At 43.7% G+C, this 144,179-nt stretch overlaps 1 protein-coding gene across 1 annotated transcript; it reads right to left on the reverse strand.

The window, feature by feature from the left end:
* Positions 1 to 26,860: 26,860 nt before the first annotated feature.
* Positions 26,861 to 114,847, reverse strand: WSCD1 (WSC domain containing 1). The gene is made up of 9 exons (XM_081944355.1): positions 114,620 to 114,847; positions 82,216 to 82,905; positions 67,240 to 67,354; positions 64,379 to 64,563; positions 59,353 to 59,474; positions 37,187 to 37,364; positions 32,505 to 32,669; positions 29,011 to 29,211; positions 26,861 to 27,722 (listed from the first exon to the last, which is right to left on the reverse strand). The coding sequence occupies exons 2-9, from the start codon at positions 82,640 to 82,642 to the stop codon at positions 27,370 to 27,372; spliced, it is 1,746 nt and encodes a 581-aa protein (XP_081800481.1). The 5' UTR covers positions 82,643 to 82,905; positions 114,620 to 114,847; the 3' UTR covers positions 26,861 to 27,369.
* Between the last annotated feature and the right edge of the window lie 29,332 nt (positions 114,848 to 144,179).

Consider the following 144,179-nt stretch of genomic DNA (forward strand, 5'->3'; position numbering starts at 1 on the left):
CCAATTCTATTATTTTGTGTTGCAATGCAATGACATTGCATCATCATTGCAATCAAACCAAAGCATCTGGGTCCAACTGGGCATTTTTTCATGTCCACATATATTATATCTTGCCATCTTTGCTTCAGCCTTCCACCCAGGTGCTTGTTGTCTATATTAAAGGGGATGTAGACAATGGAGATGAAGTGAGATGCTGCTTGTAGAACATGAACGTACCATAGTAGGCATTTCTCCTGTATTTTCTCTGATATTAGGTGGAAACTAATCAAGGAGCGAAGCAACCTAGAACTAGTGGAACAGCTTGCATCCAGAAGTTGTAAATGCTCCAACACTGGAGGTTTTTAAGAAGAAAATGGACAGCCATTTGTATGAAATGGTATAGGGTGTCCAAAACAGAGATGACAAGACATCATCAACAAAGACATGCAAGCGGTGGGCCGGACACAGAGATGATCATGCAAAATGGTGTTCAATGATCCAAAAAGCAGAACCTGCATCTGTGGGTATATGCTAGGAGGAGGAGGAGGAGGAGGAGGAGGAGGAGGAGGAGGAGGAGGAGGAGGAGAAAGAAGAAGAAGAAGAAGAAGAAGAAGAAGAAGAAGAAGAAGAAGAAGAAGAAGAAGAAGAAGAAGAGGAGGAGGAGGAGGAGGAGGAGGAGGAGGAGAAAGAAGAAGAAGAAGAAGAAGAAGAAGAAGAAGAAGAAGAAGAAGAAGAAGAAGAGGAGGAGGAGGAGGAGGAGGAGGAGAAAGAAGAAGAAGAAGAAGAAGAAGAGGAGGAGGAGGAGGAGGAGGAGGAGGAGGAAGAAGAAGAGGAAGGAGGAGGAGGAGAACAAGAGGAACAAGAGGAAAAAAGAGAGGAACAAGAAGAAGGAGGAGAAGGAGAACAAGAGGAGGAGGAGGAGGAGGAGGAGGAGGAGGAGGAGGAGGAGGAGGAGGAAGAGGAGGAGGAGGAGGAAGAGGAGGAGGAGGAAGAGGAGGAGGAGGAGGAGGAGGAAGAGGAGGAGGAGGAGGTGGAGGAGGAAGAGGAGGAAAAAGAAGACAAAGAAGAAGAGGAGGAAGAGCAAGAGGGAGGAGAAGAAGAAGAACAAGAAGAATCCATCTTTAATTCCATCTTTAATGTCAGCATGTGATCTGTGAGCCCTGGAATAAAAACATTAAAGGGTTGAAGTGAACTAAGGTCAAATTTAGACTAAAGCTAAACCGCGAAGACTGTATCATTGTACCTTTGATTTTTTTCAAAAAAGCATGTATTCTCTTTTTTCTTTCCGATTCATGCTTTTCACCGTTTGACGAATATTATCCTTGTATATTTTCCCCCATATAATTTTAATGGTGATTGTCAGAGAAACCCGGCTGTTCAGATCTTTAGTCAGGCACCCTCAGGGCCTAATTAATTTTGAAAATCTAACAAGCTGGTAGTCGTTCTTCTGTTGGCTTGATGCTGGGCTTCTATCCCTCAATCCGTCAAGCATTTGAGGACTTTAAGAATGGGTGCCTCCCATAGACAAAGGACACCTCGTAGATCATGATGTCATTATGCAAATGGGTTGATTGATTGATTGAAACCTCCATCATTCTGGACAGCTGGCAATAATGTAAAACCATCACAAGAAAATTAAAACTTTTTAAAAACAAGGCCAGGACTTACAATACTGCATTTAGATGTCGCGTGATGAGGTTGTCGTTTTGGCACCACCAAGATTCGCTGCAGATGCCACTAATGTCCACACAATATGTTTTCTTCTTGTGGAAGTCCCATGAACAGTTCTTTGATAGACTAAATTGATCTCATAAAAATCCACCACGAATTGTATTTTGTATTTTGATCTGGCAAGAAAGAGCCAGGAGTGAGCTTCAAAAATTGCAGCAACAGATTTGTTGCTGCCCTGTTGCTGGGTGGGCGTGGCCATGGTGGCCATGGCCTAGTTGGCCTCCTGCACCATGGGGGTGGGGGGAGGCATTTTTCACCCTCTCTAGGCTCCGGAGGCTTTCCTCGAGCAAAAACTGCTTCCCCCCAGCTCCAGAGGCTGGAAACAGGTCTGATTCTGGACTTCCGGAACCTCCTGTAGGCTCATTTTCCTCCCTCCCCAAGCCTCTGCGTGGGCCCCGCACTTATCTGGCATGATGAATGGGCCACATGGAGACTCCTAGGAGGGGCAGGGCATGGCGGGGTGGGCAGGGCCAGCCAGGAGTGGGATTTGGGGGTTCGCTGAACCATGCAGAATCTTCGTCAGAGGATCGCCCGAACCTGTGTGAACCCCCAGCAGCCCACCCCTGGAAAGAGCCTGCATTTTCATAGGTCTCTCATCCTCTTTTTCTTTTCCCCCTGTAAGCTTTCCACAATTCAGCACACTGAGGGCCACGTAGGATGGGTTTTGTAGTACAAGTAATCCTCGACTTACGACCACAATGGAGGTCAAAATTTCTGTTGCTAAGCAAGATAATTGCTAAGTGAATGTTGCCTCATTTTTACGACCTTTCTTGCCACCGTTGTTAAATGAATCACTGCAGTTGACAAGTTAGAAACATGTTTTTTTTTAAATGAATCTGGTTTCCCCAATTGGCTTTGCTTGTCAGATGGTCGCAAAAGGGGATTATTTATTTATTTATTTTATTAAATTTGTTAGCCGCTCCCTCTCCACAAAGGGACTCGGGGCGGGATGACATAATCCCCAGGATGCTGCAACCGTCATAAATATGAGTCAGTTGCCGAGTGTCTGAATTTGGACCATGTGACCTGGGGAATGCTGCAACGGTTGTAAATGTGGAAAAAAATGGTCTTAAGGTCGCTTTTTTCAGTGCTGTTGTAAGTTCAAAGCGGTTGCTAAATGAACTGTTGTAAATCCAGGACTACCTGTACTCTCTCCCTGGCAAACTAATAGGGCTTTACCTTCTTTAATTTAGCCCACATTTTGTGCATAACCTTGTGAGAATGGAAGGGTTGAATTTTGAATTTTCCCCTTAGCAACCAACTCTGCTGTAACTAACTGCAAGACAGGAATTTTCTCAGGCCGAATAACAAAAAGCTCATTCAACTGTGCAAGTTAAGAAGTTTCAGCTTAGGTGAAATTGTATCTTTTCACAACAAAACCTATGGGGAGTCTTTTCCCATGCTAACCTGTTACTTTTTTCTACTTTAATAAAATGCTCTTTTTTGTGTGTGGCTATGCTGACATATTTTTGGATGCTTTAATTCTTGCGAGATGATGATAAGATAAGATGATAAGATAAGATAAGATAAGATGATGAGATGAGATGAGATGAGATGAGATGAGATGACAAGACAAGACATGATGATATAAAATAAGATATAAGAGGAGAGGAGAGGTAAGTATGAAGAACGGTTGCAGGAACTGAGTATGTCTAGTTTAATGAAAAGAAGGACTAGGGGAGACATGATAGCATTGTTCCAATATCTCAGGGGTTGCCACAAAGAAGAGGGAGTCAAGCTATTCTCCAAGGCACCTGAGGGCAGAACAAGAAGCAACGGGTGGAAACTAATCAAAGAGAGAAGCAACTTAGAACTAAGGAGAAATTTCCTGACAGTTAGAACAATTAATCAGTGGAACAACTTGCCTCCAGAAGTTGTGAATGCCCCAACACTGGAAGTCTTTAAGAAGATGTTGGATAGCCATCTGTCTGAAACGGTATAGGGTTTTCTGTCTAGGCAGGGGGGTGGACTAGAAGACCTCCAAGGTCCCTTCCAACACTGTTATTGTCACGATGTTAAAAAGTTTGCTAGGCCTGAACTGAATGAATTGACACTCAAGAGTTAAACTAAGAAAGAGTTATTGCGCAGGTCATAAAAGTTCTTATCTGAAAGTGATTTATTGCGCATGCGTTACACATTCCAAAAATTCCTTTCTTCTTTGTCCGGCTGCCAAGCAGAGCTGGCAGACGGAGCTTTCATTATCAAAATGTAACAATTAGTTTATTTTACTTTTATTTACTTTTATTAAAGTTTGTTTGTTAATTAGAATACTTGTCAAAGACTTTTATTTATTTTCTTAATATCTCAAAAGATATGCGGAAGGGAATCAGCCCGATCCATTGATCTCAGATATCAGGCGTTTTTTTTTTTTCCCCTGACAACTTGGTAGCAGAGGATGGTTAATGACACCAGCTGAGATGGCTACAATTTATGGCTGTATTTTCCCTTCGCGCTATCTTAAGATAACCGACTAAGGCTAATTAGCCATGTCGAAAAAAAAGAAAAAGAAAGATGGGGCAAGCACAGATGGATCAGCTTCTTCTGACAAGGAGGTTCCCTCAGACACAGAGGAACAACAAATTCCTTCAGGTGCTGAGCCAGATGTGGGGGAAGGAGCTACAGGATGCGACATCCACGAAACGAGGTCAATGGTTCCTCCTTCTAAAATATCTCCAGGAGATTATGAATTTTTGGGGGCCAAGCCAAAACTTCCCACTCTGCCAGAGCCACTCCATTCCCAGACCCTCGCAGATTATCAAACAATTGATGAATGGCAACTGCCGGCAGAAAAAAAATCCTCCCACGCAGAAAGCAGACTTTATGAATCCTCCCCAAATGATGAGCAAGAAATGCAAAGCTATCTTGATCAATTAGAACGTTTTGAAAAATATGCTAGGGACGCGAGAATGTGCTTTGAGGAGATAAAGCGAAGTAGGAGGAGCTCCCCCACTCCCAAAATGTCTGAGGACGCCATCTTGTCTTCAAAACAACAGCCTAAGACACACCCCACAGAGTTCATTGGTCAATTAGAACAAAGAGACATGTACACGTCACCGAGGTCACATGGTCCCTTTGAGTCAACTGAACTTCCGCATACGTATAGACGACTGCAGCCAAAAAGTGAGGCTGCACTGCCATCTGCTGGCGGAGAAAAATTATTACAGCAAAAGATGATGCAGCTTCGTGACAGTTTTAAAGAATTAGCTATGAGTCCTTTAGAAGCCAAAATTTTGCCTCCAAAGGTTAAGTCTTCAACACCACCTGGTGGTGCCGAATCCTCCCTAGATGGAAAAAGGCAAAGCCAAAGGTGAATTCGAGGAAGCCAATTTGATGTTGCCACGCAAAGGCCAATGATGCAACCCCAGCATCCCCTGGTTCAACAACCAGCTTTGCAACCAGAACAACAAATTGTTCCGATGCACATTCCTCAGCAGGTATTCACACTCACCCCCTTGACTGGTGAGTCCAAATTAAAGGAGTCAGGAGAGAATTATAAAGCCTGGGTCAGTGAAATTGCGCTCTTGCTTCGAAGAGAAGGCACACATTCCATGATTTTTAATCCTCCTCCTCAGCCCTGGACACCTGCAATGAGTGACCTCGAAAACAGAGCAATCACGACTTTGCTCATGTCAATGGAAATTGAGATCCAAGGTATCTTTCCACCTGATGCAACTGCCCAAGAAATTTGGGCTATTTTGGAAGATTGCTACAGGCCCGTTTCAATTCAATCTTCATGTTTGCTCATGTCTGAGTTCCATGGTTCGAAGTTGAAACCTGGTGAACGAATTGGTGGACATTTGACCAAACTGAAAAGAATGAGAAGTGAATTGAGACAGAATGGCCATGTAATCGATGATATCCAAATGATTAGCATCATCATTAACTCATTGAATTATGAATGGAAAGATGCTGTTGCAAAGATTAACTACGTGCCTATTGCTCAACGCACAGTTAACCACGTTTGCAGACTTTTAGTGGAAGACGAAGCTATCAGGTTAGCTACACCACATCTGCAATGACCCCCAGCGTCAAAGGCTCCAGCCAGACGTCCCTTCCGAGGAAGAGGCTACGCTCCAAGGATGCCAAAATGCTACACCTGCAACCGTGTGGGACATGACACCCGGGATTGTCCCCAACGAGTTCCAGCTCCCGCCACATACCAGCCCAGAGGAACAGATTCCAGAGGCAGAGGTAGAGGCGGAAGACAAGGCCGTCATGGTCCAAGGCGTGATTCACAAGCTCCACTTGTGACACTGGCCATAACCAACGTTCCACAACCTGATCCAAAGTTCGACAGACGTCTTTTGTGGACTTTAGATAGTGGAGCAGCTGTGCACGTTACCCACAGAAGGGAACTTTTCACAGAGATGGGCGAACCAGAGCCCGAGTATCGAGAACTGTATTCCTTCACCAACCACACTTGCAAGGTCATGGGAAAAGGAACTGTTTACATTGAAGAGCTCGATACACACATCCCTGATGTTTATTACATACCTTCAGCAACCAGTAATTTGCTTAGTCAAAGTCACTTGTCTAGAGATTTAAAGTTCCAGGTTCACCACCTCGAAAAAGCAAGTTACTTAGTTAAAGATGGAGATATTGTTGCTGAAACCATGCTGATTGGTGGTGTTTATTACTTAAAGCCAAAGCCTAAAGGGTAAGCACAGGCAAGTATGCAAACTCCAAAAAGGCACAACGCAGACCCAGAGAGAGTTGTCCCAGAGAGAGAAAACGTTACTGTGCCAAAGGCTCCTAAAGCCAACAAACAAAGAAAACAGAAACAGATTGCTCAGAGCAAGCCTGAGGGTCCTCATGAAACTGTTAATGTTGAGAATTCACTAACTGGTAAACCTTTGCATTCCAGGTGTATTCACAAGTGGCACAGAAGATTGGGACATGCCAGTTTCTGTGTTCTTAGAAAGATGCCGGAGTTCGCAAAAGGTTTGGATCTAAAGGGGTGTAAGGTGTTTTTGGATTGTGTGGTTTGCAAAAAGGCTAAATCCAAGGCGGCTGCAATTCCCAAACACGCTACACGCCTGTCAACACGCATTTTTGATTTGGTACACACTGACATAGTGGGTCCTTTCCCACCAACACTTGGTGGCAGAAAGTATTTTTTAACGATTGTAGATAATCATTCTAGATATGGATTTGTATATCCTATGAGAGAGAAATCTGAGACCTTTCAGATCTTTAAAGACTTTGCAGCGTTTGTTTCTACACAATACCAAGTTCGCATCGCCAGAATCCAGAGTGACCGTGGTGCAGAATTCATGTCTCAGCGTTTCCAGGACTGGATGCGTAAGAATGGAATTCTTCATCAGACATCTGCTCCATATACACCGGCTCATAACGGAGTCGTAGAAAGAAGACAAGGGGTTCTACAAACCATGATGCGTTGTCTTCTAGAAGATGCCAATCTCAGTAACGCATACTGGGGTGAAGCAATCAAATATGCAAATTACATTGTCAACCGTACTTGGAGCAGTGTAATCAATCAAACTCCTTTCTACATGCTGCATGGCTACAAGCCCGATCTCAAGAACCTCCATATTTTTGGTTCATATGCTATGGTGAACACTCCCTTAAGTCAAAGAAGAAAGGGAGGTATAGTAGCAAAGAGACTAAGATTTATGGGTATTGATGATAATTCAAAATGGTACAAATTCATTGATACTAAACATGTGATTGTCATTTCACAATCTGCTAATTTTGAGGAAGACATTGACTGGTCCAGGATTCATTCCAATTATCTTGAAGTTTATTTTCCTAGAGATGGTGTTCCAGATGCCACGCAGCCTGATGGCAATTCGCAGGCAGATATTCCTTCTACCAGTTCTTCACAAACTGATGTTCCGTCTTCGCAAGCTGCGGATGCTGATGCTAGCGACGAACGTGAGGACGAGGATGATGATGATGAAGAAGAAGAAGACTGGTCTGTTGCTCCTAGACTCTCCAAGAGGGCCACAAAAGGAATCCCTCCACAACGTTATTCATGGCAACTGACAAAGTCACCATTACCTTTGATTTGCAACGTTACTCTTCCTCCAGAGACATTCACACAAATCAAACAGCTTCCTGATTCAGAACAAGACAAGTGGTATGATGCAATGCAGGATGAAATGGACAGTTTAAAGAAACTTAATGTATTCACACCTGCAAAACCTCCAGCAAACAAGAAAGTCATTGGCACCCGATGGGTCTACAGAATCAAGAAGAAACCAAATGGTGAGTCTTTATACAAAGCCAGACTTGTAGCTCAGGGTTTCGCTCAACGTTATCCTGAGGACTACACAAACACTTACTCACCAACAGTCAGAACTGAAAGTGTAAAAATTGCCTTAACCACTGCAACTATTCTTGGTTTAGAAGTTTTTCAATTTGATGTGGACACAGCTTATCTACATGCAGACCTAGATGAAGAGATCTACGTGAGAAGCCCTCCAGGATTCCGAAAGCAAGAAGGGGATACCTGGTTCCTGAACAAAAGTCTTTATGGTCTGAAACAGTCAGGTTTAATGTGGTATTTATGTCTTACTGACAAACTAAATTCAATGGGCTTTATTAAGTCCGAAACTGATGAATGCGTGTTCACGAAAAGATCTAACAATGCATATGAGATAATTCTTGTTTATGTTGATGATATTGTTTATATTGGTCCAAATAAGAAAATGAGTGAGATTTTTGCTAAAAGTTTGCAGAGATACTTCACACTAAAATCTTTAGGACACATTAGCACTTATTTAGGTGTTCAAATTGAAAAGACACAGAAGGGGTTTAGTCTTTCACAAGAAGAGAAAATTGACCACATTCTACATCATTGCAACATGAAAGATGCTAGCACAACAAAGACACCCATGCAAACAGATTTTCACAACTTAACACATGAACCAAGTCCTGAGTTCGAGGATCAAACACTTTATCGTTCAGTCATTGGTTCACTATTATACATTAGTAGTTGGACCAGACCTGACATCGCACTTAGTGTTAATCTTTTATCACGACACGTAGGTAAGGCAACACAATTTCATTGGTCATGCATTAAGAAGTTGTTGAAATACCTAAAACACACTAAACACATGAAGTTATTGCTAGAACCAACACACGCTGATCAACCAAAGTTGATTTGTTTTGCTGACGCCGACTGGGCGAGCGACAAGAAGTCACGCAAAAGCACTTCTGGTTACATGATGTTCCTAAATGGTTGTCCTGTTTACTGGCAAGTGAGAAAACAGAGTTTTGTTTCATGTTCATCTACTGAAGCTGAATATGCTTGTGTTTCAGATGCTTGTAATTCTCTAACGTGGTTTGATGCTTTGATCACAGATATCTGGACACGTCCGATTCGACCAATCACCGTGATGGAAGATAATGTATCTGTGGTTTATATTTCTGAGTCACATTTTACAGGTTCTAGGTCCAGACACATTGACATTCGTTATCAAAACACAAAGCAATTAGTTAAGCAAGGTTTTGTAAAATTGCAATATGTTTCTACACATGATCAGATCGCAGACATGCTTAACAAACCACTTGCCGCAAATCAACACGAGTATCTGCGAAAGAAGATGTGCCTTAATTGATGATTTGATGACGTCAGCCCAGACTAGCAAAAGAAGGGGTGTCACGATGTTAAAAAGTTTGCTAGGCCTGAACTGAATGAATTGACACTCAAGAGTTAAACTAAGAAAGAGTTATTGCGCAGGTCATAAAAGTTCTTATCTGAAAGTGATTTATTGCGCATGCGTTACACATTCCAAAAATTCCTTTCTTCTTTGTCCGGCTGCCAAGCAGAGCTGGCAGACGGAGCTTTCATTATCAAAATGTAACAATTAGTTTATTTTACTTTTATTTACTTTTATTAAAGTTTGTTTGTTAATTAGAATACTTGTCAAAGACTTTTATTTATTTTCTTAATATCTCAAAAGATATGCGGAAGGGAATCAGCCCGATCCATTGATCTCAGATATCAGGCGTTTTTTTTTCCCCCTGACAGTTATTCTATTCTGTTCTGTTCTGCTCTGCTCTGCTCTGCTCTGCTCTGCTCTGCTCTACTCTACTCTATTCTATTCTATTCTATTCTATTCTATTCTATTAACATCCTCCCCAAAGTAAGATCTATGTTATTACGATGAAATATTTTCCCAGCTCCAAAGGCTCTGTTGGCTGTGACCAACAGCCTGAGAAATAAAATAATGGTCAGATTTGGTTTGAGAAGAAGGAAGGAAGGAAGGAAGGAAGGAAGGAAGGAAGGAAGGAAGGAAGGAAGGAAGGAAGGAAGGAAGGAAGGAAGGAAGGAAGGAAGGAAGGAAGGAAGGAAGGAAGGAAGGAAGGAGAGGGAGGGAAGGAGGGAGGGGGAGAAAGGGAGAAAGAAAGGAAGGAGGGAAGGAGGGAAGGGGAAGTGAAAGAAAGAAGGGAAGAAAGGAAGGAAGGAAGGGACATTGCTTCAGGAATTCAATATTAGTGCCATACATTATGCTCTATATCTTTTTGTTTAATTTCCCACATTATAACTGTGCTAGTTAATAACCCTCTGGGTGGATATATTTAACGCATACACATTCTATTGCACTGATGATGTTACTTAGTTGGGAAATAAAACGTCTGCAGGCAAATAACCAAGCTCAGAGAGCACCAAGTGATAGAATGCATATGCATTGTATGCAAATCAATATTCTGTGCATATGGTCACATAAAATGTGTTTTTGTAATGCTCAAGAGTAAAAAGCGTCATGGTGAAAAGCGGGGAAAATATGAGTTTCTTTGCCTAAAGTGATAACTCATCTCTCCAACCACAAAAATTGTTCTAGGCTAGTATTTGTAAGATGTACGTGAATTAACTGATATGAGTTAAACTATGCACACTCCATTTCTGGAATTAATAAGTTGTGCCTTAAAAAAAATGTTTTCAGGATAGTGTATTCATGAATCTAGCAGGGGGGAAATCAGGACTGTGACTTTGAAGTCCCTGGGAGGAAGGGTGTTTCCATAGTGTACTTTATTTACTGAATTGTAGGTGAAGATCATCTTGACAGCAGGTTGTCAATAATAATAATAATAATATAATTAAATATGCAAGACATAGGATGTAAGATGACTGCTATTCCCTCTGCTGAAAAATTAAAAAGGCGGATATCCTTGCCGTAAATCTTAAAAAGAATTAAAAAATGAAAGATTTCCTGCCTCTTCGACCCACTGCTATGATGGCACTGGAACATTTTTCCAGAGGGCAATGACGTTCTAATTAAACATTAAAAAGGCTAATAAAGTTAGAAATCAGGAGGAGTGCAGTTCTGGGCTGAATCCATGTAAGAAAAAGGAAACGGAATAGAAGAAAAACAAAAAATACAAAACCAGCTTCCCAATGTTGAGAAATGATATAGTGTTACAGGATATCTTTCTCCTCTCTATCATTTTCTTTCTTCTTTCTTTTTCTCCTTCCCTATCTTTTCCTTCCTTCCTTCCCTGTCTCCCTTTCCTCTTCTCCTCTCCTTTTCCCTTTCCTCATCTCCTGCCCTCTCCTCTCTCCTCTCCTCTGCCTTCTCTCCTCCTCTCCCTCCCCTCTTTTCCTTCTCTTCCTTCCCTTCTTCCTTCCTTTTCCTCCCACTCTCCCTCCCACCCTCTTTTTCCTGTTTTGCAAATTCTTAGAAAGGACCAGAGCCCAGTCTTGCGACAGGCCTAATCCATCCCTCGTTAACATTATTTTTATTGAAGAATTTTATACGGAAGTAAAAATGATATAAATTTAAGAAAAAGGAAAAAGAGAAAAGTGGTGAATAGAGAAAAAGAATAAAGAAGCAGCTTCCAATCTTCTTTATTAGCAAATAAACTGATTATCATTCCTCTTCTTTAAAGTTACATCGTGGTTCCCTTCTTCCCATATATTGTCTTTTCTAATCCTCAGATCCATAAATCACCAGTTGTTTCCCATTTTCAGCAAAAGCCTCAAAAGGGGTTCCAGTGCAATAAATGTACTTATTGTTGAAACGTACTTGAACATTAGTATTTAATCAGACAAGTCAAATTCTTCATTTCTGCAAATTCTGTCATCTTCAACAACCATAAGGTTTTTTTTTTCCCTGAGTCTTTCCCTCTTGGTGCCTCTAATACTCTTATTGCAGGGGTGTCCAAACTTGAGAACTTTAAGACTTGTGGACTTCAATTCCCAGAATTCCCCAGCCAGCCATGCTGGCTGGGGAATTCTGGGAATTGAAGTCCACAAGTCTTAAAGTTCTCAAGTTTGGACACCCCTGTCTTATTGCAATTACCATATAATAGAACTTTGTGAAGGACCTTTTAACATTAGAGTTGGTGTTTTGAAATGTTCAGGGGTGGGCTTTAAAATTTTTAGCAAGGGCTTCTCTGCCCAGTTGCTGGGTGAGCATGGCCTAGTCGGCCTCCTGCACTACGGTGGGGGTGGGGGCGTTTTTGCCCTCCTGGGGCTCTGGAGGCTTTCCTCCAGCCTCCAGGAGGGTGAAAATGGCGTCCCCAGGCTCTGGAGGCCCTCTGGAGGCCGGAAACAGGCCCATTTCCGACCTTCCCAAACTTCCGGTAGGCCTGTTTTTCACCCTCCCCGAGTGTCCGTGCATGTCCTGCACTTACCTGCATCCAAAATGGGCTGCGTGGGGACGCCTGGGAGGGGAGGGGCAGGATGGGCGGGGCCAGCCAGGAGTGGGATTTGGGGCTTCTCCGAACTGCACAGAATCTTAGCTAGAGGTTCTCCCAAATCCCTGCGAACGCCCAGCAGCCCACCCCTGGAAATGTTGTGTCCAGGTGGGACTTCTGTCTTTAGAAAATTATAGAAAACATTCTGTTCTGTCAAAGTGATTTAGAGACAATCAGCCATCGAATTCCTATGCCTACAAATTTGTTTGAGAATTTCAGAAGACCATTGAGCTTTGCCTATCTAGACACTCACCCAAATGATCCCTGCCAAAAATCAAGGTGTGCTGAATTTCTTAACTTTCCCAATAGAAGGAGAGGAGGAGGAGGAGGAGGAGGAGGAGGAGGAGGAGGAGGAGGAGGAGGAGGAGGAGGAGGAGGAGGAGGAGGAGGAGGAGGAGGAGGAGGAAGAGGAGGAGGAGGAGGAGGAGGAGGAGGAGGAGGAGAAGAAGAAGAAGAAGAAGAAGAAGAAGAAGAAGAAGAAGAAGAAGAACAACAACAACAACAACAACAACAACAACAACAACAACAACTGGAAGGAGAAGCAATCCATTCAACAGCATTCATTCATTCATTCATTTTTATTTATCAGAATTGCCCATCTCCTTCACAGAGCGGTTCTGTGACCAATTTAGCATATGTTCCAGGATGGGAGAATTAGTTCTCTATGCTAAGGTAGAAATTTGAACTCCAGACTTCTCCTTCTCATAGGGCAAGTCTTCCTCTTTAATCTTCATGATGATTTGGCCCTGCTTTATTAATTTCCCATTAAACCAATTCCTATGGAGATCTAATATTCACTCTAAAAGCAGAGCAATTCTAGGCACATTAACCTCCACAAAATAGGACGGCCCCCCTCAGTGTCACCTCCCAAGAAACTAATATGTCTTTCACTGGCATGGAATATAATGAGATGTTCAAATATAGAAAACTGAGTTACTGCTCCTTTCACTTAGAACATTTATCCAGCCAGGTCCTTCCAACTCCTTAAGATCATTGCTTATAATTTACTTTTGACCTTGTTTTACCGAGATCAGTCTGTCAGGAGGGTATCTTTTCAAATCATCTTTATTTTATGAGTGTTGAGTTACATTGCCCATCTTTACACGTACAAATTACATATTACTGTAAGTTGTGTGTATTTGAGATATATGTGTGTATGTCTCGTGTTGGTAGGTATGTGCAGTTAGTTGCAATATATAGAAGTTAATGTGTGCATGTGTGTGTATGTGTATGCACTACGTTTGTGTGCACTGTTTGTGTCTGTCTCTATCTATCTATCATCTTTCATCTATCATTTATCTATCTATCTCTGTCTATGTCTATCTCTATCTATGTCTATCTCTACCTATCTATCATTTATCTATCTATGTCTATCTATCTATCTATCTATCTATCTATCTATCTATCTATCTATCTATCAATCATCTATCTATATCTACCTACCTACCTACCTACCTATCTATCTATCTATTATCATTTATCTAGCTGTCTATCTATGTCTATATCTATCTATCTATCTATCTATCTATCTATCTATCTATCTATCTATCTATCATCATCTATCTATCTATCTATCTATCTATCTCTATCTATCATCATTTATCTAGCTGTCTATCTATGTCTGTCTCTATCTATCATCTATCTATCTATCTATCTATCTATCTATCTATCTATCTATCTATCTATCTATCTATATCCTATTTATTTATCTATCACCTTTTTTCTTTCTTTCTTTCTTTCTTTCTTTCTTTCTTTCTTTCTATCTATCTATCTATCTATCTATCTATCTATCTATCTATCTGGACAACTGTCTGGACAACCGTGGGATCTGGCAGGTTGAGAGCTGTGAACCATAAACACAAAGCTTTTTGCTGTGACCCAGCAAAACAAATATAGAGCCCTTGCTGACCTTAATGGGGACACTAAAGAGATAGGTCAAGGCAGTTGTGATAATGATGACTCAAATAAGCAGGAGATCGTGGTCCAAAACGAAGAACTTTCTTCGGAAAGGCGAAAAGGGGAACCAGGTATCACACATCAGTCGCAGAAGAAGATCAAGGTATGTAAAAAGAGAAGTCACCTTCTGGTTGGTGATTCAATCGTAAGGGATGTAAATTTAGGAGAGGATATGGAGGTTTTAAAAGAGGTCAGGTGTCTGCCAGGTGCTACTGCCAGCAGAGACAAGAGGCGTATTCTTAAGATAGTCAAGAATGCAAGTAAGGACTGTGACGTTGATGCTATTATACATCTTGGCACTAATGATCTGCCCCAGAAAGATGTACTTTCTGTGCAGAATGATTTCCAGAACTTGGGGTATGAACTTAATAGTTTAGGTTGTAGGCTTATCTTTTCAGAGGTTTTACCATATATAAAGAACAAAAAGGGAAGGGCCAGCGTGTAGCAGAGTTTAATGTGTGGCTAAAGGAGTGGTGTAAAAGGGAAGGCTTTGGTTTTATTAGTCATGAAGCCTGTAGCTGGTCCAATGAAAAACTGTACAAAAGAGATGGGTTGCACCCATCCAAGAAAGGAACTGAGTTACTTGGCATTAAATTCACAGATTTTCTTGATAAACATTTAAACTGAAGAGCGGGGACAGAGAATTAATAGATACAGAACATCTCTGTCCCCAGCAAACTAAAATTCATAGGGTTATAAATGCATGTAACATAGATGTGTGTGTGGGTAAGATTATCACTCCTGCTATCAAGCAAAACCAAGCATTTAATAGTGATTGCCATACCATGTGCATGAATCACATAAGTGGCAAGAAAATAGGGGCAGTCAGGCATAACACAGGTTATGTAGACAGTAAACACAAAGTCAATCAAAATGGACTCAAATGTCTATACACCAATGCACAGAGTATGAGGAATAAACAGGGCAAATTAGAAATTCAAGTAAAAGAGGGCAGATACGATATTATTGCCATTACAGAAACTTGGTGGGGTGAAACCGACAAATGGAACATACAGCTAGAAGGATTTAAATTATTTAAAAGAAATAGACCAAATAAAAGAGGAGGTGGAGTTGCACTATATATAAGAAATAACTACGTCTCTACAGAAATAGAGCACAACAATGATGAGAACTATCTTGAATGCATTTGGGTCAATATTAAAGGTTATGGGGGAAATGACATTGCCATAGGTCTATACTAACTTGTGTTTTGCAACTGTCTTTACACAAAGGGATAAAACAATCAACCTATCAAAAACAGCACCACAAAAATCAGATTAGGAACACAAATTGAAATAGGGAAGAAAATGGTAAGTGAGCACCTGTCTACCCTAGACGAGTTCAAATCACCAGGACCAGATGGATTACACCCCAGAGTTCTGAAGGAACTAGCAGACGAGATCTCAGAACCACTGAATTATATCTTTCAGAGATCCTGGAACTACCAGAGGACTGGAAAAGAGCTGATGTGGTTCCCATCTTCAAAAAAGGGGAAAAAAATAGATCCAGGAAACTACAGACCTATCAGCCTGACCTCAATACCAGGAAAGATTCTGGAAAAAATAATCAAGCAATGAATTTGCAAACACCTAGAAGCAAACAAAGTAATAGCCAAAAGCCAACATGGGTTTGTCAAAAAGAGATCATGCCAGACTAATCTTATTGCATTCTTTGATAACATGACAAAATTAGTGGACCAGAGGAATGCCGTCAATATAGTTTATTTGGACTTCAGTAAGGCTTTTGATTAGGTAGACCATAACCTACTACTAGATAAAGTAGAAGAATGTGGGTTAGACAGCATCACCACCAGATGGATTCATAACTGGCTGACCAACCGCACTCAACGGGTAGTTCTCAATGGAACTGCATCTACATGGAGGGAGGTATGCAGTGGAGTACCCCAAGGCTCTGTTTTAGGCCCAGTACTCTTCAACATCTTCATCAATGATTTGGATGAGGGAATAAATGGGGAACTCATCAAATTTGCAGATGACACTTAGCTGGCAGGAATAGCCAACACTCCAGAAGACAGGCTTAAGATACAGAAGGATCTTGACAAACGTGAACATTGGGCACTATCTAATAAAATGAAATTCAATGGTGAAAAGAGTAAGGTTCTACATTTAGGCAACAAAAACGGAATGCACAGGTACAGTATAGGTGGTACCTTGTTCAACAGTAGTAACTGTGAAAGGGATCTTGGAGTCCTAGTGGACAACCATTTAAATATGAGCCAGCTGTGTGCAGCAGCTGCCAAAAAAGCCAACACAGTTCTAGGCTGCATAAATAGAGGTATAGAATCAAGATCACATGAAGTGTTAATCCCATTTAAAAGAAGAAAAAAGGAAAAATTCCACTGCAAATGTGTAGATCTTAATGAAATTTATTAATGAAATTTATTAATTATTAATTATTTCATAAATATTTGACTATATTATTAGGATGATAATATTTCCCCAGTTTCAACAGCTGTGTTGAAGGAAGGAAAGAAGGAAGGAAGGAAGGAAGGAAGGAAGGAAGGAAGGAAGGAAGGAAGAAAGAAAGAAAGAAAGAAAGAAAGAAAGAAAGAAAGAAAGAAAGAAAGAAAGAAAGATGTTACTTGTTTTGGGTACTAGCTCATGGCTGGTTTAATACTCACCGATTTAATAGTTTTCTGAAAAGCAACAAATGTGGGCTCCTTAGTTTCTCCTGCCTGAGCAAATAGGACGTCCCAGCGTAGTTCTTTGTGTTCAATGTATGCCGACATTAATTTTTTAAAAATATTGAAAATTACACATGCAATTGCACTGAGAGCGTCTCAGCAGGTCTCGGCATTAGACTGGAAAATAATAATCATAAAAAACAAATCACAGAAAAAGACAGCAGCGAAATGCTCTTGCATTTTTGGCCAAGAACATTATCAAGACACGTCCTCAAGTCACTAAAATTCAAGTTTGATTTAAAGGAGAGAGGTCTGTGTGTGCATAGCCAGATACACATCATGTATTTAGTGGCATTTAAAATGTCCCACTTTTTTCAGGGTGTTTTGGTTAAAACTGCAGATTGATGGGAGTTGAAATGGAACTGCATAATAAGCAAACATTTGAGGGGAAACACTAAATAATTTGGGGGCGGGGCACGTTCCTTAAAAGCTAAGCCGTGTTTTAACAAATAGGACTTCCAGCACTTTTATAATGAAAGGGTCATCAATTGCTTTTCACAGATGTTTTTAGAATGCTAGCTGTTTTATATCTAAATCCTGTTGGAAGAAATGTCCTTCTGGGTTCAGTTCCAAGTGGGAAAAAGACACTGGAGACATGGAGGCTGCTTGGAAAGATGGTTTAATAGTGGACAGGACCACGTGGTTTGAGGTCCTAAAAGAAAAGGTGATCACATGCTTCCAGATGTTGGGTGAAGAGGAAAGAAAGCAAAGAACGGGATTGCTGGATTTTTTTTATACTTAGTTCAGCCCCACCTCTCTGTTTCCTGTTCCAGTGTAAGAAATGTATTCTGATTGGTTGTCAGACCCCCTTAGCAGCTCTGTAGGCCAGCAATGGCGAACCTTTTTTGGCTCGCGTGCCACAAGTGGGGGGAGCGCAGGAGGGTCGTGTGCGGGCGTGCTGCACCTATAATGCAACGCACGACCCTCCAGTGCGCATGTGCTCACAACGCACGACCCCCCCCCCATTTTACATGCTTTTTTCGCCCTCCCCAGGCTCCAGAGGCTTTATAGGAGCCTGGGGAGGGCGAAAAGAGCCTCCCTGCCCCCCTGGAGGCCCTCCGGAGGCTTCAGGGACCGTCCTCGGAGGGTGGTTTTAAGCGCTCCGAAGGCGTCAGGGAAGCCTCCGGACGGTCCCTGAAGCCTCCGGGGGGGGGCTCTTTTCGCCCTCCCCAGGCTCCTATAAAGCCTCTGGAGCCTGGGGAAAGCGAAAAATAGCTTTTAAAAAGGTGAACTCAGCTGGCCAGCGCGCACATGCCATCACTGCTGTAGGCTGTCTTGACTCCAAGTGTGGTTGAACATTGCTTTTTCCTAGGTGCCTTGTGGTGAGATGGGCAAAGGGCTAATACTATCATGCCTTAATCCCATCATTCTGGAGCTGAAGGAGGATCTTTGTTATGTAGAATAGACTGGTTTGTGCATTTTAATGGCCCATTAAGGAAAGTGGGGGCTACTAAGAGTGAGCCTGTTTCCTGCCTAAAAAACATGTTTCTCCATTTCTGATCCAGGGAAATATAATATTCTGCCTTTTCAATATTTCCCAGGATATTTCATTTTTCAAGGAGAGGGCTGGGTGCTAACTTGCTACAGTCCATTATAAGGAAAATCTCTGGGAGGGTTACTCCTATTTGTAGACTTTTGCTGTGAATTGATCTGGGATCAGGAGTGGGATTCAAAAATTTCAGCAATGGGTTCTCTGCCTGGTTGCTGGGTGTGGCCTAGCCGGCCCCTTGCACCAGGACGTGGGGGGGGGGCGTTTTCACCATCCCCAGACTCCGGAGGCTTTCCTTGAGCCTCTGGGAGGGCGAAAACTGCCTCACCCAGCTCCAGAGGCCTTCCGGAACCAGGAAATGGGCCCATTTCCCATCTTCCAGGAGGCCCGTTTTCCCCCCTCTCCGAGCCTCCGCACGGACCCTGCACTTAAATCACATCCAAAAGGGGCCGTGTGGAGACTCCTGGGAGGGGAGGGGTGGGAGGGGTGGGTTGGGCGGGGCCAGCTAGAGGTGAGATTTGGAGGTTTTCTGAACCAGCCACGTTAGCTACGGGTTGTCCCGAATTCGGGCAAACCCATAGCAACCCACCCCTGTCGGGGATCCTCAGTTCTCTGAGTTGCTCCAGTGGACGAAGTGCCAGAAGAGATGTTCAGAATACTTTTTGGAGGAGCCTGAGGGAGGCCGTTCTCACCCTTCTGGAGGCTCAAGGAAAGCCTCCATAGCTTGGGGAGGGCAAAAAACAGGTCTCCCAGAAATTCCAGAATTCCATTAACGGGTCGGTTTCTGGCCTCCGGAGCCCGGGGAAACCCATTTTCATCCTTCCAGAGGCTCAAGGAAAGCCTCCTGAGCCTGGGGAGGATGAAAACTCCCCCCCTGCCATGGTGCGGGAGGCCGACTAGGCCCTGCCCACCATGGTCACGCCCACCCAGCAATGGGGCAGAGAACCGGTTGCTACAATTTTTGAATCCCACCACTGGTCTGGCATTAATCTATGCAGATCTGGGTGTGTCCAATCTTATAATGACACTGAGATAAGTGACTTACAATCAATCCTTCCATTTCTGACTGCCACATCACCTCCAGGATTATGTGATCAAAATTTGGATGCTTGGGAAGTGAGCTGCATTTACAACAGTTGCAGCATGCTGGGGCTGCCATTTGGACATTCCCAGCCAGCTTCCGACAAACTGAGTCAACTGGGGAAGCCAGATTGATTTAACAATCTTGCGACTCACTTAGCGACTGCAGTGACTCCCTTAACAACCATGGCAAAAATGTAAAATTGGGTATGGCTCTCTTAACAACCATTTGCTCAGCAATGGAAATTCTGGTCCCAATTGTGATAATAAGCTGAGGCCCAGCTGTACTGCATTATTTTAAATTGTTTTGCATTATATGGTATCCTAATTTGAGATAATGATCCGATAGCTTATTAAAGTAGTAAAGAGACATGCAACAGAAATAAACAGTGGCATATTTTGGTGGACTAATTAACTGACCCCACCTCCCCCCCCCCCCCCCGTGCTTCCTACTCCCCCTCCATCCATCTTTCTAATTTCATATTATTGTACTCCCATTGTTTATTTTTCTTATTTTATTCCTCTGCTATTGTTATCTTTACAATTTTTTAATCAATTCTTTCCCCATTTTCTTGTTGTAAGCCATCCAGAGTATCCCCATGCCGAGATGGGCAGCAAATAAATTTAACAAATAAATTCTGCCTGTTCTGCCATAACATAAATTCAAAACACTGCCAGAGAAAAATTGTCAATAAATTCTCAAGCAATCCAGGGACACGAGAGAGAGAGAGAGAGAGAGAGAGAGAGAGAGAGAGAGAGAGGGAGGGAGGGAGGGAGGGAGGGAGAGACAGACAGACAGACAGACAGGAAGGGGGAGAGAGAGACAGATAGACAGAGAGAGACAAAGAGAGGGAGGGAGAGAGACAGAGACAGAGAGAGGGAGGGAGGGAGAGAGAGAGAGACACACACAGACAGAGACAGACAGAGAGAGGGAGGGGGGGGAGAGGGAGAGAGGTGTGTTTTCTTCTCCATCGTTATCCTTCATGGGGAAAAAAATCACTCCAAACTTAAAAGCTGATTTTAACCTAGGTGGAGATTAAAAGGGGGCATAAGAAAAGCAGAGCTCATTGAAATGAATGTGAAAGAAGTCAATGTTTTTTAAAAAATCGAACATTCTCCTTAACATTAGAGAAAGGAGGAAGATAATTCAGCCAATAAGTCTTTATTGCCTTTCTTTGTCTTCCCGTTGAACAAATCAATTGGAATTGTATAGTAGAAAGCATCTCCTTTAATGAGCATTTCTGTTACAAGGAAGTATTTCACACTTTTTCAAAGGATTTTATAACCGCGGTAGTGACATTCGCTGGACTGAACAAGACTTAGGTAAGGTGGGGGGGACTAGCCAGATCTCAGGGGGAATCTGGGAATGAGTGCCTCCCTCCCATTAGGTTTGTCTGCTGCTAGAATTGTATTTGCACAAAATTAGAAGAGTGAAGAGATACGTACAAATGAGAAGGTGATTAGGAAAATATTAGAAGGTGCAAAAATGAATAGATTTACGCTGGCAATTAAGGAGGAAGAGCAAACTGAATACTATATGGTATGGGATCTATTTTACCAATGGTTGAATTATAAAAATGGAACTTAGAAATAGGGAAACAAAATAAAGAAGATATGTTAAAAGAGATAAGTAAATATTATGACTAGTATATTGAATATTATTATGTTAAAGATTGCAGAATCAATATTAATTTAATATGTTGTAATTTTGATTATTATTTAACAAAGATATTTGTACCCAGACAACATACTGTTCAACTGAAGATGGAATGATTATATTAAAAATAAAAAAATAAAAAAGATTGTTCTAGGAGTAGAGATAATAGAGGTAGAAATTAGAAGTTGGAAGAATACTACTATGCACAAGTAAATAACATTATTACTACTATTACTATATATACCTAAATTAACCCACCATACACTGTTCATTAAGCACTTGTGTATGATAAAGAAAGTTGGCTCAGTGGCTAAGATGCTGAGCTTGTCGATCAGAAAGGTTGGCAATTTGGCGTGTCGAATCCCTAGCGCCACGTAATGGAGTGAGCTCCCATTACTTGTTCCAGCTTCTGCCAACCTAGCAGTTCAAAAGTATGTAAAAATGCAAGTAGAAAAAAATAGGAACCACCTTTGGTGGGAAGGTAACAGGGTTCTGTTCGCCTTTGGCGGTTAGTCATGCCGGCCACATGACCACGGAGACGTCTTCGGACAGCGCTGGCTCTTCAGCCTTGAAACGGAGATGAGCACCGCCCCCTAGATTCGGGAATGACTAGCACATATGTGCGAGGGGAATCTTTAACTTTAACTTATGTTAAAGAAAAATGTATACATTTTTTTAAAAAAAGATTGTTCTGTGAGAATGAAGGAAAATGTCGAAAAATAGGAGGAGCTGATTTGCAATGAAAGCTTGGAACACACTCACTGAGTTTCTTGGTGGTGGGGTCCCTAAGTTAGCTTCAATGGCACCACATGCCACCCCCACCCCCAATTTCTCTGGAATCCTCTTCTCCTTTTGAAAGGATTTCTAAAGCCAATTCTTTCCCATCACATTGAATGGTAATTGATTGAGGCACGGATTTGAGTCTTTTGAGCGCTGTTGTTACTGGAGATGTGTTGGACAGGCAGGCCAGTTGGTGATTTGACAGCACTATCTTTAAAGGAATTGATTAACACAGCAAAGATGAATGAAAAAGATAGGCTAGCGGAATAATTAAGTCAGCTCTTTCCTCTTTTGTGTTTCTTTTTTCCTAAGTAGAAAAGTGGGTAAGAGTTCTAGCCTCTGACATGGCAAAATGCCCTGACGGATGGCTTGCGATGGTTTCTAATGTTCCTTTTTGTGGAAAACAAAGACAAATATTACTGAAGCGATGGCTAAATTTCAGTCTTCTGCATGAAAAAGCATGCCGAGGGCTATGTTTTGTCCCGGGTCACTGAGCTGGCTGATCATTTTATTTGCCAGTGTCTGCTGGGTAATTTGGTTATACTGAGATTCATGCTTTTAACTTTGGCATCTCAGTGCCGGGAAATTTCTGAAGGCCTGTGATCTTCATAAAAGGATTGATTGCGTTAGAAACCGGTTGGAAATGTTAACAGATTCAACCCCTGCAAAAGCTGAAGGAGCTGTTAGTAAAGGCTTTTTTTCCTCCAGAATTTACCCCAGGGGTGGGCTGCTGTGGGCTCGCACAGGTTTGGGAGAATTTCCCAGTTCGGAGAACCCGCAAATCCCACTCCTGGCTGGCCCTACCCAACCTGCCCTGTCCCTCCCATGAATCCCCATGTGGCCCATTTGGGATGCCAGGTAAGTATAAGGTCTGCACGGAGGCTCAGGGAGGGCAAAAAATGGGCCTCCTGGAAGATCCGGAAGGCCGAAAACGTTTCTGGCCTCTCGAGGGCCTTCGGAGCCTGGGGGAGGCCATTTTTGCCCTTCCGGAGGCTCGAGGAAAGCCGGGGGAGGGTGAAAATGCACTCCGCGCTATGATGCAGGAGGCCGACTAGGCCACGCCCACCATGGCCACTCCCATCTAGCAACTCAGCATGGAACCCGTTGTTGACATTTTTCAAGCCCACCCCTGCTCTACTCTAGATATTTTATTTATCTAGATCAGTGTTTCTCAAACTTGGCGACTTTAAGTCCTGTGGACTTCAACTCCCAGAATTCCCCAGCCAGCTATGCTGGCTGGGGGATTCTGGGAGTTGAAGTCCACAGGACTTAAAGTCGCCAAGTTTGAGAAACACTGATCTAGATCCTGGGTATCAAACTCGATCCGGTCACGTGCCGTATTGCAACATATCACAATATTTTTTGCCGTTGCAGAGCCGGAGGGGGTGTAACTTGCATGTGACATATCCGGTCCGCAGGCTACCAGTTTGACACCCCTGATCTAGATCATAGAATGTAGAATAATAGGGATGGGAGGGACCTCGGAGGTCTTCTAATCCCAACCCCTGCTCAAACAAGAGATCCTATACCCATCATGGCAAACCTATGGCATACATGCCACATGTGGCATGGGGAGCCCTCTTTACGGGCATCACCCAGCTCAGCTTCACCGCGTATGTCTCCATGCCTCCCGGCAGCCAGCTGATTTTCGGGTCTCTGCCGTGCATGCAGTAGACACATGTGCATGTGTGGGGTTGCACAGGGGGGCAGGGGGTTGCATGTGGGGGGAGGGGTGTGTGGTCTCAGGAAGCTTCAGGGAGGAATTCTGGGCCCAAAATGAGGTGCAGGGGGAGTCGTCGTATGCGTGGGAATCACGCGGGGGGACACGCAGTGCACGGGGGAGCAGGAGAGCGTGATGGGGGTCAGGCATGTATGTACAGGAGGTGGGGCAAAAATGCACACGAGGACAAAAATGTTCTCCATCACTGTCCTATACCATTCCAGACAACTAGCTGTCCAGTTTCTTCTTAAAAGCTTCCAGTGATGGAATGCCCACAACTTCTGGAAATAAGCCATTCCACTGATTAATTGTTCTGTCAGGAAATTTCTCCTTAGTTCTAGGTTGGGTCTCTCCTTGATAAATTTCCATCTATTACTTTTTGTCTGGCTGGGGAATTCTGGGAGTTGAAGTCCACACGTCTTAAAGTGACCAAGTTTGGAGGCTCCTGTTACAGATAATCGAAAACCTATTTTTCACTTTCATTTTCAGAACAGAAATAACTGCTCAGGCATATTTTATCTAGAAAATTCACAGGTCAAACCCCATACAATCCATAAAGCCTCTGGAAAAAAGCAGCTTCGGGACAGTCACTCAAATATTTTCTAGCTTGCAATCCAGATGTGGCAACTCTCTAAACTGCTTCATACAACAACATAAGCATCTCAATCCACACTCCTATTTCCCAGACCAGTGCAAAGCCTCCATTGCCCTCCAGCAGTTCTAAAAGTTGCAGGATATGTTTCTTTAATGTACCTTTCAAAAGCAGAAGACTTTCAGCTGCTAGAACAGGCTAGATCCGTGATGGCGAACCTATGGCACGCATGCCACAGATGGCATATGGAGCCATCTGTTAGGGCACGTGCATGTACACTGACCAGCTGACTTCGGCCTTCTTTTAAGGCCATTTTTCACCCTCCGAAGGCTTCCCTTGGGAACGGATATCCGGTTTGCCCATAGGGCCATTTTTCGTTCTCCGGAGGTCCTCTGGTGGGGGGAGGCTCTTTTCACCCTCCCCAGGCTCTTAGAAAGCCTCTGGAGCCCGGGAAAGGCAAAAAGCAGGTTCATCATGCGCCAAAAGCGGGAGGAGGGTGGGGGTTGTGCATGCATGCAGGTGGGGGGTCGTGCACATAGCCCCCACTTTTGGCACGAGATGGGAAAAAGGTTAGCCATCACTGGGCTAGATAGTATTCCAAAAAAACGTGACAAATTGTATTACATTTTCACAGGATGAATCATGTTGCCTTTGGTATGCAAAGCACCTTGTTCAAAAATATTGAAACCATCTTTCCTAAACCTAATAAGGATCAAAAGGATAGACAGTTTATAACAGTGTGTTGTTTATGCTGGCTGGGGAATTCTGGAGTTGAAGTCCACGCATCTTAATGTTGGCTTTGTAATCAACGTTTCCCTAAACCTTTATGGCAACACAAGAACTGAGTTGAAAATTCCACTATATTTTGGATTATTGGTTTCCATAAGCATTGTCTGCTGTTTGAACCACAGTTGTTTAAACAGTGAAAATATACTGTTCCTAATTTTTGTTAAAAGATGTTGAATTACTTCTCCTTCTACTACGTTGACAGTATGGTTTGTGTGGTCTATGACAAGGATTTTGTATGCTCTGTTTTGCGTACTTCTTAATGTCTGCATTGTCTGCTTTTCATTTCTCTGTTGTTTCTCAATATAGAACTTAGAGCCTAAGCCACGGGTGTAAAAGTTGCTGTGTCACAATGCCGTCATGTGGCGTTTCATGAAATTTTTCCCATTTGTGGAGCTGGGGTGGCGTGGCCAGCATGTGATGCATCTGGCCCAGGGGCCACCAGTTTGACACCCCCTGGCCTAAGCAATTGGCAGTACTTAAGCTATCCTTGATTGTTCTCAGAAGAGAATTGGGCTGAGTCTTTAGTTATAGCTTGGTCTCTTTTTTGGAGCATGCTGCTAGTTGTTACTCATGTTGTAATCATATACTATTGCTTTTTTTTTTTTACATTTTACAGGATCTTGCAGCGCTGAATAAAGCTTAGGTTTAAGCTGTCTCCTTTACTGAATAGCAGGAAAGGTTAATTGCTCAGATAGCTTTCCATAGAGCCACAGGGTTATACATTAGCGAATCCAGGACAAGTATTCAAAAGTCCTCATATATACCTTATTCAGTGTCATGATCCATGCCCCTTAAAATGAAAGCACTTCTCTTGTTTAAGGGCCTGTGGGCTGGATGCGTCACACGCTGGCCACGTCCACAGCCGGTTTAGCGAAGGGGGAGGAAGTAGTGATATGTCACATGGTGCTGCCATGATGATGCTTGTTTGACACCCAATGAAAGAAATAAGTTTATGAAAATAATTTCCACCAAATTAATTTCATTGCTAAGCCTGTAATACCCAGCACACTTACCTGGGAGTAAATCCCATTGTACTTGTCAAGACTTACAGCTAAATACACATATACAGGATTATCCTGTAAATAAGAAACAGCAAGAAGCAATGCAATATCTTCGTGTATCATATCCCATACTACTGGATGCCCATGCTCCACTACAAAACAATGTGATCGGGCTTGATAAATCAACACTTACAGCTTGAAAATTAATGAGTAGTTAACATTGGCCTCTCCTCTCCCTTTCTCTGCCACAGAGTCCTCTCCTATCTTATCCCCTTCTCTCCCTCAGGCTGGCCTCATTGATCCTCTCCTATCCCCCTCTCTCCCTCAGGCTTGCCCCACAGAGACCTCTCCTATCTTATTTCCATCAGTCTAAATTCTTAGCATCAGAGCGTTTTTTAGGTGGGGAGAGGGAGTAGAATGTCTAAACTCCCAGCCCGCAGGCAGTTGGGACAGAGTTCTTTTTAGGTGGGGAGTGGGAGTAGAACATCTAACTTCTTAGCATCAGAGCGTGTTAATAATAATAATATAAGAAATAATAATGATCTGATGGTCATTTTGAAAAATCCATTCTTAGCGAGCACCTAGAAGCCAAGAAGAACATACGTGCCAAATTTCAAGTTTCTAGGCTTTACGGTTCTGGAGATTTCGTGATGATGCATGAGTGGTATTTCGCTTTTATATATATAGATGAAATGGTGGTAAAAAAGACAAAGACGATTATTGTTTTTTTCCCATTAACTTGCTTCACTAAAAATATTTATCAGGATGAGTTTTGAAACAAAAGAACCAACAAACCAAAACCCCAGGGGAAAAATACACATTTGAATTGCCAAAAACCTCTATAAAAATGTTTGATACTCTTCAGAAAATATTGCTAGTAGGCAGTAAGGATAAGAGAAAGGACACTGTTGCTTCCCGCCCCCAGCCACATTTCCCAGAATTAGCAGTGCACAAAAATGTTAAAATTCGTAGCCATTTATAGAGAAAAGGACACACACAGGCAGAGATGCTAATGGCTTTTGCCTCGGTTTATAACCTAATTTCCATCCTTCATTGCTTGCCTTTCATAGCACTTAGTACCCTGAAGACTGTCCAAGTCTTAAGAATTTGCATTCATCAGCAGACTCTGTGCAAATCTTGCTTTTAAATGCTATAAAATCCTGGCCTTTTCTTTAATTTCATTATACGGTCTTTCCTTAACAATGCAGCGAGCTGGCTGCAGGGCATCATCTGCGCAAATACATTTTTGGCAGCCCCGTAAAGTTCCTCTCACGTAGGGCTTTGTCCACAATCACAATAAACTGATCTATCACTTCTTTCATTTCCTTTGTGAAGGGTTCAAACCCTTTCTGCTTGGCTCCCGACCGCTTGAAATTCCCATCTCGGTTGTTTTCAACGCAGAGGAGCCGGTCGTAAGTCACTGTGACGTTCAGAAATCCAACCATTTCCCTCAGCTTGGGAAGAAGGGCTTCTTCTAAGTCTTCGTAATGAACCACGAGGAGATGCCTGCCATATTTAAGCCAGTCGAGCACATGAGAGGCCCACCAAGAAGCATAGCTGTTTACAAAATCCGGCCATTCTGCGGGGCAAGAAAGATAATAAAAGATGTTTTATATGGCTTTTTGGAGCCCTGTGCAGAAAATAAAACTGTTACACCTTCTTATATCTAGTCAACTAACTGTCAGCACTAAATGGACACTAGATAAGAATGAAGAGAATTCAAGGGGGCTGGACTTGGGCCATTTCTGGCAACATAACGATTCTAGGCTAATTCCTCATTTGATTCTCCCCCAAGTTTTGCCTGCTCTTCTCCTACAGTAGGTAGCCATAGGAGAGTCAGAGAAGAGTAGAAATAACGTTTGAAATAAAGGTATTCAGCTGGCTAACCATAAGAGAGAGGGCCTTTTCTGCAGTGGCCCCACTTGTCTGGAAGGGTTTGCTTAAAGCAGGGGTAACAAACTCAAGGCCCATGGGCTGGATCCGGCCCACAGGGTGCTTAGATCTGGCCTGGGGCCACCCTGGAAACAGCAAAGAACTGGCCGGTGGGGCCTCTGCCAGTGAAAATGGAGTCACAGCCCTCCTGAGCTCCATTTTCACTGGCAAAGCGTTGCAGGAGGCTGTCCCAGCCAAAAATGAAGCTTGGAAGCCATTTTCTCTGGCAGAGCACTTGGGCCACCACAGGCGCACCCAACATGAGGGATATCAAGATGGCCACACCTACTATGGCGACATACACCCCCGCCAGAAGTGGGTTCCTACTGGTTTGGACCGGTTCGACCAAACCTGTAGTAACTTTGCGGCCTGGGTCGCTGGAATCAGCAGTAGACCCATGCCTGCCATGCCCCCGAACCGGTTCTCCTATGGGGCCGCCATCTTGTTTTTCGATTCTGCGCATGCGCAGGACAATTTTCAGTGGAATTTGTTTTTTTCATTTTTTAAGGTTTTGGTGTACAAAATGACGTGCAAAATTTTTGAGGCACTGAACCAGCAGCAATGCCGGCAGCAACCATGCCTGACCTCCTTCCCCCCCCCCCAGGTCAAACACAACCCTGATGCGGCCCTCAATGAAATTGAGTTTGACACCCCTGGCTTAAAGGTTGCTCATGGGAAGGATTCAATGAAGTCCAATCTATGTTAAAAGTGATAGCAGCTCTCAATTGATCTGTGGGCAAGAAACCCTTTACATTCTCGTCCCAGAATAAATTAATCATCTGAGGAAGTTGCTGAGAGATGCTATGGGTTGATTTGACAGTGATTCTAATTGACCCTTCTCCGTTGCCATCCCAAACTGACCCCAATCCTTCCATGGCGGGAAGAAATATTCCCAGGGCCAAAATGATCACAAGAGAGCTGGCTATCCTAGTTACCTTTACTTTTCCAGTTTTGGTCTGTGGCATATCCAAGATGGCCAGCGCATTTCCGGTTGAATTCTGCCACCAGCGATTTGTACGGGTTGCGTATCAGTAAGATGGCCGCATCAAACATTTCAATTTCCTTTCTGCCACTCTCATGTGTTTTGACACAGAGAGTTCTTCTGCTTCTCCAGTGATCCTTTTCTCCTTTGAAACCTGGGCAGGATGTAAAGACTGGGGTTACTATTTACTTAAAAAGTCTTGGATGTATTTTACGTGAGAAAATAGACTCGTCTCTATAATTCCTCCCCATTTAATGAAATCATCTGAAGAAATTCGCCTATAAATGACATCATTGTCATCAGGTGATGACCCAGGTCAAATCTTTTCTGTAGTTATCCGAGTTTCCATTTACAGAGCAAAGTGAAGTTCTTGTTGACATTAAAAATAACCATAAAAAGCTTGGTTATTAAAAATGGTGGGTGCTTAATTGTCTATGACTTAAATTCATTTTCACTCTGAATTTATTTATTTACTAGCTGGATACCCGTGCTTTGCCATGAAACTATATGATCTGGCTATTCAGGAGAAATTCAGTTCGCAATCTGTTGGCTCAGGGGTGGTTGGTGATTGAAACACATCAGGGAATATCGCTCCCACCAACTTGAGTCCGGAAGCAGTTCCATAGGTGGAAGGCGTAGACATTTTGGTGAGGTACCAACGTTTAGTACTGTAAGGAGCCCCAGGCCGCTCCTGAGTGAAGGAGTGGAACGTCTGCCAGTTTGAACTGAGGTAACGGAATGTGAGGCAACTGGCAGTTGGAACAGAGTTCTTTTCAGGTGGGGAGGGGGAGTAGAACTCCTTAGCATCAGAGGGTATTAATTACTGTATAAGAAATACTAATGATCTGATGGTCATTTCAAAAAATCCTTTCTTAGCGAGCACCTAGAGCCAAGAGGAACATACATGCCAAATTTCAACTTTGTAGGCTTTACGGTTCTGGAGATTTTGTGCTGAGTGAGTGGTTCTTGGCTTTTATATATATAGATTAAATGTATTTGCTGCCTATCGTGTGGCTGGGCTACAGCATAAAAAAATTTAAATCACCAAAAATAAATATTCCTGATACAATAAAATGAAAACATTATCAAAGTCAAATCATAGTTACAAGATGGGAATGTCAGCATTCTGAGTAATGCACCCATTGAAAGCAGAGCTCCAAGGTAGGTAAAGTCCTCAAAGAACATATTTATTTGATACATCATATAAGATATTCCAAAGGGCAGGAGCCATGGCAGAGAAGGCTCCCTTCCTGGATCCCACACAGCCAAAATTCCTTGGCTGACGGGATTTGCAGTATAGCCCCTCTGCCAGTGCGAGTAGGGCAAGCCAATCCCATCAGGGTGAGACAGTTCCTCATATAACTTGGAGCCATGCCATGCAGGGCTTTAAAGGTAATAATCAACACCTTGAATTGCACCCAGAATCGATATTTAAATATCTTCAGAGAATCTAATTATATGCTTGCATAGTATAATTGGTGAGCACTGTTTAGCAATGTAAGCATGTGATGGCAAATGAGGAATTAAATAAATGTAGACCTCCAAAATTGGAACTAAAGAGAAGGCTGATCACATTGAGAACACACACAATCTTGGGTTTGATCGAAAGAGGGTTTGAAAGAGGCTTTTCAGAATGAGCAGAGCACAAGGATACATCTCTTCAAGCTGGAAACCTCACTACTTTAATTAGTCAATGCATAAAAGCAACCCCATCTTTATGTTATTATTTTATTTTATTTAGTTATTATTTTATTCTATTTTATTTTTATTTATTTGATTATTTGATCATTTTATTATTTTATTTATTTTATTTTATTATTTTTATTTATTTTATTATTTTTTATTTTATTTTATTTTATTTTTTTTATTGCCACAGGGACACGGTGGCTCAGTGGCTAAGACGCTGAGCTTGTCGATCAGAAAGGTCGGAAGTTTGGCGGTTCGAATCCCTAGTGCCATGTAACGGAGTGAGCTCCCATTCCTTGTCCCAGCTTCTGCCAACCTAGCAGTTCAAAAGCACGTAAAAAATGCAAGTAGAAAAATAGGAACCACCTTTGGTGGGAAGGTAACAGCGTTCCGTGCACCTTCGGTGTTTAGTCATGCCGGCCACATGACCACAGGGACGTCTTTGGACAATGCTGGCTCTTTGGCTTTGAAATTTGAAAGCACCGCCCCCTAGAATTGGGGACGACTAGCACATATGTGTGAGGGGAACCTTGACCTTGACCTCACTACCGGCCAGATAAAAGAAACCTTGTCTTTAATATGATTCATTAATGCAGCCATTCTTACTCCAGGCTCAGATAAAAGATATAGCCATTTTAATGTCAAAATCATAATAGCTATGTCTTTTATGAGCTAGCTGTAGCAATATTTAGCATTTGACATTTTTCAGGGTCATGCAGAAGTCTGAAAAGAAGGGACTGTTTCAAACAGAAACTTTTGCATTCAGAAGCATATCTTTCAGATAATTTTCAAAGCATATACATCCATAATAGATAGATAACAGGAATTTAGAACACCTTAGCTAATATAATTGGGCACATGGTTATTGTAACTATTTCCCCTGGAATTCCGGTAGCTGGAGTCTCAAAAGATTCTAGAAGATAGTAGCAATTGTCTAGCTTGCAAACCAAAAGTAAGCCAAGGTTATAGAGACCATGCTGCAAATGTAGAGGAGTTAATGTCGAGTGGCTTTATCCCTTCACAGATTTTAGGAGATGGGCAACAATTGTGGCAGCCATTTTGGAAAACCACCTACCTCATGTCCCAAACGGGCTTTTTTTCAGGAGGCAACTGGACTTTCTTATTTTCTCTTTGAACACGTTTCACTTCTCATCCAAGAAGCTTCTTCAGCTCTGACAGGACAGCGGGGAATGGAAGAATTTATATATGAAGAAGCTTCTCGGATGAGAAGCGAAACATCTTCAAAAGAAAGAAAAAACAAGAAAGCCCAGTTTGCCTCCTGAAAAAGCACCTTTGGGACAGCCAGAACCTGGATGGCTGAGAATCTCTACAGACGTTTAGCTATACAATTTGGGATGAGCACTCTTGGAATGGTGTGGGATTTTCCAGAGAAAAATTGCAGACTACAGGAACCAGGGTCACTACTCAGGTGACTCTGAGGACACAGTTAAACCTCCAAGTGCTTCAAGGACCCTCTAAAAGGATGCAAATGACCAGCTGTCTGCAAGGAATAGAAATCCTTCCATTCCCCACTTGTCCTCTCAGAGCTGAAGAAGCTTCTTGGATGAGAAGCAAAACGTCTTCCAAAGAAAAAACAAGAAAAGTCCAGTTTGCCTCCTGAAAAAAGCACCTTTGGGACAACCATGACCTGGATGGCTGAGAATCTCTATAGACTTTCACCTACCACGTGGCACCGTTGACTTCCAAAAGATTGCCTGCTTTTAATACACAGCTTCAGTCTAGCGAAGCGTCAACACATACCTTTATTATACAGAGTTCCATCGAAGTAATAGCTCCCTGTGTAGACTCCTGTGGCATGCTCTATCAAATGGCGAACCCACGTATTTCCCGCTCCTGGGAAGCTCGACAAAGCAACAAGGGCTTTTGATTTGGTGGGGAGAAAATTCCGGTCAATACAACGGGTATCTGCAAGCAAACATAGATGACATATTTGACCACAGTCAAAGCAAAACTGCCCCTCCCATTTCTTATCGTTCTTATCGACAGGGTCTTATTTTCTTTTGACCCCTGAAATAAACACCTGGCCTTATTTTCAGGGAGGTCTTATTATTTTTGAGGTGCAGGAGGCGGCGAGCATGATCACTTCATGGCTGCTGCTGGATTGCAATATTTTCAGGGAGGGTTTATTTTTTGGGGAGGGCTTATTTTGGAGCATATGCTCAAAAGCCCGATTGGGCTTATTATCCGGGGAGGTCTTATTTTCAGGGAAACAGTTACTTTTCCCCCTAATACTTTATTTTTATTTATTTATTTATTTTGTCAAGTATGTAGTATTAGATAACAGATATAAACATGATTATGAATACATGAAATTGATATGAATAAAAGGGAACATTAGGACAGGGACAGTAGGCACACTGATGTGCTTATGCACGCCCCTTACAGACCTCTTAGGAAAGGGGTGAGGTTGACAGTAGACAGTTTAAGAGTAACGTTTTGGGGGTTTGGGGAAGAAACCACAGTGTCAGGTAGAGCATTCCAGGCATTGGCCACTCTGCTGCTGAAGTCGTATTTTCTGCAATTGAGTTTGGAGCCTTGAGTTGTATCTATTGTGTCCTTGTGTATTGCTATAGCTGAAGTTGACGTAGTCATTGACAGATAGGACATTGTGGAAGTTATTTTATGTACTACGCTTAGGTCAGACTGAAGGCAGCATACTTCTAAGATGTCTAAGCCCAAAATTTCAATCCTGGTGGCATAAGGTATTCTGTTGCGAGCAGAGGAGCGGAGGACTCTTCTCGTGAAATATCTCCGGACTCGCTCAATTGTATTAATGTCCGATATACAGTGCAGGTTCCAGACAAAAATGTCATTGAATAACAGAATGACAGAGCTGGAAGGAATTATGGAGGTCGTCTAGTCCAACCCTCTACACAAGCAGGAAACAACTATATCATTTCAGACCAATGGTTATCCAATCTCTGTTTTAAAAATCTCCAGGGCTGGTGCACCCACAACTTCTGAAAGCAAGCCTTTCCACAGGTTTATTGTTCTCACTGTCCGGCATTATAAAGTGGTATTAACACTTCACGTGATTTTGATTCTGTCTCTCTCTGATTGCAACCTATGACTGCATTGGCTTTTTTGGCATCTGCAGCACACTGTTGAGTAATATCTAAGTGGTTATCCACTACGACTTCAAGGTCCCTACTGTTGAGCCCGGTGCCACCTATTCTATACTTGTGTATTTGGGGTTGTGGGGACCAATTGCTGTCTTGAGATGCTGGATGAACCAAGCCAATATGTTAAGATGTGATTGTGTGTGTGTGTGTGTGTGTGTGTGTGTGTGTGTGTGTGTGTAGCATGCTATGTAAAGATAGCAGTTATGTGGTATAAAGCCAGGTTAAATGTATTGCGTGAACCCAGTTGGACTCTATAGGAAGTATTGCTTATTTTAAAAATGTTGACATTTATTTATATCTATTTACTATTTAGTAAATTTATAGCCTATCTTTCTTCAGGGGAATTGGCTTTCTTTCTTTCTTTCTTTCTTTCTTTCTTTCTTTCTTTCTTTCTTTCTTTCTTTCTCTCTCTCTCTTTCTGTTTCTTTCTTTCTCTCTTTCTTTCTCTCTGTCTCTCTCTCTCTTTCTTTCTCTCTCTGTCTCTCTCTCTTTCTTTCTCTCTCTGTCTCTCTCTTTTTCTCTCTCTCTCTTTCTCTGTCTCTCTGTCTGTTGTCTTTCTCTCTCCCTCTCTTTCTCTGTTTCTCTCTGTGTGTCTGTCTGTCTCTCTCTTTCTTTCTCTGTCTCTCTGTTTTTCTCTCTTTCTTTCTCTCTCCCTCTCTTTGTCTCTCTCTCTGTGTCTTTCTGTCTCTCTCTCTTTCTGTCTCTCTCCCTCTCTCTGTCTCTCTCTCTTTCTGTCTCTCTCCCTCTCTCTGTCTCTCTCTCTTTCTGTCTCTCTCCCTCTCTCTGTCTCTCTCTCTTTCTTTCTCTCTGTTTCCCTCTCTCTCTTTCTCTCTCGCTCTCTCTTTCTCTCACCCTCTCTTTCTGTCTCTCTGTCTCTCTCTCCATGATTTTTATTCTACTTGAGCCACCCAGAGTCACATGACAGCAAGATGGGTGGCCTATAAATCTCATAAATAAATACATCATTTTGTTTCCGCAGCTACTGGTCAAAAGGGTGGACGGTTGACATAACAAAGGGAAAACTGGAATTTAAAAATCTTGGATCTTTTTCTTTTTAGCAAAAGCAGTTGGAGATCTTTTTGCAGATAAATGTGTTCACACTTGGACACTCAGGGTCACAGACCTACAGGCTCTGGTTTATCTTTCCCTGCAAATGGCTTCCAGGCAACAAAGAAGGTGAACATTGATAAGACACAGTTTCAAAGGGAAATGCTCAGAAGTTCTGAAACCATGAAATGAATGCAGCTCAACCAGAAAAAAAAAACAGTTAAAAAAACCTGTAAACCTTCTGAAAACAGCATTAAAAGCACAGGAGAACAGGATGGAGTATAGGATGAGAGATTATTTACTTATTAGATTTAGATTCTGCCTTTCCTCCAGAAGTTTATCATGGGAAAAAACAAAAACTTTTTTTCTTCAATGTTAAGCCCTTAATTGTCAGGCATAAAGAACCAAACATGACACAATGAATGGATTGGAGTGAAATATTTATTGTTGCTCGCCTACAGACAGGAATCTTGCCAGACTAAAGCACACACTGCATAACTACTAGATAAATACTGCAAAGTTTTAGGGAGGATCTCCCTTCAGCCTCTTCCTCCCCACAAGGGAGTCAACTGTTTCATTTTCCACCTCTCCCCAATGCCACCACGACTTCACAAAGATGGTTGCGCTAAGAGAGGGAGAGACTGTCCCAATGCCATCCAATTTGACATTTCTCAATCACATGTCAGATTTGAAACTGGGTCCTCTGGTCCCTTTCAGCGTAGTAACTGCTACAACAGAGCAATTTGAATTCTGCCTCACTCTACCTTACCACATAGGCCCTTGGATACTTTTATAGTGGTATGTTAAATTGTACCCCCCAAAAAGGGTAGGATCCCTAGAAACAAACCATTCCTAACCATAAGGAGGTGAACATGATTAAATGAGGGGTGATGTCCACAATGTAAGGTCCACCTTTTTCTATTTGTGTTGCATATCTATCTATCTATCTATCTATCTATCTATCTATCTATCTATCTATCTATCTATCTATCATCTACCTTCCTACCTACCTACCTACCTACCTAGGTTCCAAGTAACAACCCCAACAAAAGAAGACTACTACCTATCATCTAATCTATCTATATTTATCTACAGTATATCTATCTATCATCTATCTATCTATCTATCTATCTATCTATCTATCTATCTATCTATCTATCTATCTATCATCTATCATCTATCTATTTATATCATCTAATCTATCTCTCTATTTATCATCCATCATCAAATCTCTATCATCTATCTATCATCTATCTATCTATCTATCTATCTATCTATCTATCTATCTATCTATCTATCTATCTATCTATATCATCTAATCTATCTCTCTATCTCTCTCATCCATCATCAAATATCTATCTATCTATCTATCTATCTATCTATCTATCTATCTATCTATCTATCTATCTATCTATCATCTATCTATCTATCTATCTATCTATCTATCTATCTATCTATCTATCTATCATCTATCTATCTATCATCTATCTATCTATCATCTATCTATCTATCTATCTATCTATCTATCTATCTATCTATCTATCTATCTATCTATCTATCTATCTATCTATCTATCTATCATCTATCTATCTATCATCTACCCGTGGGTGTCTGCAAGAGTGGCAATAAGGGGAAATGAAAAACACAGGCAATCTCCAGAACCTTATTTCATGGAATTATCCAGCTAGGATGACCATTGGTGACAATTCTAGAAGTTGAAATATGGAAGTGTTGGTCCGGATCAATGCTTCCCAACCATAGCCATTTTAAGATGTGTGGACTTCAAATCCCAAAATGACAATAGCAATAGCACTTAGTTTTATATACTGCTCCACAGTGCTTTACTGCATTCTCTGGGTGGTTTATAATGTTAGTATATTGCCCCCAATGATCTGGGTCCTCATTTTACCACCTCGGAAGGGTGAGTCTACCTTGATCCGGTCAGGATCAAACTCCTGGCAGAGGGCAAAGTTAGCCTGCAGTACTGCATTCTAACCACTGTGCCACCACAGCTCTTATTTAACGACACATTTCTTATTTAATGGACACACTTCAACAATGCTGACTGATACATCTTAAAATGGTTATGGTTGAGAAACATTGTTCTAGCATGTTTTCAAAACAAAGCAAAATTCTGTCTTCCTTCCTCAATCCCTGTGTGTTTGTCTGAATGTGTATTTACTATATAAATATTAATATGATGACAGATGATATGAGTACGAGCAATGTAGGTCTCAATGGACTCTCTCCTACCTTGGACTGGAGTCTGATAAACAAAGCGATGGTCTCCTGCATTTAAAACTTCAGCTGTAGTGTTGACATTTTCAAGCCTGCTGCAAAATGATCTGTCAGAACCATTATGCAGTGGGAAATTAATTGTTGCAAAGCCACAATGGCATTGAGGCCTTCTAATAACCGCCAAAGGGAATTCCTAATCAGGAAGAAAGTGAAAAAAATCAGGCTGTCATCCATAGTGGTAAACATCAGTAAATATTATCTACTTTTAAAAAAATGTATTTATCCAATGTATATAGCCACCTATGTCACCATTATGCCACTCTGAGCAGCATTCAATCATCAAGTAAAACCACAAAATAAAAACAATCATTATAAAAATATAGACAATAATCATTAAAATCATTTTAAAAATTGAGTAGGCAAACCATAAACAAAGAATTACAGTTACCACATATTCAGTGGTGAAATGCATTTTTTTTACTACCGGTTCTGTGGGTGTGGATTGGTGGGTGTGGTGTGGCTTGGTGGGCATGGCAGGGGAAGGATACTGCAAAATCTCCATTACCACCCCACTCCAGGGGAAGGATACTGCAAAATCTCTATTCCCACCCCACTCCAGAGAAAGGATACTGCAAAATCTCTATTCCCACCCCACTCCAGGGGAAGGATACTGCAAAATCTCTATTCCCACCCCACTCCAGAGAAAGGATACTGCAAAATCTCTATTCCCACTCTACTCCAGCGGAAGGATACTGCAAAATCTCCATTCCCACCCCACCCCAGAGGAAGGATACTGCAAAATCTCTATTCCCACTCTACTCCAGGGGAAGGATACTGCAAAATCTCTATTCCCACTCCACTCCAGGGGAAGGATACTGCAAAATCTCTATTCCCACCCCACTCCAGGGGAAGGATACTGCAAAATCTCTATTCCCACCCCACTCCAGAGAAAGGATACTGCAAAATCTCTATTCCCACTCTACTCCAGCGGAAGGATACTGCAAAATCTCCATTCCCACCCCACCCCAGAGGAAGGATACTGCAAAATCTCTATTCCCACTCTACTCCAGGGGAAGGATACTGCAAAATCTCTATTCCCACTCCACTCCAGGGGAAGGATACTGCAAAATCTCTATTCCCACTCCACTCCAGGAGAAGGATACTGCAAAATCTCCATTCCCACCCTGTCAGGGAAAAAAAAAATGCCCTGGGGAAATCTGAGATCAATGGACCGTGGCTGATTCCCTTCCGCATATCTTTTGAGATATTGAGAAAAATAAAAGTCTTCAAAAGTATTCTAATTAATAAACAAACTTTAATAATAAAATAAAAAGTAAATGAAACAGAAATAACTAATGGTTACATTTTGATAATGAAAGCTACGTCTGCCAAGCTGGCAGCCAAACAAAGAAGAAAGGAATTTTTGGAATGTGTAACGTGTGCGCAATAAATCACTTTCAGATAACATTTTGTTTTATGACCTGCGCAATAAAGCTTTCTTAGTTTAACTCTTGAATGTCAGTTTAGGCAGTTCAGGCCTAGCAAACCTTTTAACATCGTGACACACCCCACCCCAGAGGAAGGATACTGCAAAATCTCTATTCCCACTCTACTCCAGGGGAAGGATACTGCAAAATCTCTATTCCCACTCCACTCCAGGGGAAGGATACTGCAAAATCTCTATTCCCACTCCACTCCAGGAGAAGGATACTGCAAAATCTCTATTCCCACTCCACTCCAGGAGAAGGATACTGCAAAATCTCTATTCCTACCCATTCCAGGGGAAGGATACTGCAAAATCTCTATTCCCACTCCACTCCAGGGGAATGATACTGCAAAATCTCCATTCCCACCCCATTCCAGAGAAAGGATACTGCAAAATCTCCATTCCTACCCCACTCCAGAGGAAGGATACTGCAAAATCTCTATTCCCACTCCACTCCAGAGAAAGGATACTGCAAAATCTCCATTCCTACCCCACTCTAGAGGAAGGATACTGCAAAATCTCTATTCCCACTCTACTCCAGGGGAAGGATACTGCAAAATCTCTATTCCCATTCCACTCCAGGGGAAGGATACTGCAAAATCTCTATTCCCACTCCACTCCAGGGGAAGGATACTGCAAAATCTCTATTCCCACTCCACTCCAGGGGAAGGATACTGCAAAATCTCTATTCCCACTCCACTCCAGGGGAAGGATACTGCAAAATCTCCTTCCCTCCCCTCTCCAGGGGGAAGGATACTGCAATATTTCCATTCCCACTCCACTTCAGAGGAAGGATACTGCAAAATCTCCATTCCCAACCCATTCCAGAGGAAGGATACTGCAAAATCCCTATTCCCACCCCACTCCAGGGGAAGGATACTGCAAAATCTCCATCCCTCCTCTCTCCAGGGGGAAGGATACTGCAAAATTTCCATTCCCACTCCACTTCAGAGGAAGGATACTGCAAAATCTCCATTCCCAACCCATTCCAGAGGAAGGATACTGCAAAATCCCCATTCCCTCCCCACTCCAGGGGAAGGATACTGCAAAATCTCTATTCCCACTCCACTCCAGGGGAAGGATACTGCAAAATCTCTATTCCCACTCCACTCCAGGGGAAGGATACTGCAAAATCCCCATTCCCTCCCCACTCCAGGGGAAGGATACTGCAAAATCTCCATACCCTCCCCACTCCCCAAAATAAGCCCACCCTAAAGCTACTGCAACATAGCAGCAGCCGTGAGGTGACCATGCTCGCTACCTCCTGCACCTCAAAAATAAGGCCAAGTACTTATTTGGGGGGGGGGGGTTTCAAAAGAAAATAAGATCCTGTCTTATTTTCGGGGAAACACGGTAGAAACAATAGTACTTATATTCTTTTATTCAATCAAAACAGTCGGTTTAGCCACCTCTGTTAACTCCGTCAACTTTGACAGCCATTTGTCCATGGTGGGAATCGATACGTCCTTCCAGCATAACCCAGATCCTGAGGGACCTTCCGAACATTAGCAAGGATGAAGCTATCCTAATGAATGAAATTAAGTTCTCCACTCTTTTCAACTTCATTTTCAATACATTGGAGGCCCTTTGAGATAGATTGTGTCAGATGAAGAGGATTAATGAGACTGTCTGTTAAGAATTTAGTAGCTGGAACATTAAAGTGTATAGGAGGCCAGAACACACAGTTGTAGTTGATTAATTAGGGAACGCTGACTGTAGCAACCTACGCTATGATTGTTTGATGTGGGTGTAAAGAGGGAGTTTTTCTTTCCCCCCTTATTTTCTGTGTGTTTGGTATATATCAGGGGTGTCCAAACTTGGGAACTTTAAGACTTGTGGACTTCAACTCCCAGAATTCCCCAGCCAGCCATGCTGGCTGGGGAATTCTGGGAGTTGAAGTCCACAAGTCTTAAAGTTCCCACGTTTGGACACCCCTGGTATATATGTAGTCCTATATACCACTATTGAGGCCAAAATTTATGTTGCTGAGTGAGACATTTGTTAAGTGAGTTTTTCCCCATTTTACAATTTTTTTTTGCCACAGTTGTTAAGTGAACTACTGCAGTTGACCCCGTGGATTACAAGGGATTCTTGCATCGGGGTGGAGTCGGGGCAACTGAATGGACCTGATGTTTGCTGGTGTTTACTGGCCAGATGCCCTTCCTATCGCCAATGCAGAATGCATTGTGCCCAGAAAGAGAAATATCTCCCTCTACTTAGCATTGATAGCCTCCTGATTGTGAGGCGAGAGCTCCACCTCTAGGCCACCGTACCACTCATGTTAGTAACACAGTTTGCCTATAGGGCCAGTTTTTCGTGCTCCAGAGGCTTCAAGGAAGCTCCTGAAGCCTCCGGAGCGCGCCTGGGGGTGGGGGTGGGGCAGGTGAGGCTGTTTTTGCCCTCCCCAGGCTCCTAGAAAGCCTCTGGTAGCTGGGGAGGTGGGGGAAGTGTGCCAAAGAAGGGGGGAGCGTGCGCATGCACGCTGGGTTTCATGTGCATAGCATTATGGGTGTGGCACACCCGTGCACGACTCCTGTGTGCTCCCCCCGCTTTTGGCACATGACCCAAAAAAGGTTAGCCATCACTGTTCCACTCCAACCCCCTTGCTTAGGCAGGAAAACCTATACCGTTTCAGACAAATGGCTATCCAACATCTTCTTAAAGACTTCCAGTGTTGGAGCATTCACAACTTCTGGAGGCAATTTCTGTTCCACTGATTAATTGTTCTGTCAGGAAATTCCTCCTTAGTTCTAGGTTGCTTCTCTCCTTGATTAGTTTCCACCCATTGCTTCTTGCTCTACCCTTGGGTGCTTTGGAGAATAGTTTGATTCCCTCTTCTTTGTGGCAGCCCCTGAGATATTGGAACAATGCTATCATATCTCCCCTAGTCCTTCTTTTCATTAAACTAGACATACCCAGTTCCTGCAAACTTTCTTCATATATTTTGGCCTCCAGTCCCCTAATCATCTTTGTTGCTCTTCTCTGCACTCTTTCTAGAGTCTCCACATCTTTTTTACATTGTGGCAACCAAAAATGAATGCCGTATTCCAAGTGTGGCCTTACCAAGGCCTTATAAACTGGTATTAAAACTTCACGTGATCTTGATTCTATCCCTCTGTTTATGTAGCCTAGGGCTGTGTTGGATTTTTTGGCAGCTGCTGTACACGGCTGGCTCCTATTTAAATGGTTGTCCACTAGGACTCCAAGATCCCTCTCACAGTTACTTCTATAGAGCAAGGTACCACATATACTGTACCTGGGCATACTGTTAAGGGTATTTAAATAAATACTTGTGCTAGAGATAAGAAGATTTTTTACTGATCTGCATTTAATGATAGGCAAGGCAATATCAAACAATTGCACACCTTGCAAATCCTTATAAAATAATCCTCAGGGTTTTACAAAACAGACTTCACGGAATAAAAACTGTCAGGGATAAAAGCTGAATTCAGAAAAGGAAAGGATCATATTGCTTAGCATCTGATGGATAATAGAACGAGCAAGGGAAATTCAAAAATATGCCTACTTTTGATTGATTATTGGATAGATTACAACTAATTATGCCTGGTGTTTAAAAACATGGATATAACAAACCAGTTCAACAGCTTATTATACAATTTGGATGATGAGCAGGAAATGAATCGTGAATCATAGTAATTAATTTGACCTATAGTTAGAATATAAAAGGGGCAATGAGTGTACCATTGGAAGACCTGGAAAATCAGGTTAGAACAGATCATTTGGGGGAAAGTCTACCTATGTCAGGGGTCTGCAACCTTAAACTCTCAAAGAGCCATTTGAACCCGTTCCCCACGGAAAACACTGGGAGCTACAAAACCTGGGTGGGCGTGGCCAACTCAACGTCACTCTCATCCAGTTACATGGCCACCACCCACAGCCACGCCTACCCAGGGTTTATGGCTCCCAGTATTTTCTGTGGAAAATGGATCTCTCCCCCCCCGCTCCCTTTTGTTTTTTCCCTTTTTTCTCTCCCTCTTGCTCCTTCCATTTCTTTCTTTTCTTTCTTTTTCTCCCCTTCTCTCTCTCTCTTTTCACTCTTTTCCCTCACATTCTCTCTCACCAGCTCTCTCATTTCTGTGTCTCTCTCCTTCTCTCTCCCCCCTTCTCTCTCTCTCTCATTTGTTTCTCTTTTTTCCTCTCTCATTCTCTCCCTCCATTATTTTCTCATTTCTCTCTCTCCTTTTCTCCCCTTTTCTATCTCTCAATTCTATCTTTCTTCCCCCCCCCTTCTCTCTCTTTCCCCCTCTCTCTCCCCTCCCTCTATCTCATGTGTGTGCAGTGGTGGGTTTTAAATATTTTTAGAACCTCTTCTGTAGCTGTGGCCTGCTTGTGGGAGTGGCTTGCCGGGCATGTGACTGGTTGGGAGTGGCTTGCCGGGCATGTGACCGGGTGGGAGTGGCTTGGCAGTCATGTGACTGACTGGGTGGGCATGGCCAACTTGTAAAATGTGGTGAAACTTATTGTGTCCAGGCAGATGACGTCAGGGAATTTCCCCTGACAGCCGGCTTCTGCACTAGCAACAGCCAGGTCGCGTCTGATTGGCTAAGACGCGACCTGGCTGAGAGCGGGGAAACTCTGGCTTGGGGATTGGCTGGTTCGTCTGACAGCTTCGTATAAATAGCTGCCAGACGAACCCTGCATTGAATTCTCTCCTGTATTTTGTCAAGACTGTTCTGTTCAATTAAGACTGTGGATTCTCCTCACGACTCGGCTCGCCTTTCGTGCTTATTCAACACTGGCGACGAAGGTGGGATCCAGCTGCTAACCCACCGAGCGTTCCGTCTTCGTCACCCCGTCTTGGCACGATCGTACCGGCGACCCGTTCCTGCCAGCCTAGCTCCAATTCTGAGGAGACCATGTCGGCAATGCCCACATTCGTTCCATTTGGCTGCGATGGCGAGACTTGGGAAGCGTTCATGGAGCGCTTCGAGTGCTACCTGATAGCCAACGGCCGTCGCGATGTACCAGATGATGAAAAGTGCAGCTTCTTCTTGAGCTGTTGCGGCACGCCAATGTTTAGCGCCGCTCGCTCAATAGCCGCCCCTCAGCCAGTCCATTCTCTGGACTGGGCCACATTAACGGAGCGCCTTCAGCGCCACTACGCCCGCACGCCATCCTGGGTGGCGAGGCACTACGCGTTCAGGCGCTGTGTCCAGAAGCCGGAGGAGTCGGTGAGCCAGTTCCTCCAGTCGCTTCGCACCGCGGCGATGAGGTGCGAGTTTGCCGACCTCGATCGCAACCTCACGGAGCAGTTCGTCAGCGGCGTAAAAGATCTGCGCCTTCGCCGGCGGCTCCTGTCACAAGCTGACATCACGCTGACTGGGGCCATCGAGCAGGCAAGGGCGGCTGAACTCTCCGACGAATCAATGGTGGAGATGTTCAACCTGCCGCCTCCGCCAGGCCGCAGTTGCCTGGTGGACGAACTAGTTCCTTTGCCAAATGACTATCCTGAGGAGGGAGCGGTGGCGCGCATTGGCCAGTCTCCTAGAAGACGAGTCCCTCAGCGAGCCCGGGAAGCTGTGACCGCTTGCCTTGGCTGTGGAGGCAACCACGACCGTTCGGGTTGCCCCTTTAAGGCCGCGGTTTGCCACCGCTGCCTTAAGAAAGGGCATTTGGCCCAGGTCTGCCGAGCGCAGTTCCCTTTGCCACAGCGTCCAGATGACGTCCCGACCACAGCCGCCGTCAAACAGCGACCTGGAAGCCGGGCTGGACGACAGCAGCAGCAGCAGCAGCAGCAGCCTTCGCGCGGAGGCTGCTACGCCGTAGACGCTGACTTCCACGCCAACCCTGCAGAGTTGGCCTACCATACGGGTGCAGGTGCGGAGCACATCAAGGCGTTTCTCCTCATTGAGGGCTCCCCCTGCACCATGGAGGTGGACTCGGGGTCGTCCCGATCCCTTCTGTCGTGGGCAGAGTTCTCCCGCCTCTGTCCAGGCATATCGAAGACCCAGCTCTCCTCCCCAGACGCAACCCTACGGGACTACCAGGGGACTCTAATTCCTACCCTTGGGTTGTCACCTGGTGCGGGTGGAATACGGGGACTTTTCGGGGTGCCTTCCCCTCCTAGTGGTGGAAAAGCCTTTGCCGGCCCTTCTGGGCCTTGACTGGTTCCCGGCACTTGGCCTATCAGTGCACGGGGTAAGGCAAGTGGTGGCCACGCCTCCTGACGTGGCCGACGTCCTTGCCAGATTTTCTGATGTGTTTGATGGGCAGCTGGGGGCGTATAAGGGAACGCCCATCTCCTTGAACCTAGACCCCCAGGTTGCCCCCATTAGGCTGAAGGCCCGTAGGGTGCCTTTCGCCTTGAGGGCAAAGGTTGATGCGGAGCTAGACAAGCTCGTCGCGCAGGGAGTCTTGGAGCCGGTGGATTACTCCAAGTGGGAGACCCCTTTGGTCATCCCAGTAAAGGCGGATGGGTCCATTCGCCTCTGCGCCGACTTTAAATCCACCATCAACCTTGCCCTCCAGGCGAACCCCTATCCAGTTCCGGTAGTGAAACACTTGCTCCACTCTTTGGGGCAGGGCTGCATCTTTGCGAAGCTGGATATGGCGCAGGCCTACCAGCAGCTCCCGGTGGATGATGAGGCGGCGGCTGCGCAGACCATCGTCACTCACCGTGGAGCTTTCCGTTGCCGCCGCTTACAATTCGGCGTTTCCGTAGCCCCGGGGATCTTCCAGAGCCTTATGGAGCGGTTGCTCCATGGGCTCCCTGGCGTGGTTCCGTATTTCGATGACGTCCTGATCGCCGCCAGCAGCCGATCGGGCTCATCGAAGTACTAGTGAAGGTCCTCAAGCGTTTCAGGGGCGCGGGCTTAAAATTAAAGCGCAGCAAATGCTCATTTGCTGTGCCCCGGGTTGATTTCCTGGGCTTCACAATTGATGCCCAAGGAATTCACCCCACCCCTTCCAAGGTAGCAGCCATCAGGAACGCCCCCACGCCTGCCTCCAAGACGGAGCTGCAGGCGTTCCTTGGCTTGCTTAACTTCTACGCGCCATTTCTGCCGCATAAGGCATCACTAGCCGAGCCGCTGCATCGGTTGCTCGACCGATCGGCAGCCTGGCGCTGGGGCAGCCGCGAAGCGCATGCGTTTGCGGCTGTCAAAGACTTGCTGACGTCAGAGGCAGTCCTCGTTCAATATTCGGACAAGCTGCCTTTGACTCTTGCTTGTGACGCCTCCCCTGTGGGTTTGGGGGCGGTCCTGAGCCATGTGCTGCCCAATGGCTCGGAGGCCCCCATAGCCTTTTATTCCCGGACACTGACTTCTGCAGAACGCAACTACAGCCAGATTGACAAGGAGGCTCTGGCTGCAGTGTCAGGGATTAAGAGGTTCCATGATTACCTCTATGGTCGGCACTTTACTTTGTTCACCGACCATAAGCCACTCCTTGGGCTTTTGGCAGGTAACAAGCCGACCCCTCCCATTCTTTCACCGCGCATGACAAGGTGGACAGAGTTCCTGGCTGCATACAGCTACGCTCTGCTCTACCGGCCGGGCAAGCACATAGGGCACGCTGATGCCCTCAGCCGCTGCCCCCTGCCCGTTGCAGACCCCCCGACAGTGCCGTGCCTGTCGGTTTTGGCCATAGCGGATTTGGCTCTGCCACTCTCTTCTGGAGAGGTGGCCTCAAAATCTAGGGCTGACCCTGACCTGTCCCAGGTCATGAGATGGGTCCAAAGGGGCTGGCCTGAGGGACCGGTGCCAGAGCACCTTCGTCCCTTCAAGGCCAGGCAGTTGGAGCTGTCACTTCACAGTGGGTGCCTCCTGTGGGGTGACAGGGTGGTCATCCCACCCAGCCTGCCCCATCGGGTGCTATCTCGCCTTCATGAGGGCCACCCGGGCATAGTGCGCATGAAATGCCTGGCGCGCAGCTATGTCTGGTGGCCCCACATTGATGACGAGATAGCCGCCTGGGTGGCCGGCTGCCCCCCCTGCCAACATTCCCGATCGGCGCCACCGGCAGCCGCTCCAAGGGAATGGGAATTGCCCCGTGGGCCTTGGTCCCGCCTCCACGTGGATTTCGCGGGTCCCTTCAGAGGCCAGGTCTTCATGGTGGTGGTGGATGCATATTCGCGCTGGGTGGAGCTCATCCTCATGAGGTCCACCACAGCCGAGGCCACGATCAGGGAACTGACTAGGCTTTTCGCCACCCATGGCTTGCCGGACGTCATTGTCTCTGATAACGGGCCTCAATTTGCATCCACCACGTTCCAGCTGTTCCTGGCTTCTCAGGGTATCCGCCATGCCCCAGTCGCCCCATACCATCCGGCTAGTAATGGCCGGGCGGAACGGGCGGTCCACTCGGCCAAGGAGGCGTTAGGCAGGATGGATGGGGCAGACTGGCCATCAAGGGTGGCTGCTTACCTCTTGGTACAGCATGCCACTCCTTGCCCCCTGACCGGGAAGTCTCCAGCTGAGCTGCTGATGGGCCGGCGCCTGCGGACCACCTTGGATAGGTTGCACCCACTCTATTCAAGTGAACAGCCTGGCAACCTGGGGCCCCCTTCCCGTTCCTTCCTTCTGGACGATTCTGTTTGGGCTCAGGCTTTCTCAGGGGCGGTTCGGTGGGTGCCTGCCACCATCACCGCCATAACCGGCCCCTGTTCTTACAGGGTCCAGCTACCTGATGGGACCGAATGGCGGCGGCACCTGGATCAATTGAGGCGCCGCCTGCCCTGCAACAGCGACAACATCCCCGCCAGGTCGACCATCGACGTCGCTGCGCCTGAGCCCTCCAACGTTTCGTTTCCTGGTGCCCTTCCACCAGTCACTGATCACCCGGCCCAGCTGCCCAGGGCCTTTCCGTTCTCGGACGCCGCCTCACGGCCGTCCATTGTTGGGGGTGCGTCGCCCGTTAGGCGTCTGCCTCCCGGTTTCCAAGTGGCCTTCCCCGAGTCAGGCCAGGCCTACCATGAAATTCCCAGTTCAAGCCCGCCTTCGGCCGCGCCCCCTCGGCCCTGCCTACCTGAGCCTGGTCATTCTCCGTCAGGGGTGGGCCTCCAAGATGGCGGCCGGAGCTCCACTCCCTTGCGGGAGGAGCTTCAACGGACACCACCTTCCTCTCCGGCGCCTCCTCTCGAACTAAGGCGTTCTGGGCGGGTCCGGCGCCGCCCAGTCTATTTGCGTGACTACGTTTGTGCGTCGTCTGCACATGCGCAGTCACTGGGGGGGAAGGAGTATTGTGTCCAGGCAGATGACGTCAGGGAATTTCCCCTGACAGCCGGCTTCTGCACTAGCAACAGCCAGGTCGCGTCTGATTGGCTAAGACGCGACCTGGCTGAGAGCGGGGAAACTCTGGCTTGGGGATTGGCTGGTTCGTCTGACAGCTTCGTATAAATAGCTGTCAGACGAACCCTGCATTGAATTCTCTCCTGTATTTTGTCAAGACTGTTCTGTTCAATTAAGACCGTGGATTCTCCTCACGACTCCGCTCGCCTTTCGTGCTTATTCAACAAAACTCACTTAATAACACTCTTGCTTAGCAACCAAAATGTTGGCTCAGAAACTCTGGCATTTGAAGCACGAAAGTCTTAAAGCTGTCAAGTTACAAGACCCTTGCATCCCTAACCCTTTAGAGAAAAAGACCCTAGGGGTGTTCAAACTTGACAGCTTTAAGACTTGTGGACTTCAACTCCCAGAATTCCTCCTCCAGTCATGTTGGCTCAGGAACTCTGGCATTGAAGTGTGCAAGTCTTAAAGCTGTCAAGTTACAAGACCCTTGCACTCCTAACCCTTTAGAAAAAAAAACCCAGGGATGTTCAAACTTGACAGCTTTAAGACTTGTGGACTTCAGTTCCCAGAATTCCTCCTCTCGTTCTTCATCTTGATGATGTGCGGACGGGCGGGGGGAGGGAGCTGGAACCGGTTCTAAACGGCACTGTAGATTTGTGGAACCTCTTCTATAGAAGAGGTTAGAACTGGCAGGAACCCACCCCTGTGTGTGTGTGTGTGTGTGTGTGTGTGTGAGTTCCCTCTTGAACTGTTTCCAAAAAGAGGCAAGGGTTGATTGTTGGGGGGGGGGGGGGGTTGGTGATCTTCTTTCTTCTTTTTAGGTGCTTTTTACCATATGACTTAAATAAAGAGTCATTTCAGGTTCTCAGATAAATGAAGCTCTTTCATTGATGCTGCTTTCACCACCTCCATGATCTGCTCAGTGCTTTTGCAGCGCCTTGCACAGCACACTTAAATGTAGCGCACTTCACAATGGGGGAGACGGCGTCCCCTCCTCCTCCTGGAGCCCACTATGATGTGGAGCATCGGCTGCATCTCCCCAAGCAACCAAGTTACGCACAACACCAAGTAGTGCCAGATGAAGCACCTGCGAGATAAGAGGCAAGTACAGGGGCACTTCTCTCCCGCTCTGGAATATGGAGCGAGTCTACATCCCTGCCATCGCCCTTACCTTCTCAGGCCACATGAGGAGTGACTGGGAGGGGAGGGCAAGGAGCAGGGCCAGCCAGCTGACAGGGAGCCATAGTTAGGGGCATGAAAGAGCCACATGTGGCTCAGGAGCCGCATGTGGCCAACACCTGACCTATATGGTCACTAGGAGTCAACAATGATTTCATGGCCCTTAATAATCAGATGATTTTAAATGGAAAAGGAATGTGTCAAGATTGCCTACATTCATTTTCCTTCTGTAATATCTATATAGAACAGTGTTTCTTAACCTCGTCCCCTTTAAGATGAGTGCACTTCAAGTCCCAGAATTGATTGCCGGCTGGGGAATTCTGGGAGTTGAAGTCCACCCATCTTAAAGAGGATATGGTTGACAACATATCATGAAAAACGACAAACTAGAAACTGGCATGAAAATTGCTGGGAGAAATGTCCTCAAACTAAAGAATGGGGCTAAGGTTTCAGATTACAGATAGTCCTCGACCTATAACCATTCTTTTAGTGACTGTTTGAAGGTATAACCCAGGGGTGTCCAAACTTGGGAACTTTAAGACTTGTGGACTTCAACTCCCAGAATTCCCCAGCCAGCCATGCTGGCTGGGGAATTCTGGGAGTTGAAGTCCACAAGTCTTAAAGTTCCCAAGTTTGGACACCCCTGGTATAACCGCACTGAAAACAATGATTTATGGCTGGTTTTCACACTCACAACTATTGCAGCATCCTCATGCTCACGTGATCAAAAATTCAGGTGTTTGGCAATTGGCACATATTTATGATGGTTGCAGTTTCCCGAGGTCATGTGGTCACTTTTGCAGCCTTCTGACAAACAAAGTCAATGGGGAAGCCAGATTCACTTAGCAACTTGGTTATTAATTTAACAACAAGTGATTCACTTAACAAGTATGGCTGGAAACTTCATAAAATGGGGCAAAAAAATCATTTAATAACGGTCTTGCTTTCTGAAAGAAATGCTGGGCTTAAGTGTGGTCATAAGTCAAGGACTACCTGTACATATTGTCAAGGCCATGATTCTCCCAATTGTGGCATAGAGGTGTAAGAGTTACATTATTAGAAAGAGTGAACAGAGACAGTGATGGATGTCTTTGAATTGTGGTGCTATCCTTGGACACCAAGAAAAACAAATCATTCAGTGCCAGACCAAGTAAAATCGGATGGCAGTAGTAATAAAGCTAAAGTTTAAATTCTTTGGGCCCATATTGTGAAGGAAAAGAGTTATTGGAAAAGATCTTGATAAAAACTGAAAGCAATAGAGAGAGATGCTAAAAGATGGCTGCTACCGTGTTTCCTCAAAAATAAGACCTAACCGGAAAATAAGCCCTAGCAAGTGTCAGGATTCCAAATAGCATCCAAAATTACATCAGAGTCCAAGGCAAAGTATTGCTCAAAGTTCCAATTTATTAAAAGAGCCATCTTAGCAGATCTGGGAAAACCCGAATCTGAAAACATCCGGTTTCCCCCACCCTGTTGAAAGTTCAAGATCTTGCCCCAACACCCACAAGTCCATCACATGGTCCAATCTCCCACTGCCATGCTGGCAGTTCCACCCATCCAGTTCCGGTCAGGTGCAGAGGTGCAGAGACAAAGGATGACCTTGGCTTTCTAGAAAGGAATTTTGTTTTGGCTACACAGCATCTAACTCTGTACAGTTCCCCCCTCTCATTTTCCCACAATAGAAAAGGCATAGTAGAATAATAGAAAGTGTGGCAGGCCAAAGATCCAAAAGGAATATGGCTGCAGGCCTGACAGCATGATTGTTTTAGGATGATCGTAAGATAAGCCGCAAAATAAGGCCCAGCTAAGATTGTCAGCCAGACAGATGCATTTATCACATTTCCCTGAAAATAAGCCCTAATGCAGGGGTGTCAAACTCAAGGCTTGCAGGCTGGATCCAGCCATGGGGTGCTTAGATCTGGCCCTTGGGGCTCCCCTGGAAACAGTGAAGAACTGGCCTGTGGTGCCCCTGCAAGTGAAAATGGTGTGGCCAGCTTGTCGTCTCTCCTGTTGGGGGGCACCTGTCATTGCCCAAGTACTCTGCCAGCGAAAATGGGCTTCCGAGCTCCATTTTCACTGGCAGAGGGTTGCAGGAGGCCATCCCAGCTGAAAACTGGAAACTTGGCCATAAAAGCTAGTTGAGTGACTTTGGGCCAGTCCCTCCCCCTCTCAGCCCAATCCACTTCACACAGTTGTTATTGTGAGGCAAATAAAAGGAGGAAGCTAAGATGTGTTGAATACATTTGCCACCTTGAAATATTTGTAAAAATAATACAGGTGGGATACATCCCCACCCCCTGTCATCCTTTACATCAGGGTGGAGTTGAGTGACTGAATGGAGCTGAGTATTTACTGGCCGGATGACCTCCCTGACACCTATGCAGAGTTCAGAGCAGACAATTACTCATTGAGCCCAGAGAGAGAAATATCTGCCAATATATACGATCGAACTCACAGCTTTCTGGCTGTGAAGCAAGAACTCCACCTCAAGGCCACCACACCACTCAAAGGTGAGATACAAATTAAATAAAGAAAATGTATGTGGACTTGAAAGGAAGCCCCATGATGCAGTGGGTATTATGACTGAGAAGGTGTGTCTAGGATCCAGGGCATCAGGAATAAATAAGTCTATTCTTTCTCCTATCTATTTCTGCACCAATTCCTATTTCTGTGCCAATTCAAGAAGCTCAAACTGCCCAAGGAGCTGATGATACAGTTCTACAGAGGAATTATTGAGTCTGTCATCTACACCTCTATAACTGTCTGGTTTGGCTCTGCAACCCAATAAGACAGACAAAGACTTCACAGGATAATCAGAACTGCAGAAAAAACAATTGCTACCAACCTGCCTTCCATTGAGGACCTGTACACTGCATGAGTCAAAAAGAGGGCTGTGAAAATATCTACAAATGTCTCACATCCTGGACATAAATTGTTTCAACTCCTACCTCAAAACGACACACTGCACACCAAGACAACTAGACACAAGAACAGTTTTTCCCTGAATGCCATCACTCTGCTAAACAAATAATTCCCTCAACAATGTCAAACTATTCACTAAGGCTGCATTACTATTGCTATTAGTCTTCTCATCGTTTCTATCACCCTTCTCTTCCCACTTATGACTGCATGACTGTAACTTTGTTGTTTGTATCCTCACGATTTATATTGATATTGATTGTTTCCTGGTTGTTTATTTGTACCCCATGACTATCGTTAAGTGTTGTACCTTATGATTCTTGACAAATGTATCTTGCCTTTTTATGTACACTGAGAGCATATGCACCAAAGACAAATTCCTTGTGTGTCCAATCACACTTGGCCAATAAAGAATTCTATTCTATTCTATTCTATTCTATTCTATTCTATTCCATTCCATTCCATTCCATTCCATTCCATTCTGTATTTTATTGTTCCATTCCATCCCATCCCATTCCATTCTATTCTATGCAAAACAGAAGGCTACTTCAAAGTAGGCAGCAGCTATCAACTACCCTAAATGTGTCTGATGAAAAGGATCCAATGCTATTCTCCTAAAGAGAACTTTCTCAGTAATGATCCCCTTCTAATGAGGTAATTTATGGAGAGTCCCTAAGGCTTTTTTTCTAATGTTCCATCAGCATGACAAGGCATTAAATAGTCGTCAACATAATTGGGTTCAAACTGTCCCCTTCTGACTTTCCCTTTAGGTTAAAATCATGGCGGGGGGAGAAAAACTGTGGCTCTCATTAGTCCATTTTAACAGGATAGAAATAAATTCAGTTTGATTACATGTAAAAAAAAAAAAACCATTTTCTAAGAGAAAGGCATTAGCAGATTTTCCCTCTTCCTTCGTAGAGATGAAGTCTTGGAAAACAGTGAGTTTTATCTAAGCAGGACAGAGCTGTGATTTGGACTGCTAAATTGTATCTTCTGGATACACAACACAACTAATCTCAGTAGAAAAGCTTGTAGCTGCCTTTGCATAATAGGCTAGGTTTGGTTAGTATAAAACCAAAATTGAGTTTTCTGTGGCTTAGCGTATTATCTTACTTATTGACTGGATTATGGTCCAGCGTGTAGCACAAATCCAGAAAACAGATTACTTTAGAAATGAGGTTAACAATAATGTTTGCACAACACCATTGAATTGGAAGAGATTACAGGTAGTCCTTAGGAGCCACGGCGGCGCAGTGGTGAGAGTGCAGTACTGCAGGCTCCTTCTTCTGACTGCCAGCTGCCTGCAATTTGGCAGTTCAAATCTCACCAGGCTCAAGGTGGAGTCAGCCTTCTATCCTCCCGAGGTGGGTAAAATGAGGACCCAGATTGTTGGGGGCAATAAGTTGAGTCTTTAAACCACTTAGAGAGGGTTGCAAAGCACTATAAAGTGGTATATAAGTCTAAGTGCTACTGCCAGTGGCGTAGGGTGGGGGGTGCAGGGGGGGCCGGCTGCACCGGGCGCAACATCTGGGGGGGCGCCCTGACTCGCCCTGCGCCGCCGTTTGCCGGACTGTGGCCGTCTCTTTCCACGCCCGGCTCGGCCCGCGAACTAAGCTCCCCGGCCCTGGCCCGCCCAGGCCCCTCCTGGGCACCGCCTACCTCCCAGCGGACCCGCCGCCCCGCCCCCGCGGAAGCCGAAGGAGAGCGGCGCTGCGCTCCGTCTGCCCGCCGCTGCAACGCCACCGCGTCCTCCCGCTCCGCCTGGAGCGCCCCGGGAAGCCGGCGCCTTCCCGAAGCCCCCGGTGCGCCTCCCACCCCCGCGGCACCTGCTTCCCTTCAGTCAAGCCTTTTCCCGCTGCCCTTCGAGCTCCTCCTCGGGAGGAAGGCAGGAGGCCAGCATGGAGAGCCTCACTTGACTGATGCCGACCCAGGGGCAGCTGCAGTTGGGCCGCCCTCGCTTTAGGGGGCGCAAATTACTTGCCTTGCCCCGGGTGCTGACAACCCACGCTACGCCACTGGCTACTGCTTAACTTCCAACAGTTCATTTAGTGACAGCTCAAAGTTACGAGAGCACTGCAAAAAGTGAGTTACGATTGTTTTTCACACTTACGACCGTTGCAACATCCCCATGGGGGATGTTTGGCAACTAGCATGCATTCATGATGGTTGCAATGTCCCAGGGTCATGTGATCACCTTTTGCAATCTTCTGAAAAAGTCAGTGAGGAAGCCAGATTCATTTAACAGTCATATTGCTAACTTAACAGCTGCAGTGATTCATTTAACAAATGCGGCAAGAAAGATCGTAAAAGGGGCAAAACTCACTTAAGAACTGCCTTGCTTAGTAACAGACATTCTGGGCTCAATTTTGGTCAGGAATTGAGGACTACCTGTAATTAGGTCATTGCAGTTCAACTTTTTACTGAGCACAGACTCTAAAGCATCTCCTACAGAAAAAACACACACATCAATGGGGAATTCACCTCCAATATTGGTGGTACAGTTGTTCTTAACACTGGGATGTGTTTCCTAATGTTCATTTCGACTCTGCCTCCTTGTAACTTAAAGACATTATTTTGTGTTCTGCATTCAGCAAAGATAGAAAACCGATTGGATCTTTTCCCATACGATACCTTTTCTTTCTATAGCAATAGCACTTAAGACTTATATACTGCTCCACGGTGCTTTACTGCACTCTCTGGGTGGTTTATAATGTCATACCCATGGCCCCCAACAATCTGGGTCCTCATTTTACCACCTCAGAAGGATGGAAGGCTGAGTCAACCTTGATCCGGTCAGGATCGAACTCCTGGCAAAGTGGAAGGGGGCAAAGATAGCTTGCAATGCTGCATTCTAACCACTGTGCCACCATGGCTCTATCATTATCTTTGCTCAAAATTAGTGCCTTTCAAGAGTGTTGCAAGGCATCAAAAAATTGATAGTACTGATTTTCAGATCTGAATGGATTATTTGGACATCTCAGTGGGCTTCTGATACTAATCAGGACATGCTGGAAGTGTTCTGAACTCCAACAGCCGCACTGTTCCCCAGTGGAACAGCCCCACTTCCAATACAAAATAGATTAACTGGAAATTTCCTATGCTCGCTATGAAAATATTTCTGTCAGGAAATATTGAAACAGAACAACCTGCTTAAATTGTTCTTCTGACCTAAGCTTCCCCAGCAGCACGAAGCCGAGTCCTCATCCCGATAAACCCCTTCTATTTAATTTACAGTCAATTTCTCTCCAGCAAAGTCTTTCCTCTCCCACAGTCTTTCAAGATAGTTCACAATTACCGACCTTTATCAGGCTTGGAGTGGCCAGGCTGATATCTTTCAGATGCCGCAATACTTGGAAAGAATGCAGGAACAAACTAATTGTCTCCTGCAAACTCCACTCCCCTTTCGCTCCTCTTTTATTCCCTCTGTGAGGGGCCATTCATCATGCACCTGTGGCTTTACTCCCAAGTCGACCCCTGTTCTTTAGCTGTTCCCTTCGTCTGGCAACTCTGCCCATGCGCCCACTGGGAACAGGCTCCAGCTGTTTGTCTGCCTCACTGATGTCTGATTCCGAAGGCAGCTGATAACTGTCAGATGGCCCTGGCCCCCTCTCTTCCTCCGACACAGAGCCCTCATCAGAGCCTTCCCCAACTCCAGGACTGGCGCATGTTCCTCCCCAACCTGCTCACTGCCCGAATCTGCTGCCAGCTCCTCTGGCCACTAGCAGGCCACAACAATTGTTTCCTCCTCAAAAGAGATGTTTCGAGCCCAAAATGTTTTGAATGCGAAATTCCTATAGGTAGCCCTTGATTTAGGATCACCATGGAGCCAATTAAATTGTTGTTGCCATTAAGAAAGGCACCACTTCAATTCCCGCTCTTCCCTTGCAATCATTATGCTGACCATGGGGTGCTTCAAGGGGGTGGGGGAAGCTCTAGGTTGTTGAATGAATAGTCATAAGTTGAGGCCTGCCTGTACACTCCCCTCCCTTGATCTCTCCCAACAGGGCTCTGATCTTCTTAACCTTAACCTTATTAAAAATTCCTGGAACCGCATAAAATTGGAACTCAAGTTTTATTAATCCTTTTGTTATGTAATCCTCTTTGCAGAGATTCGTATCTGCTCAGTGGTCTCTGGAGGAAGGGTCAAAAAAGATGGTGATCAAAACCCACACCATTAAAATCCTGCCTACTTTTGTGTGTCTGTGTGTTTGTTTGTGGGTGTGTTGCATAAAAAAATATTTTTTTGTTTTTAGAGCAATTGCCATCTTGATATTTTGACTGCGCCCAGAAGGACTCCCCGCAAGGCAGGGATTGGGGTTAAAAACAGAACTGGTTACAATGACCTGCCTTGACATTTTGATGGACGTGATGATGGCTTCTTTGGGACTGTCACCCTATTCAGCCACAGGCAAAGCAGAGGTGTGTTATTCCAAACGCTTTGTGTTGCCTTTTGTTCTCAAATTTGAAATACAGCATCGTTTTATCAAACAAAGCCATGATCTGACATTAAACACATTCAACATGAATCACGGCAGGAACAAACTCACTTTTTGCTTTCATGGAAACAATGAACAGAAGAATGTTAAGAATGTATGTTATCATGGAAACAGTATTGAAGGTGAAGTGAACTCCAGAGACCTGGGCCGCTAGGAATTTCTATCTATCTATCTATCTATCTATCTATCTATCTATCTATCTATCTATCTATCTATCTATCTATTATCTATCTATCTATCTATCTATCTATCTATCTATCTATCTATCTATCATCTATCTATCATCTATCTATCTATCTATCAATCAATCATCTATCTATCTATCTATCTATCTATCTATCTATCTATCTATCTATCTATCATCTATCTATCTATCTATCTCTATCTATCTATCTATCATCTATCTATCTATCTATCTATCTATCTATCTATCTATCTATCTATCTATCTATTAATTACATCACCCATCTCACTGTGCAAAGGTGACTCAGGGTGACTTACAAAGTAACAGGAACAGAAATATAGAAACAATTATAAATATAAGAATGAATTGGATGGGCCTATAAGTGTAAAAAGGGGGCTGGATGTCTTCTTCAGAATAACGAGTTGGAAAGGACCTCTTGGTCCAACCCCTTGGCTCAAGCAGGAGACCCTATACCATTTCAGGCAAATGGTTGTCCAGTCTCTTCTTAAAAAGTTCCAGTGTTTGGAGTACCCAAAACTTCTGAAGGCAAGCCCTTCCACTGATTAATTATTCCAACTGTTAGGAAATTTCTTCTTAGTTCTGGGTTGGTTCTCTCTTTGATTAGTTTCCATCCATTGTTCCTTGTCCTGCCCTCAGGTGCTTTGGAGAACAGGATGACTCCCTCTTCTTTGTGGCAGCCCCTCAAATATTGGAACATTGCTATCATATCAGCTTGCCTCCAGAAGTTGTGAATGCCCCAACACTGGAAGTCTTTAAGAAGATGTTGGATAGCCATTTGTCTGAAACGGTATAGGGTTTCCTGCCTAGGCAGGGGGTTGGACTAGAAGACCTCCAATGTCCCTTCCAACTCTGCTAGTGTATTGTATTACCACCCTAGTGATTAGTTCCCCCCCATTAAACTAGACAAACTCAATTCCCACAACTGTTCTTCATATGTTTTAGCTCCAGTCCCTTAATCGTATTTATAATCATCTTAACATCAATTCCAGATATGTTTTCTATATCAGAAGCTCCTAGCTTTGAGGAGAAGTTAGGAATCTAAAGACCTAGAACTTACAAACTTTTTTCATAGATATATCCCAAGGCCCTTTGACCTCATTTGTTAAGGGATAGTGGCATAGGTTGCTGTAATTTTTTAGCAGAGAATATAGGAAATTGAAATGTTCTGTAATAATAATAAGAAAAGGATTTACTAGTAGAATAGAATGAAACTTAGTAAATATAGCCAACGGTATATATTCAATAAAATGTGTAGGATATAGATTAAAATGACTACTTATGGATAACCAATTAAAAGAAATGGTTACTATATAAAATTAAACCTGAGGATATGTATTATTAACAGTAAAAAAGAATAATAGATGGAAATGATATGTTAAATTTGATTAACTTTGAGAGGCAAAAGGATACTGTTTATATATTAAGAAAAAATTCAAACTAAGGGGGAGAATATGAAATAAAAACAAGATGACTGAAATTCAAAATGGAAACGCGATGTAAAATGTAATATACATAATAGAAGATGAAAAGGGGGGCAGGGGAAACCAGGACAACATTTTGTTCATAAAAGAAGTTAAAATATGTAACAAAACAAAAAAATAAAAAACTTTGTTTGAAAAAAAAATACTTGAAAAAGCCCGCCCAAATATGAATGTTCTAAGTTTCCCTTCAAAACAGTTACAGTTAACCGTTAGGGTCATCTAAAGGTTAGTTTCACTTTAGCAGAGCTTAACACAACTATATATATTTAATACATAACAGCCAGTACATTAAAAGAAAAAAACCTATCAGGCAAAGCATGTAACAAAAAGGCCTAGTGATGGATGGGTAAGAGCAGGAAAGCGGAAGAAAGAAACAGAGGAGCTAATTCTGGCTGCATAAGATCAAATCTTAAGTATACAAAGCCAGAATTGAGAAGGGCACAACAGACAGGAAATGCTGTCTCTGTAAAGAAGCTGAGGAAACAGAAGATCACACAGGGCGACTACAAACAATGACATGACAAAGTAGCAACAATGATGCACAGGAAATCTCCAGGAAAGCAAGAATTGATGGGATCACAAATAAGATGAAGTAATACGAAATGAAGAAGAGAGAGAGAGAGAGAGAGAGAGAGAGAGAGAGAGAGAGAGAGAGAGAGAGACTTTTCTCGCCACAGTTGTTAAATGAATCTCTGCAGTTGGTAAGTTAATAAGTCGGCTGTTAAGTGAATCTGGTTTCCCCATTGACTTGGCTTGCCAGAAGGTCGCAAAAGGGGATCGCATGACCCCGGGACACTGCGACCGTCAAAAATATGAGTCTGTTGCCAAGCATCTGAATTTTGATCATGTGGCCATGGGGATGCTGCAATGGTCATAAGTGTGAAAAACGTCACAGGTGTGAAAAACAGTCATAAGACACTTTTTTCAATACTGTACTAACTTTGAATGGTCATTAAACTTAATGTTTAATGTTAATTGTTTGACTTAACTGTTGTTAAGTCAAAGATTTCATGTACTTGGAACAGCTTAAATCCTGCAGCAATATCTTATTAAACAACATTCAACTATGGGACCAACCATAATAATATATTGAAGAAGGGAGGGAGGGAGGGAGGAAAGAAGGAAGGAAGGGAGGGAGGAACAATAAGGAAAAGGAATTCTTACCTTTTGGGAGCAAAATTCAGAGCACATCTCCACTGTCAAATTGGAATGTATTAATGAGGCTGGCAAGATGTTTGTTAAATTTTCTGGTACTTTAAAACATCCTCGATAGATAATATTTTGCCCTGCAAAGAAAGACAAGAAGTTTGTTCTTAGGTAATAGCAACCAGGAAAACTTCCAATCAACACAAGGAATATAACCAAACACACACACTATACTCAGAGGGAGGGAGGGGGAGATAGAGAGTGGGGGGGGGGAGGGAGGGAGAAAGAGAGAGAGGGAGGGAGGGAGGGAGGGAAGGAGAGAAATACCATCTGGTTTCTATTAAGCCTAGTCACAATTCCTGATTTCCAGCTTGGCCCTAAGGTAAAGGTAAAGTTTCCCTCACACATATTTGCTAGTCGTTCCTCACTCTAGGGGGTGGTGCTCATCTCCATTTCAAAGCCAAAAACTGTCCGAAGACGTCTCCATGGTCATGTGGCCGGCATGACTAAATGCCGAAGATGCACGGAACGCTGTTACCTTCCCACCAAAAGGTGGTTCCTATTTTTCTACTTGCATTTTGTACATGCTTTCAAACTGCTAGGTTGGCAGAAGCTGGGACAAGTAACGGAAGCTCACTCCGTTATGCGGTGCTAGGGATTCGAACAGCTGAACTGCCGACTTTTCTGATTGACAAGCTCTAGATTAGTGTGTGTGTGTGTGTGTGGATATGGATATGGATATAGATATGGATATAGATATATATATCCAAAAAATTTCCTTTTTCAGGAAAGATCTCAAATTTCAATGATTTGCAAAAACAGCTTCAGGAAGCCTCCTGTGTACTTGTGTCAGGAGGGGAAAGGGGATTTTTTTTTTATACCAAACACATTTCTTCATCTTGATTCCTTTTCATAGGCAGGAAGGTTATTTCAATGTTCAAATGCTAAACAGATTTCTACTGTGGTGATCTGTCCCTGGAGATTCTCAGTTCATCCAGGTCATGGTTGTTGCAAAGATGATTTTTTTTCCAAGAAGCAACTGGACTTTCTTTGTTTTTTCCTTGAAGATGTTTCGCTTCTCATCTAAGAAGCAGTTCTGTTAGAAGAAGTTTGTTGGATGAGAGGCAACATATATTCAAGGACAAACAAAGAAAGTACAGTTGCCTTTTCAAAAAAAGCACTTTGCGATACTGTGATCATTATCATTGTCGTAGGAATGGGTTCCAGGAGGCACTACTGCTGATTCACTCTTGGGCATGCACGCATGCTTGATGTGCATATGCAGAAGCAAAAAACAAGATGGCGGTGCCTATGGCGCTGCCCGGAGAACCAGTTTGGGGGCGTGGCAGGCCTGGGTCGCTGTCCTGCATCATCGTCTTTTAATGAACCCATAATCCCATACGGGGTGGAATCTGAGCAACTGAATGCAGCTGAGTGTTTACTGGCCAGATGCCCTTCCTGTCGCCAATGCGGAGTTATATTCAACAGATAGAATCTCAATGTGCCCAGAGAGAGAGAGAGAAATATCTGCCTCTACCTAGGATCGAACTCACAGCTTCCTGATTGTGAGGTGAAAGCTCCACCTCTAGGCCACTGCAACACTCTTTGGGGTACTGTGATGGTCAGAAATAAAAACAGCTAAGTCCAGGGGGACCCAAAACTTTCCAAAAGTTTGAATGAGATGAAGTTATTAAAAAAAATGTTCCTATGAAGATTTGCCAAAGATCCTTGAAAGCTAGGGGACTTTAATGAAGGAGGAAGCCATGGATTGTACGTAGAGGTAATGTTATATACAGATAGTCCTGATTTGCAGCCAAAATTGACCCCAAAATTTATGTCGCTACGTTAGACAGTTGTTAAGTGATTTTTGGCCCATTTTTGCAACCTTTCTGGCCACTGTCATCAAGTGAATCACTGCAGTTGTTTTGTTAGCCACACGGTTGTTAAGTGAATCTGACTTCCTCATTGACTTGGCTTCTGAGAAGGTCAATACATGCAGGGGTGGGCTTCAAAAATTTCAGCAACGGGTTCTCTGCTGGGTTGCTGGGTGGGCGTGGCCAAAGTGGGCATGGCTTAGTTGACCTCCTGCACCACAGCGGGGAGGGGGGACGTTTTCACCTTCCCCAGGTTCTGGAGGCCTTCCTCGAGCCTCTGGGAGGGTGAAAACTGCCTCCCCCAGGCTCTGGAGGCCCTCCGGAAGCTGGAAACAGGCCCCTTTCTGGCCTTCTGGAACTTCCAGGAGGCCCATTTTTTCCCCCTCCCCAAGCCTCCGTGTGGGCCCTGCACATATCTCACATCCAAAACGGGCCGCATGGAGACTCCTCCCATGATGGGCAGGGCCAGCCAGAGATGGGATTTGGAGGTTCTCCGAACCGGCTGTAACGTTAGCTATGGGTTCTCCCAAACCTGGGCGAACCCATAGCATACCACCCCTGAATATGTGCCAGTCGCTAAGCATGTGAATTTTGATCATGTGACCACAGGGATGCTGCAGTGGTCCTAAGTGTGAAAACCGATGATAAGTCATTTTTCCAGTGCTGTTGCAACTTGGACAGTCACTAAAGGAATAGTTTTAAATCAAGGAGTATCTGCATTTCATTCAGACTTTTGTCCTTTAAAAGGGGAACATCTAAGGACCGGAGCTTCTGCATTTTCAACCCAAAACAAAAGGAAAGCTACAAAGAGGTTAAATTCTTCTTGATCATTAGTCTTTTAAATGAAATGTTCAAAAAAGTCCTGACTTCATTAAAGAGGAAGCGGGCTCCCTTATTAGAAAACTCTTAAGCAACTGATTTTATGTGATGAATCAATTAATCTTGATTAAATCTGCATATGAAAGATGACAAAAATGCATTCTCTGCCACATCAGGACGGGAGAGTCAGCCAGAATGTGAAAGTACCTTTTTGGGTGATATACTTTGCAGAATCTGTAAGAATCCCGATTAAGAACAGTTTACAAAAAAAGAGAAAAAATTAATTAATAGGGGCATACTTTGAGAAAAATGCAGAGGCTGCAATTCTTCAGCCAGAAATTTTTGGATTACGTTACATTGCAGACTTTATTTCTAAGTCAAGAAGAATGAGATAGTAAATGCCAATCATTTAATCTTCCCTCCAATTAATCAATTAATTGTTCCGGCTATTTTCATCAATAATAATGCTTTTTTTTTATTCAGGCATTTCTCAGAGCCGAATTGGTATCAATCAGAATTTTGAAAGCTTCAGGTATTAATCCCCAACTTATGACCACAATCGAGCCAAAAACGTATAGTGTTAAGTGAAACAAATGTTAAGTGAATGTTGCCCCATTTTATGACTTTTCTTGGCACAGACGTTAAGTGAATCACTGCAGTTGTTAAGTTAGTCACACAGTTGTTAAGTGAATCTGGCTTCCCTTTTGACTTTGCTTGTCAGAAGGTCGCAAAACAAGATCATGTGACACCCCCCTCCCCCCCAGGACACTGCAACCGTCATAAATAGGAGTCAGTTGCCAAGCATTCAAATTTTGATCACGTAACCGTGGGGATGCTGAAATTATCGTAAACGTGAAAAATGGTTATAAGCCACATATTTCAGTCAAATGTTCACTAACTGAATGGACTACCTGTATTCCCTCTTTCCAGTCAAACATTCCGAATTCTGGGAACAAATAATTAAAGCAATCAATAAACATTTGTACTTGAAGAAGTGTTAACACTGATGTAAATTTGGGAAACGCGCCAAGAAGAAGGTTAAACTCTGCAGGTTAAAAGTCCTTTTTATTAGCAGAGGGAACAAGGTTAGTGTCCCTTCTTCACAAATGGCATTCATAGGGAACTATGCCTTTGAGAAAAATAAGAATGAATCGGCGGTTTAAAATATTTTATTTCCCACTCGTAACAGGATAACTAGAAAAGGATGAAAAAAAAGGAAATGTTGTTTTTCCTTTAAAACTAAAAAGGATAAACAAAGTTTACCCTGAATTTTATTTTCATTGCAAAATCAACTCTTACTCTTTTCAGTTTTTTGTTTTTTTTTAGAATCTTCCATTTTTCCCCTCTTGTTTGGTCCCTTAATGCTGGACTACAGCTAGCAGGGATGTGGTGGCTCAATGGCTAAGATACTGAGCTTGTCGATCAGAACTGCAGTTCAGCGGTTCGAATCCCTAGAGAGGATTGAGCGGAGTGACGGAGTAAGCTCCTGTTACTTGTCCCAGCTTCTGCCAACCTAGCCGTTCGAAAGCATGTAAAAATGCAAGTAGAAAAATAGGAACCACCTTTGGTGGGAAGGTAACAGCGTTCCGTGCTTCCGATGTTTAGTCCTGCCAGCCACATGACCATGGAGACGTCTTCGGACAGTGCTGGCTCTTTGGCTTTAAAATGGAGATGAGCACCACCCCCTAGAGTGGGAAACAACTAGCACATATGTGCGAGGGGAATCTTTACCTTTACCTTACAGCTAGGACAGGAGCTAAGAATCCCTCAACAGAGTTAGTTGTGGAAAGTCCTGATCTATATGTCTCTAGGGTCCTTCCATATCAAAGTGAGTTGATGTGAACATCAGCAAAGATGCAACCTAGAATTGTACTAATGAGGCAAATATAGAGTTCAAAATACAATCCCATCAATTTCCCAGTTCCATCTCCTGAACCCATCTCCTGTACCAGAGGTGGGCTTTTGTCAGTTTTCCCTGTATCGGGTGAACAGGTAGTGGTGGTGGTGGGAGGCTCCGCCCATCCAGCTGGACGCTTCTGCGCATGCGCAGAAGCATCACATGAGTGTGTGAGCACTCGCACACATGAGCGAACCAGTAGTAAGATAAATAGAAACCCACCACTGTCCTGTACCCATCATAGAGATTTAGAAGTATTTTTGGGTCCCACCCATTAAAGCCTTCTGCTTGATTGTTTGTCTGGTATTAATCCCTGCTTATCTACTTACTTACTGCTTATCCCTGCTTATCCATTAACACCAGACAAACAGTCAAACGGAAAACAATACATGCATTCGGTTCCCCCATCCCTATTGGGAATAAAGTACTCACTTAAGAAGCTTACATCACTTACGTCGTTTAGGCCCTGCCCCTGATTCCTCCACCTGGTAAACAGAGAGCCTGTTGATGCCTCCACAGATGGTCCCTTTCTCCCCTTTACACTCATTGTTGCACTCTTCCTGCTTTGCAATATTCACTGGCAGCTGGTTTCCACAATAGCATTCTGCTCCATATTCCAAGCCGGCATATTTGTAAGTTCTGGGTAAAACCAAAAAGAAAATTCTTCTTATATCATCTTTGCAACCTATACCAAAAAAAACAAATTTTGAGTGACGTTCAAAAGCAGAGGGAGGTGGGGTCCTGGGAAATGGTGGTGGAGGAAATCAAAGGGAAATTGAAAGGTGAGAAGTTGAAGAAGGAAAGGTAGAGCTTTCAAGGACTCTTTATAATGCCTTGGTAAGGCCACACTTGGAATACTGCATCCAGTTTTGTTCGCCACGATGTAATAAAGATGTTGAGACTCTGGAAAGAGTGCAGAGAAGAGCAACAAAGATGATTAAGGGCCTGGATACTAAAACATATGAATGGTTTCAGGACAGGGGTGGGTTGCTGCTGGCGTTACTGCCTGTTTTCAACCCATGTGCAATGTGCGTGCGTGTATGCTCTTCAATGTAAATTGTTCTGTGCACACAGTCACTTAAATCCAAAATGGCATCACCCAAGCGGCAGTGAGGGAACCAGTCCAGGGGCATGGCAGGCCTGGGTCGCTGCCGGTTCTGTAACCCAGGCCTGAATTCCACTACCGGTTCAGCCGAACTGGACTGAACCAGTAGCAATCCACCTCTGTTGCAGGAGTTGGGTATGTCTGGTCTAGGGAAAAGACGGACTAGGGGCGACATTATGGCAGTGTTCCAATATCTCAGCGGCTGCCACAAAGAAGAGGGTGTCAAGCTATTCTCCAAAGCACCTGAGGGCAGGACGAGAAGCAATGGATGGAAAGTAATCAAGGAGAGAAGCAACTTAGAACTGAGGAGAAATTTCCGGACAGTGAGAACAATTAACCAGTGGAACAACTTGTCTTCAGAGGTTATGGGTGTTCTATCACTGGAGGCTTTCAAGAAGAGTCAGGAAAGCCACTTGTTTGAAATGGGATAGTGTCTCGTGCTTAAGCAGGGGGCTAGACTAGAAGACTTCCCAAATCTCTTCCAACTCTATTATTCTATTATTCTGACTCTCCTGGATCAGCCCAAGGACCCTCTTGTCCAGCATTGTTTTTCAGACTTGGCCAAACTTGCAACAGACATTGGGGAAGGGCTTTGATGGCTCAATCACACATTTTGATGCTGTTGACCCAATGCCGTTGTGTAATAGAATATAGAACATAGAATCCTAGGGCTGGACGAGACCTCGGGGGTCTTTGTCCAACCTTCTCCTCAAGGATACCATCCTAGTCAAATAGTTGTCCAGTCAAAATAGTATTTATAGTATAATAGTAGTAGAGTATATAGTGTCAACCCTGAAGCTGAGCTGACTGAAGCCATCTTGGAGCTTCAGTGCTGCCACACCGGAACTGAGGGAAAGTGAGGGTGGAATAGAGATGGCTGGGTTTTGCAGCCAAAATCAAAATGTTTTCTCCTGGGAACCAAGGTCATTTTCACATCTGGTGTGTGTGAGAGATATTGTGTGTGTGTGTATGTGTGTGTGTGTGAGAGAGAGAGAGAGAGAGAGAGAGAGAGAGAGAGGGAGGGAGGGAGGGAGGGAGGGAGGGAGAGAGAGAGAGAGAGAGGCAGGAAGGGAGGGAAAGAGGGAGGGAGGGGAAGAGAGAGAGAAGAAAGAGAAAGAGAGGGAGGGAGGGAGGAAGAGTGACTTTACCAGGCAATCAGATAGCACCTTGATTGGACCATGTGACTGACTGTTTGTGGAAGGTGGGGGAAGCTTTTACTTTTAATTAGGTGAAAACAGCAGGAACCTTCAGAGTCGGTTTTCCGCAGAACTGTGTCAATATGATATACCCAATAAAACTATTCTTTGAGGGATCTACCTGCTTTGGAGTTTTTCTTGCTATGGGTTTATATTACTTGGAACCCCGACATATAGTATATTTGGGAATAACCTTGGGGAGAAAGAAGCAAGGTCTGCAGACAAATCAAACGAGCAGCTGCTAAGCCCACAGAAGGAGTTGAGGTATGGCAAACGCCTCAGAAAGGAACCCTCTCCAGTTTCTTCAGTTGTAAAGGTGAGGGGAGAGAGATGTACTTTCAAACTTGGATATCAGCCTCCTCAGCAGCGGTGGTATAATTTTGAGTAGTTCAGAGAATCGGCAAATAGGCTGGCCCCGCCCCTGCTGCCTCCCCGCCTCCCAGCTGTTCTTCTTTTGTTGCCCTGAACAGGAGAGCGGAGCTGGAAAGCAGGTTAGCGGGGTGGGGTGGGAATGGGGATGTTGCAGTAACCTTCCCCCAGGAGTGGGGGGAGGGAATGGGGATTTGGCAGTATCCTTCCCCTGCCATGCCCAACAAGCCACGCTCACGGTACCGGTAGTAAAAAAAAATTGAATGCCACCACTGCTTCTGAGGTAGTCTAAACAACAAGCATATCTACCTCCATCTTTATTGTAAGGCTACATTAATAGACTCTTTGCAAGAATGAAAGCACATCTCTCTCTCTCCCCTCATCTTTACAGACCAAGAAACTAAGGAGAGTCCCTCTTGAGACATTTGCCATGCTAGCCATTCTTTCTGTGCGCTCAGCTGCCTCTTATCTGGCTGTTCCCCAGACTGTGGCTCTTCCTTTTGTCGTCCAAGGTCATTCTCACATACCTGAGTCAATACATATAAAAGAAGGACCAATTCATGTTAGATTGATTTCGCCTTTAGGAGCAACAGCATGTAGAAAAAAAATAAAATACATTTTTTTCCTCTTATTTTTTTTTTTTACCTCTCAGCACAGGCTTCTTGGCAGTGGGAAATTGTCATTTTTCTCAAGTCATAGAACACGGCTCCTTTCAACGTCCTTTTCCTTGAGTCGTCGCCAAAGCAGCCAATATAAGTGCCTTCAGCATATGAAAATACAACGGGCAGTTAGAAAGAATCCTGAGAATAGAACTGAATACAACCCACCCCCCCACTCCTTTAAAGGTAAAGGTTCCCCTAGCACAGCGATGGCGAACCTTTTTTTGGCTCGTGTGCCAAAAGCGGGGGGAGCGCAGGGGGGAGTCATGCGTGGGCGTGCCACACCCATAATGCAATGCGCACAACCCCAGTGGGCACGCGCGCATGACCAGCGCTCTCCCCCCTCCATTTTTGGCATGCTTTTTTCACCCTCCCCAGGCTCCAGGGGCTTTATAGGAGCCTCAGGAGGGTGAAAACATCCTCCACCCCCAACCCCCGGAGGCCCTTTGGAGGCTTCAGGAGCTTCGCTGAAGCCTCCGGAGCACGAAAAACCGGCTGTACGGGCAAACCGGAATTTCGACAACGGACGTCCGGTTTGCTCGTAAGGCTGGTTTTAGCCCAGTTTAGCCTTCAGGGCCTTCCGGAGGCTTCCCTGAGGGCTCGGGGGGTGTGTGTGCAAAAAAAGACCCTATGAGCAAACCAGAAGTCACTTCAGGTTTGTTTGTAGGGTCATTTTTTTCCCTCCAGAGCCTTCAGGGAAGCCTCCGGAAGGCCCCTGAAGGCTCTGGACAGCTAAAACCGGCCCCATGAGAAAATCGGAAGTACGTTCCCAAACTTCCGGTTTGACCATAGGGCCGGTTTTTCACATTCCAGAGGCTTCAAGGAAGCCTCTGGAGGGCGAAAAATGGCCTCAAAAAAAGAGCGATGTCAGTTGGCCACCTGACAGGGCAACACCTCACATGTCCTGACAAATGGCGCCGTGTGCCATAGGTTTGCCATCACGGCCCTAGCACATATATGCTAGTCATTCCTGACTCTAAGGGGTGGTGCTCATCTCCCTTTCAAAGCCAAAGACGTCTCTGTGGTCATGTGGCCGGCATGACTAAATACCGAAGGTGCAAGGAACACTGTTACCTTCCCATCAAAGGTGGTTCCTGTTTTTCTACTTGCATTTTTATGTGCTTTCGGACTGCTAGATTGGCAGAAGGTGGGACAAGAAACGGGAGCTCACTCCGTTACGCGGCACTAGGGATTCAAACTGCCGACTTTTCTGATCGACAAGCTCAGCATCTTAGCCACTGAGCCACAGCATCCCTTTTAAAGTACACCCTTGTATTTCTCTCCTAAAATAGCTGTAGCCTCACATTCTGCCAGGGAGAACTAATAAAACATGATTAAGAACTAAACTTCATGTAAGAAAATATGTAGCCCTTTTATTAGTAGTCCTTGGCTCACCACCATGTATTTAATAACCATTTGAAGTTACAACAGCATTGGGAAAAAATGAGGTATGGCCATTTTTCACACTTATGACCCCTGTGGCCACATGATCCCATTTCGGAGGCTTGGCAACTGACTCATATTTATGACAGCTGCAGTGTCCCAGGGTCATGTCATCACCTTTTGTGACCTTCTGACAAGCAAATTCAATGGGGAAGCAAGATTCACTTAACAACCCTTGCAGTGGTTCACATAACAAATGTGGGAGGAAAAAACGTAAAATGGTTCACAACTCGTTGAACAACTATCTCGCTTAGCAACAGAAATGTTGGGGTCAATTATGGTCGTAATTCAAGAACTACCTGAACCATGCTATTTTTTTTCTTTTTGCTGCTTCTTTGTCTCGTGCAGCATTTAGCAATGACAATATTTTTTTAATTCTCAAACATAATATTCATTATTTATTGGATATTAACATAACTCAAGTACTTGCTCCAAAACTTAATGAGAGTGGAGCTTATCAAGGAGAGAAGCAACTTAGAACTAAGGAGAAATTTCCTGACAGTTAGAACAGTTAATTAGTGGAACAACTTGCCCCCAGAAGTTGTGAATTCTCCAACACTGGAAGTTTTTAAGAAGAGTGGACAACCATTTGTTTGAAATGGCATAGGGTTTCTTGCCTGAGCTGGGGGTTGGACTAGAAGACCTTTAAGGTCCTTTCCAACTCCGTTATTCTACTCCATTCTAAAGTGCCATTGTAACTTTGAGCAGCTCCTAAATGATTTGTTGTAAGTTGAGGACCAACTACTGTATATTTCATTTTTGTTCCAAAACTATGACCATTTGCAATCAACTTTCTCACTTCCCCCATAAAGTTGCAAACCATTATTATTCATTCCCCAATTCTAATCTTTAAAGCACACCTGATTGGAGAAATGAGCCAAACCAGAAAAAAAAAATCAGGGCTAGGAAGCAAAAGTGATATAATTTTTTCTGGCATTATTGAGGCATGTTTCCTGCTTTTCCCTGACTTTGACATCCTACTTGGAAAATCTTCAAGCAATGCAACATTTATTTAAAACCAATCTTCCTTCATTCTCCGCACTGCCCCTCCCTCCTTCTGTAATGCAAAATTAAAATGAGACCATCATGTTCGCATCTCCTTGATAAAGCTTCTGAATTCAATCTTGCGAACTGCCAGGCAAATGTAGAAGATAGAGAGAAAAAAGACCTACGTGGAGAAATGAAGACTAGACATTTATCTGATTTCTTGTGAAAGGACATGAAAATGATGTTTAATTATGTACCCCCTATGCAAACCTAAAAGCAACTTTTGGGCTGGTGAAAAAATAATAATTATCACCTTTTGGTTAGCGTGTGACAGCAGCCCTGGCCATTAATTAGCTGACATTTTCTGTAAGGGTTCCCAAACAAAATACTTATGCATTGCAGGTAGTCCTCGACTTACAACGATTCATTTAGTGACTGTTTGAAGTTACAGTGGCATTGTAAAAAAGTGATTTATAACCAGAGGTGGAATTCAGCTGGTTCAGACCGGTCCGGGCCAACTGGATGTTAATTTTACATCCAGTTCGCCGAAACGGTAGTTGCAAGGACTGGTAGGCCCCGCCTACCCCATCCCGCCCCTCCCAGGAGTCGCCATGTGGCCCATTTTGGATGCCAGGTAAGCGCAGGGCCTGCACGGAGCCTCTGAGAGGGCAAAAAATGGGCCTCCCGGAAGTTCTGGAAATGGGCCTGTTTTGGACCTCCAGAGCCCGGGAGAGACCGAGGAAAGCCTCTAGAGCCTGGGGAGGGCAAAAAATACCCCCCCACACACACCATGGTACAGGAGGCTGAGTAGGCCATGCCCACCATAACCACACCCACCCAGCAACCGTGCAGCGAACCGGTTGCTAAAATTTTCCAATCCCGCCCCTGCTTATGACTGTTTTTCACCCTTTCAGCTACTGCAGCATCCCCATGGTCACACAGTTAAAATTCAGGCACTTGGAAACTGATTCATATTTATGACTGTTGCAGCGTCCTGGGCTTACGGGATCCCCTTTTCTGCAGCTTTCTGACAAGCAAAGTCCATGGGAAAGGCAGGTTCATTTAACAATCATGTTAGTAACAACATTAACAATTGCAGTGATTCTGCAAGGACGATTGTAAAATAGGGCAAAACTCACTCAGCAAACGTCTCACTTAGCAACAGAAATTTTGGGCTCAGTTGTGGTCATCAGTTGAGGACTACCTGAGTTACAGCACTCTATCATATCAACTAGAAAAGCGTAGAACTCATAAATGTCTCCTTTTCATTTAAGAATGTATTGTAAAAGCTCTCAAAATGGATTGGTCGATGGTTCGTAAAGTCTCTCGTCTCATGACAGCAAGCTGCCTTCTTGACTTTCTTAGAAATCTACATGAAATCTGACAGCGACACAAATGTGCCCAGCGGTCTCTGAAAGCAGATCTAAATATTTATCTGATTGATTTGAATCACGGAAGATAAAGGCAGGCAAGGAAACCGGAATCACAAGAGTTTTTATGCAAAAGGAAACCACCGCACAATGTGAACATAACTGATAGTAATAATTATTATTTTTAAAAAGATACTGAGAATTCACTAGAGAATTTTACTCATGCGTGCATTTGTGGGTAAAAATTATTACTGACAGGCCCTCTTTGCCCCCTTTTCCATGCACACGTCTTGGTGAACAATTTCATTTCCATGAATGAAGGATTCCACGCAACGTAGTTAAAATTATTTCTGCAGCAAGAACATATTACAGAATTATCCTTCCACACCCCGCCATCCAGGAAGAGATGAAGAAGCTTCTTCGAGGAGAAGCGAAACATCTTCAAGGAAAAGCAAAGAAAGTCCCAGTTGCCTCTTGAAAAAGCACCTTTGGGACAACCATGATCTGGATGACTGAGAATCTTTGTAACAGTGGTGGGATTCAGCCAGTTCCGGAGAACCGGTTGTTAACTTTTTTAAGAAGTTCGGAGAACCGGTTGTGGGAATAAATCTCCTTTTGTTTTTTTTCCCACTTTACAGGGCTAATCCTATAAGGAAGGCAGGAAGGAAACATTCTGGTGTTGTTTCTAGCCTCATCTTTATTGCCCTGCTTACAGAAACTGCCTCTCCGGTTAACCCTTGTTACATTGTGACAGCTAAGGCGAAGCGCCCATTGATGTGAGTGACGTTGAGTTGGTCATGCCCACCCAGTCACATGACCATCGAGCCACGCCTACCCAGCTGGTCATTAGGGAAGAGAACCAGATGTTAAATTATTTGAATCTCACCACTGCTTTGCAGACACACATTACAGAGGTTTCTAGGCGAAGGGGGTCAAACTCAAGGCCCATGGGTCGGACTCAGCCCGCCGTATGGTCAGGTGGAAACAATGTGGTCAATTCGCCATGTGGAAACAACAGGCCTACCTGGCATTGGCCCGGTCTACCCTCATCACTTCAGCCCGGTCTACCCAACGCAAAGAGGAAACATTGGGCAAGTGTGACTTCGGCTTGGTCTACCCAATGCAAAGAGGAAACATGCCAGCAGTTTGGGGAGTGGCGTCAAGCTGGCCATTCCCATCCATTTGGCCATACCCACCCAGTCAGCCATGCCTGCCCAGCCTGAGGTCCACCACAGCCCTGATGTGGCCCTCAATGTTCTAGATTTCAAACTTGACATCTTTTAAGATGTGTGGACATCAACTCCCAGAATTTCCCAGCCAGCTGGATTTTTCCAATCAAAACCTAGTTCTCTAGTCCAGCAACCCTCAATCTTTTAGGTGCCAGGGACCGGTTCCATGGAGGCAGGGGTGAAATCCCCCCAGTTCGGCCCAGTTCAGCAGAACCGGTGTGGGAGGGGGGAATTAGATTTCACCAACTGCATGGAGGGCATTTTTTTCTTTTTCTTTTTGTAAACGTTTTTTTTTTCCCTTTAAAACAAACATTTCTTCCTTCCTTAATCAGTGTGTCGTCTGAGTGCAAATTTGTTTTTGTGTCATAATACTTATAGCTTACCACTAAATTCTTTATATACATCTATACATATTTTTACATTACAACTTAACATATGTCCTGTTATAACATTTCTCTTCCTAAATTATTTAATTTTATACTTTTTATCCATATTAATTTTCTAGCCAATGATAAACTAACCCCCATATATTATAATAATCAGATTCTTCCTTTCCTTTAGTTGCTAGTGTGAATCTACTCATTTCTACACAATCTAATATTTTCTTAATCACGCTTTCATCTTTAGGGATTTCTTCAGCTTCCCAATTTTGTGTAAATACCATTCTAGCTGCAGTTATTTCATGATTAATCCAATATACATTTTCTATACTGTATTTCCCAGTTAATATACCCTATTCCCCCGAAAATAAGACCACCCCAGATAATAAGCCCAATCGGGCTTTTGAGCACATGCACTAAAATAAGCCCTCCCTGAAAATATTGCAACACAGCAGCAGCCATGAAGTGACCACGCTCTCGCTGCCTCCTGCACCCCAAAAATAATAAGACCTCCCTGAAAATAAGACCAAGTGCTTATTTCGGGGGTTAAAAGAAAATAAGACTCTGTCTTATTTTCGGGAAAACATGGTAGCAGAGGGTGGTTTTTTTTTTTCTGTGGACCAGGGGTATGTGATTTCATCTGATACCTGGTCCTGTGTGTGTGCAGATGGGGCTTCCCTCACTTGCATGGCCCGGTTCCTGGTGGGCCACAGACTTGTGCCAGTTCACAGCCTGGTGGTTTGGGACCCCTGCTCTAGTCCAGATATCTTGAAATCGCTAAGTGTCAGGGCAGCCTCCATCAGTAACCAAGAAAGAAACCACTCAACTCCATTTTTCAGAATTAAGAGTACTTTTACTGGTTATGAGTAGATAGCAGCTAGGCAAAGCAAGATCTGAGGCAAAAGTGTGCGTAATCATAGATATCAATATGTGACCCACCTCCTTCCCCCTGGTAACCCCATCCCCCAGTCCAATCGGGACACCCCACAGGTGTCATGTGGGCTGCATCTTCAAAAACCATCATCAGGTTGGTATGCCGGACAGTTGGCCTTGGCGGCAATTCCCCTATCTGCAGTATGCGCAGTAGATGGTGAGAAAAACACTCCCTTCTTCATTCACTCCTGTGCTGAAGCTTCCCCTCCCACATACCATGCCATCCCCCCTCCCCGTTTCAATGGCAGCCGAAAGCAAGCAGCAAAGCAGACACTAAGTTTTGAAAAACTGTGTTTTAGATACAAGGAGCCTTTGATTTACAACCATTCATTTAACAATGTTTGAAGTTACAACGGCACTGAAAACCTGTTCTTGCACTTAACGACTGTTGCAGTGTCCCCACGGTCATGTGATCAAAATTCAAATGCTTGGCAACTGGCATGTTCTTGTGCCTGTTGCAGCATCCCGGGGTCACCATTTGCAACCTTCCCATGGGCTTCCCGCAAACAAGTCAACGAGGAAGCAGGATTCATTTAACAACAACATCTCACAGCAATGAAAGTTGCCGTCCCACTTTTGGTCGTAAGTCAAGGATTGCCTATATTTCATATAGTCCCAAGCTGAGAACTTTAAAGTAGCGGAAAGATATTTGAAGAGAGATCAATAATTTTTTTTCCTGTTTCATGTTGTTATTTCATTATTTATTTCGCTTCAAAACAACCCGCAAACCCTGCCTGGTTTGACCTTCTATTTTCTTTTCTTTCTTTAAAGGAGAGCGCAGTAGAAAGAATTGTATATATGAACGGCATACATAGTCCTGCTTCAAAAAGATTCGAGTTTCACATTCCTACACACCTTTCCCGTTTCCTTGTTATTGTAGAGCTACATAAGCCTGAAGTCAACATCCCGACTGCCAATCCCAGACAAAGCAAGCACACTCAAGACCTGCCAATGTCTCAGTGCAAAACTTTGTTGAGTGCATCATTTCGGCCAGAGGTGGGTTTCACATAATCTTACCACCAGTTCTCTGCACACTGAAAATGTGGGTGCATGCGCTGCTTGCACACATGTGCACAGCTTAGAAAACGTGGCTAAATAGGACGGCAGGTTGCCATTACCGGTTCTCCTGAACTGGTCCGAACCGGCTGAATACCACCACTGATTTTGGCACTATCAAAGGCAAAACCAGCTCTACCAAATTCCCGCGGAAATCCACTGTGGGAAGAAATATCCACCTGGTTCAGTTCCAACCCGGGGGAGGAGGCACTGGAAATAAAATGGAGGCTGATTGGAAAGAGGGTCCATTAATTGATGAAGCAGGGTTTGTGGTTCTGGGCAGCTGTCAACATGGAGTTGAGAGTGGGTGGTTTTTATATCTTCTTTGAGGTTTGCATTGGAGCTTCCTGTTCCTGTGCATGAACATATTCTGTAATATTCTATTGGCTGTTAGATTCCTATGGGGTCATGTAGGGGTTATGTAGGGGTAATAGCCGACTTTATAGGCAAATGAGGGAATGCAAATCCTAGGTGCTTGTCTGAGCTAATCTGGTCAGCCTCTGGCTTATTGTTTATCTGAGCTCCCAGGTTTGAAGTTTGGTCTGCTCTGGGGGTGGGGTGGGGGGTGCAATGAAAAGGCTTTGGACTGATCTGGGCTGCATCTTTTTTTTTCTTTTTTAATTTTTAATTTTGAACACATACACACAGTAACAAGGACATACATTACATTTATACATCACACCGGAATTTCATATTCCTTCAAGTAGCAGTTATCAATCGGAACATCTTTGGGTGCATTAGTTTTCCTCTCAATACATTTCTATTCAGTTTCGCATTTTTAACCTTCCTATTTCATTCTCTTTCACTTGTCTATCTATATTTGGCTATTTACATCAAACAGACTTTGTTATTCTTCTACTAGTATGACATTTTTTCCTAGGTTAGTAACTTTGATCTTTCTTGGACTATTTTCGCTATTTTTCTGTTTCTATCCTCCAACCACCTATACCATTTTGGGATCTGGGCTGCTTCTAATCCTACCATTCTGCCTTTGTTTCCAAATATCCTGTCTTGAATGGATTACCAAATCTGCATTTCTAAAAGTAGCCTCCTTAGTTTCTGCTTGGGGGCAGGGAGACTGGGGCTGCTTCCTGCCTCTAAAAACACATTTTTCCATTTTTCATTTAGGGAAATATAGTCAATTCTGCCTTTTTTAAAATATTCCTCAAAATATTGCATTATTCTAGGAGAGAAGGGCTTCCCACATCACATAGTACAAATTGAATTTCCACCCTCCCCCCCTATTAGTGCAATTGTCCAACTGAGGGTTATTGTATTGTTATGAGAAAGAGTCTCTGTGTTTGGCTAACACCTGCAGATGTGTCCTTGAATCTCATGGCTCTCCTCCTCAAAAGTCTGGAACTTGCATTCCTTCTCACCCTTCCCTTCTCCCACCCCCCTACCCCTTGTTCGTTGGCAAGCCAAGAAGCAATGATGGTTGCAACAATATAAGCACACATTGGAACTTGACATCTGACTTCTAACAAATCAAGCCATCATAGAATCATCCAGTTAGATGAAATTGGGGTGATCGTTTAGTTCAACAGCCTGAATGGCTGGCTGGAGAATTCCGGGAGTTGAAGTCCACGGATCTTAAAAGTGTGCCAAGGTTGGATAACCCTGTTGTAAAGCAACATAGTGTTAACAGATTACTTATATCACAGGTGTCAAATTTGCAGCATCACATTGCCATCACATGACATATCATGACATTTTCCCCCTCCGCAGAGCTGGGATGGGCATGGCCTGCATTTGATGGATCCATCCCGTGGGCCACCTGTTTGACACCCCTGGCTTATATCTTCCCCAAAGTCAATTCTGTGTTCCTTTATAGCAGGGGTGTCAAACTTGTGGCCTGCGGGCCGGATGTGTTATGTGCTGGCCATGCCCGGTTTAGTGAAGGGGAAAAAAGTTGTGATACATCATGTGACAATATTGTGATGACACGAGTTTGACACCCCCCGTTTTACAAGGAACAGAAGCAAGAAATTCAAGATGGCAGCTTTGAATAATTACAGCTACCATCCTGACTTTTTCGGACATATACCAAGTCCACAAACACTTCTATATACCTTTTTTAGACTTAAATGGAGGCTTTGCTTTCTTCTGTTTTTCCCCCTCCATTCTTTCCCATCTCATCTTTAGTCACTGAACGGAAGCTTTTCACAGATGGATCCAAAATAAATCATTCAATCTTCAGCTTTTTTGGGGCGGCTAAAAATAGCCAATAGAATCTACACCACTCTCCCTTTTGGGTGAAAAAAAAAAGAGTAAAGAAGAAGAAGAAAAATCAGCGAAGTAGGAGGAAAAGCTAGAACTCTTGAATTAAGATGTTGAGACAAGGTGAATGGTATGTTTCTTCTAAAGAGGTGAACATTGGCACTTTCCAAACATGCAATTAGGAAGTTCACAAGCTGTGAACAGACACCCACAATAAGCTGCTAAGAAGGTGGGAGGTTCTCTTTCTGAGCTCCATTTCACAGGTTTGGAGAGGTTGTTTTTTTTATTCTTTGCAGCTGCATATTCAAAGCCATCTGGGCTTCCTCAGGTTGTTGTTGCATTGCAAGATAGATAGAATATTGTGGTTTAAACTCCTTTCTTCCTACTGTTAACTCTGAATGAACCTGGCTGAAACCATCTTATGCTGCCTCATAGTTGCCACGAACTCTGAGAGGGGGAAGCGGGGGGATGTAGATAGACTGGCTAACAGTCAAAACAAAAACGTTTTCTTGTGGGAACCAAGGTCATCCCAACAGGTGACAGTTGAAGGAAGACAGAAGGAACCAAACAGCCTCTCAGCTACATACACTGGACAATGTAACCGGTGACATTTGGGGAGGGAACTATTTAGTCTAAAACCGTGAGAATTTTTAGAGTTGGTTTTCACTAGCTGTGTTGATATGATGTATCCAATAAACATGTTCTTTGAAGAATCTACCTGTCTCGGAGTTCTGCTTTTGGCAGATGCGTTACTTGGAATACTGATACCTGCTTTAAGGGTTTTTAATTAAGATGACAGGTACTTCTTGACATATAACCAAAATTGACCCCAAAATTTCTGTTGCTAAGCAAGACAGTTGTTAAGTGAGTTTTGCCCCATTTTGAGATCTTCTTGCCACAGTTATTAAGTGAATCACTGCAGTTGTTCAGTTAGTAACACAAATGCAGTATTGTAGGCTAATTCTGTCAATTGTTAGCAGTTCGATCCTGACCAGCTCAAAGTTGACTCAGCCTTCCATCCTTCCGTGGTCGGTAAAATGAGGACACAGATTATTGGGGGCAATACACTGACTCTGTAAATGGCTTAGACAACCATTCATTTAGTGACCATTCCAAATTACAACATCACTCAAAAAATGACTTGTGACCATTTTTACACATATGACTGTTGTAGCACCCCCATGGTCATGTGATCAAAATTCAGACTGTATGAATGAGACTGGTACCGCCACACCCTAAGCATCATTTCTCTCCCTGGGCAGCTCTACAATGTACGGTCTCCAACTCACAACATGGTGGCTGGGGAATTCTGGGAGTTGAACATTTTCAAGTTGACACAGTTGAAAGATGCTGCCCTATGGTACAAAGGATAGGAAGGGAGAAGACAAGGGACAAATTTGCAAGAATCTGTTACTACAGACTATCACAATAAAATATAGTTCTAGTCATCATGTGGAATCAATTTCCTGGTCTATCTATTTATAAGGTTGCCCAGTTACTAACCATCATTTAACCTCATGGAGGTATTGTGAAGATAAAAGGACAGATGATGAATTGTGAGCCACTCAGAGGAAATGTGAACATAAATTAAATGCTTTGCTCATTTTGGCCTGTTGTGCCTTAAAATGGCTTCTACTGTATTGCCATAAAATGCTTCTACTGTACAGCACAGTGGAGTTAACATGGTAATGGCTTCACAGTACTCCACAAGGGGGCTCCTTCTATTAAGGGGGAAAATCCAACATTAGAAATTACATTTGTAGAATACAAAGGCAAAGAAGTTTATCAACAGGATATGATTAAAAAGGCTTTCTCAAAATATTATACTAGATTGTACGCTGGTGATAAAATACAAGGTTTAGCTATAGATAGATATCTGGAGAAAGAGAAAATACCTATAGTTACAGATGAACAAAGAGAAAGACTGAATCAACTTGTAACCACGGAGGAAATTCTCCTGGCAATTAAGCAATTAAAAATTGGGAAGGCCCCAGGTACAGATGGATTGACAGTGGTTTATTATAAAAAGTTACAATTAGAAATGGTAGATCCTCTTAAGGAATTATTTAATAAAATTCAAATGGAAGGAAGGGTACCGCCATCTTGGAGAACAGCCTTTATTTCCCTGATTCTAAAAGAAGATCAGGACCACACTCAGCCAAAAAACTATAGACCTATTTCATTATTTAATACAGATTATAAAATCTTTGCTAAAATATTAGCAAATAGGTTGATGTCAATTATACAACAAATGATTCATAATGATCAATCTGGTTTTATACAGGGGAGACAAATGAAAAGTAATGTAAGACAAATTGTTAATATATTGGAATATTTGGGGAAGAACAACCAAGTCCCCGCAGCGCTTTTATTCTTAGATGCGGAGAAAGCATTTGACCGAGTGAATTGGCAATTTCTAATAAAAATAATACAAAGATGCATTTTGGAGAGTATTTCACACAATCTATCAAGGCAATATACCAGAAACAGACAGCACAAATTATAGTTAATGGTAGTTTAACAGAATCCTTCAAAATTGAAAAAGGAACAAGACAGGGGTGTCCCTTGTCTCCATTATTGTTTATCTTAACCTTGGAGTTATTGTTGAATAGAATACGTGGGTCAGATGACCTACAGGGAATTAAGATTAGGCATTATGAATATAGAGTTTGAGCATTTGCGGATGACTTGGTTGTAACTTTAACCCAACCGGGGAAATCAGCTATAGGTTTAATGAACATAATTAATCAATATGGTCAAGTATCTGGGTTCAAAATAAATCTAGGAAAAACAAAGATGATAATTAAAAATATGACCACAAATCAAAAAGAAGAACTAGAAAGAGTAACAGAATGTGAGATAGTAGAAAAGGTTAAATATTTAGGAGTTTACATTACAACCTCAAACGGGAAATTATATAAGTATAATTATGAACCATTATGGCATAAAATACAGTTAGAGATGAATAAATGGAAAAAACTACAATTGTCATTGTTGGGAAGGATAGCAATAAAAATGAATATTTTGCCTAAGTTTCTATTTCTCTTTCAAATGATACCAATACTTAAAAAAGATGCAAATTTGGAAGAATGGGAGAAAGGTATTAATAACTTTGTCTGGGCGGGGAAGAAACCAAGAATAAAACTTAAAATAATGCAAGACATACGGGAAAGAGGAGGTTTGAAAATGCCTAATTTAAAATTATACTATGAAGCAGTAGTTTTATCAATAATTAGTGAGGACATATATTAGTGAGGACATATAATTAGAGGACAGAATACTGAATATTGATGGATATGATTTGGTATATGGTTGGCACGCTTATTTAATATATGATAAGAAGGTAGATAAGATTTTTAAAAGCCATATATTAAGGAATGCCCTATTGCGTGTCTGGAAAAAAATACCAATATAGGTTAAATGATAAGATACCTATGTGGGTAGTACCCAGACACGTGATAGAGAATATAAGTATAGAGCAAAAACAGGATGTAATTACATATAGTGAACTTCTTAATATAGAGAGAGGTGTACTACAGTTAAGGCCTTTGAACGTATTAAGAGAGGAAAGGGTAATTCAAACCTGGTTCCAGTATGGACAGTTACAAGCTAGATGGAAAAAAGATCAGACAATTGGTATCACGCAAAATGAGGATAGTTTGGTAAAACAAATTAGGGACCAGAGTCAAACGCATATAAAAAGGTTGTATAATATACTGATAGAAATAGATTCTGAAACAGAGTTAGTTAAAGACTGTATGATAAAATGGGCACAAAATTTCAAAGAGCCAATAATGATGGAAACATGGGAAAAGATTTCGGTAAGAAATGTAAAATTTACGCAAGCTCAGAATTTGAGAGATAATTTTTATAAGATGTTGTATAGATGGCATTTAGATCCCAAAAAATTATCTTGTATGTATCCGAATTTACAACCTAAATGTTGGAGATGTGATTGTGCTGATGCTACGTATTACCATATATGGTGGACTTGCAAAAAAGTCAAAGCATTTTGGATAAAATATATGGTGGGTTATTCAAAATATACTTAAAAAAAGGATAAAGTTCACCCCCCAGTTGTTTTTGTTAGGTATAATTACAGACTGTACAGTTATAGAGACTAATTTGATTTTGAACTTAACGACGGCAGCAAGATTGTTGGTGGCGCAGTACTGGAAGAGGGAAGAATTGCCTACTATTCAAGAATGGATGCTTAAAGTAGTAAATCTAGCAGAGATGGCCAAAATTACAGCATATTTGAAGGACCATTCAGATGAGAAATATAAGTTGGAATGGAGAAGATGGATTGACTATATTCAAAATAAATATTGGACTAAAAAATTTCAATTAGCTTATGAGTGAAGGCACAAGGAATGTTACAATTTACCTAAAGTTAGTTTAACAAAAGGGGAATTAAAGCACAACAGGAGGTAGGATGTTGAAATCAGTTAGCTTATGTTAGCATATGATTGTTAAATGTTTATACCCTGTATTTTGCTCTGGGAGTTGGGGGGAGGGAGGGTTGGAGGGGGGGTAGGGTCGGGGGTGGAGGGAGGGAAGGGGAAGGGGTAATATTTGTAAAATTTATTAAAACTTTTAATAATAATAAAAAAAGAAATTACATTTGGTCCAGACATTTCCCCCCTATAAATAAACACACGGACAATGCCAGGTTATCAACTAGTATTAATTTAAATTTTGATTTGACTGATTTCTTGACAATGTTTCTTTAATATTTTCTACGTCATGCTATTGTAAACTGCCTGGTGCACTTTAATAAGCAGAAAGGTGTGGAATAATAATAATAATAATAATAATAATAATAATAATAATAATAATAATAATAATAACAACAACAACAACAACAACAACAACAACGACTTGAAGATAAACAGCAAGAAAAAAAATCACAAAATACCGGGACTTGCAAGTTGAGGTTGAGCGACTGTGGAAAAAGAAATCATGTGTTGTCCCAATTGTAATTGGAGCCCTTGGAGCGATACCTAAAGGGCTACCTAGCTATTTAAAAATTCTAAATTTACCTGACTTGAACATTCTGACTCTACAAAAAACCACCCTACTTGGAACAGCTTATATCCTCCGTCGTTACCTTAACAGTTCCTAGGTCCTTGGTTAGGACTCGAGCTGTTAGGCTACCAACCAGCCCCAAAGGCTGTGAATCTCACCAAAGATTAACATAATAACAATAACAATAATAATAATAATAATAATAATAATAATAACAACAACAACAACAACAACAACATCCCACGGAAGATATTTCAAAGTATCTATGTCTCCTTTCTGAAATGCTTTTGCAAAATCTAGCACAAACCAGATTTACCTTGGTTTTTGGAGGTGTGCTTCAGTGTTTTTGCTCCAGAAGCCAGAACGGGTTCTTGGTCATTTACAAATCGGAGAAACCAACGTCTCCGTAACTGTCTCAATTCAGAGTTTCTGGAGATCAACCACCGCGGTCCATCTTTCTGGTCCGGATTGGACCCATACACTGTGTGCATGTTGACAAGAAGCTTAGAAGTCAGGCGAGGCATCTGAACTGGTCTGCTCTCTGCCTTTGTGTCCCCAGGCAAAGTCTCCCCAACTGGTAGGCCCTGATTCCTGGAGAAGCCCCGGGAGCCTTGCTGGAGGACCAAGCGAGATCGCTGTAGGAGGAGAAGGCTACCTGCCATCAGATAAGCGGCTGTGAGGAAAAAGAGCAGAAACTGGGTCCTCCGAAGAAACTTTTGTGGTCTGAAAAAGGATCTGGCCATACCCTTCCCAGGAAACTGAGCCGTTTACGCCTTTAGAACAGCTTTGAAGCCCCACCTTGGCTTCCCGCTAGGCCCTCCCATGGGTTCGTCGGATCATCTTAAAACTTTCCCCGTCTCCAATACGCTTCCTTCTGCAGTCAGAGTGGTCGCCATCGTTCTCTGCACTGAGGAGGTTTCAGAAGCCCAGAAACATCCAGTCAACCGTTCACAAGCATCTTTCTCAATCGAGGCCCGTCACACTTCGGAGACTCCGTTCCTCAGATCTGCAAGAAGAAAGCACAATCTGTTCAGTTCCGGTTTACCAATTTGTTCCTCCTTAATCCGTTCCATTCCTCTTTAGCTGAAACCTAATCTGTAATTTACCACAGTTGGTTTCAATCGCAGTCTGTAAAACAATAATCCTTTGAAAAATGCTGGATGAGACACCGGGTGGGAGAGAAACAAAGCAGAGACTTTCAGCTGGTTGTAGCAGCTCCTTTCCCTTCTGCTTTCTCGGAATTTCACCAAAATTCACACTGAGAAAGTTTGGGATGATAAGAAACGTGTTCTTTTGGCAATTATGAACTCAGAAAGCTCAGTTTGCCCAAGGAGCTGCTGATACATATCTACAGAGGAATTATTGAGTCTGTCTGACTTACTGAGTTGCACTTCTGTAACTGTCTGGTTTGGCACAGCAACCAAACAGGACAGGTACAGACTCCGACGGATAGTTAGGACTGCAGGAAAAACAATTGCAACCAACCTGCCTTCCACTGAGGACTTGTATATTGTATGACTCAGAAAGACGGCTGAGAAAATATCTACAGACCCTTTACATCCTGGACATAAACTGTTTCAATTCCTCCCCTCGGGACTCCACTATAAGGCATTGTATACCAAAACAACACAGGTTCTTTCCCTTGTGCCACCATATTTTTCAGAGTATGAGACACACTTCCCTCCCCTGTTCTTTTCTTTTCTTTTCTACTCTACTCTACTCTTCTGTTCTATTCAACTCTACTCTACTCTCTATTCTATTCCTTGTTGTTCTGTTCTATTCTATTCTACTCTACTTTACTCTCCTATTCTATTCTATTCTATTCTATTCTATGTTCTGTTCTGTTCTAGTCTATTCTAGTCAAGTCTAATGTATTCTATGTTCTGTTCTTTCTGTTCTGTTCTGTTCTACTCTACTCTATCTACTCTACATTCTGTTCTGTTCTATTCTATTCTACTCTATGTTCTGTTCTATTCTATGTTCTGTTCCGTTCCATTCCATTCCATTCTATTCTATGTTCTATTCTATGTTCTATTCTACTCTACTCTACTCTACTCTACTCTACTCTACTCTACTCTACTCTACTCTACTCTACTCAGAATATGCTATTCTGTTCTATGATGTTTTGATTTCGGTGCCTCAAATGGAACCACGGAGAAATGGATTCATACCCTGTTTTAAAACTGGCTACATAACCTACTTTCAACCAAAATATCCTTGGAATTTGGGTGGGCCAGCCAAGAAAAAGTTAAAACTTAATTTAAATTAAAGCCTAATTAAAACTTAGGAAAATTAATTGAATAGAGTTGAAAGGATTGTTCCCCATGTATTTAACAATTATCCCCTTCTGGAATATTAAAATTACATCACTGCCAGTTGTTTCAGGAGCTCTGAATTGCAACCAAGTCTCAGATGAGGCTGTTGACTGTGTGTTCTTCTTTTAAAACAAAGCAGCTCATTTGCATTCCAGGATTCATAAATCAGAATATAGTTATCCATATTTCACATTCCTCCACATTTTCCATTTCACTTTTTTTCTGGAAGACAATGTGCACAAGCATCTATATTTTAGGCAAATATTGATAAAAAGGAATACTTTAGGGGAAATGCAAATTTTAGAGAGTAAATCTATGTTTAGAGAGTAAATGCAAATGTTCATACTATCTGAGCTGCTGAAACAGTTCTACAGAGGAATTATTGAGTCTGTCATCTGCACCTCTATAACTGTCTGGTTTAGTTCTGCAACCCAACGAGACAGACAGAGACTTCAGAGGATAATTAGAACTGCAGAAACTGCCTTCCATTGAGGGCTTGTACACTGCACGAGTCAAAAAGAGGGCTGTGAAAATATCTACAGAACCCTCCCATCCTGGATTGAAATTGTTTCAACTCCTACCTCAAAACAACGCTATAGGACTTCCGGTTCCGGCTCCCGAGAGTGACGGGCATGTTTTGCTCGCCCTGTGCGCTCTTGGTGGGCTCCCTCCTAATCGGGGGGGCACTGGGTGCCTTGAAGGGGAGCTCAGCCGAGGGGGCGGCTAGCTGGGGGTCCCCTGTGTCGGCGGCGGCCGCGGGGGAGCTCCTGGCATTGCCCTAGGTCAGTGGTCGGCAAGCCGCGGCTCACGAGCCACATGTGGCTCTTTACACATTTTAATGCGGCTCTTCTGTGTGCCGGGCGCCCGCTCCCCTCCCTCCTCTCAGGCACTTCAAAACAAGCGCCCCCTTCCCTTTTTTCTTTTTGACCCACAATGATTAGGGAGGATCCTGAAGTCGGGCGGGGACGAGAAGCGAGGAGGCAGAAAAAGAAACGGAGGCTAAGGAGCTTCCCCCCGCCCCCTCCCAGCAAAAATCTAACCGGGGAGCCGGGCGGGCAGTAGCAAATTAGCCAATCACGCCGCGTGCGTGATCGGCTAATTTGCTACTGCCCGCCCGGCTCCCCGGTTAGATTTTTGCTGGGAGGGGGCGGGGGGAAAGCTCCTTGGCCTCCGTCTCTTTTTCTCCCTCCTCGCTTCTTGGGGCTCCACCAATGGGGGAGCCAGGCCCACCAAGCGCCAGGCTTTGGGCTAACACAGAGGTCTGCAAAGTTGGCTGTTTTAAGACTGGTGGACTTCAATTCTCAGAATTCTGGGAGTTGAAGTCCATCAGTCTTAAGAGCCAATTTTGCAGATCCCTGGGCTAATATGATTGATGCCCTTGGTGGACTTCAATTCTCAGAATTCTGGGAGTTGAAGTCCACAAGTCTTCAAGCTGTCAGGTTTGAAGACCCTGGGTTTTTTTTCTAAAGGGTTGGGGGTGCGAGGGTCATGCAACTTGACAGCTTTAAGACTTGCATGCTTCAATGCCAGAGTTCCTGAGCCAACATGACTGGAGGAGGAATTCTGGGAGTTGAAGTCCACAAGTCTTAAAGCTGTCAGGTTTGAAGACCCCTGGGTTTTTTTTTCTAAAGGGTTAGGGGTGCAAGGGTCTTGCAACTTGACAGCTTTAAGACTTGCGTGCTTCAAATGCCAGAGTTTATTGAAACTAAAAACAGTGTACCATCCTATGTATTTTCGGTTTTAAAAATGTGGCTCTCAAAATAAATTTCAATCGTGGTTTTGGCGAGATTTGGCTCAGTTGAAAAAAAAGGTTGCCCACCACTGCCCTAGGTGCCAGGAGGCGAAAGGGGGTGCGCGGGAGCTCCATGCTTCCGCGCGCTTTTGCGAGGCTGCCGGACGAACTAAGCAACTTGAAGGCTGCAGCTGCGATGTGGTGAGATGGAAACCCGCCCTGACTCCTTTTTTTTTTGGCCTGTTTGGTGAAGGATTGACAGCTTTTTTAAGACTTTCAATCGGTTTCTGGGAAGTGTGATTGAAGGGAGGGGGATTTCCCCCCCTGGATGGGCGGCTTTGGATTGCTCTCTGCCCCTGGAGGACAGGGGGGAGAGCTTTGAAATGAAATCACACTCATAGCAAGCAAGCAGGTAATACCCTGCTGCAATTGTGAAAGAGAAGTGATGATCTGTTTCTTTTGAAAACTTTTGAAAACTTTTAGTTTGCTGCCTTCTGATCCCGTGCTGGCAAGGCAAGATGGCACACTTCCGTTGTCTTTGTGCACTGTGAAATTTGACTCCACCCATAGAAATTGCTGGCATTTTGTCTTTGTCTCTGTGACACCCAGAAATATCTCTTGAAATACTGCACCTTGGACTTGGACTGATGGACTTTATTGTCTGGATTTGAACTATAGAAAAGGTCTCTATTATTGTCTGGACTGCCTGCCTCGTGATCTCTCTCGGCTATCCCCTGTTCACGTTGCCACCCCATCTTATGGACACAGATACCTCTGAGTTTCTCTTTACTAAGATGGCACCGAAAAGACCCCCACCTGGGAAATCAGGCTTTGCTGGCTCTGCTCCAACATCTTCAACGTCTAGCCCCAGTGGACAACAGACATTAACATCTCTACTACAAAACCCCCCTGAGGAGGACCTAACCCAGCAGTTGCTTCAAAAGATCTTAAAGGGGCAGGAGGAATTGAAAAACCAACTGAAAGAAATGAATGATCAACTCAGAGAAAACCAAAACCGAACGGCTCAAAACTCACAGAGACTGGAACTTTTGGAGGAGGGGACGGCTGAGATGAGGAGGGAGGTGAGGGGGGTCCAGAGAGGAAACCAAGAACTTGAGAACCATCAGATAAAAATGAAGTTTGAAAGGATGTCTTTTTTTCTTAGATTTCAAAATGTAATTGAGGCTGATGATGAAGATCTGAGGGAAATTATGACAAAGCTATTGGCTGAATATATTAAAAAAGACAGACAACAGATGGGATGGGATATTGACCTGGCCTATAGAGTCAACACAGCCTATGCTAGAACACACAATGTTCCAAGGGAGGTTCACATTAAATTTCTTAGAAAGACTACAAGAGATGAGATTCTGAGTGCACAAATGGGGCAAGTGTTAAAATACAAGGATAGAGAGATAGTCATCCTGAAACAAATCCCAAAGAAAGTTAGAGATAAAAGAGAAAAAAAATTCGCTTTTAGCGAAGAAATTATACCAGAAAGGGATTTGGTTTAGATGGCTTCTCCCAGAAGGTATGCTCATATTTTGGGAGGACACTAGAGTTAGAATTAATACAATTATGGAGGCTGAGGCCTTCATGGAAAAAAACAAAGTGCTCCTAGATAAAACTGATGACATCACACAGGATATACAAGACACGGGAGGTGCCAGAGCTTTGCTGGTGGGGGGGGAAGAGGCAGCGTCGAGAAAACTTAGATCACAAAAGTGACTTAGAAAAACACTGCAATTGCTGATACAGGGAATTCTTTTTTCTGTTGGATATAAAATAGATTGAAAATATTGGAAGATATAAGGTAAATATGCTGTCAAAAAATTGTTAAGTAGTATTTTACTTAATGTATTAACAAGTGAGGGTTATGAGAGTCGGGGGGAGTGCCATTTCTTGCACAATGTAGCTGACATAATTTGTACCCTTCTCCACCACCCTTTTTCCTAAAAATTTTGTAAAACCAATAAAAATTTTGTTCAAAAAAAAAACCGACGCTATAGAGCACTGCACACCAAGACAACTAGGCACAAGGACATTTTTTCCCTGAATGCCATCACTCTGCTAAACAAATAATTCCCTCACCACTGTCAAAACGATTCACTAAGGCTGCATTTCTATTACTATTAGTCTTCTAATCATTTCTATCACCCATCTCCACCCACTTATGACTGCATGACTGTAACTTTATTGTTTTTATCCTCACGATTTATATTGATATTGATTGTTTCCTGGTTGTTTATTTGTACCCCATGACTATCATTAAGTATTGTACCTTATGATTCTTGATGAATGTATCTAGTCTGTTTATGTACAGAGAACATAGGCACCAAAGACAAATTCCTTGTGTGTCCAATCACACTTGGCCAATAAAGAATTCTATTCTATTCCATTCCATTCCATTCCATCCCATCCCATCCCATCCCATCTATTCTATGTAAAACAGAAGGCTAGTTCAAAGCAGGCAGCAGCTATCAACTACCTATCAAACTTGGGCAATAAAGAATTCTGTTCTATTATTTTCTTTGAAAACTCTGTGAAAGAGTCTTGTGTTTGACTTTATGTAATACTGACACAAGCTGGAACGAGATTGATTTAGCTGTTCCTAAAGTAGTAAATATGCCCTTGTGCCAAGCTAGTTAATGATAATTGAATCCATATAGTTTTCTTGGAAATAACATAGGTTTACCATTGCCTTTCTCTATATGAAGGAGGGGAAGTTTTCCCCCACCTTCAATTAACGAGGTACGGATCGCAGCCCCTCCAAGTAGCATATCTCTGAATAAGCAATAATTTGAATTTGAATTTATTAGCGCTTATAGACCGCCCCCTCTCCCAAAAGGGACTCGGGGCGGTGTACAGTCCATGTCAAAATACATCATTAAAATAATTAAAATTACTAAATGGACAGTATGAACATATAAATATAAATAGATAGATAAGAGGAGGATAAAAGATGTGCAGGACTGTATTGCTAATAAATAATTAAAATATACAGACATTAAAACCCCAATACCCTATAAAATTAAGTTTACACAATAATCCCCCTAAAAACCAGTAAAAATATATATGCCAGGAGATAGGCGTTGAAATTATGCCAGGCCAGCCAGTCGGAACAGGTGAGTCTTCAGTTTCTGCCGGAAGGAGCGGAAGTCAGTGGTGGTTCTAATGTCGGGGGGGAGGTCATTCCAGAGGGTTGGGCCCATCACAGAGAAGGCCCTACTCCTTGGCGTCGCCCGCTGGCATTGCCTAGCGGACGGCACCAGGAGAAGCCCCTCCCTGTGAGAGCGAATTGGCCGCTGGGATGTATGTGGGAGGACGCATAATAAATAAATAAATAAAACCCGAGAACATGTTCTAATGAAAACAACTTTAATATGAAAATAAAATAAATCTTACTATCTAAACCTTACATTTTGGGAAGAACAATTGTCGCCCACCTCCTTCGGCAGGCAAACGGAAGATCAGAAGGAAAGTACAAGAATGTGTGACGTATTATGAAAACATGCGCAGTAAATCATTGTCAGGTAAGAAAACATTTCTACAGTATAACTCAGAATATAAGCTCAATTGACAAACAAATTAACGCAGTGACACTCTAGGCTGTTTTTCAAATTCCCGGACTAACCTATGGGGTTTTTCGGATGGGCGCTCAGCCAATGGCAAACTAAGTCCAATTCTGCATAGCTTCCTAAATAAACAAAAAAGTGACCATAATCCCCACCAAAGGCACTTTAAAAAAAAACTTTTTCCCCTCTAAGAGATTTTTCCCATGGTCCTGATTTTCAAGGAATAGTTTCTAAATGTTTATATCAGCTCCAATGATCAAATAAACTACCAAAATCAATGTCTGTGGAGATTCTCAGTCATCCAACTGGACTTTCTGCTTTTTCTTTGAAGACGTTTCGCTTCTCATCCAAGAAGCTTCTTCAGCTCTGAGAAGTGAAAGGTCTACAGAGAAAAAGCAGAAAGTCCACTTACCTCTTGAAAAAGCACCTTTGGGATATCCAAAATCAAATAGACTACCAAACGTTTGAGTGGCTTGTGTTTAAAATAGAAAGACTTGTCCAGAGATATCTCAGACAATACATGCAATCTTTGATTTATAACCACAATTAGGATCGGAACTTCTGTTGTGAAGCGAGGTGATTGTGAAGTGAGTCATGTCTGATTTAATGACTTTTTTGTCATAGTTGTTAAGGGAATCAGACAGTTGTTAAGAGAATCTGGGCTCCCCATTGACTGTTCTAATTGGCAACCAGCTGGGAAGGTCACAAATGGAGATCCTGGGATACCTCAACTGTCATAAATATATGTTGGTTCCCAAGCACCCAAATTTTGATCACGTGATCACAGAGGTGCTACAATGGTTGTAAGTGTAAGGACCAATCATAAGTCATTGCAAAACAGCCATAAATGCGAGCGGGTTGCCAAGAACCTGTGATGCAGTCACATGACCGCACATGGGCCTGGCCAGTGGTGGGATTCAAATAATTTAACAACCGGTTCTCTGCCCTAATGACCAGCTGGGTAGGTGGGGCTCGGTGGTCATGTGACTGGGTGGGTGTGGCCAACTCAACGTCACTCACGTCGATGGGCTCTTCACTTTAGCTGTTGCAATGTAACGAGGGTTAACCAGAGAGGCAGTTTCTGTAAGCAGGGCAATCAAGATTAGGCTAGAAACAACACCAGAATGTTTCCTTCCTGCCTTGTAAGGTGAAAAAAAAACAAAAAGGGATTTCTTCCAACAACCGGTTCTCCGAACTGCTTAGAAAGTTAACCACCGGTTCTCCCGAATAGGTGCGAACTGGCTGAATCCCACCACCTGGTCCTCAGAACCAGGTCATAAGTACCTCAGGGGAGGTTCATCATAACTTCAAATGGTCGCTAAACACTAGTCATAAATCAAGGGCTTCCTGTAATCTAATCCAATCCAATCACCGTTTTATTATCGTTGCCGATAAAATTATTTATTGGATCATGACAAAATTATTTATTGGATCAATTATAATATAGAATAGCAGAGTTGGAAGGCACCTTGGAGGTCTTGTAGTCCAACCCCCTGCTTAGGCGGGAAACCCTACACCACTTCAGACAAATGGTTGTCCAACATCTTCTTAAAAACTTCCAGTGTTGGAGCATTCACAACTTCTGCAGGCAAGTTGTTCCACTGATTAATTGTTCTAACTGTCAGGATCATGTCTGCTGATACAAGTCTACAAAATTGCTGATAAAATGATTTATTTTATCATTGTTGCTGATGCAATGTTCTACAAAGGAGTGATTGAGTCTGCCATTTGCACCTCTATAACTGTCTGGTTTGGCACAACAAACAATCAAACAGGACAGGCACAGACTTCAACAAATAGTTAGGACTGCAGAAAAAAAAACAATTGCAACTGCCTTCCATTGAGGACCTGTACTAATTACAAAAAGGGCTGTGAAAATATCTACAGACACCCCCCCTCTCCCATCCTGGTCATCAATTCTTTCAATTTCTCCCCTCAACATGATGTTACAGGACATTGGACATCAAAACAACTAGACACAAGGACAGTTTTTTCCTCCATGCCATCACTCTGCTAAACAAATAATTTCCACAAGACTCTCTTATACCCTGGCATGTCAAACTAACAAGTAGGAATGTATTACTGTTATCCTTATCATCTTTCTTATTACCTATTTCCTTAACTTCTTATGATTATAATTTTGTTTGCATCACATTTTATTTTGATTGTTTTTTTTTAGTATCCTAGTATGATTTATGTTATAGGGACGTGGTGGCTCAGTGGCTAAGACACTGAGCTTGTCGATCAGAAAGGTTGGCAGTTGGGCGGTCCAAATCCCTACTGCTGCGTAACGGAGTGAGCTCCCGTTACTTGTCCCAGCTTCTGCTAGCCTAGTAGTTCAAAAGCATGTAAAAATGCAAGTAGAAAAATAGGGACCATCTTTGGTGGGAAGGGAACAGCATTCCATGCCCCTTCGGTGTTTAGTCATGCCGGCCACATGACCACAGAGACGTCTTCAGACAGCGCTGGCTCTTCGGCTTTGAAACGGAGATGAGCACCGCCCCGTAGAGTTGGGAACGACTCACACATATGTGTGAGGGGAACCTTTACCTTTAAGCCCTCTCTTATTATGATAATGATTATGATAATGATTTATCACTTGTTGCTTGTATGTGCACTGAGAGCATATGAACCAAAGACAAATTCCTTGTGTATCCAATCACACTTGGCCAATTAAAAAAAAGTCCTATTCTATTCTATTTATCTTCCTTTCCAAGCAGCACCTAACTTTTTGCCTGACATCTTTGCGATCAGAGAATGGAAGAAAGCTCACACTGTGGAAATGTTCCCTGCCTTCCTTCTTCATACACAGCTGAACAAGGAACATGTCTCCTTTGCCTTCCCCCAAGCTGCTTTCACAGAAAAGATGCTCCTTGGAAACCCAAGACAACTCCTGGCCAGAAACTGCCTTCTGTTTGTAAGAAAAGGTTAAAGGTTACCAGAAACATAAAAGAGTTTTCTTTTCATTCTAGGACAGGCCTTCTACTGTTCAGAACCTTGAAACAAAATGCCCAGTGACAGACGTCAAGCCTTCTGAGCTTTCCAGAGAGGAAGGAAGCTTTCTAATTACCATATTTTTCAGAGTATAAGACGCTCCGAAGTATAAGACACACCTAGATTTTGGGGAGGAAAACAAGGGGAAAATATCTGCCTCTGCCTCTCAGCAATTTGCCTTCTTGCAACAAACAGTACAGACAATATACACCGTTTGTAGTGTTATATTTCAGACTATACTTGTACAGATGCTGTTAAAATTGATGTGCTTTCTGGAAGTATAGTTATTCTCTGCTATTTAAAAGAATAGCACTTTTTAAAAACAATAGCACGGGGCCTCTTCAGTTCAAGCATTTATTTTAAAAAGCTTCTTCATTTTGTTAAGTTGTCTAGAATAATAATAAAGCAGTCTTTAAAAAATAAGTCTAATAATTTGAACATTCTATAGGCATTTATAGTTGTTGACTTACCTCCTTGCAGTAAACAGCCTGATTAGCACAAGAAAAAAAAAAGTCTTCCTCCCAGCAATTTGCCATGTGGAGCAAACAGCAAGTTTCACTTTCAATTTCTCCTGATCATCAGCTGTTACAGGCTGCAGGGATTGCTATAGCTTATTGAAGCCTCCTTGCAAGCCCCCCTCCCCCCTTTGCTGCAAAGAGGTAAATTTCTGGGAGGCAGAGGCTAAAGGTTTGGGGCCAGTGGGTGGGTGGGGCTACATTCAATGTATAAGACGCGCCCAAATTTTCACCCTCTTTTAGGGGGAAAAAGGTGTGTCTTATACTCTGAAAAATACGGTATATGCATGGATGCTCAAATTCTCCACCCTTTCAATCCATATATAAATCCCGTATTTTTCGGAGTGTAAGACATGCCTCATTTTTTTGTGGAAAAACAGGGCATGCAGAGTTTGAGAGGCCTGCAAAGTGCCCTTGGCGGATGGGGGTTCACAAACGAGCAAAAAAAGGCCCGTTTTTCACAGAAATGGGCCCATTTTTTGCCCAAAAGAGGGCATGAATACGCTTTAGGAGGCTTGTAGAGTGCTCTGGGCGGATGGGGTGGGGGTGGGGCAAAACTGAGCAAACAACAGCCCATTTTTGACTCATTTCTGCCCTACCCAGCCCCCAGGAGTACTCTGGAAGCCTCCTAAAGCCTATGTACGTCCATTTTTGTGAAGGAGGCGGGGTTTGGAGAGGCCAAAAATGCTGTATTCAGTGTATAAGACTCACTGATATTTTCTCCCTCTTTCGGGTGGGAAGAAGGTGCTTCTTATACTCCAGAAAATACAGTAGTCCTCGACTTACAACCATTCATTTTTAGGCACTGAAAAAAGTGAGGAATAGTTGTAATTGTGAGGTACCTGTACCTCAATAAGTTGTGACAACAGCCTTTCTCTTCCCAGTGGTAGGGCTGATCTTAGGTGTGTCCAAGACAAAACAGAGGGTGTAGACCAGTGTTTTAAGACCACACCTGCAACACTGCATCCAGTTTTGGTCACCACAGTATACAAAACAGGGGTGGTATTCACTTGCTTTCCCTACTGGTTTGCAAATGTGAACGTGCCATCAACGTATGTGCACGGCCTTCCACGCATGAGCTTTGCTCGTGTGTGAGGCTTGCACGCATGCGCACCGCTTGAAAATGTGCCTAAATAGGACAGCATAGAGCCAGGGCGGGTGGGCAGCCCACCCACAATTTCCACTACCGGTTCGAGCGAACCGGTCCGAACCGGCTGAATACAACCTCTGATACCAAAGAAGTTGAGACTCTGGAAAGAGTACAGAGAAGAGCAACAAGAAAGGTTAGAGGCCTGGGAGTTAAAGCATATGAAGAACCGTTGCAGGAATTGGGTATATCTAGTCTAGTGAAAGGAAGGACTAGGGGTGACACAACAACAGTGTTCAAATATTTGAGAGGCTGCCACAAAGAAGAGGGGGGGGTTTTCAACCTATTTTCCAAAGCACCAAAAGAAAAGATAAGAAACAATGAATAGAAAATAATCAAGGAGAGAAGCATCCTAGAACTAAGGCAACATTTCCTGACAGTGAGAACAATCAACCAGTAGAATGGCTTGCCTTCAGATGTTGTGGATACTCCAAACACTAGAAGCTTTTAAGAAGAGATTGGACAGCCACTTGTTTGAAATGATACAGGGTTGGACTAGAAGACCTCCAAGGTCCCTTCTGACTGTTAGTCTAGTCTGTTTTTCAAACTTGGTGGCTGAAAGATGTATGGGCCTCTGCTCCCAAACTAAAGAGGATATTAAGAATGACTACTTAGTAGTAAAGTTAATCCTTCATAGTGATTTTGAGTAGATAGCTTGTCAGATGCCATTTAACGTCCTTTGTTTGAAATGTAGGTCAGACAGCTCTGTAACCAGATAAAGGGTTTAGAACAAATTTATAGAGAAGAACAGTCTGCCTCCTTAGTAACCAGAGCAGCACCTCACATTTTTCTCCCTTATCATTTACCAACATATTTCCTCTCTGTGTATCCTACTTGCATCATATGGGTCTGTTTCTTTTGAAGATATATTTGAGATAATAGATAGATAGATAGATAGATAGATAGATAGATAGATAGATAGATAGATAGATAGATAGATGATAGATGATAGAGATTTGATTATAGATGATAGAGAGATAGATTAGATGATATAAATAGATAGATGATAGATAAATGATAGATAGATAAATAGATAGATAGATGATAGATAGATAGATAGATAGATAGATAGATGATAGATGATAGATAGATAGATAGATAGATAGATAGATAGATAGATAGATAGATAGATAGATGATAGATAGTATTTGTGCTGATAAATAAATAAAGGGAGATTGGGCATGCCAGGGGTTGTAACACACACACAGACACACACACACACACACACACACACGCATTCTTGCCACTTCACTCTAACCCTGAATCCGATGGCTCAGTGTTATTTACCAAGCTAAAGCAGTCACTTAGGTTCCTCGCCTTCTCCAATCTGCTGGTTTTTCTTGGTCAGATTTGCACCATGACAGGAAAGATGTGATGGTGGTGCCATGTTCAAGGTGCAGAAATACGGAGAGCATATTTGTCCAGCTTTTCCCAAACAGTTTATTTTTGGGGAAGAAATCACTTGAGGCAGGCAATTCCTTAGCCTGAAACCAAGATAAACTAGATCATCGGAACACTTCAGTGTCCTTCCAATTAGAAGGACAATCATCACTAAGGTGCATCATCACTAAGGTGCATCAGGTATATTGTGTCAAGCTTGAAGCGAGCTTATGCTGTTGCAAACTGTTATCACTTCTTGGCTTGCCAAAGAACCGGGTGAGGGGAGGGAAGGGTGAGATGGAATGCAGGTCCCAGACTTCAAGAAGAAGAGCCTTGAGAACCGAGGACACATTGGCAGATGTTTGTCAAGACCAGAGACTTCTTCTCATAATAGTACAATGCCACTCAATTGGACTACGTGACCTGCACTAATAGGAGTGGGTGGGTGGGGAGAATCGATACTGCAATTACGTGGATTTGCGCAGGAATTAGCTAGAGTTGGTTTTGAGTTCTTTGGCGCCGAAACGATGTACTCAATAAAGTCTTGCATTCGGACATCTGAGAAGTTCAAAAGTGCTTGCTTTGGTTTTGTTAATCAGAACGTTGACATGTTGATTGAAGAGTGTGTCAGGCTGTCCACGGTTTGAACCTCTAAATCAGGGGTGTCCAAACTTGGCAACTTTAAGACTTGTGGACTTCAACTCTCAGAATTCCCCAGCCAGCATGGCTGGCTGGGGAATTCTGGGAGTTGAAGTCCACAAGTCTTAAAGTTGCCAAGTTTGGACACCCCTGCTCTAAATAAAAGCGATCCTGGGCTCCATTTTATGGGTAAGGTATAGCACTTTGAGCAATAGCACTTGGACTTATATACTGCTTTACAATGCTTTGCAGCCCTCTCTAAGCAGTTTACAGAAGTCAGCATATTGCTCCCAATAATTTGGGTCCTCATTTTGAACTGCCAAATTACAGGCAACCAGAACGCTGCAGTGCTGCACTCTAACTAATGCGCTCAGCCAAGGCTCAGCTTTATTTGAGATCATGTGTATTGCAGCATTGAATAGCCAGAACCAAGAGTGGGTTTCAACCGGTACGGACCAGTATGGCTGTACTGGATGGTGAAATTTAGCATGCCTTCCCGTACCCGGTGTTCTGGAGGCCCCACACCGGAACGCTCCCTCCCCTGGTCTTCCCCCCACCCACTTGCTCCCCCCCCGCCCAGTCGCTGCTCGCTCGCTCGCCCTGCCTGTCAGCACCAGGCTTGCCTGGCCCACCCACTTCCTTTGCCGAGCGGAGGATTGGGAGAAGCCCACGTGGTGCGCGCTCCCTTCACTTTGACAGCTGCCTGGTTCCCAATGGGGGTGGGGAAGAAATCCATGTGTTTTTCCTCCCTCTGCATGGATTTCACCCCCCCTTCATTGGAAACGAGGCGGCTGTCAAAGAGAAGGGAGCAGTGCGCGCCACGTGGGCTTGTCCAACAGCCAGATCCTCGTCTCCTATTCCTTCTTTGGCTGTTGGACAAGCCCACGTGGTGTGCGCTGCTCCTTTCTCTTTGACAGCTGCCTTGTTTCCAATGGGGGGAGGAATCCATGCAGAGGGGGGAAAAACACATGGATTCCCCTTCCCAATTCCCCCCCCCCCTGCGTTCATTGGAAATGAGGTGGCTGTCAAAGAGAAGGGAGCAGTGCGCTGCGTGGGCTCGTCCTACAGGCGAATCCTCGCCTCCTGTTCCTTCTTCGGCTGTTGGACAAGCCCACATGGCACACACTGCTACCTTCTCTTTGACAGCCGCCTCATTTCGAATTGGGGGGGGGGGTAATCCATGCATTTTTCCTCCCCCCCCTTCATTGGAAACAAGGCAGCTGTCAAAGAGAAGGGAGCAGCGCGCACCATGTGGGCTTGTCCAACAGCTGAATCCTCGCCTCTGTTCCTTCTTCGGCTGTTGGACAAGCCGGTCACATGATCGCTGAGCCACTCCCACAAAACATGCCACACCTACAGAATAGGTTCTAAAAATGTTTGAAACCCACCACTGGCCAGAACTGAGAATCACGTGCCAAAATCCCTGAGTTTTATTCCCCCAACTTTAACTGTCTCTAATTGCCTATCTCAGTGTAACCAATCCAGTTCATACAAAATGTTTTCATAACAATCATTCCAAACATAGGTTGGAATATAACTCCCTCCTTCTTCCAGATGGGTGGCCTTGAGGCCAAGTCTTGAACAAGCACAGTTTCTACTTTCTATTTCCCAACCATTCCCCTCTTTCATTCCCCCTCCCCACAGCTCATAATAATAATAATAATAATAATAATAATAATATATTTATTTCTTAGCCGCACCCTCTCCCGAAGGACTCGGGGCGGCGTACAACAAAACATACGAAATAAATATGTAAACAAAACATGGCAGCTTGTCATCACATAGCAGCGAAACACAGCAAGCGTAGTAGTCTCTCTCTCTCTCTCTCTCTCTCTCCACACACACACACACGTATGTATGTATGTATTTGTGTTACAACCCCTGGTATGCCCAAATATGGGAGGGAACTCACTACTACCCTTTCTGTCCTTCGGCTCACTACAGGAGACCATCCAGGCAGAAAACCATATTTTTATTTTTAATGTTGCCCTTGCTATGTTTGTGTTGTATTTGTGCTGATAAATAAATAAAGGGAGACTAGTATAGATCTATTTCAAGCTTATATATATAATATATAATATATTGCTGTGTATATGTATGTTCCAGCATAATTCTGGAATACCTTGAGCAATTTCAACCAAACTTGGTACATAGAGGTAAATACTGTGGGGGTAAGACACCCTTAACACCCCTCGGGGTGTGTGTTAAGATACAGCCTGTTGTGCCATGCTGCTGTATTGGCTTCTACTGCACAGTGCAGTGGAGTTGCCATGGTAACAGCTTCACAGTACTCAACTAGAGGGCTCCATCTGGTAATGGGGACAATCCAACATTAGAAATGACGTTTGGTCTGGACATTTTCCCCCCATAAATAAATACCCTGACAATAAGTAATAAAGGTGGGATAAAAATCTAACATAAATAAATATTAAGCAATCTTCCTGTCAGAAGAAACAGAAATTTCTGTCTTGCAGAAGAACATTTAATAACTGAAACGACAAACTCCAATTGTGTTCATTTGAAACGTTTCCTCCTCTTGCCACTGATTTCCAAATGCAATGAATTCTACATTATGGTCAGAAAACTTCTCAGTTCCATTAGTTTATTTTAACACAATTCCAGCAATGGTGCATAAATTAGCCGTATGTTTATTTCAGCTCAAAACCGTAGTTACGGAAAGTAATTTGTTCCATTACAAAGCCTTCCCTCTACCACTCTGTATATTTGGAATAACCGCAGTAAAAGTGTCACTAGTAAAAAAGCTCAAATATACACCTATACAACAGAGTACTGTTATTAATAGAAAAGGTCAACTTAGCTAACAATAGGTTACTCCAGAAGGCACACCAATGGAGAGTTGTCAAGAATAATTGAAGAGTTTCACACACTGTATATGAAAGCATCCATAGATATGAACAGGAAAGTTTGAATTGATATCAGTCTGGCCCATTTTGGCTGCTTTGCAAACAAGCATTTCTTCCCGGATTCTTAGTGTAAAATAACCGGATCCAGAAAAACAAAACAAAACAAAAAAACTTAGAAGGGAATATTTGTAGTTCATAATTCAGCTGTGGAGTCCTTGGTGCTCTCTAAGCTTGCTTGCAAACATTTCATTGCCAGACTAGTGTAGGAAGTTAGCACCCACCCACCTCTCCTAGAAGAAGGAAATATTTTGAGAAATATTAAAAAGGCAGACTATTATATTTCCCTGGAATGAGAATTGGAGAAACAAGCTCTTGGAAAGCATCCCCCACTTTCCTTAATAGCCCATAGCAGATGTCAAGAGATAAAGAGATAGATAGCTCTACTCATAAGTAAATACACTCACCCAAGATCCAACAAAGATAGGATTAGCCTTCAGCCCAGAGGTGGGTTCCTACCAATTTGGACTGGTTGAACCAAACCAGTAGTAACTTGGTGGCCTGGGCCACTGGAACTGGCAGCAACCCAGGCCTGCCACGCCCCCAAACCAGTTCTCCTATGGTGGTGCCATCTTGTTTTTCGGTTCTGTGCATGCACAGAACAATTTTCATTGCAAAAAAAATATTTATTTATTCATTTTATAAGGTTTTGTGCATGCACAGACCTTTTTATTTGCAAATGTGCATGCGCTTGGAGCAAACTTTTTGTGCGCACCAAACCAGTGACGTGCAGTGAGGTTTATGGCTGGTGAGGCACTGACCCAGTGGTGGATTTCAAATTTTTTTAGACTTGTGGACTTCAACTCCCAGAATTCCACAGCCAGGCATGCTCAGTTCTGATTTAAAGTGACAGCATTTGTTTTTCTCCTTTGCGAAAGAAGGTTCCTTCTTTCTTTCTTTTTTCTTCTCCCTTCCCCTCCTTCCTCCCTCTCTCCCTCCCCCACCCTCTCTCAAACACACACACACACACACACACACACAGAAGTTGGATTGGACTACACACACTTTCCCCCAGCCCCAGAAGGATCCAGCCCAGCTTCACTGATTACAGGTTTGAAAAGGCAACGTGGCTCTGCCTGCAATCAAACTACACTTTGAAGTTTGAAGTTTGAATTCCTCCCCCTCCCTCCGACCCACACGTACCTTTTCCAATTGTTTCAGAGAGAATTTCAACTCTGCTCTTGCCTCGGGTCCTCTGAAGAAGCCCGGCCCAAACGAGCGCCCTCTACTATGAGGCAGGAGAACTGCGTGCCTCACCTACTTCAGGAATTTTTAGGCTTTTAACCTTGCTTAACTTTGCTCGAGTGATCATAAAACGCCTAAAGTCAGATTAGATGAGGCATGCTGTTCTCCTGCCTCATAGTAGAGGGCGCTTTTTAGAGGCTTTTTTAAACAGTTAAGCAGAGTCATCCACTGTGAGGCAGCAACTAGCTCAGCCTGACCTCAGCTCTCGCCTTTTTCCTTTTACATTTTTTTTTCTTTTCATGATGACAGTGGTGAGGCTGTGCCTCCCCTGCCTCACCTGACTGCATGTCACTGCACCAAACTGACAGTAATGCCGGCATCAACCCACCCCTGCCTCAACCACAATAGGAATTCCCCAACAAGCCCCTTCCTTGTATCAGCAGACCAAACTTCAATCAAACATAGCTCAGAAAACCTACAGAGCCAGCTATGACCCCTACAACAGTCAACAGAATATATGCTCAGGAACAGAAAGTTCAAGTGCAAAGCCCAAGAGAAGGTATAAAAAAAAAACCCATTCTCAACTCCATATGGTCAGCTGATCAGAGCCACCCATGTGCTTCTACTTCATCAATAAATAAAACTCTCTTTCCAATCAGCCTCCAGCCTCCCTTTTATCTCCAGTGCCTTTCTCCCGGCTTGGAGCTAGACCTGGATATTTCTTCCAACACTACATAACATCATCACTGCTGGTGAGGGTAGCATTTGTTTCCCATTTATATGCAGGAGTTTGCAAGCAGTCAAGCAGACAATCAAGCAGAAAACAATAGCCTAATCCAGTGGTGGGCTGCTCCAGGTTCGGGCGATCCTCTAGCAAAGATTCTGTGCGGTTCTGCGAACCCCCAAATCCCACTCCTTGCTGGCCCTGCCCGCCCCTCCCAGGAGTCTCCACGCAGCCCATTTTAGATGCCCGGTAAGTGTAGGGTCCACGCGGAGGCTCAGGGAGGGTGAAAAACAGGCCTCCTGGGAGCCTCGGGAGCCCAGGGGAGGACATTTTGGCCCTCTCGGAGGCTTGATGGAAGTCTCCAGAGTCTGGGGAGGGCTGGAAACAGGCCCTTTCCTGGTTTCCACAGGGCTCCAGAGCCTGGAGGAGGCCGTTTTCACCCTCCTGGGTGCTCAAGGAAAGATTCATAGCCCAGGGAGGGTGAAAAATGGATCTCCCAAAGTTTCGGAAGGCCAGAGCCTCTGGAACCCAGGGAGAGTGAAAATGCCCTCCCTGCAGCAGTGCAGGAAGCTGACTAGGCCACACCCACCATGGCCACACCCAGCCAGCAACCCGGCAAAGAATCCATTGCTAAATTTTTTGAAGCCCACCCCTGGCCTAATCAAGGAATCGCCAAGGAAAAAAAAACCAGGCTACCACCAGCATCAGCAGGGAAACGATTGAATATTACCCGGGATCAAACACCACACTCATTAGCACTGATGATGTTACCTGATCAGGTAACTAAATGTCTGCATGCAAACAACCAAGGACAGAGAGCACCAAGGACTTCACAGGAGGCGCGGATCTTACAGGTTCCTAGGCAATGGGGATTTTACTTTCACACTGTATTTCTTAAAATGAACAAAAGATCCCTCAATCTTTTCTCTTCTTTAAGAGTAAATAGGTTCCTGTTCTGACCCCCCTCTTCATACACCAAAGCACACCGAGACAAAGATACTGCAATGGATTTATTAACACACAGACTAGACCTTGGCAGCAATCCAGCACAGACTAGACCTTGGCAGCAATCCAGCCTGCCAAGACAGTCCCGATAGCTTCTCCAGCTCTAGTAAATACGTTGATTCCTGCAACAGCTTGTGGAAAGTCCCTCCTTAAATACAGTCTTGAGAGGAGTCTAATTACAACCACCTGAGTTCAATTATCTCCTGTAACTGCGTAGCTGTTCTTTATGTCTATTAGCCCTCCATTGCAGGGCATCCAGAACCACCTCCCTTGTCTCCTCCCCACTGCTCCAATGCATGACGTCAGGAGCACACTCCCTTTGGCTTTCACCACTGCTCCATGCCTCAGGTGCCTCCTGGTAGCCAACCAGCCTCTCTGATCCCTGCTCAGAGTCGGAACCCTGTCCAGGGTCCTCCACATCTTCCAGCGCCGACTCATCAGACTCCTCGTCATCAGAGTCTGGTTGCAGCTCCAACGGCTCCTGCTGGGTCACAACAGGTTCTTGTGCCACCTGCAAGGTTGTTTGGTCACATGATCAATCCAGGAAACTCTGCAAAGGCAGTGAGGCCTTGGAGAAGAATCCTACAGTCCGTATTATGAATGAATGAGGCATTTCATTATTCAAAGAAAGTAAATACCATAGTGAGGTTCAGGCTAAGTTGAGCATTTTTTAAATGCTAGGTAGATTTTAGTCTGTGGAGTCCTTTTTGCTCTTTGGGCTTGGTTGTTTGCTTGCAGACATTTTTGTTATCTATTTAGCTCAATATCTTCAGGGCTAAATAACCCGGAAGATGTTATTTAGTTGGGTAACAAAACCAATTCCCTGTCTACCAGGAATGGAAACAATTAGAATAGAATAATTTAGAATAACAGAGTTGGAAGGGACCTTGGAGGTCATCTAGTCTAACCCCCTGCTTAGGCAAGATACCCTACACCACTTCAGACAAATGGTCATCCAATCTCTTCTTAAAAACTTCCAGTGTTGGAGCATTTACAACTTCTGGAGGCAATTTCTGTTCCACTGATTAATTGTTCTCACTGTCAGGAAATTTCTCCTCAGTTCTAAGTTGCTTCTCTCCTTGATTAGTTTCCACCCATTGCTTCTTGTTTTACCCTCAGGTGCTTTGCAGAATAGTTTGACTCCCTCTGCTTTGTGGCAACCCCTGAGATATTGGAACACTGCTATCATGTCACCCCTAGTCCTTTCTTTTCATCAAACTAGACATACCCAATTCCAGCAACCGTTCTTTATGTGTTTTAGCCTCCAGTTCCCTAATCCTCTTTGTTGCTCTTCTCCACACTCTTTCTAGAATCTCTACATCTTTTTTACACCGCGGCGACTGAAACTGGATGCAGTATTCCAAGTGTGGCCTTACCAGGGCCTTATAAAGTGGTATTAACACTTCACGTGATCTTGATTCTATCCCTCTGTTGATGCAGCCTAGAACTGTGTTGGCTTTTTTGGCAGCTGCTGCACACTGCTGGCTCATATTTAAATGGTTGTCCACTAGGACTCCAAGATTCCTCTCACAGTTATTACTATTGAGCAAGTTACCATTGGACATTTTTTAAAATCATTTTGATCACATTTAAAATATATACATGTTTGCATCACATTCAGAATCATCACATTGAGGAATGACAACATTTTGATAATCCAGCATGTCTACCAAATGGGATTGACAAAAGGTTTCTCCTATAGTGTTTCTGTCTGATTCTTCCAATAGAAATTGCGTTGACTTATTTTACTTGGTTTTTAACACGAGTGATGTATCACCCAAACTTGTTTTAAAGGCTGGTCAATAAAAGCACTGGGAAATGGCTGTCAAGGGAGGTCACCAGGGGCACAAGGGATCGATTTGTTATTCCTTGTATTAAATGTCTAGATCACCATTTCACAATCTCAGCAAACTTTACGATATGTGGACTTCAACTCCCAACATGCTGGCTAGAGAATTCTGGGATTTAAAACATCCGCACATGTTAAAGTTGCTGAAATTTGGAAACACTGAACTAGATAAACGTCTGTAGAGATTCTCAGTCATTCAGGTCAAGGTTTGTCCCAAATGTGCTTTTTCAGGAGGCAACTGGACTTCCTTGTTTTTTCTTAGTCCAGTGGCTTCCTGAAAAAGGACCTTTGGGAAAACCATGACCTGGATGACTGAGAATCTCTACAGACTTTTAGCTATACAATTTGGGATGAACACCCCTGGAATGGTGTGGGAGCAGGAATGGATTTCCAGAGGGGAAAAAATGCAGACTACAGGAACCAGGACACAGATAAACCTCCAAGTGCTACAACAACCCTCTAAAAGGTCTGCAAGGAAAATAAATCCTTCCATTCCCCACTATCCCGTCAGAATTGAAGAAGCTTCTTGAATGAGAAACAAAATGTCTTGAAAAGGAAAAAAAAAAACAAGAAAGTCAATTGCCTCCTGAAAAAGCATCTTTGAGACTGGTCTGGGAATCAAGCTATTGTCCAAAGCACCAGAGACAATGGACGGAAACTACAGTAATCAAGGAGAGAAGCAACTTAGAACTGAGGAGAAACTTCCGGACAGTTAGAACAATTAATCAGTGGAACAGCTTGCATCCAGAAGTTGTGAATGCCCCAACACTGGAAGTCTTTAAGAAGCTGTTGAACAGCCATTTGTCTGAAACGGTAGGGTTTCCTGCCTAGGCAGGGTGTTGGACTAGAAGACCTCCAAGGTCCCTTCCAATGCTGTTATTCTATTCTATGAATAACATAGCAGGTGAAAGATAGTGAAGTTCTAAATCTGCTAAAATATGGAAGACAAACAGATCAAAGGAGATTACAGGCTTACATGCCCTAAGAGTTTTCTGTGTGTGTGTAAATATGCATGCACAGACACACATGTATTCATGTGCACACATGCACACCTTCAAATTAATGTTGACTCCTGGTGACTGTAGGAATTATGAGATGGGAAATTTTCTATCTTGAATATGTTAAACCAAGGGTGTTAAACACAAGGCCCGGAGCTATCCTGGGAAATGTAAGGGGCCAATCAGCGTGGCTTCGGCCCAGTCTACTCAATGCAAAGCAGCAGTTTGGGGAGTGATGACAAGCTGGCCATTCCCACCCAGTCAGCCACGCCCAGTGAGTGGCGTCAAGTTGGCCACGCCCACACAGTCAACCATACCCACCCAGTCGGTCACATCCACCCAGTCGGCCATGCCCCCCCTCCCCCGCCCAGGTCAACCACACCCTGATGTGGCTCTCAATGAAATTGAATTTGACTGCATTCAGTTTTGGTCGCCACGATGTAGAAAAGATGTGGAGACTCTAGAAAGAGTGCAGAGAAGAGCAACAAAGATGATTAGGGGACTGGAGGCTAAAACATGAAGAACGGTTGCAGGAACTGGGTATGTCTAGTTTAATAGAAAGAAGGACTGGGGGAGACATGATAGCATTGTTCCAATATCTCAGGGGTTGCCACAAAGAAGAGGGAGTCAAACTATTCTCCAAGGCACCTGAGGGCAGAACAAGAAGCAATGGGTGGAAGCTAATTAAGGAGAGAAGCAACTTAGAATTGAGGAGAAATTTCCTGACAGTTAGAACAATTAATCAGTGGAACAGCTTGCCTCCAGAAGTTGTGAATGTCCCAACACTGGAAGTCTTTAAGAAGATGTTGGATAGCTATTTGTCTGGAATGGAATAGGATTTCCTGCCTAGGCAGGGAGTTGGACTAGAAGACCTCCAAGGTCCCTTCCAACTCTGCTATTGTATTATTGTATTAATACCCCTGTGTTAAACGTTGACTAGCACTGATGATGTTGCCTAGTTTGTGTAGTGAAACATCAGCAAAAAACCAACCAAGCTCGGGGAGCATCAAGGACCCCTCAATTGACCCCTCCTACGGAAGCTAAAGCTTTAAATTAAACACAGAAAGAGGCCACACTTTCACATATTTTGGACTATCATTCCCATAATACATAACCCATTGTTCCTATCTTAAAATATCCAGGAAGTATCACCATGCCCAGTCCCCCTACTCTATGCCAGCCTCACTGAGGAATTCTGGGAGATGAAGTCCACACATCTTAAATTTTCCAAGATTAAGAAATGCTGGTCTATGTGACAGCTGCAAAAGACTAAAGTGCCTGTACATTTTTTAGAAGTACCAACAAGCTTTGACAATGCTAGTTCCACTGTGGATCCTTGAATGATGTCCATTCATGTTTTCTATTCCCAGAATAAATAAAACTGTTTCTGAAATTGTTTTTTTTAAATAACTGAAAGTAACATCGATGCGTTTTTCATCATCCTAACCTTAAAGAAAGCCTCATTTAAAACCTGGAAAAAATATGAATGACCCAACGTTGGACAGCGTGGGTGGCAGGAAACACAACAGAAAGCTATACTTCCTGTCTTTATCACCACACCATGAATCTAGAATCATTTCAAAATCATTGTAAGAGTTACATAAACAGAAACAAGATTTCAGAGGGGCACCAAACTTTCCCCCATTCATGTTGAGTGAGAAATGACAAGTCTCACCTAGCATGAGTGATAGTGAGAACAATTAAATTGATGGAACGAGTTGCCTCCAGAGGTTGTAGATCCTCCAACACTGGAAGTTTTGAAGAAGAGACTGGCAACCATTTGTCTGAAATGATAACAGAGTTTCCTGCCAGAGCAGGGACTTGAACTAGACGACCTCCAAGGTCCCTTCCAACTCTGTTATTTTGTTTTATGGAAGTATTCTGTACATACTCAGAAGATTTCTCCACATCAGTCTTTCTCACTCTTGGGAAGTGTGGACCCAAAAAGGGGTCAAAGAAGCCCTCTTGAAACAGAAGGGGAGGGATACAACATAAACTATCTCCAGTTTACAACACAGTCCTTTCAACAGTTCCAAGAAGGGTCCACCCCCATTTGCACTATTCAGGTGACCCTCGGGACAAAGATAAACCTCCAGGTGGCCTCAATAACTCTCTAAAAGAATGCAAATGACCAGCTGTCTGCAAGGAGTATAAATCTTTCCATTCTCCAACATCCAGTTAGAACTGAAGACTGTTCTTGGATGAGAAGTGAAACGTCTTCAAAGAAAAATAAAGTAATACAATATACAATACAATAGCAGAGTTGGAAGAGACCTTGGAGGTCTTCTAGTCCAACTTCCTGCCTAGGCAGGAAACCCTATACTGTTCCAGACAAATGGCTATCCAATATCTTCTTAAAGACTTCCAGTGTTGGGGCATTCACAACTTCTGGAGGCAATTCTGTTCCACTGATTAATTGTTCTAACTGTCAGGAAATTTCTCCTCTGTTCTAAGTTGCTTCTCTCCTTCATTAGTTTCCACCCATTGCTTCTTGTTCTACCCTCAGGTGCCTTGGAGAATAGCTTTCTTTGTGGCAAAACCTGAGATATTGGAACACTGCTATCATGTCTCCCCTAGTCCTTCTTTTCCAAGTCTTGAAAAAGGCATCTTTGGGACAACCATGACCTGGATTACTGAGAATCTCCATAGACAGTCAATTCCCAGAATTCCCCAGCCAGCATGCTGTCTAGGACAGGGGTCTGCAAACCATGGCTCTGGAGCCACATGTGGCTCTTTCATCCCTCTCAAAATATGCATCACAACTGCCAATGTGCGATAGCCGCCAGCATGAGGTTTTCGACCTATATTTTCAAAATGTTTTTGTTGCATGCAGAACTAAAAAAATGTTTTCTCTATACCGGTTTCATAAATGCAACACACTATAGGTTTTTTTTATACACAGCATAAAGGTAAAAACATAATATATGCAATGCTATCTTCATTGTAGGTGTCAAAAGGGTTTTGGAGCTCCCGGTGTTTTTTTTCTTCTGTGGGAGATTGGGTCCAAATGGCTCTCTGAGTATTTAAGGTGGCCAACCCCTGATCTAGGGAATGGTCAGATAATGGGGGCATAGCCTGCAGCTGCATAATGGGTGGACAGAGAGACTCAGAAAGGAACCTCCCAAATTTCTCAGTCTGTAAAGGAGACAGTGGGAGATTTGTACTTTCAGACTTAAAGGACACTGTCCGACTAACCTTACAAGAAAGTAGAATTAGCTCATCTAGTCATGTTTCCTGTCTGGTTTACCTGGGAACACTGACATCGATGTTACAAGTCTGAAAGTCCAAATCTCCCATTGGGTAGAGCAGAGCTAAATTAGCCCTCAAATCCCATCCCAGAATTCTGCATGATTTGCCACACAGTTTTTAGTTGCTTTAGTTTTACCTCAATTGACCATGATAATGTCCTTATTCAGTTTGGTGCCTTTACGTTACAGATTGTTCTTGACTTACAAGTACAACTAGACCATAATTTCTGTTGCCGTCATAAGTTGAGGCACAACATGACCGGACTCAATTTCAGCACTGTTTTTAGGTAAAGGTCCCCCTCACACATATGTGCTAGTCGTTCCTGACTCTAGGGGATGGTGCTCATCTCCGTTTCAAAGCCGAAGAGCCAGCGCTGTTCGAAGAGATCTCCGTGATCAAGTGGCTGGCATGACTTAGCGCCAAAGGCACACAGAATGCTGTTACCTCCCCACCTGGTCCCTTTAATCACTGTGCCAGACTGGCTCTTCTGATTGAAAGTGACTAAGGCATACATAATACTTTAGGTAAAGGCGAAGGTTCCCCTCACACATATGTGCTAATTGTTCCCGACTCTAGGGGACAATGCTCATCTCCATTTCAAAGCCGAAGAGCCAGTGCTGTCCGAAGATGTCACTGTGGTCATGTGGCTGGCATGACTAAATGCCAAAGGTGCACAGAACACTGTTAGCTTCCCACCAAAGATGTTTCCTATTTTTCTACCTACATTCTTTATGTGCTTTTGAACTGCTAGGTTGGCAGAAGCTGGGACAAGTAACGGGAGCTCACTCCATTATGCGGCACTAGGGATTCGAACTGTCGACCTTTCTGATCGACAAGCTCAGTGTCTTAGCCATTGAGCAACCGCGTCCCCTTGACTGAGGCATACATAATGCTTTAGCAATGGATCAAGAAACCAAATGCCCATCTTTAAAAGACCTGGTCTTTTTCTTCTTAAGAAAATCAAATTACAGTGGCGACAATTTTGCTTTTATCTGATGGGCAAGAGCAATATTTATTTTATAATGTATTTTATGAACATCAGAAAGGGAAAGATACAAGTGAACAAAAATAAAGGAGAGTTGCAAAAAGCTCTGCAATTTTCAAAGAGGAAACTAAACCAGAATTAAAGAAGAGTGGAAAGCAGGCCTGGTAAAATACAGGTGGTCCTCGACTTACATCCTAAACCACAATTGAGTCCAAAATTTCTATTGTTAAGTCAGAAATTTGTTAAGGGAGTTTTGCCCCATTTTACGACCTTTCTTGCCACAGTTGTTAAATGAATCACTACAGTTGTAAGCCAGTTGTTAAGTGAATCTGGCTTCCCCATTGGCTTTGCTTGTCAGGAGGTCACAAAAGGGGATCACATCACTTTGGGATACAGCAGCGGTCATAAATATGAACCAGTTCCCAAGCATCCACATTTTGATCACATAATCGAAGGGATGCTGTAACTTTTGACAAATGGGCATAAGTCACATTTTTCAGTGCCATTGTAACTTTGAACGGTCACTAAATGAACTGTTGTAAGTTGAGGACTATCTGTAGTCCACTTTCTCTCTGGTCCCGGTGACCGACCCAAATTCGATCTCACATCATTATCCCGGGACACATTTATTTGCCTCCATTCATGAAGCCGAGGTGACGCAGTGGTTAGAGTGCAGTACTGCAGGCTACTTCTGCTGATTGCCAGCTGCCTGCAATTTGGCAGTTCGAATCTCACCGGGCTCAAGGTTGACTCAGCTTCCATCCTTCTGAGGTGGGTAAAATGAGCACCCAGATTGTTGGGGGAAATAGGCTAACTTTGTAAACCGCTCAGAGAGGGCTGTAAAGCACTGGGAAGCAGTGTATACGTCTAAGTGCTATTGCTATTGCAGTCTAACTGCCCACTGCTAGGAGTTCGATCTTGACCTGCTCAAGGTTGACTCAGCCTTCCATCCTTCCGAGGTGGGTAAAATGAGGACCCAGATTTTGAGGGGTAATAGGCTGACTCTGTAAATCACTTAGAGGGGGCTGAAAAGGACTATGAAGTGGTATATAAGTCGAAGTGCTATTGCTATTATTCTGCCTAGCCTGTTGCTCTCATCCAGCTTCAAATTAAGCTTCTATCTAAGATAGTAGTTGTCCTTGTTTTCAAAAAAGACCATGTTCTTGAGTCTTATTTTTTCTACATTGAAACAAGAGATGACCATATATTATTATTATTATTATTATTATTATTATTATTATTATTATTATTATTATTATTATTATTATTATTATTATTATTATTTAGATTTCTAGACCGCCCCCTCTCCCCGAAGGGACTCGGGGCGGTCAGATATATATCTCTGTTGTATGTACTTGTTTCAATGTAGATAAAATAAGACTCAAGAACTTGGTGGTCTTTTTTGAAAACAAGGACAACTACTATCTTAGATAGAAGCTTAGTTTGAAGCTGGATGAGAGCAACAGGCTAGGCAGAATAATAATAATAATAATAATAATAATAATAATAATAATAATAATAATAATAATAATAATAATAATAATAATAATTTATATATACAGTACATTCCTTCAAACATAACTTGTATTCAGTGGTGGGCGGAGTTAAGTTGAGTCTCGAGTCAAAAGTAAAAAAAAGAGTAATTGATTTTGTCAATGTTTGTCAACAGTTCCTTCCCGAGGAGAGTCTGGGAGTATCCACATTGGGAGGGTCAAAACTATCCAAATAAAGGTGGACAGAACATCACTGGGCAAGCCTCACCCTTTTCCAATGTCCATATTTAACAGGGGAGGAGTTTTCACTGCCTTGGCTCTGTCCGCCATTTTGCTGATTTTGACCCTCTCAATGTGGACTGCCTTGCTTTCCCCTCATCTTCTCTTTCGTGAGCCTTTCTTCTGTCACTTGCCACTCTCTTCATCCTACTTCTCCTCAGCCATATAAAAAAGGTTCTTCTTGCCAGTATAATACATGTAGGGAGGACTTTAAAAAGAAGCAGGCTTAGATGGACAGACTAAATATTTTAGTTCTTGAACTTAAGTGGGATTATGCCAAAGACCACCCAGTCAAGTTTTCTCATGCTTATGGTGGACAACCAGATCTCTTTGCATTGCTTACAAAGAGGATGCTAAAGCAATCAGGCCTCTTCTGTTGCTTAAGCCTGGTCCTCAAAGCTGGACTGAAATTGAGAATTTTCTCTCAAACATCCATATAAAATTACCAGAATAACAGAGTTGGAAGGGATCTCGGGAGTCTTCTAGTCCAACCCCCTGCTCAAGTAGGAGACCCCATACCATGTCAAACAAGTGGTTGTTCAATCTCTTCTTAAAAGCCTCCAGTAAGGGAACACCTACAATTTCTGAAGATAAGCCATTCCACTGGTTAATTATTCTGACCGGAAATGTCTCCTCAGTTCTAGGTCAGTGATTCTTAACCTGTGGGTCGGGACCCCTTTGAGGGGTCGAACAACCCCTTCACAGGGGTTGCCTAAGACCATCGGAAAACACATATTTTCAATGGTCTTAGGAACCGAGACACCAGTTTTATGGTTGGGGGTCACCACAACATGAGGAACTGTATTAAACGATCGCGGCATTGGGAAGGTTGAGAACCATTGTTCTAGGTTGAGATCTGAGGTGGGTTGCTCCTGATTTGGCCTGGATTGGGCGAACCGGTAGTGTCAGCGACGGGAGACTCTGCCCACCTGCCTGGATGCTTATGCACATGTGCAGAAGAGTTGCGAGTGAGCACGTACGCACACGAGCAAACCGGTAGTAAAAAAAAATGGCAAAAAATGGTTGGGATCTCTCTCTAACCAGCTTCCACTCATTGCTTTTTGTCCCGCCTTTGGGTACTTTGGAGAATCGGTGGATCCCCTCTTCTTTGTGGCAGCCCCTCAAATTTTGGAAGACTGCTATCATGTCATCTCTAGTCCTTCTTTTCATTAAACTAGACATAGCCAGTTCCTACAACCCTTCTCCATGTGTTTTAGCCCCCCAGCCCTCTAATCATGTCCGTTGCTCTTTTCTCCACTCTTTCCAGGATTTCTACATCTTTTTTTTTTAGAGTACTCAAAACAATGTTATTTTTAGGTGGTTTTTTTTTTGAAGAGTAGTTTAATGTTTAAAAATTATTTAATATGTAGTCCTCAAATAGAGAATTAGATATTAAACTGATAAGAACAGATACTACACTTGATTTTAGCCAAAAGGCCGAGAAGCGATCTCTACATCTTTTTTTATAATATGGTGACAAAAATTGTAGTATTCCAGGTGTGATCTTAAAACTCTCCTCTACACGGTTACCTACTGCTTACTTTGTCACCTATTGGCAAATCCCATTTGGTTATGATCAGGCTCCCTTTGACTCTTGTCACCTTGCATAGGGACATTGGGTTTGTTGCAAATACATTCTGCGTCAGGTTTTGTAAATTTACTTATTATTCTGTCCTGTCTTTCTGCCTCTATCTATACCCCTGCCGATCCCTATCCCATACATGTACATCAAATTGGGGTCACCTTTTTCTATGCAATTTCCCCAAAATATCTTTGTAGATAAAAGTTCCCAAATATACACCCTGTTTGGCAGGCTGTTTCTTCATAATTGTTTGTTTTTTACTCAAGCATTTATCATGACTCCCTCACCTGGCTTCCTCCCCCCTCCCCGGGGGTGGGGGGAGAGGAAGGATGTGTGCCTACCTCTTTTTCAAACACCCGTTGTTTTGCATAAAAAGTTTTGAGGACATTCTGTATATTTCCACCAGCCGTGCTTATGACTCAGACTGTACTGGTGGACTGTATCTTTCTGTTCTAAAGGAAATAGGCAATTATTTCTTTTACATCCTTAATGTCCTGGAGCCCTTAAGAAGAATAGTTATTGATAGACTTATATCCTTTACGAAACCCAATTTGATTTCAATTTGCCTCTCTGTGTAATGACTTAATTGGCTCATTTGCACTCTTTTCCTTGTTCTGAGGATCATTCACCTGCATGAATGGGTAAGCCTTAATGACTTAAAGAGCACCCAATAGATACTGAAGTGGCATAGGGCAATCGGGGGCGCTATGGAGAATACATATGTGGAGCAGAACAGTTGAAGGAAGGCAGATACCACCATAAGAAATGCAAGAAATTGCAAGGATGCCCAAGGAGATGGTGGAAAGCAGTAAACAAACATGGTATCTTAAGAGAAACTGTATCAAACTGAAATTGCACTGGTCATCCGGTAGTATCTATCAGCAACAATTTGAGATTTCTCTTATTCATCATAGTCAGGGTTTAACTGGAAAAGGGGGGTTTGGAGAAGGAGACATATTCATGGAATTACTTTCAAGAACATTGCCGTTACCCTGGAGAAATAAAGATAAGAGACTGGTTGAAGTGGAAGGGAAGAATGCTTTCCTTCCTTCCTTCCTCCCTCTAAAGTAGAACTATAGGCTTGCTTTCTGCAGTCTTACAATGATCCATTATGAGTCAACCACAACATTAGAAGATTATGGTGTGAAAAATTAAGATTAAACCCTATGGGTTTAATAGAAATAAACTTGAGCTTTGAATGTGTGTGTGTGTGTGTGTTTGTTTGTTTGTTTATTTCAGTATAATTATGACCATCATTGTTCTATTGTCTTTTATATCAACATTAAAAGGGGGGGGGGGAGGAAGGCTGCCAAAGAATTCTGATCAAATTTAAGATCAAGGGAGCTTTCAAAATAATAAGAATAATAAACTCTCCCTTTGGATCTTCCTGGAACAGCGTGCAAAATACTTCTCGGCAAGCCAATAGGATTTTCAGAGGTGAAGGAATAAGTTTCTTTTTTTTTCTCCTGAAGAAAGAACCCCCTTAGAACAAGCTTTGCATAACACCAATTTCAGAAAAGCAGCTTTCTCCAGACGGGAAGAGGACACGGTTTCCAATACATCTCGATACATCTCGAAAGAGGCCTGAGCACTGAAAGCACTCAAAATGCCAGAAGACACCCCCCCCCACTCCCCTCCAGCCATCGAGCCCCCAAAGCAAAAAGAGGCTATTGATAAAGTCTTAGAAAATATCTCTGGGCACGAAGAAGGGTGCTTGGAAGAGAAAGTGGATTCTACTTGTCCCCCCCCCCCTCCAAACCTGATCAGGCAACCTCTTCCGGCAATAGACCCAGATACAAAATTGGTCCTTCCAAGCCTCCCTTGGTGCCCTACATATGAGAGAGGATGAACCCTGATCCACTAAGCCAAACCTTCGTGAGATCGCCCTGTCCGTCTACTCTACACCCCCCCCCCCCGCATTGAAAAGGATGCTTTTCATCCTTCCTTGAGAGAGGCTGCCTTCCTTAAAAATAAATAAATAAAGGCACGCAATCCCTTAAGGCTGGGATAAAAAAAAAACCCAAAAAACTGTTGGCGAGGAAAAAGCCCGGAAAAGTTCTCCAGTCCCGAGCCAAGCAGTGGAGGATGGGAAAGTGCCAATGTGCCAGGATGGGAGGAAGGAAAGAAAGAAAAAAAAGAAAGGAAAGACTCACCTCTGGATAACAATATTCCCAAAACTCCGGATTCGGCCAAGAGAGAGGGAAAAGTCCCTGGCAAAGCCCAGGAATGACAGACAGGCAGGCAGGCAGACTACAAACTGGACGGCAGCGTCGAAAAAGGGTTGCCCTTGACTAATCCTTCTTCTGTCAGCCCGACGGAAAGCCCGCAGAAGCCGTAATCCTCCCCTCGCATCTCCTCGCTCCGGCGGCTCTGCTGGATCTCTCCAACTCAGCCTTTCGAATACCTCCAGCTGTTTATATCAGTAACTAACCCAGCCTTAAGAGAGCAAGCCTCGCTTTCGCACATGCTCAGTGGGCACCCAGCTTTTGTTCCTGCGCTCGCTGAAAGCTCTCCCGGGGTCCTAAGTGACTCGCTCGACCACGGCTCCAAACGGCGAGCCAGGAGGATGCAAAAATATCTCGCCCGGGAGCTGTGCTTTTGGGGATGTTCCTGTCTGCCGGGCTGCAGGATAAAGAAGAGCGATCCCGTGGGAGCAGCTCTGGGAGACTGATCCGATGACATATAAACTGTGAATCCTTCCTCCTTTTCTTTTTTCTTTTCTTTTAATTTTAAAAGCACAATTTCACCACCCTCGCACTATACAGCTCTGCATGAATTCCTTCAAACAGTCCAAACAAACAGCTTAAGAGGAGCTGTGCCTATACTCCCCTCTGCCTTGCTTAACCCCCAACTCAAATAGAGCAGAAACAGCACGTTGTCTAATTTGTTACTTGAAACCATTTCAAGGGTAGGTAGGTAGGTAGGTAGGTAGGTAGGTAGGTAGGTAGGTAGGAAGGAAGGAAGGAAGGAAGGAAGGAAGTGAAAGGAAGAAGGAAGGGAAGAGAAGGGAAATGAAATGAAAGGAGGAAGGAAGGAAGGAAGGAAGGAAGGAAGGAAGGAAGGAAGGAAGGAAGGAAGGAAGGAAGGAAGGAAGATTGCAGAGAAGAGCAACAAAGATGATTAGGGGACTGGAGACTAAAACATATGAAGAATGGTTACAGGAAATGGGTATGTCTATTTTAATAGAAAGAAGGACTAGGAGAGACATGATAGCAGTGTTCCAATATTTGAGGGGCTGCCACAGAGAGGAAGGGGTAAACCTGTTGTCCAAAGCACCTGAAGGCCAGACAAGGAATAATGGATGGAAACTGAACAAGGAGAGATTCAACCTGGAAATAAGGAGGAATTTTCTGACAGTGTGAGCAATCAACTAATAAAACAGCTTGCCTTCAGAGGTTGTGGGAACTTCATCCCTGGAAGCTTTCGGGAAGAGATTGGACTGCCATCTGTCGGAAATGGTGTAGGGTCTCTTGCTTGGGCAGGGGTGTTGGACTAGATAATCTACAAGTTCCCTTCCAACTCTGTTAATCTGTATCTAAGGAAGGAAGGATCCTGCTGAGTTAAATTCTCAAAGTTTCATTTGGTCCATGCATTGACATTAAATTAAAAATGATTCCTTTATTTCAAGGAGAGGGAGGAGGAGGTATGAAGATTTGTTGAAAGGTACTTGAATTTGTGTGGAAAACAAGTTTCTCTAATGTGTAGAGAAGAAAAGGGATGCATACAGGAGAATGAAAACCCCAATTACTGGCATTTTTCTAGAGAAACGCAGGGTTTGCCGATGTATTTTTTTTTCTAGGTGCCAAAATCTGTACCCTTCAGAAATCCCAATTTAATGCACAATTCAAAATATACACAGAAAACATGTACATCCTGGAGAGAGATAGATGGATGGACAGATGGGCAGACCTGAATTCATCAAGTATGCACAAATGTGGTTTATCATTGCAAAATGTTTTTTAAAAAGGTGATTGTGTTGTCCCCAAAATTGGGCACTTGCTTGGTGTCGAAGCCGAAAAATCACCAGACACAAGGTGTGATATAGAATTATATTTTTATTTTGGTACCAGTTTGGTACCCTGGCTTGAAAAGCCAACCAAGGTCCAAGATTAGAATCCTACAGCTGTTTTTATAGTCAAGGGATGGTCGCATAACAGATAATATTGATTGGTTATTTGGATTTCAGCCCTCCTAAACCCTTACAATTGTTATGTTAAATAACTAAATGTCACATAACCTGTTTTTCACCCCAGGTCACAGGTATCTTGCAAAGTATGACAGCTATGTGGGTTTTGGAGGTTTTCTTATAAGCAAGCTATTCTTGTTCCTAATATCCTGGCTAGTGGTTTTAAGGTGCTAACTTCTGTCTCGCTGTTAATGTGCAGCCCCTCCCCTTCCTATTGCAGAGCAGAATAAAAGAACAAACAGTTTTTTTCTGAGGCAGCCCCCCCCCCCGCCCCATGACCCCCCTCTCCTTCCTCAGTGAGAGGGACAGGAAAGGAGCAAAGCTTTTAATTGCCAAGGCAAATAAATGAAGACAAGAGAAAATGTTTTACCAGAATTCATATTCCCACCAAGATAAAGGTTCCCGTCGCACATATGTGCTAGTTGTTCCCAACTCTAGGGGGCGGTGCTCATCTCCGTTTCAAAGCCAAAGAGCCAGCACTGTCCGAAGACGTCTCCATGGTTATGTGGCCGGCATGACTAAATGCCAAAGGCGCATGGAACACTGTTACCTTCCCACCAAAGGTGGTCCCTGTTTTTCTACTTGCATTTTTCACATGCTTTCGAACTGCTAGGTTGGCAGAAGCTGGGACAAGTAATGGGAGCTCATTCCGCTACATGGTGCTAGGGATTCGAACCGCCGAACTGCCGACCTTTCTGATCAACAAGCTTAGCGTCTTATGCATATGATTGCTTGTCCCCCCCCCTCCAAAAAAAATTGGTAAGCAGCAGGCGTGAACAGACATTTTGGTGAACCAAATGAAGAGTTCAAAGGAAACGAACTGACAGTATTGTGTGTTGCTAGATAAGAGTATTAAATTGCAGTTTCTTGTGTGATAAGAGAAAAGCATTCTTAATAAAAGTGTTGGGTAAGGAAATGTATCCGTTTCACTTCTTCCCACCTTCATAGTCTTTTAATCTCACATTCTTTCTGTCTCCTTTATGAAGAAACATGGAGGGATAAGCATGTTGCTTTTAAGGGAAAACAATCAATAAACAAACCTTTACATCCTTAGCCAACTGCACTAAGTGAACGGAAGAGCTGAGTTCTTTCCAGTGTTTTAAAGAGGAGCAAGTCAGCGAGAAATGACCACAAATCTAATTCAACCTTCTAAACATGGTTGATTACCCCAGCATTCAGACATTCATTTAAAAGCTAAGTTAGAAGTGGGCAGCTATCAGGGGTGGGCTGCTGGCGGTTGGCAGGGGTTCTGGAGAACCTCTAACTAAGATTCTATGAAGTTCAGAGAACCCTCAAATCCCACTCCTGGCTGGCCCCGCTGCCATGCCATGCCCCTCCCCTCCCAGGAGTCCCCACGCAGCCCATTTTGGATGCAGATAAGTGGCCCGTTTTAAATGCAGGTAAGTGCAGGGCGCACACAGAGGTTCCGGAAGGGCAAAAAACAGGGCTACTGGAAGTTCGGGAAGGTGAGCCCATTTCCGGCCTCCAGAGGGCCTCCAGAACCTGGAGAGGCCATTTTTCACCCTCCTAGAGACTCGAAGAAAGCCTCCGGAGCATGGGGAGGGCAAAAACACAAACATCCCCCCCCCCTCCGCTATGGTGCAGAAGGCCCACCAAGGCCACGCTGATCCAGTAACCAGGCAGAGAATCCCTTGCTCAAATTATTGAAGCCCACCCCTGGCTGATTCCCCCCAGCATTCAGAGATTCATTTAAGTTAAGCTAAAAGTGGGTAGCTTTTTTTCCTAAGTCAGCCACCAGGATGGGGTTAGCAATATCACATTCTCAGAATCTCAGAGGGATCCAAATTCGCCGCAGCATTTCAGTTAGGAAGGAAAATCCTCAGATCAACGGAATAAGAGAACACAGGTAGGGTTCTCTTACGGCCACAATCGACCCCCCAAATTTCTGGTGCTAAGCGAGTCCCTTGTTAAGTGAATTTGGCCCCAGGTTTGGCCTCTTTGTGTTAAGTGAATCACTGCTGTTCTTCATTTAGTAATACGGTTGCTAAGTGAATTTGGCTTCCCCACAGACTTTGCTTGTCAGAAGGTCGCCAAAAGGATCGGTTGATCCTGGAAGCCTGCAATCATCGTAAATATGAGCCCGTTGCCAGGCGTCTGGATTTTGAATATGTGACTATGGGGGATGCTGCAATGGTTGTGTTGGAAGAAATGTCCTTCTGGGTTCGGCTACAAGTAGGGAAAAAGACACTGGAGACATGGAGGCTGCTTGGAAAGATGGTTTTAATGGTGGACAGGACCACATGGCTTGAGTCCTGAACAGAAAAGGTGATCACATGCTTCAATGTTGGTGGAGAAGAAGAGAAGGGAAGAGAAGAGAAGAGAGTGAAGAAGGGCTTGCAGGGCTTTTTATAATCTGTTCAGCCCCACCTATCTGTTTCCTGTTCCTGTGTAAGAAATGTATTCCAATTGGTTGCCAGACTCCCATGGGCCCATGCAAGGGCAACCCTCTAGGCTGAGTTTTGAATCCAGGTTTGGTTGAATTCTCAGAGTTCTCAGATGCCGTGTGGTCAGTTGAATACAGTGCCAATATTATCATGCCTTAATCCCATCCCCCTGGAGCTGAAGGGGAGAACTCTTTATTATGTAAAGGGACTGGCTTGGCCTTCTTAATGGCCCATTGACAAAGTGGGGATGGGCAGGAAGCTACAGGGAGCTATTCTGTCTTTATAATATGCTTCTTCCTTTTTTACATCCAGAGAATTTTTCTGCCTTTTCAGTATTTCCTAGGATATTTCATTTTTCTGGGAGAGGGCTGGGTGATAACTTCCTACAGTTATAAGTGTGAAAAATGGTCATGTCACTTTTTTCAGTGCCGTTGTAGCTTTGAACGGTCACTAAACGAGCTGACGTATGTCAAGGACTACCTGTAATAGAGTGTCATGCCCCCGTTGGAGCCTGAATCTGCAGAAAAGGACAAGCTGGAGCTGGAGCTGATGAAGATCACGGGGACGGCTTTGTTGGCTTCAGGGGAATGTGGGGAGGGGCAGGATGAGGCAGCCCAGGGCCCCTCAGGATTCTTATGGCTTGCTACCAGGGAGGAACTCAGGCGGGATGACCAAGAGTAGGCAAGCAGTGGAAATGAGGAGCGATGGAGCTCAAGCAATGAGCAAGGACTGCCCCCTACTGATCAGGAGTGGGTTCCAGCAGGCACTACTGCCGGTTTGCTTGTGGGAGCCCTGCGCGCGCATGCACAGTGCAATAAAAATTGTTCTGCACATGCTCAGAAGCCAAAAACAAGATGACAGTGCTTACAGCGCTGCCTGGAGAACCAGTTCAGCATCGTGGCAGGCCTGGGTTGCTACCGGTTCCAGGGACCCAGGCCACCAAATTATTACCCATTCAGCCAAACCGGTCTGAACCGGTAGGACCTCTGCTCCTGATCCCCAAGCATGGACAGTGGAGAGAAGGAAGGAACAGCGCAGACCGACCTAACGACTCGGGAGCAGAGTGCCCTGGCCCTCTCCACAAGGCACAGCTGGGGACTGAGATTTAAGGAGACGTGGGGAAGGTGTTTCTTGCAGTGGTGGGTTCCAGATCCCGTTGCAACCGGTACGCTGCAACAGAGCCCGGCATCCACCACGTGAATGCGTGCAGCACACACGCAATGCACGCATGCGTACTTACCGCCCACGATGCTCCAACTGCTCAGCGGAGCGTCACTCAGGTGCTGTACTCTTCATGCGTGTGCGCCAAAGCCCCAATCGGCTCAAATAGTGGTAAGGAGAGTGGGTGGGCAGGTGGGCCTCCGGAGCACTGTGCCAGAACGGTACCTGGTGCTCCCAGCAGGCACCGGTATTCCCGTACGGAATCTCGTGTGCCATTGCAGACACCTGGTGTTTGCAGGACTGCTAGCCTTCTTCTTTGCTTCATAGACTCATTGCTTCTTCCTTGCTTTGTGGGCTCAGTGCCTTGTTCCTTTTTACTTTACTTTACTTTTATTTAGACTTTTATACCGCCCCCTCTCCCCAAAGGGACTCGGGGCGGTGTACAGTCAGATAAAAACACATCAATAGATAGAAAGTACAAACATAAAAGAGGAGGCAATAAGAAACTGTACATAAAGCAAAGCAGATTAAAAACAAAAACAAAAAAACTTTGTAGATTCATTTCCATGTTCCTTTGCTTTGCTGGACTGCTCGCAGCCAGAGGCTGCTATGTGTGTGTGAGAGAGTGCTTTGCTCTGGGACTTGCCATGAACATGGGAGCATTGGGGGAAAGTTGGAGCATTAAAGGGGATTTTGAACTCTCAGCTAGCTGTGTGGCCTTCATGTTTTTTCCCAGGTCATCACACAGAGTTGGAAGGGATGTTGGAGATCTTCTAATCCAAACCACAACTCAAGCAGGAGATCCTATATCTCTTCTTAAAAGCCTCAAATGATGGACACCCATAACATCTGGAAGCAAGGCGTTCCACTGATTACTCTATTTGAACATTTGATTTGACCCATCACTGTGTTCTAAAGAAAAAGGGGCTGTGGAACATGTGCTCCCATGTACCAAAGCCTCTTTTAATCATCTTGGATCAAAGTTACACAGCACCATCAATGTTATGCTACCATTGGACATGCTTTGAACACATGAGGGGATGGAAGATTCATTAATTCAAAGTGCTCCTTTGAAAGTCAGCATAGTTGTACCGATCACTGTTCTATATTCCTGTGGTTTCTTGTGTAGCGAGTATAGAAAATATTAAATGGCCTAAATCTTTCAAGACCACCAATTTATTTTTTAAGTGGTTTCAGCTCAAAAGATCTTTTCTGTCATCTTAAGAGACTTCAGAACTCAACTCACCAGGAAGGCTAAACATTCAAATGCTCCTGTCAATATTGCTTTCTTTTGTATTTTGTTTTTGAAGCTGGTTTTTTTTTTTTACATCTTTTCTAATATTAGTTCTTTTTTAAAAAAAACCAGACATTCCTTAGTCAACATTGCCTCCAAATGAATGTGGGTTTTCTCTTTCAGAACTTATAATTACCGAGAATTCTAGGAGTTGAAATCCATAAATGCTGGGGTTATTTAAGTCGGGAAGGCCAAAGTGGCCTAGTGGTTAAGACCCTGCGCCTGTTGGCCGGAAGGTTGGCAGTTCAAGACCCAAGCACCGTGTGATGGGGTGAGCTCCTGTCCTTGGCCCAGCTCCTGCCAACCTAGCAGTTCAGTAGCATGCAAATGTGAGTAGATAAATAGGTACCACTTTGGTGGGAAAATAACAGCATTCAGTGTTCCTTGGCGAATAGTTGCATTGGCCACATGACCACTGAAGTATCTTTTGACAATGCTGGTTCCCTCACCTGAGAAATACAGATGAGCATCGCCCCCTGAAGTTGGACATGACGTCACCTTCTTTTAAAATGAGAAATTGGAGAGATGGAAGAAAATCTTGTTTGGACCACCATGCTTTTTACCTTCTAAACAAATTCCTCAACTATTGCAAGTGTGGTATGTATAATTTTCCCACAATGGTCATTCAATTCTGAACTTTGTGATGTAGTTTTTTCAATCAAGGGATGCATTTAATGACACACTAGAGAAAATGGCATTTGAAAGGTCAAGTATCAGATAAATTATTTTGCAAAAAAACATGTACAGTAGGAAAAACTCTATATAAAATATGCATACGAGGAAACATGTCCCGAAAAATCCTATATGGAAAGGACTGCAGACAAAACGACATAAAAAATTCATGATGACATTTAATAAAAAATATGCTCAGATGGATGCAAAAACATGAAAAGGCACGAAACAAATGTAGGCTTTAAAAGAAAAACTCATCGAAAACCAAATAGGTTTCCCCATTCTTATTAAGATGTATTGTTCTACTAGTTATAGAGATTCCTAGAAGCCTTGACAAGAGAAAACTAGGCAAGAGATACAGTGAGGTACAATGGTGGGATTCAACCGGTGTAACAACTGATTCGCTGAGCGCATGCTTCTCTGGTGCTTTGGAAAATAAATTAATCTCCTCTTTGTAGCAGCCACTCAAATACTGGAATTATCAGAGCCGTGGTGGCACAGTGGTTAGAGTGCAGTACTGCAGGCTAATTTTGCTGCCTGCCGTCTGCCTGCAATTTGGCAGTTCAAATTTCACCAGGCTCAAGGTTGACTCAGCCTTCCATCCTTCCGAGGTGGGTAAAATGAGGACCCAGATTGTTGGGGGCAATAGGCTGACTCTGTAAACCGCTTAGAGAGGGCTGTAAAGCACTGGGAAGTGGTATATAAGTCTAAGTGCTATTGCTATTACTATCTAGCACCCTCCACGCTAGTCCTTCTTTTCACTATACTAGCCAAACCCAAATCCTGCAAGTGTTCTTCATATGTTTTAGTCTCCAGGCCTATAATCATCTCAGTTGCTGTTCTTTGCATTTTTTTCCATGGCCTCAACATCTTTCTTGGTAATGTGACCAAAGCTGGATGCAGTATTCCAGGTGTGGCTTTACCAGGTGATGTTAATACTTCAAGTGGTTTTGATTCTATGCCTCTGTTTATGCAATCAAGGATTGTGTTCGCTTTTTTGGCTGCTGCCAACAAAGTGCTTCAGTCTGGATTTCTATACCGAACGATGCTTGGATAATATTGTGAAGGAGGGGAAGTTTACCCCCACCTTTGATTAACGAGGTGTGGACCGTCAGCCCTTCCAAGAAGCATATCTCTGAATAAGCAGAAAATAAAACTCGAGAACATGTTCTAATGAAAACAAACTTTAATATGAAAATAAAACAAATCCTACTATCTAAATCTTACATTTTGGCAAGAGCAATTGTTGCCCACCTCCTTCGGCAGGCAAACGGAAGATCAGAAGGAAAGTATAAGAATGTGTGACGTATTAGGAGACATGCGCAGTAAATCATTGTCAGATAAGAAAAAAAGCATTTCTACAGTATAACTCAGAATAGAAGCTCAAGTAGGCAAACAAATTAACGTAATGACAAATATAATTATTATCTTGGAATACTGCATCCAGTTTTGGTCGCCGCAATGTAAAGAAAGATGTAGGGACTCTAGAAAGAGTGCAGAGAAGAGCAGCAAAGATGATTAGGGGGCTGGAGGTTAAAACATAAAAAGAAGGGTTGCTGGAATTGGGTACGTCTAGTTTAATGAAAAGAAGGATAGAGGAGACATGATAGCAATGTTACAATATCTGAGGGGGGCTGCAACAAAGAAGAGGGAGTCAAGCTATTCTCCAAAGCACCAGAAGGCAGCATAAGAAGCAATAGATGGAAACTAATCAAGGAAAGAAAAAACTTAGAACTGAGGAGAAATTTCCTGACAGTTAGAACAATTGATCAGTGGAACAACTTGCCTTAAGAAGTTGTGAATGCTCCAACACTGGAAGTTTTTAAGAAGAGATTGGATATCCATTTGTCTGCAGTGGTGTAGGGTTTCCTGCCTAAGCAGGGGGTTGGATTAGAAGACCTCCAAGGTCCCTTCTAACTCTGTTATTCTATTCTAATGCTATTCTATTCTATTCTATTCTAATTCTAGTCAGGATTGTAGATTTGGCTTGGAAGTACAATGAGTTTACAACTAAGTTGATTCTAACTCTCAAAAATCATTTCCAAAAGGAAGGTGGAGTGGGTTGGAAGTGCATCTGAAGATAGCTGATTCCATCTTCTTTCCCTCTCTTGCCACACACCTGCATCCATCTTTACATTTATGATTGCTCTACATCCAAAATCCTTTCCCAAGAAATTTCTGCGGGGATGTTTATAAAATCTCATGATGGGAATTACAAAGTAACGATGTTGTCAGGTGTGTGAATTTAATGTGTTGATTTCTGGGTTTTTTTGTTTTTAATTTCCTGAAAATTGTGTGTAATAAGATAGATGTGGAGAGAGAGAGAGAGAGAAAAGAAAGAAAAAGTAAGTAAGAAAGAAAGAAAGAAAGAAAGAAAGAAAGAAAGAAAGAAAGAAAGAAAGAAAGAAAGAAAGAAAAAAGAAAGACAGACAAACAGACAGACTACAGTTGCTCAATCAATAATACACTGGCTAAGGAAGGAAGTAATACTAAGGAAATAGGAAGGAAGGAAGGAAAATATATCACTCTCTTTGCTCAAATATTCTCTAAGCAGGAGAGCCAGGGTATTGATTTATAATAAATGAACGAGTTGTTAATAATGAAAACACTTACACTGTGTTCTGGCAACAGCCGCTGCAAAGTATGTCTTAACCATTTTGCAACAAACCTCCCATATTTATAATGATTACTTCAGACCTTGCAAGCTTGCATTTATTTTTGCCAATGAACAAGCCATGCCCAGGAATAGATATGAAAGTTTCATGATGATTGCGAAACACATTATGAAATGTTCTTAGGAGTACCAACTCCCCACCCTCTCAAGTTAAGTTATAACAGTAGCACTTAGACTTACATACCGCTTCACCGTGCTTTACAGCCTTCTCTAAGCAGTTTACAGAGTCAGCATGTTGCCCCAACAATCTGAGTCCTCGTTTTACCTACCTTGGAAGGAGGAAAGGCGGAGTCAACCTTGAGCCAGTCAGGATCGAACTGCTGGCAGTCGGCAGAATTAACCTGCAATACTGCATTCCAACCACTGCACCACCACGGCTCCTATGAAGGAGTTATGAAGGTTATCCCAGCTGCCCATTCAAAACAGCCAGGCACCTATATTGAACAGCAGTGATCTAGGAAGATGCAAAAGCAGACGGTCACTTTAGTGACCATAGCAAAGACATTTGTTTATATAGAGTGCAGCACTGCAGGCTACCTACTTCAGCTGACTGTTAGCTGCAGTTCAGTAGTTCAAATCCCACCAGCCTGGCTCAAGGTTGACACAGCCTTCCATCCTTCCGAGGTGGGTAAAATGAGGACCCAGATTGTTGGGGGCAATAGGCTGACTCTGTAAACTGCTTAGAGAGGGCTATAAAAGCACTATGAAGCGATAATAAGTCTAAGTCAATGGTTCTCAACCTTCCCAATGCCGTGACCCTTTAATACAATTCCTCATGTTGTGACCCCCAACCATAAAATTGGTGTCTCGGTACCTAAGACCATCGAAAATACGTGTTTTCCGATGGTCTTAGGCGACCCCTGTGAAAGGGTCATTCGACCCCTGAAGGGGTCCCGACCCACAGGTTGAGAACCACTGGTCTAAGTGCTATTGCTATTACTATACTGTGCAGGCAAAGGCAGTGGTAAGTCACTTCTCTATTTTGCCCAAGAAAACCACATGAAAAGAAAATATAAAATTATGGATGATAGCGTGCCAGTCGATAAGCTCCTAGAGTCAGATCGCACTCAACCTGATACTGAGGAATTGCTGAAGGTCTTTTGGAATACAGGCAGTCCTTGACTTGTGGCAGCAATTGAGACCAGAATTTCCAGTGCTGAGCAAGACAGTTGTTAAGTGAATTGCAACCAGACTGCAACTCCCCCCCACCCCCCGTGGTTATTAAGTGAATCACTGCAGTTGGCTTAAACTGAGCACTTCTTTGTCTATGCTGATTGCCACCAAACAAACTTTATCCAAATACCCACATCACTTCTTCTATACTCTCTCATCTTGTTCCCTCCCGTACATTCATGCCACTTAGCAGAATTTTGTCCCCCCCCCCCCGAACCTTTTCATTCATAATTTTCCTGCCAATTTTCAATAGACTTGTCTTTAGTTCCTGTCATCGGCGTGTCAGCCTCCAGTTCCCCCAGCAGCCAAATCAGAGGAGAAGGTGGCGTGGGAGTCAGGGCCAGCATCAAGGCAACCTGAGAACTCTGAGAGGGAAGAGGGAGTGGAGCTGGCAGAGAGAGGCAGAGCCTAGGCTGTTTGTCAGCCCTCAGATGGAGAGTCAACTGCTCCCAGGTCTGGAGGTGACTGGTGAGGAAGAGGAGGAACAGCTGAGTCCAGTGCCTGACACACAGATGTGCAGAAGGCAGAGGAGAGGAGAGCAGTGGAAATCTATGGGCCGATCCTTGGGAAGGAAGAGCTATCACTGCTAGCAAAGCCCCACCCTAGCTCTGGGGATAAAAGGGAGGGTGAATAGATGTGGCAGACAACTATTCATCTTCCGGACGAACAGACTAGTTAGCCTGTGTTGAGAGAGAAACTTTTCGCCGGGACTGCCAGAACTCCTAATAAAGAAATCTTTGATTTAACTTCAGAGGGTTTGTTGTGTTTGGGGAGCTGGGTCTGAACAGTTCTTTTAATGCTGTGATACATGGGAGAGTAGCATGCAACTGTCATCAACCTAGGTGCCAAGGTTCCGACTGACAAACCCAACCAAAGTAATCACGACTGAGACGATCCAATCTCTGAATGCAAAACTTTATTGAGTACATCATTTCAGCATCGATGAGGGCAAAACCAGATCTGGCTATTTCCTGCACAAACCCACATAGTCAAAAGTTCAGGTTCTGCCTCCCTTCAATGAGAGCAGGTCACATTCTCCAGTTGAGTCTCCTGGTATTGTTGTGAGAAAGCCTTTCTGGCTCTGATAAACAAAACGTCCTTTGTTTTCACACCTGGCATCTTGATGTCTGAAGCCTAAGTTCTATCTCCCCCTTCCCTCCCCTTCATAGTTGGATGGCAAGTTGAGAAGCGATAATAGTTGCAGCAGCAAAAAGCGGCTTTTGAAGCTTGACACTAGGAATATCCCTACTTCCATAAGCATCCAATCTAAATAACATCTAGATAAAAGTTTTTCTGTCGGTGCTCATCTCTGTTTCTTGGCCATGAGGCCAGCAAGGCTATACAGTAAAAGAGGCGTGCAACATTGTTACCTTCCCGCTGACATGGTACCTATTCATCTACTCTCATTTGCATGCTTTCAAACTGCTAGTTCGAGGCAAGTAATGGGAGCTCAACCCATTGCATGGAGCTTGGGTTTTGAACCTGGGCTATCAGCTCTCCAGCTCACAAGCGAAACATCTTTAACTCAGGGGTGGGCTTCAAAAATTTTAGCAAGGGTTTCTCTGCCCAGTTGCTGGGTGGGTGTGGTCATGGTGGGTGTGGCCTAGTCGGCCTCCCGCAGTATGATGGTGGGAGGATTTTTGCCCTCCCCAGGCTCTGGAGGTTTTCCTTGAGCCTCTAGGAGGGTGAAAATAGCCCACCAGGCTCCGGAGGCCTGTTTACGGCCTTCTCAAACTTTGGTAGACCCATTTTTTGTCCTCTGTGAGCCTCCTTGTGCACCCTGCACTTACCTGCACCCAAAACAGCTGGATAGGGATTCCTGGGAAGGGTGAGGTGGGATGGGTGGGGCCAGCCAGGAGTGGGATTTGGGGGTTCTTTGAACTGCACAGAATCTTAGCTAGAGGTTCTCCCGAACCCCTGTGAACCCCCAGCAGCCCACCCCTGATAACTGTTAGCCATTGTGCCCCCAAATAACATCTAAATAACATCCATTCATGCTTTCTCAGATTCATTTTAGCCCTTGCATTCATAATTATGCCTGTAACTTCACTTCCATACACCTGTTCATTAATTCCCTTGCACAAGTTTAGAGGTCATTGTTAAAGTCTCTTGCATCTACTCCTGTTTTAGCCTCACAAACACACAACATACCTGTTTTCTTTCATTGGTTAATTCGTGCTCTTTACCATTTTATCCGCTTATTTTCTAAGCTGCAATCTTCTACAGTTTATACCATGATCATCAGCCTATAAATATTGACCTCTGCTTCCTAGTGAAATTGAATTTTTGACAGGTAACGCAGATTCCTAAATTTAGTAGTGCTACATTTCCTACTAACCATAAGGACTGTTCATTTGGGACAAGTTTTATCCTTTGTGCCATAAGGACAACCATACCTCAAATTTATCCCAAGAACTAACATACAATGTATTTAGCTGGAGGCTAAAACATATAATAGGGACACGGTGGCTCAGTGGCTAAGACGCTGTGCTTGTTGAACAGAAAGGTCGGCAGTTCGGCAGTTCGAATCCCTAGTGTCACGTAATGGAGTGAGCTCCCATTACTTGTCCCATTTTCTGCCAACCTAGCAATTCGAAAGCACGTAAAAATGCAAGTAGAAAAATAGGAACCACCTTTGGCGGGAAGGTAACAGCGTTCCGTACGCCTTTGGCACATTGATTCATGCCAGCCACATGGCCACGGAGACATCTTTGGACAGCGCTGGCTCTTCGGCTTTGAAACGGAGATGAGCACCGCCCTCTAAAACAACTAACACATATGTGTGAGGGGAACCTTTACCTTTACCTTACCTAAAACATATGAAGAAGTTGTAGGAATTGGGTGTGTCTAGTTTGAAGAAAAGAAGTATTGGGAGTGACATGATATCTAAGGATATCATATTGGAATGCTAGGAGTGTTCCAATATCTAAGGAGCTGCCACGAAGAAGAAGGGGGGATCCAACCTATTCTCCAAAGCACCTGAAGGCAGGATAAGAAGCTAGAAACTAATCAAGGAGAGAGGCAACCTAGAACTAAGGAAAAATTTCCTGATAGAACAATTAATCAGTGGAACAGCTTGTTTCCATAAGCTGTAGGTGCTGCGTCACTGGAGGTTTTTAAGAAGAAAATTGGACAGCCATTTTTCTGAAATGATATAGGATCTTCCTGTTTGAGCAGGGGGTTGGACTAGAAGACCTCCAAGGTCCCTTCCAACTCTGTTACTCTGTTATTCCATGCATGCTAATGGTGTCTGATCTAGAGGCTGCCTACAAGCCAACATATGTTACCTAAATCCTACCAGCCGGAAAACGGACGCAATGTAGTGACACATTCAGGGTATGCATACAAATGCTCCCAAAAATAAATACCTAGGGATTTTCTGCTTAGGTGCATTACAAAACCTATTATGTGGGGTTTTGGAACAAGTAGAATGCATTCTCAACACACTAGGCCTATAGATCCTCATTTGTTGCTGAGGAAAAGAAAAGAAAAAGTCCATTCCACGGAAGAATTTTCCATTGCTCCAAGCAGGAAAGGATGAATTTGAAATGCTAGAATCTCCTACGTTGATATCAACAACATATATTCAGACTGATATACATATTCGTGTTTTTCCCCCCTTTATAGCCGTTGCGTGTGTATAATCCCATTGCAATTTATAATTCTGAGCAGGTGGAAGTAAATTATTTATAAACAACAAGAGCCGAAAGAGGTTGCTTCCTGCCTCGAGGGTGGGCTTATCAGTGATGCTAGTCCATTCCCCCTTTCCCTTCAACTTCGAAGCTTTCTACACTGAACTGCCTCTGAGTTAACCAGATTTGTGAAAGGTGGCATGGGAAGATTGAGGTGCCCTGCAGGAGATAACACCAGATGCTTGTGGTGTCAGTCAGAAGATAGCATTGGAGATTTGGAATGTCAGTCAGGGGCTCTGAAAATGTCAGCTGTCAGAAGGTAGTGCTACAAGTCTGAGGAATTGCTCAGGAGTTGGCCCAGGAGGCTACATGTTTCAGACGGAAGGTGGCACTGGACACTTGAGGTGTCTCTCAAGAGCTGACACTAGAAGTTCGAGGTTCCAGTTCAGTGGTGGGTTGCAGGCGGTACCGGAGCACTGGGTACCGTTCCGGTACGGTGCTCCAGGGGGTGCACCCGCCCGCCCGATATCCTTATCTGTTTTTGAGCTCTTTGGCGCTTCTGCGCATGCGCACGGATTGTACAGCGCCTACGCGACGCTCCGCCGAGCAGCTGGAGTGTTGTGGAGGCATCGTGGAGGTAAGGATGCATGTGCAACTGTGCGCATGTGCGTGCTGCGTGCATGCATGTGGGGGACGCTGGGCCCCATTGCACCCTACCGGTTGCAACGGGTTCTGGATCCACCACCGTTCCAGTCAAATGATGGCATTGGTGACTTGAGCAGGGGTGGGCTGCTACGGGTTTGCCCAGGTTCGGGAGAACCCATAGCTAACATTATGGCCGGTTTGGAGAACCTCCAAATCCCACCCCTAGCTGGCTCTGCCCCACTCACCCCACCCCACCCCACCCGAATTCGCCCCTCCCAGGAGTCTCCATGCAGTCTGTTTTGGATATGAGGTAAATGCAGAGTCCATGTGGAGGCTCAGGGAGGGGGGAAAATGGACCTCTTGGAAGTTCCAGTAGTCCGGAAACGGGCCCATTTCTGTCCTCCAGAGCACCTCTGGAACCCAGGGAAGGGAGTTTTCACCCTCCCAGAGGCTCAAGGAAAGCCTCTGGAGCCTGAGGAAGTCGAAAACGTATGCCTCCCCCCCCCCCCACGGTGCAGGAGGCCGACTAGGCCACGCCCACCGAGCAACCGGGCAGAGAACCCATTGCCGAAATTTTTGAAGCCCACTCCTGGACTTGGGATATCGGTTACCATTCCATGGAAGGTCTTGGGGCTCCTGAAATTCTTCTCTGAGGCTCAAGGGGAAGAACCTGGAAACAGAAGGTCCTTATAAATCCAGACCTTTGGAGCTTCGGAGAAATGAAGGACATCTTGAGAAGTGCTTAGAGATGAGTCACAACAATGCCTACCAGAGATTTATATTGCTATGACTGGTAGTAATTTTATTCTTTCAAGCATTCTTAGTTCCATTCTAGAATTCTTTTCAATAGAGATGTACCCTTTCTTATTTTTTTCTTATTTTTTCTGGCTTTCCCTATGACTTTCTCTTCGAATGTTTTGACCTTGAAGATGGGTTACTACTAATTGTAGAAGCAGTTGATATCGGTGTCCTGAATAACCTGAGCTCCCAATTTTTTAATTAACCCATTTTCTGAGTTTATTCAATATGGGATAGCCATAAATCATAATCATAATGTAAAAGTTAAACCCCAAAGATCCAATCCAGGTTAACACTAATTAGAAGAGTCACGGCAGCACAGTGGTTAGAGTGCAGTACTGCAGGGTACTTCAGCTGACTGCTAGCTGCAGTTCAGCAGTTCAAATCTCACTGGCTCAAGGTTGACTCAGCCTTCCACCCTTCTGAGGTGGGTAAAATGAGGACCCAGATTGTTGAGGGTAATTGGTTGACTCTGTAAACAGCTTAGAGAGGGCTGTAAAGCACTATGAAACAGTAAGTCTCAGTGCTATTGCTATTGGTTATCATAGGATGTTGTGCCATTGAAACTATTTGGGTGTTAACCAGGGGTGGGTTCAGGCATCTGTTACTGCCGGTTTGCTCAGGGAGGAGATTCATGTGCACTTGGCGTGCATGCAGAGTAGTGAAAAAATTGCTTCTGTGCATGCGCAGAAGCAAAAAAACAAGATGCCGCCACCTACGGTGGCACCAATAGAACCGGTTCGGGGGTGTGGCCGGCTGAGTTACTACCTACTCAGCCGAACTGATCCGAACTGATAGGAACCCACCTCTGGTGTTAACGGACCTGGTTAAAATGTTGTATCAACATATGCACTTAAATGAACTAGAAGGTTGAAATTATTTTGTGGGGGTGGGGTGCGGAGGGTTGAAACCATTCAATGAGATGGAATAAATTTTCTAGTTCTCTTTTTGAACTACAATATGTTATAAAAATCAGTTTACCCATAGGCAAACTGATTTTGAGGTTTATTGTAATGGAAAAGGACACAGGAATGGTTTAAACTAACAAATAGATGTATTTGTGGGAATCTCAGCTGTTGTTCACAGTCAACCCATGGGCTTCTACGTGTTTCTTTTTCTTGGCACAAAGCTAAAAAATGTAACTTGAGTGAATGAGAGATGGATTCAGCTAAGAGAGAGGTTATCTCCACACTGAGTGATCATGCTGAAAATTCAGTTCTTGATTTTATAAGAGGTGAAGGAAGCCATGGAAACGTCTTCACCCTGATTGACTAAGAGAGAAATAACCAGGGTCATGTCCATGTGCAGGAAGGAGATTCATAATAGAAAAATGAGGATCAAAATATAAAGCAAAGTACAGATGGGACCCGGGGCTTAGTGGCTAAAACGCTGAGCTTGTCGATCAGAAGGTCGGTAGTTGAGTGGTTCGAATCCCTAGCGCCACGTAAAGAGTGAGCTCCCGTTACTTGTCCCAGCTTCTGCCGAAAGCATGTAAACATGCATGTAGAAAAATAGGTACCACCTTGGTGGGTAGGTAACAGCATTCTGTATGCATTCGATGTTTAGTCACACCAGCCACATGACCACGGAATTGTGCTGACTCTTTGGCTTAGAAACGGAGATGAGCATCGCCCCACAGAGTCAGGAATGACTAGCAGATATGTGCGAGGGGAACCTTTACCTTACAGATGGAAACTTTATGCAAACAGATCTAGAGAGCTATTGGTTTTGGGGTTGTTTTGCTTTATAGTTCAGACTGTGTGGGTCACAGGAGCAGGAATTGTGTGATGGTTGTGAGAACAGGTAAGACTAAACCTCACTCAATAGCCTTCTCTGTTGATAGTGAAAGCAAAAGATGTTTAGCCTAGAAAAGGTAGTCAGTTATCATGATTTACAACTTTTATGTACACTGAGAGCATATGCACCAAAGACAAATTCCTTGTGTGTCCAATCACACTTGGCCAATAAAGAGTTCTATTGTTCTGTTCTGTTCTGTTCTGTTCTGTTCTGTTCTGTTCTGCTGTTCTACTCTACTCTACTCTACTCTATTCTACTCTACTCTACTCAAAGCTACTCTACACTACGCTACTCTACTCTACTCTATTCTACTGTACTCTACTCCACTCTACTCTACTCTATTCTATTCTATTTGAGTTGAACTCAGTTTCTCATGATTGCACTGAAGTAACCATGTAGTTATCTTGATAGCAATAAAGAGAGTAATGCTGTTCTTTTCTGCTGGGACATGGTCTTTTCCCCTCATCTTACAGACTGACCTAATCTACTGAGATTTCCTGGTAGGTCTTCCATACACACATTAAAAGTGCTTTACTTTTGACAAGATGACTCAGGTGCCCTTACTTCATTTGAGAAGATAAAGAAAAAGGAAAATTGAGTTGACTTCTACTTTTATTTATTTTTATTTATTTGAAAGACACTTTCCTAGTCAATGAAAGAGAAACCTACAAAGTCTTTTATTAAAGACCATCTATTTATGGATTGTATTACAAAAGCAGAACTTGATGATAAAGCATTTTAGTGTTTAAACAAGAAGAGAGAATGGAAAATTCAAATAGTGTTTACAATGGTATAACAAACTAAAAAAAAATGTTTTTTCGGAATAACGGCATGAAAGGGACCTTGGAGGTCTTCTAGTCCAACTCCCTGCTCAGGAAACCCTACACCACTTCAGACAAACGGTTATCCAAAATCTTCTTTAAAATTTCCAGTGTTGGAGCATTCACAACTTCTGGAGGCAAGTTGTTCCACTGATTCATTGTTGTAACTGTCAGGAAATACATGATGAATAGATCCATGAGGAAAGTGAACGGCAAAAGTGGACTATATTTTTGTATACGTTTATGTTGTTGTCTGATTTTCTAATGTCTATTTTATGTGTAGAATTTTAATAAAATTTATGTACCTGAAAAATGGGGGGGGGGGATGAGAAGAAACAAATGTTCCAGAAAACTGGATGTCTGCTTAGGTTCTGACCAGTGATGGGATGCTGCCAATTTAACAACCGTTTTTCTGAGCATGCGCTTTGCCAGCCCGCACACGCCTAAAACGCTTGCATGCAGCACTGAGAATGGAGCATTTAGAAGCTCAGCTGCTAACCTTCCAAGCCAGCAATGGTAAGTAGAACAGCAAGGGGGAGAAATTAGCTGTGCTGTGCGATTGAGATGAGCTAGAAAGCAGGAAATAAAGGACAAGATATGGCGGGTGCGGGTGGGTGGGGCCAACTGACCATCGGAGCTACCAGTTCACCTGAACCAGTCCGAACTGGCTGAATACCACCTCTGGTTCTGCCTCCCTGAAGCTATAATCAAATAAATAAAAATAAAGATAAAGATAAGGTAGACAGCCCTTTTAGAGGGCCATAACAAAGAGAGATGTCAACTATTTTATCATGCAACTCATCTGCCATCGGTTGGATATGGAATGGATCCTTCTTCTTGCCTTAACACAGTCAAAATGCTCCGAGTTATTTCTGTTGATCCCCAGGTGGCTCCCTACTATTATCCTTCAGGTTTACCAATTTGGTGCTTCACATAGATAACCGCAGCAGCAACATCTTTATGCTAAAATACTGTTAAGGAAATGATACCAAAGGAAGGAGGGAAGTTATAGACGGGCTGGGAAAACGAACAGAGGGAAGCTTAAAAGGAAACATCATGGGCAAACATTGTGGGCATTGTGGGCAAAGCTTCCTTGGAAGTAATAGACTTCTGAAAAAGGAGATAAATCAAAGAATAGAATAGAATAGAATAGAATAGAATAGAATAGAACAGAACAGAACAGAACAGAACAGAACAGAACAGAACAGAATTCTTTATTGGCCAAGTGTCATTGGATACACAAGGAATTTGTCTTTGGTGCATATGCTCTCAGTGTACATAAAAAGGCAATATACATTCATCAAGAATCATAAGGTACAACATTTAATCATAGTCATAGGGTACAAATAAGCAACCAGGAAACAAGCAATATCCATATAAATCGTAAGGATACAAGCAAAGAAGTTACAGTCCTGCAGTCATAAGTGGGAGGAGATGGGTGATAGGAAGGATGAGAAGACTAATAGTAATAGTAATGCAGCCTTAGTGAATAGTTTGACAGTGGTGAGGGAATTATTTGTTTCGTAGAGTGATGGCATTGGGGGAAAAACTGTTCTTGTGTCTAGTTGCCTTGGTGTGTAGTGCTCTATAGAGTCGTTTTGAGGGCATAAGTTGAAACAATTTATGTCCAGAATGTGAGACGTCTGTAGATATTTTCAGGGCCCTCTTTTTGACTCGTGCAGTATATAGGTCCTCAATGGAAGGCAGGTTGGTAGCAATTGTTTCTTCTGCAGTTCTAATTATCCTCTGAAGTCTGTGTCTGTCTTATTGGGATGCAGAACCAATAACGGTAGTAATAAATTTAGAGAAGAAAAGAAGGAAAAAGGAAAGGAAATCAAAGAGACTTCCCATTTTATTGCAGGTAGTCCTCGACTTGTTTGTTTAATGATGTTTCATAATCAGGATGGCCCTGGAAGGGACAGAGATGGCTTAGGAGCCGTCCTTGAAGTTGTGAACATCACCTCGCTCCCTGGAGTCATGTGATCGCAATTTGGGGGCTTGGCAACCGGCTCATGTTGATGAAGTTTGCAGAATCTTGTAGGTCATGTGATTGTGATTTTTGATCTTCCCAGCCAGCTTCTGACAAGTAAAGTCCATTGGGGAAGCCTGACTCTCTTAATGACCTCATAATTCCTTTAATAATTGATTCGCTTGATGGCTGCTGTAAAATTGGTCATCAAATCGGGGTTCAGTCATGTGATGACTCGCTTAACAGCCACATCATTTGGCATCTGATATTACAGATCCAATTGTGATCATAAGTTGAGGACTGCCTCTAATTCAGATGATGGGATTTTCAACACTAAAGAGAAAACAAGCTGATGCAAAAAGAGCATGTATCTGTATTAAAATAGTTCAGCACTGTGACCACCAGCACAGGGTTATTCTACCCTAAATGGTCAAGAAAATGGCCAATTTTCATGGAGCTAGAGAGCTAGAACAGTTTGGGGTTTATGGGGTTCTTGGAATTCTCTAAGCTTGATGTTGAATTTATATTCACTGACAAAGAAATAAAGGGAGACTAGTACAGATCTATTTCAAGTATTTAGCTCTCCTCAGCTAACCATACTCTTCTGGGATTCAAACCCGGGCTACTTACATATTAGGTAGATGAATTAACCTCAAAGCCACGGGCTCTCCTCTCTTTGTCAGTTACACCAGGGGAGAGATTAAGTGTTGCCCGGATAGACTGATCTCACTGGAAAAAACACTCTGAGCCTGATGGTTTTGTTGCAGATATTTCATTACCAAACTAGGCAACATCATCAGTGCACCAAGGACCCCACATTTTAAACCCTGAACTACAAATCTTCTCCTCTATCAGTTTTGGGTTTGATTTTAAATTCGTCAATCTGCAAGAGTCACAGGAATATATGGAAGACTGCATTATGTTTGTCAGAACAGACAGAGCCAAAATATCCTCCAAATTGCAGGGAGTAAAAGGATTTAAGAAGTGAAATGGATACTGCAAAACTCATGTATGGCTAATAATAATAATAATAATAATAATAATAATAATAATAATAATAATAATAATAATAATAATAATAATAATAATAATAATAATAATAATAATAATAATAATAATAAATATTTATTTCTTAGCCGCACCCTCTCCCGAAGGACTCGGGGCGGCGTACAACAAAACATAGGAAATAAATATATTGACATACATATAACAAAACATATACCAAGACATATATACGACATATACAAGGAGGAGGTGAACTGATAGATAAAAACAAGTAAAAACACAATGTTTAAAAACCCCTAAATAAATTGAATGCAATTAAAATACCCCAAATAAAAAACCCGTCAGGAGCGATATAGTTGGATCAAAGTTAAGCCAGGCCAGCAACTTGAAAAAGGTGGGTCTTGAGCTTTACACGAAAGGAGCGGAGGTCAGAGGTATTCCTAATATCCGGGGGGAGGTCATTCCACAGGGCTGGGCCCGCCACAGAGAAGGCTCTACTCCTAGGCGCCGCCCCTCGACACTGTCTGGTGGACGGCACCTGGAGGAGGCCCTCTCTGTGCGAGCGGATTGGTCGCAGGGATGTATGGGGCAGAATACGATCCCGCAAGTAACTAGGTCCTAAGCCATGGAGCACTTTAAAGATTGTTATCAAAACCTTGAAACGCACCCGATAGACCACAGGAAGCCAGTGCAGCTCGCGCAGGAATGGTGTCACATGGGAGTACCTAGTACTCCCCATAATTACCCGCGCGGCTGCGTTCTGGACCAACTGTAGCCTCCGGGTGCATTTCAAGGGAAGCCCCATGTAGAGAGCGTTACAGTAGTCCAAGCGAGACGTCACCAGCGCATGAGTGACTGTGCGTAAGGCGTCCCGGTCCAGTAGGGGGCGCAATTGGCGCATCAGGCGAACCTGGTGGAACGCCCCCCTTGCCACGGCTGTCACATGGTCATCCATGGACAGCCAGGCATCCAGGAGGACGCCCAAATTGCGCGCCCGCTCCACGGGGGCAAGTTGAATGCCCCCGATGGCCAATGATGGAATTAATTGGCTGAACCGGGGAGCCGGTACCCACAGCCACTCCGTCTTGGAGGGGTTGAGTTTGAGTCGGTTGTCATCCATCCAGATCCGTACGGCTTCCACACACCGGGACATCACTTCGATGGCCTCGTTGGGGTGGTTCGGGGTGGAAAAGTACAGCTGAGTATCATCAGCGTACAGATGGTATCCCACCCCAAACCACGGATGATCTCACCCAGCGGCTTCATATATGTGTTGAACAGGAGTGGCGAGAGGACCGACCCCTGTGGCACCCCACAAGTAAGGGGGCGTAGGGTCGACCTCTCCTCCCCTGCCAACACACGCTGCGTCCGGCCAGAAAGGTAGGAGCCGAACCACCGCAAAACGGTGCCCCGGACCCCCAACCCCTCCAGCCGGCGCAGCAGGATACCATGGTCGATGGTATCAAAAGCCGCCGAGAGGTCTAATAGGACCAGGATAGAGGAACAACCTCTATCTCTGGCCCTCCAGAGATCATCCACCAACGCGACCAAGGCCGTCTCCGTGCTGTGACCGGGGCGGAAGCCGGACTGGCGCGGGTCTAGATAATCATTTTCCTCCAGATGCCGTGGAAACTGGTAGGCCACCACACTCTCTACAACCTTCGCCAAAAAGGGAAGGTTGGAGACAGGACGATAATTGGCCAGCTCCAAAGGATCCAGGGAAGGCTTCTTGAGCAAGGGTCTCACCACCGCCTCTTTCAAGGCGGCCGGGAGAGACCCCTCGCTCAGCGAGGCGTTCACTAGGTCCAGGAGCCAGTCTCGTGTAACCTCCCAGGATGCCAGTACAAGCCAGGAGGGGCACGGGTCCAATAAACATGTGGTGGGTCGCAGTCGTCCACGCATTCTGTCCAAATCCTCGATGCACCTGTGTTTTTATCTGAACCTCTGAAAGGGCTGATATTGTGTTGTAAGAGTGAAAGAAAGAATGTCAACGTCTTTCAGAATCTTCAAAGTCTTTCTATCTGCCACTGTTCCAATTTAAAAAAAAAAACAGTCTGAAAAGGGAAATTGGAGACTGGATAACCATTGTCCAATTCAGTCAAGTCAAAAAATGGAGGTGAATTGCCTCCTCCTTCACGGCAGGTGGAATTAAGAGTTTTCAATAAAAAGAATAAGCCTTGATTATTATTATTAGGCCAAACATCCCTTGCTGCTACTATCAACAGAGAAGGCAATTGAGTGAGGTTTGGTTTGGCTTATTCTCACAATCATCAAACAGCTCCTGGCCATTTACAACCACTCGAGCCCTGCCAGGTATCTCTTCCCAGAAGACCAAAAACCAACAAGGTGTGGCATAGATCTGAAACATGGATGGCAGAATTCAACTTTTCAAGGATCCTGTCCAGTTTCTCAGGTGTAACTGGGTTGAACTTGCCCAGATAAGTAGACAAGTTTGGAGGTATCTGTGAAGTCCAATTGTGGTATCTAAATGGAGGAAGAGGAGGAGGAGGAGGAGGAGGAGGAAGAAGAAGAAGAAGAAGAAGAAGAAGAAGAAGAAGAAGAAGAAGAAGAAGAAGAAGAAGAAGAAGAAGAAGAAGAAGAAGAAGAAGAAGAAGAAGAAGAAGAAGAAGAAGACGTTGTTGACGATGATATCCAACCAGTCATGCTTGACTCTTGGTGATTCGCTGGGCCAGGTCTCTCCACAACTTCCAATCTTGCACTACTTCTTTGAGTTGTTCTATTCTCTGGCTGGTGTCAGCTTTGATGGTGTCCAGCCACCATGTTCTTTGGCAGCCTGAATTTCCTGACTGTCCACCCAAAGGGAGCCCTTCAAGTCTGTATTCCTGTGAAGCCAGCTTAAATGCTTTCTGCCCAATGGCTGTGCTCAAACATCCTATATAACAGTGATGATGACCCCTTTCGGCATCGAGTGCCCGAACTGGAACACACGTGCACATGACGGAGCCCCAGAAATTTGAAGACCAACTGGCCGGTGCCCATACACGTGTCAGCCAGCTGGTCTTTGGATTTCTGGGACTCTGGCATGTGTGAAGATCAGCTGGCCAGTGTGCGTGCTGGAAACCAGAAGACCAGGTGATGACGGTGTGCATGCCCATAGAGAGGGCTCTGCATGCCACCTCTGACACGTGTGCCATAGGTTCACCATCACGGCTATATAACATACTCTAGGTTTGAGTGATAAACTAAACAACCGACCAACCAAGCATGTTTAGGAAACATTCTACCACAAGAAAACAAGTTCAGTTGAACCAAGCTTTGTCTGAACGTATCTGCTGAATAATAGTAGTAACTGTGAAAGGGATCTTGGAGTTCTAGTGGACAACCATTTAAATATGAGCCAGCCGTGTGCAGCAGCTGCCAAAAAAGCCAACACAGTTCTAGGCTGCATCAACAGAGGGATAGAATCAAGATCACGTGAAGTGTTAATACCACTTTATAATGCCTTGGTAAGGCCACACTTGGAATACTGCATTCAGTTTTGGTCACCACGATGTAGAAAAGATGTTGAGACTCTAGAAAGAGTGCAGAGAAGAGCAACAAAGATGATTAGGGTACTGGAGACTAAAACATATGAAGAACAGTTGCAGGAACTGGGTATGTCTAGTTTGATTAAAAGAAGGACTAGGGGAGACATGATAGCAATCCTCCAATATCTCAGGGGCTGCAACAAAGAAGCGGGAGTCAAGCTATTCTCCAAAGTACTTCAGGGCAGGACAAGAAGCAATGGGTGGAAACTAATCAAAGAGAGAAGCAACTTAGAACTGAGGAGAAATTTCCTGACAGTTAGAACAATTAATCAGTGGAACAGAAGTTGCCTCCAGAAGTTGTGAATGCCCCAACACTGGAAGTCTTTAAGAAGATGTTGGGTAGCCATTTGTCTGAAGTGGTGTAGGGTTTCCTGCCTAGGCAGGGGGTTGGACTAGAAGACCTCCAAGGTCCCTTCCAACTCTGCTATTGTATTGTATTGTATTTACTTGAACTAGTTAAGTGTGCCTAGAAAGAATCCCGTTACCATTGTAGTTTGAGCTTTAATGCTGCCCAGGATGCAAAGGTTTCATATGAAACATGAATCTATTCTCCAGCATTTATAAAAACCACTTTTTACAACAGAAAGTGAAGGATTTAAAAAGTACAGTTTGGTAAATACGGTTGCTTTTTACATCACAGGGGTTTTTATTACCATTTTTTAAAAAGTTCTATTAAAAATTAGCATTCATTTCTGTTGCCTTCCCCAGCGTTCCTAGCTTTTGCCTGTGGCATGTAGGTTTTCGCAGAGGAAGATTTCTAACTTATGTTCCTCTGTTATTGTCTTTTTTATGTAAATATCTGCACTGCAGATTCCGACTTTTAAAATACACAACTCCCTGATCTAATCTCTCTTTCTCGCTCGTTTAGCATTTTCATAGTATGCACTTTACATAAACATGTTTTTTTTTTCAGATGCCTTGTCACAAATAAATATTTGTGTTTCTTGTGGGCACACGTTAGTGCACATGGGTCTGTGTGTGTATTTTTTAATGAAGATCAAAGGAACACTCTTCAGAAGTTCTGTTTCATGGTCTGAAATTCCGGAGAAGATAAAGGTAGGTAAAGGGCAGGGGCGGGTGGGCCCACTTGATTGTGGGAGCGAATGGGTTCGCTCCCAGATGATTGTTGGAACTATCAGTTCATGCAAACCAGACCGAACCGGTAGAATCCCACCAGGGGTATCCTATTTTCCTCACTACCGGTTCGTTAGCAGAAGCACGTGCGCCTGGGAGCATGCACACCTGGGAACCTTCTGCACATGTGCAGAAGGTCCGTGATGACGTCTGGGTGGGTGGGCGGAGCCTTGCACCTCCGCCACTGCTGGTTTTGCCTGAACCGGTGCAAACCGGCAGAATATCACCTCTGAATCCCACGCCTGGAGACGAACTACATTTACATACCATTCAAAATTGATAATTAAAAAGAAAGATCTAGGAGGAAAACCAGAAGGGTAGAAAACCTTCCTCTTGCCCAGCAGCCAATTCTCAGATAAGCAGGGATTAATACCAGACAAACAATGAGGCAGAAAAGCAATGCTCCAATCAAGCGACCGCTCAGGAGAAAACCACACACGAAACTTTACAAGACAGGCTACTATAAGTAGGTAGCAAACTCTACACTTGTTTGCACTGCAAATGTTTCATTGGACAATGAAAGGTCTACAAACAAACAACCAAGCTCAGTATCAAGAATCCTACAGTTCAAACCTAAGCTACAAATACCCCCGTCTATTGGAAGAATACTTCTTCTTAATCAATGTGTCAGGCCTGCAGCCATCTTTTCTTTTGGGTCTTTGGCTTGCCACACTTTCTATTATTCTGCTGTGCATTTTCTATTGTGGGAAAATGGGAGGGGGGGATTGTAAGGAGTCACATACTATGTAGCCATAACAAAATTCTTTCTAGAAAGCCAAGGTCATCCTTTGTCTCTGAACCTCTGCAGCTGACTGGAACTGGATGGGTGGAACTGCCAGCATGGCAGTGGAAGATTGGACCATGTGATGGACTAGTGGATGTGGAGGCAAGTGTCAGGATTCCAAATATCATCCAAAATTAAATCAGAGTCCAAGGCAAAGTATTGCTCAAAGTTCTAATTTATTAAAAGAGCCATGTGGGCACATCTGGGAAAACCCGAATCTGAAAGCTTCCTGGTTTTCCCCACCCAGTTGAAAGTTCATGACTTTGCCCCCACACCCACAACTCCATCACATGGTCCAATCTTCCACTGCCATGCTGGCAGTTCCACCCATCCAGTTCCGGCCAGGTGCAATCTCAGAGGTTCAGAGACAAAAGATGACCTTGGGCTTCTAGAAAGGATTTTCTTATTTTGACAACAACACATTCTACTCCTTACTATTCCCTCTCCCAATTCCCCACTAATGAAACAGCATAGTAAAATAAGAGAGAGTGTGGCAGGCCAAGGATCCTAAAAGGAACCGGCTGCAGGCCTGACAGCAAGAGCTTGAACTTTCAGCTGGGTGGGGAAAACCAGGAAGCTTTCAGATTCGGGTTTTCCCAGATGTGCCAACCTGGCTCTCTTAATAAATTAGAACTTTTAGCTATCTGATAATGCAGGGAGGAATGGGAGGGGGGAGGAGGAGGAGAAGGAGGTCCTTCTAAATATAATGTTGTTACTTAATGTGGTCTAAAGAGAAGTCCACAAGGCAGAGGGATTCAAAAACTGCAAGGTCATCACATCAACGTGGTGGATCCTGTGTTTGCCATCTTGAAAATGTTGAGATACAAACATGCCATGAACTCTGCTGTGGCCATATGAAACCTCCATTCAGTGATTCAGTTCAAATGAGATTCAGCTAAATCTTGAAAGTGACACCCCCAGATGAGACAGGTAATTCAGACTAAATCACAGAACACATCTGGATCCATCAAAACTTTCAGATGACTCTGCACATAAACAAAAACCCTTTCTTTTCCTTTCTGTATCACTTGAAAACATCGAGTCCACCCAATCACTCTGATTGGATTATTCTCACTGATTTCGAACAATCAGATGGAACGGATGATCTAAATCCCACCGGTAATCAGTGCTCATCTATGTACTCCGGTTTCTCTACGCAATCAGCTTCTTGAAGATGTAGTGATCCAAAAGGCAGTAAAACAAATCCGTGAGGACAAGGCTAGAACAGCTGCTGAGATCATAAATGCTCATTCTTGAAGGGAACAAAAATGAGTAGAAACCTTCACATTCAGACATATTTATGGATGTGGCACCGAGATACCTGAACAGAATTGGTCCCCACACTATAAAAAAGATGTTGAGACTCTAGAAAGAGTGCAGAGAAGAGCAACCAAGGTGGAGACTAAACCATATGAAGAACAGTTGCAGGAACTGGGTATGGCTAGTCTAATCAAGAGAAGGACCAGGGGCAGTGACGTGCAGTCAGTAGAGGCAGGGGAGGCGGAGCCTCACCACTCTCATCATGAAAATAAAAAAGAATTACTCCAGGAAGCCATGAAAGTGGCTGGAAGAGGCGTGTGGCTTGCTTTAGCCTCTCTGGACATCTCAGCAGCAGCCCCAAGTGCGCCGATCTCGCCATTTTTTACATCGGGCGAGCCCAGGATCCTTCCAAGGGGAATGGAACGTGTGCAGGAGGCTCCTCAGCTCCAGCCTCAATCAGCGCAGCCGCGGTCCCCTTCATCTTGCCTCAGGAAGGAGGGGAATGGGACCACGTGTGCAGGGGAAGGGGATCGTGGCTCTGCTAATCTGAGGCTGTGCGCTGAGGAGCCGCCTGCACACGTGGTCCCATTCCCCTTGCAAGAATCCCAGGCTCGCCCGATGCAAAAAATGCCTAGGAACCGTGTTTCCCCAAAAATACAACCTGTCCCGCGCTCACTGACCTAGCGTTATCCCGAAAGCGCCAAGTTACACGAGGCAGGGGTGGGGGAGCGCTCACATTGCTTGCCGCCTTCGGT

Source organism: Natrix helvetica (assembly GCF_964273705.1).
Source record: "Natrix helvetica genome assembly, chromosome: 2".
NCBI classification, from domain to species: domain Eukaryota; kingdom Metazoa; phylum Chordata; class Lepidosauria; order Squamata; family Natricidae; genus Natrix; species Natrix helvetica.

Bases quoted from the DNA above. Each gene is read 5' to 3' on its own strand.
- WSCD1 (XM_081944355.1), bottom strand. From the start codon at position 82,642: ATGGCCAGATCCTTTTTCAGACCACAAAAGTTTCTTCGGAGGACCCAG. The intron at 32,670-37,186 runs GTAGGAGAGAGT...GTTTGCTTGCAG, and splicing joins TTATCAGACTCCAGTCCAAG to ATACCCGTTGTATTGACCGG. The intron at 27,723-29,010 runs GTAACTAGGATA...CTTGCCCCGCAG, and splicing joins CCAAAACTGGAAAAGTAAAG to AATGGCCGGATTTTGTAAAC.